The following is a 144,179-nucleotide window of genomic DNA, read 5'->3' as shown; positions in this document are numbered from 1 at the left end:
ATATATTACTACTATAATATATTACTACTATAATATATTACTACTATAATATATTACTACTATAACATATTACTATTATAACATATTACTACTATAATATGTTACTACTATAATATATTACTACTATAATATATTACTACTATAATAAATTACTATTATAACATATTACTACTATAATATATTACTACTATAATATATTACTACTATAATATGTTACTGCTGACAAACCAGTAAAACTACAAACTATCAGCTACCTAATAGCTGATAACAGACTACAGACAAACAGACTACAGACAAACTATAGACAACAAGAATTCGATATAGGGTATCGTGTATCTTTAATTGATAAGAATTTTGCAATTAATATTACTTGATGTATCTAATATGGATTCCTGCAGCAGGAGTCGCACTGGGATAAATGTAAAACTTAGTTAACGATTAACAACAATTTAAACTCAATATTTTGTCACGTGTGAGACATACAGTTGTTAGGAATAGTGCTTAGTTTAATGTAAGTTTAGAAAGTTACATTTCTCTCCTTACTTAATTAATGTACCAAGACAACATTAGTGGTAACCTGGTAAGTAACGTAACATGGTAAATAGGTTAACGTTACACGATTACTAGGTTAACGTTACACGGTTACTAGGGTAACGTTACACGGTTACTAGGGTAACGTTACACGGTTACTAGGGTAACGTTACACGGTTACTAGGTTAACGTTACACGGTTACTAGGTTAACGTTACACAGTTACTAGGTTAACGTTACACAGTTACTAGGGTAACGTAACATGGTAAATAGGTTAACATTACACGGTTACTAGGTTAACGTTACACGGTTACTAGGGTAACGTTACACGGTTACTAGGGTAACGTTACACGGTTACTAGGTTAACGTTACACGGTTACTAGGTTAATGTTACACGATTACTAGGTTAACGTTACACGGTTACTAGGGTAACGTAACATGGTAAATAGGTTAACGTTACACGATTACTAGGTTAACGTTACACAGTTACTAGGGTAACGTTACACGGTTACTAGGTTAACGTTACACGGTTACTAGGTTAACGTTACACGATTACTAGGTTAGCGTTACACTGTTATTAGGGTAACGTAACATGGTAAATAGGTTAACGTTACACGATTACTAGGTTAACGTTACACGATTTACGATTACTAGGTTAACGTTACACGATTACTAGGTTAACGTTACATGGTTACTAGGTTAACGTTACACGGTTACTAGGTTAACGTTACACGGTTACTAGGTTAACGTTACTAAGGTAACATACCATGGTTACCAGAGTAATGTACCATGGTTACCAGGGTAACGAACCATGATTACCAGGGTAACGAACCATGGTAACTAGGATAACGTATCATGGTAACTAGAATAACGTACCATGGTTACTAGGGTTACGTGCCATGGTAACTAGGGTAACGTGCCATGGTTACTAGGGTAACGTACCACAGTCACTATGTTAACGAACCATGGTTACCAGGGTTACTAGAGTTGAAAGAAGAACTAAATAAAAATGTGCATTAAATGCGAAGTAAAGGAGTTATGCGGGTAAAAGGTAAGATTAATAATGACAGGGAGAGTGTCACTAGTAACATGTTAACTAATATCACTATAAATATATAACCTCACACGGCGGGTTAAAAGAAAGACGAATATTGGATACTTATTTAACTATAGGATAACACATAAAGACATAAGAACACATAATATAACAACAAACAAACAGGAGAACACATATTATAGCAAACATACATAATCCCGATTGACGACTATCAAAGAGGAATGTTCTGACAGATCAGGGTTGAAATTTTCGAAACACTATGAGTGACATAAATACTGTGTCCTGATCCGTTAGTTTGTGTCACGTGACATAAATACTGTGTCCTGATCGGTTAGTTTGTGTCACGTGACATAAATACTGTGTCCTGATCGGTTAGTTTGTGTCACGTGATATGAATAATGTGCCCTGATTGGTTGGTTTGTGTCACGTGATATGAATAATGTGCCCTGGTTGGTTGGTTTGTGTCACGTGGTGTGAATACTGGGCTCTGATTGGTTGGTTTGTGTCACGTGATATGAATACAGTGCCCTGATTGGTTGGTTTGTGTCACGTGATATGAATAATGTGCCCTGATTGGTTGGTTTGTGTCACGTGATATGAATACTGTGCTCTGATTGGTTAGTTTGTGTCGCGTGATATGAATACTGTGCCCTGATTGGTTAGTTTGTGTCACGTGACATAAATACTGTGTCCTGATCGGTTAGTTTGTGTCACGTGATATGAATAATGTGTCCTGATTGTTTAGTCTGTGTCACGTGATATGAATAATGTGCCCTGATTGGTAGGAAACACTAAGCGTGGTAAATGTGGTCCGGACTGGATCAGCTTTTAAACAATGTCGCGTCTTTAGTACTGGCAGTGTTTATTGTCTGGGTGATCGGTATATAGAATACAATACCAAGACGTTACTATGGTAACAAGCTACCATGAAAATACAATCACTCTGGGATAGCTGTACTAAACAATAAGCAATAAGCAATTATCATTACACCTATATATAAACACCGCTATCGTAATGAAAATAAGATAAGAACCCTTGAGAAGGAGTGTAAACTGTAAAATATCAGAGGAGACTAATGCTGTGTTCTGATTGGTTAGTTTGTGTCACATGGTGTGAATACAGTGCTCTGATTGGTTAGTTTGTGTCACATGGTGTGATCACGGAAGACTAATGATTTGGAAGTTTAAAATACCCCACCCTCTGAGTTTTGAGAAGCAAATAATGAGCCTATTGAAGGAGGAATTACAAGTCATTAAAGTTAGTAGTGGTGATAATTAACGGATCAGACCACAGTGTCCACACCACGTGACACAAACCAACCAATGAGAGCTCAGTATTCACATCACGTGACGCAAACCAACCAATCAGAGCACAGTATCAGCGGTGCACCTTGGTGAGGCTCTGTACTAACGTTATATCAGATGAAGAGAAGCTGAGATGGGTATTTCCCTGACATCCTTACAATGGTACCAGTAACAGCCTCATCTCAAAACACGCGCCGTCTCGCTGTGCTAACCAAGCATAACTACGTGTGTGGATACTGGGCTCTCATTGGTTGGTTTGTGTCACGTGGTGTGGATACTGGGCTCTGATTGGTTGGTTTGTGTCACGTGGTGTGAGTACTGTGCTCTGATTGGTTAGTTTGTGTCACGTGGTGTGAGTACTGTGCTCTGATTGGTTACTTTGTGTCACGTGGTGTGAGTACTGTGCTCTGATTGGTTACTTTGTGTCACGTGGTGTGAGTACTGTGCTCTGATTGGTTGGTTTGTGTCACATGGTGTGGATACTGTGCTCTGATTGGTTGGTTTGTGTCACGTGGTGTGGATACTGGGCTCTGATTGGTTAGTTTGTGTCACGTGGTGTGGATACTGGGCTCTGATTGGTTGGTTTGTGTCACATGGTGTGGATACTGGACTGTGATTGGTTGGTTTGTGTCACGTGGTGTGAGTACTGTACTCTGATTGGTTAGTTTGTGTCACGTGGTGTGAGTACTGTGCTCTGATTGGTTAGTTTGTGTCACGTGGTGTGAGTACTGTGCTCTGATTGGTTACTTTGTGTCACGTGGTGTGAGTACTGTGCTCTGATTGGTTACTTTGTGTCACGTGGTGTGAGTACTGTGCTCTGATTGGTTACTTTGTGTCACGTGGTGTGAGTACGGTGCTCTGATTTGTTTGTTTGTTTGGGGACTGGTTTGTAAGCCAGCCAATGTTTACGAATATAATATTAATAACTTTATTACATAATCATAAATATATATCATAAATAGATCAAATCTGAAACACAAATTTGCACGCAGTTAATAAATTTAAAAAAAAAAAAAGAAAATGAAGAAAAAAAAAGGTTTATTAAAAACAAAATATGGAGCACTCTGTGCTTCCAACAGCCTTTCAGACTCGCGCTAAGTTTGTTAGGGACTGATTTAGGATATCGTAGATATTGCTATGCCATTAGTTTGGATATGTAGTGTTTGTGATTGTTGAAATCAATTAATTACGGTTTGTGCTGATAGGAAAATAGTGATAGTGGGGAATGTGGCAGTGTAAATATGGACCTGGAATTTAGGATGTGTGGCTTATCCATTAATATTAGTTGCCGCTAGTCTGTGATCAGTTTGTTCTGGTTTTTTTGTGTGCAAATATATATTCATAGTTTATTTTTGTAATATCATATAATATATAGTACTTAATAATAACCATATGACTAATAACTGATTAACTAATTAACTAATTAACTAATTCACTAAACTGATATAATGACCGTTGTGTCCAGTAACTTTCAGACACGTTGTGACCTTCTTAGACCTGGAATATTATGTAATAAGAAACTGGGCCACGTGTCATCGTCATTTTCACTCTGCAGGTTCAAGAGCATGCGTTTTGTAGCCGATTTAAAAAGGTTTATGGAAAAAAGTGTGGGTAGGGTGCTTACATTTGCATTTACAGCATAAATTGAGAGTAAAGGTCCTTTGAAGAACATCGAAGATCTGAAATGTGTGGTGTTGTACTCGGCTAACCAGGATGCTGCAGTCACGTGATCTGAGTTTGCAGTGGGTGCATTTTCTGGGATAGTCATACAGATTTGTTGAGGGACTGAGCTGCGGAAATGTTTGATTCGGTGCATGAGAATTAGTGTGTTTTTTACAATAACACTGTGCACCGTGAGTATACCATTGTTATTGAAAAATTGTTTTGTGTGTTCTGGCAGTCGACCGTCTTTGTAAAAGTAATTAATGTGACCTGGCATTACTGCCCTGATACCCTGTTTTTGTCGTGAGAAGAGTGATTCAATGTGATTTTTTGCTGCAAACCCCCATACAATTGAACAGAAGTTTAAATGCGATTGAACAAAACTTTGATATATCTGTAGCCTTATTTGAATCGATAGGTGACGTTTTATTTTATACATAATTCCTACATACCGCATCATTTTTGATCTAACAGCTGCTATATGCTTAGACCATGTTAGTTTATCATCCATTATAACGCCAAGGAACCGTGCTTCCCTTTTACGTTCTAATTGTGTGTCTGCAATATGAATATTTGGAGTATTATCAGTATTTCTAACACCGAAAAGCATATAGCAGGTCTTTTTTAGATTAAGTGCAAGTCCATTACAGTCAACCCAGCGTACAAACTCGTGGGAGAATTGGTTGAATTTTTGTATAACATCGTTTGCATTTTTGCCTTTTATAATGATGTTCGCATCATCAGCGTAGAGTATAAACTTTATCATACTGTTGATATTTGGCATATCATTGATGTAGATTAGGAATAACAAAGGTCCCATAATACTGCCCTGTGGAACTCCGTATGTAATAGGTTTAAGAGCTGATTTAATACCATTCAAACATACATATTGCTGACGTGTGCTCAGGTAGGATTTAAACCATTGCAAAGCTTGCCCACGGATTCCATAGTGCTGGAGTTTGTCAATCAATACATCATGAGACAAAACGTCAAAAGCTTTACTAAAGTCGACTAGGAGTAGTAGAGCAACTTCCTTTTTGGCAAGGGAATTCAGAATCGTGTGTTGAGCATCCAAAAGAGCATGCTCACATGATCGGCCTGGCCGGAAGCCATATTGCCCTTCAAAGAGCGAGCCTTTCTTGTCAAGGAAGTCCATTACTCTATTATGCATAAGTTTTTCATACAATTTGGAAAAGGTGCACAGCAAAGATATGGGTCGATAGTTAGTGGCGTCGGATTTGCTGCCTCCTTTGTGAATTGGTATAACTTTAGCTATTTTGAGAGATGATGGGAAGATACCTTGACTAAATGATGTGTTAATGATTATGGACAAGACTTTACAGAAGGAGGGGCAGTCTTTTACAATTTTTAGGGGTTCAATTTTAGTGTCTTGAGTGGATTTATTCTTAAGCTTGCTAATAATTTGTTCAACTTCACTTTCGGTAGTTGGTCTTACGAACATAGACTGCGAAGCTGGGCTGCTAAGGTAATGTTTAAAACCCCCTGGATCGAATACAGTACGCGCGCTGATCGCATCTTTGATTTTTGTGGCAATGTTGGAGAAGTAAGAGTTAAAGTGCTCAGCTACATCACGGTCACTATTTATGATATTTCCGTCGGCGTTTTGGAGTTTAATTTTGTTATGAGATTTAGATTTTCTGCCAAGTAGAGTGTTGATCAGCTGCCATTGTTTCTTTGAACAATCTTTATACTTATCAAATTGTGTTTTGTAGTATTTGTCTTTTGCCTTATTGACGTGCTTGTCGCAGAATGCCTTATGCTTTTTGTAAGCCTTGTAGTTTTCCTCCGTTGGGTCCACTATTTTGGCATGGAATAATTTGTTTTTACGAGCACATGCAATTTCAAGCCAGGGTAGCATAAAAGGTTTGGGGTCCTGTCTTTCAAATTTGCGGCGCACATGATTGGTTTTCACTGGGTATGCCTCATCATAATGCTGACCGTATATTTCAATAAATTTGTTATATTGTTCATCAGCACAATTTTCACGTGTGACTTCCTCCCACATTTCGGATCCAATTAATTCTATAAATTTAAGGTTGTTCGACTCGTTAAACATACGTTTTTCAATATTCATTCCATGGTCGACTCTGTGTCGTTTGTTTCTACTCCCTGCAATGTGGCTGGTTGTGATTGGTTAGTTTGTGTCACATGGTGTGAATACAGTGCTCTGATTGGTTAGTTTGTGTCACATGGTGTGATCACGGAAGACTAATGATTTGGAAGTTTAAAATACCCCACCCTCTGAGTTTTGAGAAGCAAATAATGAGCCTATTGAAGGAGGAATTACAAGTCATTAAAGTTAGTAGTGGTGATAATTAACGGATCAGACCACAGTGTCCACACCACGTGACACAAACCAACCAATGAGAGCTCAGTATTCACATCACGTGACGCAAACCAACCAATCAGAGCACAGTATCAGCGGTGCACCTTGGTGAGGCTCTGTACTAACGTTATATCAGATGAAGAGAAGCTGAGATGGGTATTTCCCTGACATCCTTACAATGGTACCAGTAACAGCCTCATCTCAAAACACGCGCCGTCTCGCTGTGCTAACCAAGCATAACTACGTGTGTGGATACTGGGCTCTCATTGGCTGGTTTGTGTCACGTGGTGTGAATACAGTGCTCTGATTGGTTGGTTTGTGTCACGTGGTGTGGATACTGGGCTCTCATTGGCTGGTTGTGTCACGTGGTGTGAATACAGTGCTCTGATTGGTTGGTTTGTGTCACGTGGTGTGGATACTGGGCTCTGATTGGTTGGTTTGTGTCACGTGGTGTGGATACTGGGCTCTGATTGGTTGGTTTGTGTCACGTGGTGTGGATACTGGGCTCTGATTGGTTGGTTTGTGTCACGTGGTGTGGATACTGGGTTCTGATTGGCTGGTTTGTGTCACGTGGTGTGGATACTGGGCTCTGATTGGTTGGTTTGTGTCACGTGGTGTGGATACTGGGCTCTCATTGGTTGGTTTGTGTCACGTGGTGTGGATACTGGGCTCTTATTGGTTAGTTTGTGTCACGTCGTGTGGATACTGTGTTCTGATTGGTTAGTTTGTGTCACGTGGTGTGGATACTGGGCTGTGATTGGTTGGTTTGTGTCACGTGGTGTGAATACTGGGCTGTGATTGGTTGGTTTGTGTCACGTGGTGTGGATACTGGGCTCTGATTGGTTGGTTTGTGTCACGTCGTGTGGATACTGGGCTCTGATTGGTTGGTTTGTGTCACGTGGTGTGGATACTGTGCTCTGATTGGTTAGTTTGTGTCACGTGGTGTGGATACTGGGCTCTGATTGGTTGGCGCCCAGGTGAAGCCTCTAGATCATTATCTACTAAGTTACAGTTTGTCATTAGTGTAATATGTTACAGGATAATTGAATGAAAGTTGAACTATTTGAATAATAAAAGGGGAGGAGGTAGCGTTACTGGTACCATTGTGGCGTCGCACAAAGCCAATAAAGCCCGTAATAAAGTTAACATACCATAATATGACATCTCCGCAAGCATTCCTATCTCAACACAGCCAGCTCTGAACATATCAGCTGTTTAGTTGGTTACAAGTCAGATAAAGCAGAGAATTAGTGCGTTTTATACCACGGAACTGAAGTCACGTGGTGTGACGTCATGTCACGTGGTGTGACGACATGTCACGTGGCGTGAGCGCACTGTCTTTGCTTGTGGTACTTTGCGGGGTCTGAGCATCAGGCTTATTGCGGGACACACAGACATTCTAGTGTACTAAATACTACTAAATCCACTGAGTTCAATCTACATAAATAAACTGTATAATCAACATTGTATAATTAACAGCTGTATGATTAGCATGATTAAACATTAAAACACAACAACATTGAAACATACGAAACCAGACTGTACATACAGTCTGGGTATGAAGTAGGGAACCAGGTAACCAGGTAACCAGGTAACCAGGTAACCAGGTAACCAGGTAACCAGGTAACCAGGTAACCAGGTAACCAGGTAACCAGGTAACCAGGTAACCAGGTAACCAGGAAACCAGACTGTACATACAGTCTGGGTATGAAGTAGGGACCCAGGTAACCAGGTAACCAGGTAACCAGGTAACCAGGTAACCAGGTAACCAGGTAACCAGGTAACCAGGTAACCAGGTAACCAGGTAACCAGGTAACCAGGTAACCAGGTAACCAGACTGTACATACAGTCTGGGTATGAAGTAGGGACTCAGAGTGTAGGGCGGAACACTAAACTACATGTATCTAGGAGGCTACACCCTTAACTAAACTATTGTTACTCTCTTCTTCTACCACATTCCTGATCCTCTCTCTAATTATTAGCATAATTATTAGCATAATTATTAGCATAATTATTAGCATACTTAACATATCACGACCCCTAACCTCTACTTTTAGTAAATGATAACGTAAGAAAAGAAGATGTACTTACTTACTTAGTAACTGATAACTAAACAGAAGGAAGAATACAGTTTGTACAGAAGGAGTAAAGGTAGTGTAACTAAACAGTAAACAGTAGTAGTAGTAGTACAGAAGAGGAGTAGAAGAGACGTGACAGGTGAAAGGTCGCTGAGAGTGTCGGTACAGTTCTAGTAGCAGTCATCAGTCACTGCTGTTAACAAGTTTATAGTATATAGGTTCACTTTTGGGATTTCACGTCAAACTATTCACGAACTAGTTTTTCACCGCTGTTTCACGTACTTGTGGTTACTATGTGCTGAACCTGACAGTGACTTCCTTGTGAACGATTGGGGGGGGGGGGGGGGGGGGGGGGGGGGGGGGGGCAACCATATTAAAGTACATGTATATTACAATTCATTTGTGAGCGATTTAAAGTAAAGATATAAGTGACGGAATAATATAGATACTGGCAATTAAACATTACAAATAACACCAGTGTGACAGTAGCTTGTCCGCACCAGTGACAGGCTGTACCTTGTTTCCATAGCAACCTTGTTTCCATAGCAACACCTTGCTAGTTGCTTTACTCGTTCCGTTTTTACTGTAGTTGTCTAAAGTGATTCACTTTAGACAGGATGGCTGGGTGTCAGTGAAGCTATTTACCAGACGCGGACTGTATTGCAGTATAGTATATACTGAATACTGATATATATAGTATATAATACTGTATATATTACTGAGGCTCTCCCAATACCAGTGCATTATAGTACTACTCACAGGAATTACACGAAACTACCAGTGCTGTTAGCTACTCACAGGAATTACACGAAACTACCAGTGCTGTTAACTACTCACAGGAATTACACGAAACTACCAGTGCTGTTAGCTACTCACAGGAATTACACGAAACTACCAGTGCTGTTAACTACTCACAGGAATTACACGAAACTACCAGTGCTGTTAACTACTCACAGGAATTACACGAAACTACCAGTGCTGTTAGCTACTCACAGGAATTACACGAAACTACCAGTGCTGTTAGCTACTCACAGGAATTACACGAAACTACCAGTGCTGTTAACTACTCACAGGAATTACACGAAACCGATTTAAATTAAATTCCATTATTTCGGTACATACATTGAAAGGTTACATTTTAATAAATAAATAAATGGCGAATTGTGGAGGAAATAAAAATAATGTATTTAACTATAATAAAGCCATTGTTTTTTAATGTACGAATACATTGCTAAAGGTTACCCCAAATGTATATGTCAAATCAACTTAATAAAACAACGTAATAAAATCTATGTACTCACAATTTAACAGGAGGACACATTGCTACGGAAGAGAGGGGTTAGTATTTAGTAACCATAGTAATACTGTGTATATAGGGGTTAGTATTTAGTTAAATATTAATGAAACAAGAATAATTAGTTTTACAATTCTCTGACTTCATAGCTAACTTTGAAACAAGAATAATTAGTTTTACAAAACAAAAATAGCAAAGCTACCATAAGCGATATAGAAGTTATTACATCGGAATAAAATGGCGAATATTCGGATTCGACACTTGATTACATATAATTGGGCACTTTATACAATGTAACAGCCTTGTTACCATAGAAACACTAAAGAGGACAGCCTTGTTACCATAGCAACACTAAAGAGGACAGCCTTGTTACTATAGAAACACTAAAGAGGATAGCCTTGTTACCATAGCAACACTAAAGAGGACAGCCTTGTTACCATAGTAACACTGAAGAGGACAGCCTTGTTACCATAGCAACACTGAAAAGGACCGAACATTCAATTGAATGCCAAAAACTAAAAACACGATATCCATGCATTGTTACACACGTTACCATAGCGACACACGTCCGATTCGAAATTCAATAATTTAGCAAGGAAAGAGTCGAGAATAGACTACCTGTAGAGTCAGTACTACCTGTAGTCAGTATCAGTGTTTGTATTGTGAGCTCGTATCTAACAACAGTACATTGTACATTAAATCTGCATTGTACTAGTGGGTACTGCTTCTACAGTGTTACCATAGCAACTACTTCTACAGGCAATTAGCTCACACTTGTGAGGGTTCAACAAAACTTAAACACTGCAACAATAGCAGGACAGCCTTGTTTCCATAGCAACACTAAAGAGGACAGCCTTGTTACCATAGCAACACTGTAGAGGACAGCCTTGTTTCCATAGAAAAACTAAAGAGGACAGCCTTGTTTCCATAGCAACACTAAAGAGGACAGCCTTGTTACCATAGCAACACTAAAGATGACAGCCTTGTTACCATAGTAACACTAAAGAGGACAGCCTTGTTTCCATAGCAACACTAAAGAGGACAGCCTTTTTACCATAGCAACACTAAAGAGGACAGCATTGTTACCATAGCAACACTAAAGAGGACAGCCTTGTTACCATAGCAACACTAAAGAGGACATCCTTATTACCATAGCAACACTAAAGAGGGCAGCCTTATTACCATAGAAACACTAAAGAGGACAGCCTTGTTACCATAGAAACACTAAAGAGGACAGCCTTGTTACCATAGCAACACTAAAGAGGACAGCCTTGTTACCATAGCAACACTAAAGAGGACAGCCTTGTTACCATGGCACCACTAAAGAGGACAGCCTTGTTAACATAGCAACACTAAAGAGGGCATCCTTGTTACCATAGCAACACTAAAGAGGACAGCCTTATTACCATAGAAACACTAAAGAGGACAGCCTTGTTACCATAGAAACACTAAAGAGGACAGGACTTTCTTCATATCTTTACAACTTACACAGAGACATCAAAACAATTCAAAACTAACGTAAATTAAAATTATTACGAATTTTGAAACCATGAGGCGTGGAAATTAATAGAAAGTATGATTGATGCAGATTGCAGGCCTGTAATTTAAGCAGCATATGAAATAGCTTGCGGCGGTTATTATAGGTGATGCCTTACCGCCTAGTTATTAAATACACTGCTAACGCAATTACCGCTAATTTGAAATACAGGCACAAATCTAAGGCGTTGCTATGGTAACTGGCTGCTAGGGTGACGACGTATTAATTGTAACCGGATAACTGTTGGTTTCAACACTGTTAGTTGCTATGGTAACTAATAGTAGTAGTAACACTGTTATCACACAACCAATGTTAATTGGGCGGTCAATTATTAAATCTCATTACAAATTATCCTAATTATGTTTGAAGCCTCAGAAGTGTAGATTAAAATAAAACGAGAAGTGTAGATTATAATAAAAGGAGAAGTGTAGATTAAAATAAAACGAGAAGTGTAGATTAAAATAAAACGAGAAGTGTAGATTAATATGTGTAGACGATGGAACGTAAGCTAACAAACCGCTCGACCAATTCAAAAGTAAAAACACATTTTCACTGGAAGTGCAGGGCTGAAAATATTGACACAGAGTTTCGTGCAGTAAATAGAACGCTAGTAGTGCCGCGTAGTGCCGCGTAGTGCCACTACTTGGACCACTGCTCTGACCGAACAAGGGTTTTACGAAGTTATGTTGACAACTTCTTGTAATCAACTGGTGTAGGAGTAATATCACGTGTCACGTGTTACCATAGCAACGTGTAGGAGTAATATCACGTATCACGTGTTACCATAGCAACGTGTAGGAGTAATATCACGTGTTACTATAGCAACGTGTAGGAGTAATATCACGTATCACGTGTGCTGTTCCCAAAATTGAATCAACTACGTAAATGCAAACGAGGAATCAACTTGGAAAAATTGGGATATTTTGTTAATAATTAGACAAAACCTAACAAAGTTTGCACAGTAATTGTAGATTTTAGGGCGCAGTTCACTGAATCAATAATGTAGTTAATAAATAATAGTGTAGTTAAGTGATCATAGATTCAGTAAAATGCTACAATTCACCTGAAAAGGGTATTTCACGTACACATCACAGCACGCTATTGATCGTTAAACACAGTTTGTGTAACTAGCTGTGAGCAAACTAAGTGGGTAGACACACTAGAGCTGGCCACTGTCACCACCAATAAAACTTATTGTTCCAATTAGGTACAAATACGGAGTAGAGATGGGGTAAATGGTTACTATGCACGTGCATATACTGTTGCGAGTTTATTGCACGTGCATATACTGTTGCAAGTTTATTGCACGTGCATATACTGTTGCGAGTTTATTGCACGTGCATAATATACTGTTGTGAGTTTATTGCACGTGCATATACTGTTGCGAGTTTATTGCACGTGCATATACTGTTGCGAGTTTATTGCACTTGCATAATATACTGTTGCGAGTTTATTGCACGTGCATATTGATATACTGTTGCGAGTTTATTGCACGTGCATACACTGCTGCGAGTTTATTGCACGTGCATATACTGTTGCGAGTTTATTGCACGTGCATATACTGTTGCGAGTTTATTGCACGTGCACATACTGTTGCGAGTTTATTGCACGTGCATAATATACTGTTGCGAGTTTATTGCACGTTCATATATGGACACGTTCATTTGAGTTTGAGGATATTGGTAAACAAAAATAATAGCGTTTTTGACGATAGTGGCTTAATTTTGACATCTATTAACCTAGCACGTTCAGAAGTTCTGAACATTAGCCACGTAACCCATACTCCCATATGCACCGCTCAGAAAGAAAATCTATTGTTGTTAGGCACTATAATGTTTCAAATGTCACATTTTGTGTGACTTAGTTAACTGCATTTGTCTAATTATCATTCCTTGGTCTGAAATATAGTAAATTAGGTCAATCTAACAATTATGATACAACATTGGTTAATGGGCACGGATCGAACGGTTACAAGGCAATATTTAGGTAACTTTGTCACACTCATGATACCATACCTCTATTCTACTGTGAGGTGTCCTCAAAACCCTTTTATTTTTTAACTCATTATTTGATGGTTGATGTACCAATCATAGCCCTAAAATATGTTGTTTTGAATAGTTAGCTAATACAGGCACTTGGTTATTGGGAATTGAGGTTAATTCTGTCACAATATATTAAATTTAAAATTTTGGGCGAATTATTTATATCTGATTTTGGTTTGAAAGGCGGGAAAATTTTATATGATGACAATGTAGTTGATGCAAGTTAAGATCAGTTGATGTTTACATTGTCACAAAAAATTATACGAAATCGTAAATAGATTAAAAACAATGATTATAGAATGAAATAGTCTCTAATAATAACTCTTATAATAACTGATGTGACAAAGTAAACATGTCTTGCCCCTATTTTGAAGATCTATATTCTATACCTCTATTAGAATATTGTCCAGAACATCAGAGCTTAAGTTTAACAATTTTAGGTTAAATTTGTCAAAGTCACTAAAAATGTGACAAAATTAACTTTTCATGCCCCAAAAATTTCAAGATAGTGTTTAAAAATTAGCATAGGCTGCTTTATTACCTATATAAATCAATCCAAACTACAAAAAAATATATGTTAATGTGATGGAGATTACCTAACTCTTATAATAACTGATGTGACAAATTGAACATGTCTTGCCCCTATTTTGAAGATCTATAACTCTATTAGAATTCAATATTCTTTCAGAAACGATTGGAAGAATATTGTCCAGAACATAAGAGCTCAATTTAAAAAATTTAGATTAATTTGTCAAAGACATTGAAAATGTGACAAAATTAACTTTTTCTGCCCCAACAGTATCAAGATAGTGTGTTAAAATTGGCATAGGATTTATTACAGGTATATTAAAGTATTAATCGATCCAAACTACGAAAAATATCTTTTAATCTGATGACGATTACCTAACTCTTATAATAACTGATGTGACAAAGTAAACATGTCTTGCCCCTATTTTGAAGAACTATACCTCTATTAGAATACTATGTAACCTTATCATCAAAAAAATTTCGATAAACTAGTTATTTTGCCAGCAAGGAGCTAACAGAGTTATAATAATTTTTTGTGACGAAATTACCCTATTTTTGACCATGTAGCGGTAGTTTAATTGTGACACTGTTAACATATTACCACCTGATAATGATTTATGTGACTGGTGCATGGTACTAGCAGTGTTGTTTGATCCATAGTACGTATAATATAAGGGGTTTAAGCTGGTATATCATTATTTGTTCAATTTCACACATGTTCAGATATCATCAAGATTATGTGACAAAATAAGCTTGGTTGTGCCTTCTGTGTTTTAATTCCTTACGACTATATGATATAATAACAATTCCCAGCACTTCCAGGCCATCAAATAAACTTACACTACTCAGCATTGCTTATCAGGGTGCCCTAAACATTCATCACATATTTTCTTTAATGTGTGACAGAGTAAACCTGAATGCACCATATAACGAAAAAAGTCGTCAAATATGTAGGTAATGGTCATATGTACCCATCCAATCAACTGGACACTCAAAAATTTGGTCAAAAACGGCAGCAAGGGGTCCATATTTACTCCGTCACATGTTTATAGTGTGACAATGTAACCATTTCTGTGCCGGCCGTATTTAAGCGATATCTTATCACCTGATTAAGATATCGTTATGTGACAAAGTTAGCCTAGAGGATGAGACGATTATCCTAACCATCAAGGGTTTAAGTAATTCAATAGTGTGACAAAGTCAACTACACTGTGCCTTTTAATAGGGTCACTTATATTTACCAATATCCTCAAACTCAAATGAACGTGTCCATATAACTGTTGCGAGTTTATTGCACGTGCATATTGATATACTGTTGCGAGTTTATTGCACGTGCATACACTGCTGCGAGTTTATTGCACGTGTATATACTGCTGCAAGTTTATTGCACGTGCATATACTGCTGCAAGTTTATTGCACGTGCATAATATACTGTTGCGAGTTTATTGCACGTTCATATACTGTTGCGTGTTTACTGCATGTTCACAATGTTCACAAACCGCGCAAAGTGCAAACAGCTAAAAAAAAAGCTTAAAGCTCAAAAATGATAGCCGAAACATGATCTATATTTAGTTTCATGAAAACATTAACGTAACTACATAGTAAACTTCGATACACTGTCTTCAAGAGCTATAACAAATGTTTAATTATCGTACCATTATTATAGATACGATAATTTCAATAATAGCTACTATACTGTATGATATGCTATTATCTGTTGAAATGCTACTGTTGCGATGTGATGTAGCATGTGTTATTATAAAACACCATTCCGTAGAATGAATTAACCAGTTGATGGTGAAATTTGTCATATGAATGTATACGAATAGGATTAGGGATGAATTATAAAGGTTATAGTAATGTGTGCGTGTAAAGGCAGGGAGATCCATCCCTCGTAAAATGTTTGTCAGAATGTTACAAGAAATATAAAAATTAATCCTAATTGAAATTATTCCAAAACACTGGGAAAAAGATCGAACATATTCGCAAAGATCTACAGGATATACATTATACATATTCGCATAACTTGACAATCTTAAGTATTAAGCCATTAAATTTAGTTGGAAATTAGCCATGAAAGCCAGCAGGATTTGCCAGGTGACTTATAACCTACCCCTGCCTGCCTGTCAACTGGATAATCATTGGCTAAAATATCTAACTACACTACACTACACTAAAATATCTAACCAGATAACTTCTGTAACTATTCAACATTTCAAGAAACAAGAAATTAAACCGATACGAAATAAATGTAACTGTAGTATATTTGATAGCGGTATAAACAAAGTGAAGCAGAAGAGGACAACTGTTGTCTGTTCCAGTACACTAGAATTAATTGTAATTAAGATGTGTGCGTTGCCCCTAACAACAGCCACAGAGAAGAACCAATGCGCGCCGCACTTATGTCACGTGGTACTCAGAGCTACAGATACATTATATCGGGGAGTGCATTAGTGCAATGGAATGCACGTGCAATTAGCGTATTGTAATGGCAGAGTTAATGGTGCTGCTCTACGGGACAATTACCAGCGCTCAACCTCTTACATTATCAACTCAGGGAAGTAAGCGTGTTCCCAAATAATTCTAATAATAGTAATAGTAATAATAGTAATAGTAATAGTAATAATAGTAATAATAGTAACACCTCTTACTCCAGTAGCGTAGTCTACCTCTGGATCTGATTTCCCCGTTATTGTTTACACTTCCCCCTAGTTACCCCCTAGTTACCATAGTTACACTTCCCCCTCGTCAAGATATGAAGTAGCCGGCATACTGTTCCGGTGGTAATAATTCGCGCACTGAATAGCCATTTGTTCTCTCGGATGTGGTTAAAGGGACACAAACATCTCTTTTATTAATACAGTCTCAGTGGGTGCCATGCTATTAAAAAAACTTAATTATTATGAAAACTTAAAACTAGAGGTCACTTATACGAGTCACTAAAAGTCACTACTTGCTCCTTCATAAATACTACTGTTCTATATTAACAGTACTAGTGGTTAGTAGTGGTCACTTATACTACTGTTATATATTAGCTGTAGACTGTGTTCATGAAATGGTAGAAGTTAAATAAAGAAATAAATGAAGATAGACAAAACACACACACACAGTGACACCGTGTCCACAAAACACACAAACATAGCAGAATAGTAAAACTGTATTTAGTGAAAACCTGTCTAATTAAGTTATAAGAGAGTATTAGTTTTAACTAGTTTTAGGTAGACACGTTAAATGGTGAGACGAATGACACTACACTACACTACACTACACTACACTACACTACACTACACTACACTACACTACACTACACTACACTACACTACACTACACTACAGTCTACACTACACTACACTACACTACACTACACTACACTACACTACACTACACTACACTACACTACACTACACTACACTACACTACACTACACTACACTACACTACACTACACTACAAATAATAACTCGGTAATTCAGGAAATAAGTCATCTCTCCGCTGGTATAACCTCTTTAACCCAATCATCTCCTTTGCGAAGATGAGATTAAGTCGGATAAACTACACACTCTACTAAAAGTATGAGTTCAAAAAGTTGTGCGGGTTTAGTTTAAACTAGAATCCTTGTAAATACAGAACACAGCGACACAACAGTAGTATTTATGAAGGAGCAATTGACACTGCCTACAGAGACCAACAGGGATCAAACCAATTTACCAGCTTTCAAATAAAGTAGCAATAAAAGAGCAGTGTAGCAGTGTAGTAACTAGACAGTATTTACTAGTAGTTTATAACTGAGACTAGAAGTAACGAGAAACTAGCCGGGTATCCACCGTAACCCAGGTAACGAGCTAACTCTTATAGAGAAACAAGTAAAATAGCTCATTATCGGACAAATCAACAGCGTAAATAGGGAAGCAGTAGTCAGGTTGACTGTTATAAACAGAGCACATCTTCAGAGTGACTGTTATAAACAGAGCACATCTTCAGGGTGACTGTTATAAACAGAGCGCATCTTCAGGGTGACTGTTATAAACAGAGCGCATCTTCAGGGTGACTGTTATAAACAGAGCACATCTTCAGGGTGACTGTTATAAACAGAGCACATCTTCAGGGTGACTGTTATAAACAGAGCACATCTTCAGATCAGGGTGACTGTTATAAACAGAGCACATCTTCAGGGGACTGTTATAAACAGAGCACATCTTCAGGGTGACTGTTATAAACAGTGTGCATCTTCAAGGTGACTGTTATAAACAGAGCACATCTTCAGGGTGACTGTTATAAACAGAGCACATCTTCAGGGTGACTGTTATAAACAGAGCGCATCTTCAGGGTGACTGTTATAAACAGAGCACATCTTCAGGGTGACTGTTATAAACAGAGCACATCTTCAGGGTGACTGTTATAAACAGAGCACATCTTCAGGGTGACTGTTATAAACAGAGCGCATCTTCAGGGTGACTGTTATAAACAGAGCACATCTTCAGAATGACTGTTATAAACATAGCACATCTTCAGGGTGACTGTTATAAACAGAGCACATCTTCAGGGTGACTGTTATAAACAGAGCACATCTTCAGGGTGACTGTTATAAACAGAGCACATCTTCAGGGTGACTGTTATAAACAGAGCACATCTTCAGGGTGACTGTTATAAACAGAGCACATCTTCAGGGTGACTGTTATAAACAGAGCACATCTTCAGGGTGACTGTTATAAACAGAGCACATCTTCAGGGTGACTGTTATAAACAGAGCACATCTTCAGGGTGACTGTTATAAACAGAGCACATCTTCAGGGTGACTGTTATAAACAGAGCGCATCTTCAGGGTGACTGTTATAAACAGAGCGCATCTTCAGGGTGACTGTTATAAACAGAGCACATCTTCATCTTGACTGTTATAAACAGAGCACATCTTCAGGGTGACTGTTATAAACAGAGCACATCTTCAGGGTGACTGTTATAAACAGAGCGCATCTTCAGGGTGACTGTTATAAACAGAGAACATCTTCATTCTTCAGGGTGACTGTTATAAACAGAGCACATCTTCAGGGTGACTGTTATAAACAGAGCGCATCTTCAGGGTGACTGTTATAAACAGAGCACATCTTCAGGGTGACTGTTATAAACAGAGCACATCTTCAGATCAGGGTGACTGTTATAAACAGAGCACATCTTCAGGGTGACTGTTATAAACAGAGCACATCTTCAGGGTGACTGTTATAAACAGAGTACATCTTCAGGGTGACTGTTATAAACAGAGCACATCTTCAGGGTGACTGTTATAAACAGAGCGCATCTTCAGGGTGACTGTTATAAACAGAGCACATCTTCAGGGTGACTGTTATAAACAGAGCGCATCTTCAGGGTGACTGTTATAAACAGAGCACATCTTCAGGGTGACTGTTATAAACAGAGCACATCTTCAGGGTGACTGTTATAAACAGAGCGCATCTTCAGGATGACTGTTATAAACAGAGCACATCTTCAGGGTGACTGCTATAAACAGAGCACATCTTCAGGGTGACTGTTATAAACAGAGCACATCTTCAGGGTGACTGTTATAAACAGAGCACATCTTCAGGGTGACTGCTATAAACAGAGCACATCTTCAGGGTGACTGTTATAAACAGAGCACATCTTCAGGATGACTGTTATAAACAGAGCGCATCTTCAGGATGACTGTTATAAACAGAGCACATCTTCAGGGTGACTGCTATAAACAGAGCACATCTTCAGGGTGACTGTTATAAACAGAGCACATCTTCAGGGTGACTGCTATAAACAGAGCACATCTTCAGGGTGACTGTTATAAACAGAGCACATCTTCAGGGTGACTGTTATAAACAGAGCACATCTCCAGGGTGACTGTTATAAACAGAGCACATCTTCAGGGTGACTGTTATAAACAGAGCACATCTTTAGGGTGACTGTTATAAACAGAGCACATCTTCAGGGTGACTGTTATAAACAGAGCACATCTTCAGGGTGACTGTTATAAACAGAGCACATCTTCAGGGTGACTATTATAAACAGAGCGCATCTTCAGGGTGACTGTTATAAACAGAGCACATCTTCAGGGTGACTGTTATAAACAGAGCACATCTTCATCTTGACTGTTATAAACAGAGCACATCTTCAGGGTGACTGTTATAAACAGAGCACATCTTCAGGGTGACTGTTATAAACAGAGCACATCTTCAGGGTGACTGTTATAAACAGAGAACATCTTCATTCTTCAGGGTGACTGTTATAAACAGAGCACATCTTCAGGGTGACTGTTATAAACAGAGCGCATCTTCAGGGTGACTGTTATAAACAGAGCACAGCTTCAGGATGACTGTTATAAACAGAGCACATCTTCAGGGTGACTGTTATAAACAGAGCACATCTTCAGGGTGACTATTATAAACTGAGCACAGCTTCAGGGTGACTGTTATAAACAGTAGTCTGTAGTATCGCTTGATAGATAACAGAAGCACAAAAGCCTCCACAGAACACACACCGTGACAGAAAGGGCGTGGTTAACCGTAAAACATGTTACAAAAACGCTTCTGGAAAATTCGAAAAACAAACTGAGGCGGATATTATCGAATTAGCAGCTCTAATAGTTCTATAAGCACAAAGATACGATCTACAGGTGACCAAATGAACTAATGTAAGCAAATAAAGCAATATCGGTCTGTAAGAAAAGCAATTAGGTCCGATTAGAAGGAAACAGTAGTCTCTAACGTAGTACTGCGATCTCTGAAGCACAGAGCATCCTGTAATGCGCCGTATCCACAATTACCACTACCTATTACCAAGCCGGGGTCACGTGGTAGAACGCACTGCTCTGATTGGTTGGCTCCAGGAATGCTGGCTGCTGATTGGCTGGAGGTGGCGGAAATACGGAGAAAAGAAGCTGCAGGATATAACGAGATACGAGAAACAGCAATTGGTAAAGTTGGAACAAAACACGTGTTTATTAGTAAAAAACACGTGTTTATAAGTAAAAAACACGTGTTTATAAGTAAAAAACACGTGTTTATAAGTACCAGGCTGAGGATCAGCCAATTAGAAAAACCAGTCCTCGTTATTAGCCGCCTTCATCGACCTGGGTCGACCACACCACACCACACCACACCACACCACACCACACCACACCACACCACACCACACCACACCACACCACACCACACCACACCACACCACACCACACCACACCACACCACACCACACCACACCACACCACACCACACCACACCACACCACACCACACCACACCACACCTCTCGTAACTTACTCGGAAACGAGTTTGATACGTACAATTCTATAAAACGTTTACATCAAACAACTGAGCACTGTTAATATCATTAGGCGGTTTTTAACACATCTTTTGGTCCGCCCAATTTGTCTATAATAGAGATCAGTACAGTTAGTAAGCTGGAAACTAGTAACTATGGTAACTACTGGTAACTAGTAACTAAGTAAGGGAGTTTGTAAGCAGCTCTTAATTAATAACTTATGATTAACGACGAGTCGACGTTAGCTGGTAACTAGTAACTACCTAATATTCTGTAACGTCAGCTTGTCACTAGTGACTAGTAACTACCTAATATTCTGTATTTTTTCCTAGTCAGTGCAACTTTGTTTTTACTCATGACAGCTGTAAGCTGATAGGTTAACAGCAGAGCTGAGAGCCCGCTTAATTTGACAATACTGAAGTTGCTATGGCAACTAGTTGTGCAACTATGGTAACTACTACCGAAATTGCTAGTGATAAGTTGAACTCATTGTTCTTAATTTCCACTGCGAGGCATACGTCACAATTAAGCTTACTCACGGTATTTAAATCAGGAGGATCCGAATCAGGAGGATCTGAATCAGGAGGATCTGAATCAGGAGGATCTGAATCAGGAGGATCTGAATCAGGAGGATCTGAATCAGGAGGATCTGAATCAGGAGGATCTGAATCAGGAGGATCTGAATCAGGGGGATCTGAATCAGGAGGATCTGAATCAGGAGGATCTGAATCAGGAGGATCTGAATCAGGAGGATCTGAATCAGGAGGATCTGAATCAGGAGGATCTGAATCAGGAGGATCTGAATCAGTAGGATCTGAATCAGGAGGATCTGAATCAGGAGGATCTGAATCAGGAGGATCTGAATCAGGAGGATCTGAATCAGGAGGATCTGAATCAGGAGGATCTGAACCAGGAGGATCTGAACCAGGAGGATCTGAATCGGGAGGATCTGAATCGGGAGGATCTGAATCAGGAGGATCTGAATCAGGAGGATCTGAATCAGGAGGATCTGAATCAGGAGGATCTGAATCAGGAGGATCTGAATCAGGAGGATCTGAATCAGGAGGATCTGAATCAGGAGGATCTGAATCAGGAGGATCTGAATCAGGAGGATCTGAATCAGGAGGATCTGAATCAGGAGGATCTGAATCAGGAGGATCTGAATCAGGAGGATCTGAATCAGGAGGATCTGAATCAGGAGGATCTGAATCAGGAGGATCTGAATCAGGAGGATCTGAATCAGGAGGATCTGAATCAGGAGGATCTGAATCAGGAGGATCTGAATCAGGGGGACCTGAATCAGGAGGATCTGAATCAGGAGGATCTGAATCAGGAGGATCTGAATCAGGAGGATCTGAATCAGGAGGATCTGAATCAGGAGGATCTGAATCAGGAGGATCTGAATCAGGAGGATCTGAATCAGGAGGATCTGAATCAGGAGGATCTGAATCAGGAGGATCTGAATCGGGAGGATCTGAATCGGGAGGATCTGAATCAGGAGGATCTGAATCAGGAGGATCTGAATCAGGAGGATCTGAATCAGGAGGATCTGAATCAGGAGGATCTGAATCAGGAGGATCTGAATCAGGAGGATCTGAATCAGGAGGATCTGAATTCTGAATCAGGAGGATCTGAATCAGGAGGATCTGAATCAGGAGGATCTGAATCAGGAGGATCTGAATCAGGAGGATCCGAATCAGGAGGATCCGAATCAGGAGGATCTGAATCAGGAGGATCTGAATCAGGAGGATCTGAATCAGGAGGATCTGAATCAGGAGGATCTGAATCAGGAGGATCTGAATCAGGAGGATCTGAATCGGGAGGATCTGAATCAGGAGGATCTGAATCAGGAGGATCTGAATTCTGAATCAGGAGGATCTGAATCAGGAGGATCTGAATCAGGAGGATCTGAATCAGGAGGATCTGAATCAGGAGGATCTGAATCAGGAGGATCTGAAACAGGAGGATCTGAATCAGGAGGATCTGAATCAGGAGGATCTGAATCGGGAGGATCTGAATCAGGAGGATCTGAATCAGGAGGATCTGAATCAGGAGGATCCGAATCAGGAGGATCTGAATCAGGAGGATCTGAATCAGAGCAAAAGGTGATACACATTCGAATTTTGAACCGCAACCTTGTTAGAAATGGAGTAATAGCTCGTGCAATATTGATCAATATCATGGCCACCGAAGACCAATATGGGGAAGACCAAAATGGCTTGGTCTAATAACAAATCAAAAACCATTCGGTCGAAAATTTAGTAAATTCCGCTCGCTGTCAAAATTTTCAAGTAAGTTGATCATCTGATACATCTCTCCGAGAAGTTTGAATGTGACACAGTGTTTCATATACAGTGCCGGCTCTCTTGAAACATTATTATAGATCACTCTACGGGCCCCAATTCTTAGGAATGCTGTGTTTTCTCGGGCGCTCCGTGAGCGATTTTCGTAAATCTCAACACCACCGAGAACGAAAAAGATACTCCAACGTTAGTCGTAATTATATTTGGTTTTCCTAGCCTTGCGCTCTGGAAACCCAAGAAGACCAGATCTAATCAAGCAATGGGAAAGGGGAACTATAATGTGCGGACTGTGGATCACAGTACATGACAAAGTTCCAAGTTGCGGTGTTTATTTAGTTGATTTCAATGTTCACCGTTTATTTTGGCCCGATGTCGTTACATATTGTACAGTTAAAAACGTCTTGTATTGGGGTGGGTGACAATTGACCCCCCGACATTCGACAATTGACCCCCCCCCCCCACATTAACCCTGACCCTGACCCTGACCCTGACCCTGACCCTGACCCTGACCCTGACCCTGACCCTGACCCTGACCCTGACCCTGACCCTGACCCTGACCCTGACCCTGACCCTGACCCTGACCCTGACCCTGACCCTGACCCTGACCCTGACCCTGACCCTGACCCTGACCCTGACCCTGACCCTGACCCGATCAATTGACCCCAGTTTAATTACATGGGGGCAATTGTCGGGGGTCAATTGTCGTACTAAGCCCTAGATTTCGCGACAATTGACCCCAGTGTAATTACATAGGGGGTCAATTGTCGGGGGTCAATTGTCGCGGTACCATTGAGTTATGTGATTGGTGTTAAAACACTATGTTTACATCATTACACACAATTAGGTGATTCCAGGAAAAAAATGCCAGGAGAACCAAATGCTCAAGCGGGGAAGATATTGATACGGGAACTGCAATAATATTCAACAATACATGTCTTTTAGATCAATTAAAAAGTAATAAAGAGTTAATATTGTTCTTTGTGATTTGAAACATCGACAAACTAGAACACACGAGAAACCAATGAAAATGGAGGGAGTGCAATTTGAAACTGTGTAATAGCAATCTCAACAATACATACGTCCCAGTTCAATTAAAAGTCTTGAAGAGTTAATATCATTCTTTGTGAATTGAAACGCTGACAAATGAGAAGACAAGAGAAAGCAGGAAAAAGGGAAGGGAGTGAGATAGAGAAGTCACCATGGTAACCACTAGTAACCAATAGTAAACACATGATAGAGAGGTTGGTGAGGGAGGGAGGGAGGGAGGGAGGGAGGGAGGGAGTGAGGGAGGGAGGGAGGGAGGGAGGGAGGGAGGGAGGGAGGGAGGGATAGAGGGAGGGAGGGAGGAAGGGAGGGAGGGAGGGAGGGAGGGAGGGAGGGAGGGATAGAGGGAGGGAGGGAGAGAGGGAGGGATGGAGGGTAGTTTGATTATGCAATAGGGAACGAACAGGAAAAATGAGCTAAATGCAAGTGCTGACACGACACAGGAATTTCTAATATAATTTACGGAACGTTAACACACCAGTCTGAGCACATATTTCAGGGAACTAGTAGTTTTGGAGTAAGTACTAGAGCAGCAGGACCGGTGTAGAGCGCGTGTAAAACTGTAACATGTGTGTAAACACAGTGTAAAGGTGTAAATGCTAGGCGAGGAGTGAGGAATGTGCGAGATCGGAGGAGCGCGGCACTCGTAACCATGGTAGCACTCCCTCGTAACCATGGTAGCACTCCCTAGTACCGTGTAATGAGTGGGCTGGTCTCGTACGTGTACTCCTGTTGACAGACCACAGCTTTGTAGACCTCACATTATTATATACACCTGCTAATCCCCTGACGGCCAATATATTGTTAACTTGATGTGTTCGACTGCTCGTTTCGTCGCACAATTGAAACGGTACCAAAGTAAGCATCAGAAATACAAATAGTGCACTGCTGCGACCCATTCCTTAATCAATGATGCGTAGGTGGACAGGCTAATTATAATGTCCAGGATAGTCCGCCGCGTACAGAACGCACCGTACTGGACACTACTACTGGACACTACCACTGGGCACTGTCAAAAACAAGTGCTCAGTGCTCGTATTATCACGCAATTTAGCTGGACAATAAATCAATTATCAAATCCTGCGTGGAAGTCTAAAAATCGGTCCGTAAAATCATAGCTGAGCTGACATTAGTATTACTACTAACCCAGTGCATTAGTATTATGTACCACACAGCAGATCCAGTTCACACAAATTACAGATACAAAACAACAAAGAGTGCTGTATATCTCAGTCAGATATAATCTGTGTTCCTACTATGAACACAGATTTATGTAGCATAGCTCTGAAACAACGTTTATACTTTATACACTAATGATTGAAATATCATAGAACAATCTCTGACTTCATGATTTCTGCCGCCTTTTCAAGCGCAAATATTCTACAAACAAGAAATGACTTATTAAATATTATACAGTAAAACCCCGATTTACCGCAAACTTTGGGAAAAAGAAGTTCCCCAAAGAAACGTCTGAGTTTAAAAAAGGGTGGACTTAGCAAGAACAACTTACACCACTTACTTAGTACTATTAGTAGTTAGTACCCACTACTGCAGTATTAACACTTAACAATATCTTTTATGTAAACTTTTTCATACGCGCGCGCCTATAGAACACGACGTGTCCACCCCCCCCCCCCCCCCCCCCCCCCCCCGGCCCCACCCCCATGTGTCCCCCCCCCCACGTGTCTATTGAGTGGTAATCATGTGTAATCATGTGTACCCCTACTGGGAGCCAAACAGTTACAAACGGAGATTTAATTGACAATCATTCAGCAATCACTACTGCAGATAAGATAACCACTAATAGTGGTAACCATGGTAACAGAGAAGGTGTTAACTGTAAGTTAGAAACCGGTATTGCAAGTTATGTGGTGTATGGCGAGAAAAATCTGACAAGCTGTAACCATGGCAACGCAGTATCCGGGTACACTGCTAACTCTTTAATTGATGGTCAATTAAACAGAATTAGCGTAACCATGGTAACCAGGTCCTGATCCCAAGCGCAATTATAATTGCACCCTGTTATAGTTGATTTAAATTCAGGACAAGTTTTCAAGGTAGAAATGATGTCAGGTAACCATGGTTACCAGGCACCTAACAAATAGAAACTACAATTCAATAGACTATTTAAAGAGCTTTACTTATAAGGACATGCCTATTTGAAGTTGAGGATATTCTCAATAAGGTACACTGAGGAGGTACTCAGGCACGTAGCCATGGTAACCAGGTACGTAGCCTGGGGGGGGGGGGGGGTGGCTCACTAAAAATAGCGTTCTTGACATTAGTCATCTATTAGTTATCGAAAAGGTTCGCAAGTTCTGAAAATTAATTCTGTCACATTTTTTGAAATTTTTAGTGAATCGCTGAAATCATTTGTATCCGATTTTGGTTCGAAAGGCTAAAAACTCTATATAAGGACGATATAGTTGATCCAAGTTAAGGGCGATTGAAGTTAACATCGTCATAAAAATGATAAGAAATCGTACATAGGTCAAATTTTAAAAACAGCGATAAAAGAATGAAATAGTCGTTGATTAACATATTATTATTACGTGCATAACATCAATATCAACTTATGTGTAAAAATACGCATATACTACTACATTCCGTGTGTTAATCAACTGTTATAAAACAAAAGGAACTGTTGTGATGTGACATTGGCTGATGTGACGAAATTAACATTTTCTACCTCTGCTTTGAAGAAGCATACCTCGATTTTAATATAATGTTACTTTATCTAATACGTATGTACAGGGTGGCCCAAAAGTGACTACCCACACGCAACCTCTTAATAACTCACGTAATTCGTCTCCAAATTGCACCAAAATTTTAGAGATTATAGTTATGGGTCAAACTTAGATTTCCTGAAAGTTTCGTAAGCCACGCCCAATTACAGTGGGCGTGGCGTGACACTCCCTCTTTTTCACTATTGTCTTCATAAAATGAGAACGCTTTAAGCTAAGAACTCCAAATTTTTTTGCACACATTTGGCTTGATAATTTAAAACCTTTCCTGTTTCCCGAAGTTTCAAGTTCATTTTTAAAAATTTGGCTGAGTTATGACCATTTCAAAATTCATCGGATACGTGATCCGAGCACTCAGTCAGTGATCTCTGCACTTGGTTAATGGCCTGTTTGGCTCACATGCACCGCTTGATTGGTTGCAGGGCTTGTTAGCCCTGCTAGTCACAGGTTCGTTCCTTACAATCGATAAAAAGGAATGAACTATCCATTGAATTATCGAAAATGGTTCACTATCCTCCCTATACTGCGGAACAACGATTGTTTGTCTACCTCAACCTGAACAAAGAGAATGGGGAGTTCTTCCCTCAGCTTAAACGACAATTTCAAATGAAATTCAACCGACCATCCCCTTGCCGGAAAAGCTGCTTTGATATGCATCACAAGATCAAGTTCACTTTTTCTGCATACGATCGGCGAAGAGTCGGCAGAAGACGAACTGCGAGGACCGAAGAAAACATCACCATGGTTGTTGGTGACGTGATGGACACACCTAAAATTGGCACCCGAAAACGAGCTCCTGCCTTAGACCTCAGCAGAACATCCCTTCAACGAATCCTAAAGCGAGATCTTTCTAACCGGGCCTATCGGATCACAAAGAAACACCAACTTTTAGACCGTGATTTCCAATCGAGGATAGATTTTGCCAACAAAAGGTGAAAAGGTCACGATCTGGTGCGCCATCAGTTCTCGTGGAATCCTAGGACCTTACTTTTACGAAGAATTTGGTGTTTTCCTGTCTAGCAAAGTCATTATCGGTATCCAATCAATCATGATCAGGTCGTCATCTCCTCAGTATGTTTGGTAAAGCCTAATGAACCTCATCAATACACGCTAACGCCTTACTCTTGATCAGATTGGGTGACGAGATCACTGATTGAGTGCAGAGATCACTGACTGAGTGCTCGGATCACGTATCCGATGAATTTTGAAATGGTCATAACTCAGCCAAATTTTGAAAAATGAACTTGAAACTTCGGGAACGGTTTTAAATTATCAAGCCAAATGTGTGCAAAAAAATTTGGAGTTCTTAGCTTAAAGCGTTCTCATTTTATGAAGACAATAGTGAAAAATAGGGGGTGTCACGCCACGCCCACTGTAATTGGGCGTGGCTTACGAAACTTTTAGGAAATCTAAGTTTGACCCATATCTATAATCTCTGAAATTTTGGTGCAATTTGGAGACGAATTACGTGAGTTATTAAGAAGTTGCGTGTGGGTAGTCACTTTTGGGCCACCCTGTACTATGTAGGTTACTTTATCATCGTACCTACGTCTATGTAGGTTACTTTATCATCGTACCTATGTCGATAAATTTGTTATTCTGCCAACAAGGAGCAAATACAGTTATAATTTGTTTTGTGACGAATTTAATCTTTTCTTACCCTGTTGTGATGTTTTAATTGTGCCAATGTTAACACATTACTGCCACACACTAATTTATGTAACCAGTACGTGGTTGCAGTAGTGTTGATTGATCCATACTCCATAGTACGTGTTTACTCCATCATACCACTTGCATATATAATAATATATATATATTATATACAATCGGTTACAAAAGCACTAACAATAGAAATATAACCGATGAAAACTTACATAGCACGTAATATAGCAAGAGCACTAAAAGCAAAAAGACACTGGACTGATCAGTGGATATACCCTGCTGTAACCGTGGTAACAAAGAATGCGAATTAAAGCAACAATGGAAAATAATGACTGATGAAAAAATGAGATATCTTACAAAAGAAAACCCAAAACATCATCCAAAAGAATAAAATGTCTTTACCGACGGACCAAAGATGAATAAAATAATTCCATCCTATAAAAAGAGTAGTGAAAATCGAAACAAGTGACAGATAACTAGCAGTAACCATGGTAACAAACGCTGTAACCATGGTAACAAACACTGTAACCATGGTAGCAAACACTGTAACCATGGTAACTAGTAGTAATTAAGGGTACTAGCGGAGTAAAGCAGTAACTAGTGGTAAAGGTACAACAGCAGAGTAAAGCAGTAACTAGTGGTAAAGGTACACCAGCAGAGTAAAGCAGTAACTAGTAGTAATTAAGGGAACACTAGCGGAGTAAAGCAGTAACTAGTGGTAAAGGTACAACAGCAGAGTAAAGCAGTAACTAGTGGTAAAGGTACACCAGCAGAGTAAAGCAGTAACTAATGGTTACCACTAGTTACACACTGTAACCATGGTAATTATGTGTCACTAATTAAAGCTGCTTGCAAAAAGCTACACTAATCTTGTACATTAACTTACAAAAGTGAAATACACTAATAATAGTATATATTATACATTATATAGGTATATCAAAGGGGGGGGGGGGGGGGGGGGGGCTGAATTAAGGGGGGGTGACATAAGTGGTTTTCATCCCTTAATCAAAGCTACAAGTAACATTGTAGCGTTATGTGGCCGGGTGTAGCATTATGTAGCAATGGTGTAGCATTATGTATCAATGGTGTAGCATTATGTAGCAGTGGTGTAGCATTATGTAGCAATGGTGTAGCATTATGTAGCAGCGGTGTAGCATTATTTAGCAATGGTGTAGCATTATGTAGCCGGGTGTAGCATTATGTAGCAATGGTGTAGCATTATGTAGCAATGGTGTAGCATTATGTAGCAGTGGTGTAACATTATGTAGCAATGGTGTAGCATTATGTAGCAATGGTGTTGCATTATGTAGCAATGGTGTAGCATTAATATGTAGCAGTGGTGTTGCATTATGTAGCAATGGTGTTGCATTATGTAGCATTATGTAGCCGGGTGTAGCATTATGTAGCAATGGTGTAGCATTATGTAGCAATGGTGTAGCATTATGTAGCAGTGGTGTAGCATTATGTAGCAATGGTGTTGCATTATGTAGCAATGGTGTAGCATTAATATGTAGCAGTGGTGTTGCATTATGTAGCAATGGTGTTGCATTATGTAGCATTATGTAGCATTATGTAGCAGCGGTGTAGCATTATTTAGCCGGTTGTAGCATTATTTAGCAATGGTGTTGCATTAATATGTAGCAGTGGTGTAGCATTATGTAGCAATGGTGTAGCATTAATATGTAGCAGTGGTGTAGCATTATGTAGCAATGGTGTAGCATTATGTAGCAGTGGTGTAGCATTATGTAGCAATGGTGTAGCATTATGTAGCAGCGGTGTAGCATTATGTATCAATGGTGTAGCATTATGTAGCAGTGGTGTAGCATTATGTAGCAATGGTGTAGCATTATGTAGCAGCGGTGTAGCATTATTTAGCAATGGTGTAGCATTATGTAGCAATGGTGTAGCAATGGTGTTGCATTATGTAGCAATGGTGTAGCATTAATATGTAGCAGTGGTGTTGCATTATGTAGCAATGGTGTTGCATTATGTAGCATTATGTAGCATTATGTAGCAATGGTGTAGCATTAATATGTAGCAGTGGTGTAGCATTATGTAGCCGGGTGTAGCATTATGTAGCCGGGTGTAGCATTATGTAGCCGGGTGTAGCATTATGTAGTCGGGTGTAGCATTATGTAGCAATGGTGTAGTGGTAACACGAGCAGTACACATAGCACCCGCAAAACCTGCTACTGACAAGGACAATTGTTTATGAAGGAGCAGTTGAGGGGCACTTATTGTTTGAAGTAGGGCACATGTTGTCAAGCATGCTCCGCAAGCAACCCTAACAGAGCAAGTATTTACACTGAACAGTAAATAGTTAGTAGCTAAAGCTAACTAACACTACCAGGAACTCATCTGGCAGATTCTGAAAACTAAAATGTTTTGCCCTTTTGAAGAAGTGTGAGCTTTGTGAAATATTCAACATTCTGACAGGATAAAAACCCGAAAAATTCAAGCTGAATGCCAAAAACGATATCTAGGCTAATATATCGAGAAATACCATGGTTACAGTGTGTAACTAGTGGTAACGATATCTAGGCTAATATATGGAGAAATGTTTGACACTTTTCTTGTCAAGGATGTCGAAATGTACGGGAAATGACGCGAATGCTTGCGGAGTGATGACGCGAATGCGGGGTGCCCAGTAAAGAAATTCTTCCCAAAACAGGATTAGCAGTAGTTACTGGAACATAGGGCGTAACCATGGTAACATAGGGCGAATATTGCATCATCACGCTTTTAGCACAGTTAAAGATCACAATTTAAACTAAACAATTTAAACTAATTTCAAATATTTTAAAATTTCAGAGATACCCACCTTACTACCTGAATAATATGAGCATTAATATTATATAATAATATATTATATTATGTGCATTAACGCAAGCAAATTGTCACAAGGAAATTTACCAGTTAATTAGTTCTAGTTTTAACTAACTCACATTCTTAAGATGTTTTACGATCTTACGTCGTATTTCTGTTGTAATAGCAATAGTTTACGTGGAATAATAAGCAGAATTAAGTAACTATGGGAACTGAGTAATTATAGTAACTATGGAAACCAAGTAGCCATAGTAACTTCGTAACTATAGTAACTATAGTTACTAAGGATTTGTGACTGTTACTATGTTACTCTGGGTTTGTGACTGTTACTATGGTTACTCAGGGTTTGTGGGTATAATAATTACCCACCCATACAAAATTTCTTCATAGGAGAAACGAAGAAGATAAGAAAAAGAAGTATCTGTAAAGGTCGATAAACACTGAACTAAGTAACTTGGTCGCTAAGTAACTAAGTTACCATAGTTACCATAGTTACTGAGATAAAACACTGAAAAAGCAAGAAGCACCCATATATCAGCCCCTGAAATAGCGTAACATTCATCTTGTGCTCTAAATAGCCCTACTACTACTGAAATAGTGTGCTCTAGAGGAATTTGTTTCCCTTTGAATCAATCAAACTAGATGAATTGTTGTAAATACTGAGATCAAACTATCAATCTACAGGCTATCGTCAAACATGTTGCAAGGCGTTATCTTCAGTGACATAAGCCCTAGAAATTGTAAAAAATTAGTAAAACCCAAAATTCCTTTAAAAATCTGAACACTCTTAAAACGGTTATAAAGTTAAAATTAAGATGTTAGGAGTAATGGAAGGCCAAAAGGATTTATAGTGTTAATTCCCAAAGGTTTTAAAGTCTTGAGTAGTTGAATATATTTATGTTCACGGACATCCAAAGTTTTAGGACTAGAATTATCAATAATTGACACATTAAAAATTTTGTTAAAATCTTCCCTTTGTCTAAAACCATGATCCAACAAATGTAAACCCAAACTATATTCATCACTTGTTTCATCTACCTTATCACCATTTAAAAGTTTATAATATTTGACCCTATGTTCTCCAGTCCTAACCCGTGCTCTAAATAGCCCTACTACTACTGCTACTGAAATAGTTTTCACAAAGGATTAAGTTTCACCTGATTGTTTGCAAACTTCTCATTAAATAGACTGATTACATAGACTGATGAGTAATTAAAGTTACCATAGTTACCATTAGACTAATGACTCGTGTTTTTCTATCAAAATAATTGCTTTTTGGTTAATTTTCAGGCTTATACAGTACATATTTGAGTAATCATAGTTACTAAGTTACCATAGTTACTACGTTACTAAGTTACCCTAGTTACCATAGTTACCATAGTTACCACAGTTACCACAGTTACCACAGTTAACATGTTAACTTAGTTAAAATAGTTACTTACTACTTAGTTAAAATAGTTACTTACTACTTAGTTAAAATAGTTACTTAGTAACCATAGTTATCTAATTGCTACAGTTATCATAGTGACCATAGATACTAAGTAACCAAGTTATTCAGTTACCATAGTTACCATAGTTACTTAGTTAACCTAGTAACCAACCGTAGTATATTAGTTACCATAGTTACCAAATTACCATTGTAGTTAGTAGTTACTGAAGAGTGTTTCATTAACTGCTTCTTTTAGTTCCAGCCACACACAGTGAATAAAGCAACATAAAACCAATATTATACATACTACACACATACTACTGATACAGAATCACTGATACTGATACTGAACAAAACATTGATTCTCTAATGTGATGAGGGCTGGGTACTTTAGAGCTAATAGCTATGCTAGGTAACCTACTTACGTAATGCCTACCGTAAAGCCCCGTATAATATTCATTGGGTAAGTTACACTAACTAACTAATTACTTAATTACACACACCAGATTAATAAGTTGTTACACTAACTGCTACAAACTACACAGAGCTAGCGAGATGAGAGATACACACACCTACAAACCCGTTACAACTATAACACAATGAAAACAGGGATGAGATTAAGGAATGAAAAATTCAAAATATGTTTGAAATTTGAATTATAAGAGTGAACAGTCCCTGAGAAGAAGAATGCAGAAACCATGGAAACTACGTTACTATAGTAACTATAGTAATTATTTTAGAAGAATGCAGGAGATCGAGGAATTGTTGAATAGAAATTAAACATAAATCATACACCCTGGGAGAATTACAACTAATCACTTCTTACCAATAACATTTTATAAGTCATCTTACTGTTTTAAAACATTACACACAAACATTACACACAAACATTACACACAAACATTACACACGAACATTACACACAAACATTACACACAAACATTACACACAAACATTACACACAAACATTACACACGAACATTACACACAAACATTACACACAAACATTACACACAAACATTACACACAAACATTACACACAAACATTACACACAAACATTACACACAAACATTACACACGAACATTACACACAAACATTACACACTAACATTAGACACTAACATTACACACAAACATTACACACAAACATTACACACAAACATTACACACAAACATTACACACAAACATTACACACGAACATTACACACAAACATTACACACAAACATTACACACAAACATTACACACGAATATTACACAAAAACATTACACACAAACATTACACACAAACAAAACACACAAACATTACACACAAACATTACACACAGACATTACACACAAACATTACACACAAACATTACAACAAACATTACACACAAACATTACACACAAACATTACACACGAACATTATACGTAACACTGTGCCGGGGGGGGGGGGGGGGGGTTCGAGTACTTAGTTCTGTACGTGACGTCGACTAAGTGTAATTTTGGAATTTTACAAAAGACCCACCCACTGTACTAACTGTTTTTTCGGATAATAATTAAGACACCCAACCTTTCAAAAGGTCATTATATTGGTGGTGATGTACTGAAACATGACACATTATCCAAGAACCAGTACTAGTTACCATGGTTACACTACCAGTACTAACTACTAGTAGCTGCACGGCTGCACCTTCTCAAGTGGAAAAGTCAACGAAGGCCACTTTTTAAGATTATACAAAAGATCAATCACATTCTGTTTAATGATTAATAACATCTTAATTTACTAACTGTTTTTGGGCAAATTAGACCTAAAACCCACTATTTAGTACCATTTACTAACTGTTTTTGGGAAATGGGCAAATTATACCCACTATAGCACTATTTAGTAGGGGTTCTGTTTTCAATGTAGTCGAATTAGATAAAAAGTTACAAAAATATTTTAAAGAACCAAAAAAAAACTAAAAAACCCTCAAAACCCAAAATACCCATTCCCAAAATTGAAATTTGGGGTAAAATGGATTTTTTGGGGTTGGACACCCCCTTGGTACCATGTACTAACTGTTTTTTCTGGGAAATGAGCTCATAGACCCACCATTTACATTTGTTTAGTACGAAATTACTAACTGTGTTTTGGAACACAGTTAGTACCCCCCCCCCCCCCCCCCCCCCCCGACTGTGCCCAAAGTTACACGCAGGTATCACGTGACAATGTTGCCAGGGTAACGCAGGTATCACGTGACACTGTTGACAGGGTAACGCAGGTATCGCGTGACACTGTTGCCAGGGTAACGCATGTATAACGTGACACTGTTACCAGGGTAACGCATGTATAACGTGACACTGTTGCCAGGGTAACACAGGTATCACGTGACACTGTTGACAGGGTAACGCAGGTATCGCGTGACACTGTTGCCAGGGTAACGCATGTATAACGTGACACTGTTACCAGGGTAACGCATGTATAACGTGACACTGTTGCCAGGGTAACACAGGTATCACGTAACACTGTTGCCAGGGTAACGCGGGTATCACGTGACACTGTTGCCAGGGTAACGCTATGTAATTAATATTGTTACCTTTGTTGTATAAGCTTGAACGCTAATGAGAAACCTGCAGGGATGTAATGACGACAATATCTAATTAAGCAGTCTAAATAGGACTGTAACAAGTAACAGTAAGTATAAGTATATATTATAAAGGAGTAATACAATAACAGTCTAAATGGAGACAGACTGGTGAGCTATGATAGCAATACACCCACCTAATAGAATACAAGGGGACATGCTGCTAGGATAGCAATACACCCCCCTAATAGAATACAAGGGGACATGCTGCTAGGATAGGGGGCATGTCTATTTATACTTAATAAGAGTGGAAACTATGACAATAATAGCATTATCTATCAATACAAGTACAAGAAGAAATAACAGCGCTAACTGAAGACTACACTATAAACTTATAAAGCAGCAATATAATTGGTTTAATTAGTTGATGAGTTGCGGATAAGTAGAATGAGGAGAATAAGAGTATTGCAGACATGTAACCATAGCAACAGTAACCATAGCAACATCCTGACCAGCAAATGAGAGTGAGAGGAGTTGACGTCTTATAATTGAGCTGTAACTGAAGCGAATACCAAGTAGTAGTAACTAGTAGTGTAACTGAAGGTAAGACAAGTAGTAGTAGTAGTGTAACTGAAGGTAAGACAAGTAGTAGTGTAACTGAAGCTGGAGAAGGAATATGAAAATATGCAGTCTCATCATTAACTATGGATAAGAAGACTGAAATAGCGAAAATACTAGTGATAACCAATACACGTGACACTGTTACAATACACGTGACACTGTTACAATACATCAGGCAAGTAACCATAGCAACATCAGGCAGGAACAATGACACTTTGCTATTCTGATAAACAGATCTCACAATAGCAGGGAACTGTTAGGAAATTAAAAGAAACACTCCCAGTAGCAGGGTGTACTCCCAGTCAAAAACATGCTCTCTGGGGAAACACTCCCAGTCAAAAACATGCTCTCTGGGGAAATAAATAAAAATAGAGCTAAGGACAAGTGGTTTTTCTAGTAATACACGTATAGCCAGATGAAGTAACCTGAAGGTAAATTATATGTATACTGGGGAATAAGCCTGTACAACGCAAAAAAGGTCAGTGTCCAGTGACAATAGAAAAACATGTGTTGTCATGGTGACAGGGGATAAATTAGATTACCGAGAATGTGGAACATTGTGAAATAGCAGTGGAAACAGTTACCATGGCTACAGTTACCGTGGTTACACTACCAGTACTAGTTATAGTGAAGTAAGAATTAGAGATGTTGGCTAATTGTAGAAGATAACAACATCACTAAATATCAAGCTGTTTAGTAAAAGCGGCAATAGAGAGAGAAGATTACAATTAACAAGCTAATAATGGTACAACCACCAAACCAGTTAACAGGCTACAACAAAGGAAATGGGCAAACAAAGCAGATAATCTAGCTCTAAGAAATGACAAGGTCGACACGCGCGCGCAGGCACGTGCACACTCACGCGCGCGCTGGTGCAGCCAATCAGGGCTCAGGAAACTGATCACGTGTAATGCGTTTGCAGCGTGTGTAACTGTAGAAGGTGCAGATTGTCACGATACGGAATAGAACCCCTGTCAGTGTAGTATTCAAGTTGAACACTGCGCAAACTATTTTTAACCTTATACACTCGCTCGTTGAGGACCCTATTTGAGCGGCAATAATTGATAATTATTAATTGTGAGCGCAAGAGATCTCTGAACGTACATGATACTAAGTAATCTAATAGTGTAGTGTAGTTGTATTGAGTGTTGTATTGAGTGTGTACGGGTCGTTTGTTATGTCAAAATTATCTAGGTACCCAATTGCTCAATCTGTGTCGCTAGTCCTAAATCTTACGGGGCAAAATATTAAAATACCCCTAATATAATATGATATAAGTTGCAAATTTGGGATTTTTGTATTAATTGGGCTTTTAAGATATTGAAGAACAGCTGTTTTTTGGCTTATCTCAAAAGTGGAATGTCGTAGAGTTACTGTTACCTAGCAACTAGGTAGCTGGTAGATACTATAGTAACTAGTAGTAGTGTTACTATAGTAACAACTTTCCTAATGTTCGCAAAGACACATATTATATGTGTCTTTGCGAACATTAGGAAAGTTATATATATAATATATATGAATATTATACAACTTATGAATCATAATACGCCCTCAAATGCTTGTTTCTAGAGATGTTGGCTAAATTAGTTATTTTGCTTACAACATACACGCAATACAAATTTAGAAATTTGTTTGGTCTTTTTGTTGTAAATTTTCACGCTAAAATATTCAAAATGCGGTTGTATTTGTCATGTGTGTGGCCGAAATATTTGAATTCTTGGATACTATAGGCTCAGGAGACTTGACTCAGCCGAATTATAGGAAACTTGATGGAGGGTTAATTGAGGAGGGGTATTATAGGGGTGTAATAAGGGGTACCTGTTATAACTGTTATAAGTTCAAGTAACTTCCTAGGATACCCCTTCTTGGTAGTATTACTCGTTCACAAAAAATACGAGAAGTTAAGACAAAGTTAAAATAAATTACCAGGTATAAGACGAGAAGTTAACACAAAGTTAAAACAAATTACAAGGTATAAGACGAGAAGTTAACACAAAGTTAAAACAAATTACAAGGTATAAGACGAGAAGTTAACACAAAGTTAAAACAAATTACAAGGTATAAGACGAGAAGTTAACACAAAGTTAAAACAAATTACAAGGTATAAGACGAGAAGTTAACACAAAGTTAAAACAAATTACACGGTATAAGACGAGAAGTTAACACAAAGTTAAAACAAATTACACGGTATAAGACGAGAAGTTAACACAAAGTTAAAACAAATTACAAGGTATAAGACGAGAAGTTAACACAAAGTTAAAACAAATTACAAGGTATAAGACGAGAAGTTAACACAAAGTTAAAACAAATTACAAGGTATAAGACGAGAAGTTTTAACACAAAGTTAAAACAAATTACAAGGTATAAGACGAGAAGTTAACACAAAGTTAAAACAAATTACACGGTATAAGACGAGAAGTTAACACAAAGTTAAAACAAATTACAAGGTATAAGGGGACTACAGCGACTACTGTAGCATAAGGGGAGAAGAAATAATTAGAAAAAGGGAATCTAATATAATTACACTCGCAGTATACGTGTGGGAGAATCAATCAGCTTCCTAGTAGTGTTACTATAGTAACTACATTCCTAGTAGTGTTACTATGGTAACTACATTCTTAGTAGTGTTACTATGGTAACTACATTCCTAGTAGTGTTACTATGGTAACTACATTCCTAGTAGTGTTACTATGGTAACTACATTCCTAGTAGTGTTACTATGGTAACTACATTCCTAGTAGTGTTACTATGGTAACTACATTCCTAGTAGTGTTACTATAGTAACTACATTCCTAGTAGTGTTACTATGGTAACTACATTCCTAGTAGTGTTACTATGGTAACTACATTCCTAGTATTGTTACTATGGTAACTACATTCCTAGTAGTGTTACTATGGTAACTACATTCCTAGTAGTGTTACTATGGTAACTACATTCCTAGTAGTGTTACTATAGAGTATAGTAACTACATTCCTAGTAGTGTTACTATAAGGTAACATTACTTAGGAATCTGTTTATTATTACTATTAGTACTAATAGTGAAAGAGAATGTTTATAAGGGTGAAACAGACGAGCCGCGACGACTCATACGAGTCTTTCTAGTAGTGTTACTATAGTAACTACTAGTATAGTACTGCCGTTTTCTGACAAAAGTGCTTAAGTAACACAAGGTTCATTTTGTGCAAATTGACTTTAAAGATTTCAATTCTGTAATTGCTCTGGGCTAGCTACTGTCCAATTTAAACTGCACCCACTATGTTTCTAAGGTACTTTGTCGACTTTTGAGACTTATGACAAGGTTTCATCATCCTAACTTCTCGGAAAGTGCCTCAAAATCACAAATTACAGTTTCAATTTCTTAGAAAAGTGCTTAAGTACAGTCACATCGGCAAATACTACATGTTCTGATGAAAATGACCCGTTCAAACCATTGGTCATCGAAAGTAAAACAAAAATTAGCCTTAAACTGTTGTGATGAAACATTGGTTGTAAATAGGTGACACGCTGAAATAGAAAATTTGAAATTTCGTTTTCTGACAAAAGTGCTTAAGTACAGCCGCATCGGCAAAAGCTCCATGTTCCGATGAAAATGACCCGTTCAAACCATTGGTCATCGAAAGTAAAACGAAAAATTAGCCTTAAACAGTTGTGATGAAACATTGGTTATAAAAAGGGGACACGCTGAAATAGAAAATTTGAAAATTTCGTTTTCTGAGAAAAGTGCTTAAGTACAGCCACATTAGTGGAAACTTTATCTGCGATCATTCTGACCTAAAATTTTACGACAAATTGATTGGTGGTGGTTTAGGAACACGAAAACACTCCCTTCTCCCAGCGGATTAAAAAATAGTCGGAATTCTACCAGCATTTCAACGAAGAGTTGATTGGTGAAAGTACGGGATAATAATAAATAATTTTCTTTCTTTAGAAATTAAATTAAGAACTCAGATGAGGCTTTCTTCATAAAGACCAATGATTTGCGAATTATTGATATCGTAACGCGAGGCAAAGAAAAACAAGGGTATAAAAATGTAACATAATTGTAAGTAACACTGTACATAAATAAATGGTAAATGAAAATACACATTAATATTTAATAAATATTAATCAAATACTCTATTGAGATCTGCTGCATGGTCAGAGCTGTGAAGATCAACCCAAAATACTCTACTGCGGGGGCTCATAAGTTTACAAAGTTTTTGAACTATGTCTTTCTTTTTAGCACTTGCTATACCCCGCGGTTGATCTTGTGGGAAAGCTATAATATTACCTAAACCGCTCTTCTTTCTGCCGCAGAAATGGAGCAGAACGGAAAGAAACCTCGTTATGCTCCGATTTCCACTCCATTTCCACCGAGCCACGCTGAAACCTAACGACCTTCACCATCTCGAGCAGTGGTCGTTCAGTTTTGCAGCGGTTGCTCGTCCCATATGACCTAGGCCACGAATGGAAGTCAGAACAGGCCATAGACACAGCAGTACCGACCTTTGCTACTGCATCAACAAAGTCCTCATAGTTATGAAGCTGTCCACACTGTTTGATGGACAGTTCCACTTTGTGGTGAAATGAGTCAGCGCTCATGAATGTATGGCCTGGCTCCAGATATTTTACAGTTATTTTATCAAGCTCGAGGTCAGGGCTGTTTATGAGTGAACATAATGCGGTGTAAAGTGTCCAGCATTTGTTCTGCGCGGAACAATTATCTGCCCACAGAATGATTTCCCGGCTTTCACCAATCCTCCCTTCAGCAAAATGCCTTATAGCTTTCACCCAGGTTGAAGAAACGTTCTCATCTTTTCTCCCAGCAATAGCTTCGTGCCATATTATCGCTAATGGGGCGCTATCAGACCCCAGTCTAGCAAATGTTTCATTAAATGTCACCAGCCTCCGAGTGAATATAGCCTCTTTATACTGTGGCATGTGAGGTAGTAGCAAGACTTTCTCCATGTCCACTGAGAATGAACATTGAGGATTCTCCCCCCGGTCCTTTTCATAATGCTGTCGTGCTTCTCTGTACTCCCGCTTGTGGACTGCATAGTTCAAGCACGTTCGGCAGTCAACAATACCTGCAGTGAAAAGTATGGTACTATTTTTACTTAATAAGATACAGAGAGCTGTGTTTTACAAATACTATTTCAAACCGAATGTTGTTCAATAAATCAATAACTAATCACTAATAAGAAATTGTTTACCTCCACAGACTTCATCAGCTTTGTGCTGGTGGTACCCATCGCACGTACTGCACTGCTCATTGCCGAGCTTGGTGAAACTTATTCCTAGATCCTTCACCAATCGCCAATAAGTGCTGTATGACACACTGTTTGCTGGGTTCTCTTCCACGTATCTCTTGTGCATCTCCTTTACTGTCAGCTCACATGGAAGGTAGAGCCTAAAAATGTTATCATTTACTTGGTAGGTCAAAAGACAAATATTGATAGGAATAAATATAAGAAATTTAAATAAGAACTAAAATCAAGAACGGAAATCCAAGTATTTAAGTTATTTAAGTCATTTTTACCTATTGGGGGCATGTTCACGCCTGTAATGGCTGATTGATGGCTGGTAAGAGTAAACATGTTTGACGATAAGCTTTTTCGTCTCCTTTGGAACAGCCCAGATAACTGTTCTCTTGCTCTTGCTCATCGCTCTCTTTGTCTCGATAGCCGTTTTGATTGGTCTTCAGGTCTTTGTGAACGTAGACTAAAAACCTGACATGTGAACTATTTATGACAAGTTGGAATGTTAGAAAAATTGTATACAAAAAGTTTTGCTATTTGCCACGAAAGTCGTCATTGCATAAAATAAATATAATTTACTGAAGTACCTGCATAAAAAATGACTGGCACACAGCAACACTATCACCACCCTCGGTAGTGATATTGTACTCGATGGTAACCGTTCGTGTCTTACTGTGACTCTGATTTTTTCTACGCCGAGAGACGGGCTTAGAAATCAGCAAGTTCGACATCCAAGCAGCAGCCTGTTAATTTATTTTATAGCACTAGCAGTCACGTACAATCATATAGGATAATATGTTCAAATAAGCAAGTTTATTTACTTGGAATGTTAAGGATTGACAAACACCTAAAATAAGTTACTTATGAATTTACCTTTCTTCTAGAGAGACTCCAGTATAAGGTGTGGAGTTCTTCAATTCTGTCTTTCGATAATACCTCAAAACAGTTGCTTGAACAGCATTTTGTAACTGTCCTCATCGGGTGCTTTTCCTTCTGCTTACTGCGGGCAGCTCCAGCAGTTTCTCTGGTGGGATTCCTGCAATCCCGTCTTTTTTTTCTGTTGCTTTTCTGTTTCTTCCTCCGATTGAGAGTGATAAGGTCCTAGATAAATCATTAGGTTAACATACAGTGACCGAGTATAAGCAAGATAGCCAGTAAATAGTTTTTGACAAGGACTACAAACTCAATTTTGTAAAGGTTAAATTTAGAAAAGATAATAAAGTGAAAATGCGGTCTTACGGGAGACAAAGACGAGGATGACGAGATTGTTATCAACCGAGCAGGAAGGGCTGGAATAACACGGTAGGGTTGATCGTCATCCGGATGACAGTTCTGTGACTGTGAACGGCAATGTCATTAAATTTGCAGAAAATGAAAAGCAACCCTTACATCTTTCAATGGTGCGACAACTTTAACTGTTCACGTTAATCATTAGGAATTGCAATGGTTATATCAAATAAAGGTACAGAGTAATATTTAAATCTTAATCTTATCATTAACACATTAATTTGGTAACTTACTGACAAGTGGTCACTGGGGGAAGATTCCGAGTACTCGACTAACTGTGACATATTGTTTTAGCTAGAGAATGTTATGTTATGCTGGATCAGAATCGCCTCAAATTGTGCACATCATGCACGGTAGTGATACACTGTACAACAAATGAAGCCATGCAGGTATAAATTTCCTAGCAAAAAAAAAACGTTCAATATGACGATACCAAATGATAATCGGAAAATCTATCGAAAAATGAAATAAGACAGTTTTACACAAATTAAAAAACCAATTAATGTTAATATTAATAAGTAAATAGTTATATTTCACTCATTCAGTATTTTCTTCTTCATCGATGTTTTGAATTGAACCTTCGGAAATCAGGACTGCAAGGTCTGGTGCAAGGGGGCAGCCAACCCTCTCCTCTCTATCAACTTCAAATCTGGCCTGCCACCAATTTAGGTGCCTTAATGAAAACTGTTCAGAATCCCAATCGGGCTCCGAGTCCGTAGTAGCACCCGTATCTTCGTCGGTTGTTATTTTATCCACCTCTTCTTCTGGTTCTCCTTCTTCTTGTCCTGGTCCCTCTGCATTATCTTCAGAAACCTTAGAGCAGCTGGAACAGAGGGTCTTTTCCATACCAGGAAAGTCTACGTCAAGTTGTAAGATATTACAATAATATGAGAATATTAGCACTCAAGAATCTGAATGTAGACAGACAGATGGACAGACAGACAGACAGACAGACAGACAGACAGACAGACAGACAGACAGACAGACAGACATACAGACAGACAGACAGACAGACAGACAGACAGACAGACAGACAGACAGACAGACAGACAGACAGACAGACAGACAGACAGACAGACAGACAGACAGACAGACAGACAGACAGACAGACAGACAGACAGACAGACAGACAGACAGACAGACAGACAGACAGACAGACAGACAGACAGACAGACAGACAGACAGACAGACAGACAGACAGACAGACAGACAGACAGACAGACAGACAGACAGACAGACAGACAGACAGACAGACAGACAGACAGACAGACAGACAGACAGACAGAGCTATACTTTTGAATAATATTTTATATGTATTTTTTATTCTATAGCCGGTTTTAGCTAATTTTCACTACTGTCACTACTTGAATTTAATATTTGGGCATAGCTCCCGCAGGGGGACCGTACCCCCTACTTTATATCTCGGGTCCCCAGCCCGGTTTAAGGGTCATCCTTTTGGCAGCCTGGACGTGCAGAAAACATTACGTCTGAGTTGAGGCCAGGATGGAAAATGAAAATAAGTGTTAGTATACCTTTAAGTGCACTTTTACTGACCCCGGAAGTCGGTTGTTTACTTTGCGATGAAACTATTGTATGCCGTGATTATTTGATCTAGATTATTTGATAGATTTTAGATAGTATTGTGTAATAAGGCAGTATTGTGTAATAAGGCAGTATTGTGTAATAAGGCAGTGGAAGTGGAACATCCAGTTCTGGTCTGTGGTTAGGGAAAGTTAGAGAAAGAGAATACAATGGAGATTGTGGGTTGGACCTCACCTGGACGGACGAGAAATATGTCACTCTGGAGGAGAGACAATGGTTCTAGGAGAACTCAGACGTAAACCCTTTGTGTAGATAGAGAGTCAAAGATAGATGTGAGCTCTAACAAACTATGGATTCAGAGGTCATCAGACAGGAAGCTTTGGTAAAAAGATGAATAGTCGTAACACCTGGACTCGGGACAATGAAGCTTTAGTGGGAGATAAGACCAGCTGCCAAAGGTGTGAGTAAGGGCACGTGAGTCTGGTTAGAGAGGTCGGGTGAAAAACCACGGACAGGACATTATATAAGGTCCGGTGGAAAGGTCAGAAGAGGAGATTGAGTTTGCCCGAATCGAGGGCCATTGATGTAGGACACTTTGGAGTTTGGAGCCAGGACCTGTTACGTTAGGATCCTGGAGAGAGCATTATCGTGGACTGTAGTTAGTGGAACTGTGCGGAGGAAATGAGCATAGGGAGAGTCGTAGGGAGAGTCAACATTGGGAGAGTCAACATTGGTTAACTCAGGAGAGCAGGAATAGGCTGTGTTGTAGCCAGGGTTAACACGGGTTAATCCAACACGAGTGGGTTCGTGTCAACAACAATCGGGCTCAGGTAGAGCGAGAATGAACTATAGTGGATTTGGGCCTGATATAAGGACGGTCAGCGAGGGCTAAAAGTGCAGTGTTATGTAAGTGTAGTTTAAGGGTAAGACTCCGTTAGAGACGGTTAACGAGGGTGATAAGTAAGGGTAGAGTAAGGACGTGTGTTTTACAGTAGATGTAGGGCGTTATAAGTCAGAGTAATTAGGAAGTGTATTTTGTGGTAATTGGATTGTTAATCATTTTGTTTCTTACCCTTTTTTACCATAATTATTACTTTCGTTTTTGTTGTTCGTAACCTAAATTACTACAAATAATCTACGAATCTGAAGCAAGTGATGACTGCTTACAAATGGCGCGAACGGTAGGATCCTATTTTATTATAGGATAGATTGTTTGTAGTTTAATTAAGGTAGGGAGGAGATTACTTATTATTCAAGAGTGAATTGACAGGTGAGGAGTATAGTTACGTTACGTTGTAACAGTGTTGCCAGGTACCGTTGTCAGATTAGTGCAGCGCAAGAGCAGTAAATGAAGGCACGGTTAAGTGTGAAGTTTAAATGATATTTTTGGGTTTCTTTCATCATGGAGGGGAAGGGAGGTTAGATACCGGAGGGGCACTGGTTAGGAGGGGCTGAGGAGATATTTCGAGGAATAAATGTCAGTCCGTTGAGAGATTTTATCGAGAGAGTGTTATGATTATTATCGAGGGTGGTACGTGAGGAGTTCATGGTTTACTGTTTCTTATTTTAAGTTTTAAGACGGCAGACTTGACATACGTTCAGCCACCAGAGCCTCAGTGGGAGTGGCTGCCTGCTGAATCGTTCTGTTGTGTGTCAGACTTGTTTTCTTTTTGTAGCGCTACGATTGTTTATATTATGGAAGATAGCGAGAGGGGGAGTTTGGAGAGGAGGAGTTTGGAGTGGGCGAGAGAGGTATGGGGAGAGAGTCGACAGATGAAATTTATATAAATGAGACCCGGGTGAGGCTAGCATTGGATAGGGAGAGGGAGAGGGAGGTTATTCGGAGAGATGTGACGTCACTAGTGAATTTAAGCAGTGTATTGGTTTGAAAACGTGGTTTGTTTTGAGTGCGTTTTATGTTTTGGGGGGTGCCAGGGTATGGTATTTTCTATGATGAAAGAAACTAGTTATAGTTATAGTACTGCTTTTTATGTGAAGAATGTGATGAATTAGCAGGTCGAATACTCGAATATGATGATACGAAAGCAGTTTTGTAATTAAAGTCAAGGAGTGACTGTGTGAGACACTGGTTTAATAATGATAGTGAAAGTCGAGAAATACAGGGCTGAGAAATGTAACGGACAGGTGAGTATTGTATTGAGTGAGTGAAGTGCAAGATAGAAAGTTATGGTTGTACTTGTATTGGTGTGCACTTGAAACATTTATATAAGGTTGAAGAATAATATCGTTTTACGTCTGAGCTGGGTGTTTAATATAATAAGAGCACCTGGGGCTGAGCCATGATCTAAGATATAGAGTGGCTGTCGTTAAATGTTTAGTTATAGTTTGCGAGTTTTTAAAAGTATTCAGTTTCCTCTATTAAACAAGATAGCGGTTGTTTGCTCAGTTGCTTGTTTTGCGAATAGTTCCAATTTGATACTAGTGGTGACTAGTGTAATTACTATTGGAGGTGATGGTACTAGTGGTGACTAGTGGAATTAGTATTGGAGGTGGTGGTACTAGTGGTGACTAGTGGAATTACTATTGGAGGTGGTGGTACTAGTGGTGACTAGTGGAATTACTATTGGAGGTGGTGGTACTAATGGTGACTAGTGGAATTACTATTGGAGGTGGTGGTACTAATGGTGACTAGTGGAATTACTATTGGAGGTGGTGGTACTAATTGTGACTAGTGGAATTACTATTGGAGGTGATGGTACTAGTGGTGACTAGTGGAATTACTATTGGAGGTGGTGGTACTAGTGGTGACTAGTGGAATTACTATTGGAGGTGGTGGTACTAGTGGTGACTAGTAGAATTACTATTGGAGGTGGTGGTACTAGTGGTGACTAGTGGAATTACTATTGAAGGTGGTGGTACTAGTGGTGACTAGTGGAATTACTATTGGAGGTGGTGGTACTAGTGGTGACTAGTGGAATTACTATTGGAGGTGATGGTACTAGTGGTGACTAGTGGAATTAGTATTGGAGGTGGTGGTACTAGTGGTGACTAGTGGAATTACTATTGGAGGTGGTGGTACTAGTGGTGACTAGTGGAATTACTATTGGAGGTGGTGGTACTAATGGTGACTAGTGGAATTACTATTGGAGGTGGTGGTACTAATGGTGACTAGTGGAATTACTATTGGAACACAGGATGTGATAAATAGTGGAATTACTATTGGAACATGGTAAGAGGTGATAAATAGTGGGAATACTATTGAAGCATGGTGATTGGTGACGTGTGAGAGGTTGTATTAGAAATAGACACGTCGAGGCACTAGGAGATATTACGCTGGCGATACTAGTGGTAATTATAAAGGTGCTGTTGGACCGTGGTGAGTACTGATATTGGAGGGAGACACGTAAATCCATTTGGAGATATTGGCATTGCAGTGGCAATACTAGTGGCAAATAGTGGAAATACTATAGGAGCATGGCGAGTGGTGACAAAGCATTAACCATTATTCCAGGGTAAATCTAGAAGGAGAAACATTTGAAGGAGACACAAGGAGACATTGGATCGGAGGCATTGGATCGGAGACAGATTGGATGACAGATAGACTGGAGGTCACATAGAAAAATGGATCGGACACAGATTGGAGGACACATGGATTGGAGGTCACATAGAAGCATGGATCGGAGACAGATTGGAGGACACATGGATTGTAGGTCACATAGAAACATGGATCGGAGACTGATTGGATGACAGATGAATTGGAGGTCACGAAGAAGACACATGGAGACCTGTGAAAGAGACACGTAAGCACATTGGAAGAAGACACATGGAGACCTGTGAAAGAGACACGTGCGCACATTGGAAGAAGACACGTGAAGACATTGGAAGAAGACACATGGCATTGGGAAGACACATATGAAAACATTGGGAGGAGACACGTGGAGACCTGTGAAGGAGACACGTGAACATGTTGGAAGAAGACACATGAAGACATTGGAAAAAGACACATGCGGACATTGGAAGGAGACACGTGAACACATTGGAAGAAGACACATGGAGAAATTGGAAGAAGACACATGGCATTGGAAAGAGACATATGAAAACATTGGGAGGAAACACGTGGAGACTTGTGAAGGAGACATGTGAATTGTGAACACATTGGAAGAAGACACATGTAGACATTGGATGTAGACACATGGAGACATTGGGAAGAGACACGTGAAACATTAGAAGGAGACACGTGAAACATTAGAAGAAGACACAGATATGGAAAGCTGGAGGGAAGAACAGTACGATAATACAGGGGACTGTCCAAAATGTTGGAAAACGAGTGGAAGACGGAGACATGGTGTGAGAAGAAGAGAGAGACGCAAAGAGGTTGATAATTAAGAGGAACACCAGTGGAACAAGAGAGATACACAGTAAAAGAAACAATGGAAAGATGTTGGGAGGAGACTCGGAGACTTGGAGACTTACCAGGTTGTAAATACATTCTAGTAGGAGCAGTTGATTCCAAAAAGTTTTACGCTATTCTTCCAACCTAAAAACGAAAAGATTTGATAGATGTGGAAGAGTAATGAATTTATAAAGTAAACTTAGACTGGATTGAATAACTATGGGGGATTATCATCCCCCAGGGGCGGTGGAGAAAAGCTGATCAATACATACCTGGAAATGAAGATAGGGAGCGAATCTAATCATCCGGAGAGGAGCTTCTCGCCATATCATTTTGGATAGGAAGACTTGGAGTCGGAGGCAACAAGTGGAGTGGGGAGAAGTACCCGACGCAAAGTACTACTCAAAAGTGACACGAGGAGGAGGAGCAGAGGGATCGTCAGAAGAACTGATTTCGTCATGATGTATAGAGTCAGACATAATTAAGACGGATTGAAGTAAGTCAAGCATTATCTATAGACATGAGGGAACATAATAGGAAGATGAACCACAATAGGGTTCGAAAAAAGGAACAATTTTATTTGGTTCTGGGACAGAGTAATGAGTTTGGTAGAGTAAGAATTTTGAAAAGTGAGTTAAAGATAGTCTTGGAACGATAGTCTGTAGTACGAGATTTTCTATAAAGTTATTATATGCACTATCATAGTAAAGTTCTAAAAAAGCTCAGATTTTGTAAAGTTGTGTAAGCCGTGAATATTGAGTGATTAGGAGCAGGCATGGAATATAGTCTGTAGTACGAGATGTTCTATTAAATTATTATACTACATATTATAGTAAAGTTCTAAAAAAGATCATATTTTGTAAAGTTGTGTATGCCGTGATTATTTGATCTAGATTATTTGATAGATTTTAGATAGTATTGTGTAATAAGGCAGTATTGTGTAATAAGGCAGTATTGTGTAATAAGGCAGTGGAAGTGGAACATCCAGTTCTGGTCTGTGGTTAGGGAAAGTTAGAGAAAGAGAATACAATGGAGATTGTGGGTTGGACCTCACCTGGACGGACGAGAAATATGTCACTCTGGAGGAGAGACAATGGTTCTAGGAGAACTCAGACGTAAACCCTTTGTGTAGATAGAGAGTCAAAGATAGATGTGAGCTCTAACAAACTATGGATTCAGAGGTCATCAGACAGGAAGCTTTGGTAAAAAGATGAATAGTCGTAACACCTGGACTCGGGACAATGAAGCTTTAGTGGGAGATAAGACCAGCTGCCAAAGGTGTGAGTAAGGGCACGTGAGTCTGGTTAGAGAGGTCGGGTGAAAAACCACGGACAGGACATTATATAAGGTCCGGTGGAAAGGTCAGAAGAGGAGATTGAGTTTGCCCGAATCGAGGGCCATTGATGTAGGACACTTTGGAGTTTGGAGCCAGGACCTGTTACGTTAGGATCCTGGAGAGAGCATTATCGTGGACTGTAGTTAGTGGAACTGTGCGGAGGAAATGAGCATAGGGAGAGTCGTAGGGAGAGTCAACATTGGGAGAGTCAACATTGGTTAACTCAGGAGAGCAGGAATAGGCTGTGTTGTAGCCAGGGTTAACACGGGTTAATCCAACACGAGTGGGTTCGTGTCAACAACAATCGGGCTCAGGTAGAGCGAGAATGAACTATAGTGGATTTGGGCCTGATATAAGGACGGTCAGCGAGGGCTAAAAGTGCAGTGTTATGTAAGTGTAGTTTAAGGGTAAGACTCCGTTAGAGACGGTTAACGAGGGTGATAAGTAAGGGTAGAGTAAGGACGTGTGTTTTACAGTAGATGTAGGGCGTTATAAGTCAGAGTAATTAGGAAGTGTATTTTGTGGTAATTGGATTGTTAATCATTTTGTTTCTTACCCTTTTTTACCATAATTATTACTTTCGTTTTTGTTGTTCGTAACCTAAATTACTACAAATAATCTACGAATCTGAAGCAAGTGATGACTGCTTACACTATGTTTAATTCCTTTTACACCATACTGGTTATGATTGAAAGTAAATTATCTCCCATATATGGAATAATGTGTTGGAAATCTGGATATGCAATAATACCATAATAACTGAAAGTCAAGGAATAGCGGACAATTCGCTAACAATATGATACACAACAAACATTGGTTTTTATTACGGATTTTATTATTTTCTGAATCGGAGACAAAAACCAATCAAAAATTTACTTCAATTTAGGTCAGGCAAGTTAAAATTATGCAGTCTCAACTTATAAGAGAATAAAAAATTTAAAGCAAATTATGACGTATATTTTGAAATTTTCTGCATTGACAAATCGGCAATTTTGACGGCGAAGCTAGCGTTTCTGAAGTGTATGACCATCACCAATCGATCCGCCGTGAAAATTTAGATTTGTTAGTACCGATTATATAGTTTCAGTTGGCAGTATCAACATTTAATTAAACGTATAATGGCACTTATGCACTTTTGTGAGAAAACGGGCCCGTTTTCACAAAAGTGCTTAAGTGACATAAATTGTTTTCTCCCAGGCCAAAAGACCCACGATCACCAAATTACCGTCACTAGGCCAGTTTTGTACTACGTGACTCGAGTAGTGGGAGTTATCACCCCTATAAACTGACATTCTTGGTTAAAAAGATAAGCGCAATCTCACATCATTTAAACGAAGGGAGACGCCGTGTAACATATTTACATCCTCCGTTATCTGTATATCACCATCTCCTACAACATTATCTGTATATCAAGAGATAAGAGCACCCCTCAGGGCACGGCTTGTACCAATGAGGGACTGCTGTGTGTGTCACGTGGGCGCTGTGTGTGTCACGTGGGCGCTGTGTGTGTAGTAACTACACTCTGCTACTATAGAGTAATTAGGCTCTTAAGATTTCATCTATCTAATCTCCGGTAAGGATAGGCTCACAAATAAGTTGTCACGGCTTCCGACCCTGACACGTGCTGATAAAGTATAATTTGCATTATTAGAACAGGTGATTTTTACCATAGATAATAGAAGAACAGGTTTTGCACTATTTGCACTACTAAATAACAAAAGGACGGGTTCTGCACTGTTCAACAAGAAATGCTTTTCTTTTGTGGATGGCCGCTCAATTTCCCGATCCGTGATACATGATGGCGTATTTTATCTTACGGAAACGAAAGTGATAGGTGAGCAGTAGTCGCACTACTCGCACTAGAAACGGTAGTGCTAGGTGAGCAGTAGTCGCACTACTCGCACTAGAAACGGTAGTGCTAGGTGAGCAGTAGTCGCACTACTCGCACTAGAAACGGTAGTGCTAGGTGAGCAGTAGTCGCACTACTCGCACTAGTAACGGTAGTTCTAGGTGAGCAGTAGTCGCATTACTCACACTAGAAACGGTAGTGCTAGGTGATCAGTAGTCGCACTACTCGCACTAGAAACGGTAGTGCTAGGTGAGCAGTAGTCGCACTACTCGCACTAGAAACGGTAGTGCTAGGTGAGCAGTAGTCGCACTACTCGCACTAGAAACGGTAGTGCTAGGTGAGCAGTAGTCGCACTACTCGCACTAGAAACGGTAGTGCTAGGTGAGCAGTAGTCGCACTACTCGCGCTAGAAACAGTAGTGCTATGTGAGCAGTAGTCGCACTACTCGCACAAGAAACGGTAGTGCTAGGTGAGCAGTAGTCGCACTACTCACACTAGTAACGGTAGTTCTAGGTGAGCAGTAGTCGCATTACTCACACTAGAAACGGTAGTGCTAGGTGAGCAGTAGTCGCACTACTCGCACTAGAAACGGTAGTGCCAGGTGAGCAGTTGTCGCACTACTCGCACTAGAAACGGTAGTGCTAGGTGAGCAGTAGTCGCACTACTCGCACTAGAAACGGTAGTGCTAGGTGAGCAGTAGTCGCACTACTCGCGCTAGAAACAGTAGTGCTATGTGAGCAGTAGTCGCACTAGAAACGGTAGTGCTAGGTGAGCAGTAGTCGCACTACTTGCACTAGTAACGGTAGTTCTAGGTGAGCAGTAGTCGCATTACTCACACTAGAAACAGTAGTGCTAGGTGAGCAGTAGTCGCACTACTCGCACTAGAAACAGTAGTGCTAGGTGAGCAGTAGTCGCTCTACTCGCACTAGAAACGGTAGTGCTAGGTGAGCAGTAGTCGCACTACTCGCACTAGAAACGGTAGTGCTAGGTGAGCAGTAGTCGCACTACTCGCACTAAAAACGGTAGTGCTAGGTGAGCAGTAGTCGCACTACTCGCACTAGAAACGGTAGTGCTAGGTGAGCAGTAGTCGCACTACTCGCACTAGAAACGGTAGTGCTAGGTGAGCAGTAGTTGCACTACTTGCACTAGTAACGGTAGTTCTAGGTGAGCAGTAGTCGCATTACTCACACTAGAAACGGTATTGCTAGGTGAGCAGTAGTCGCACTACTCGCACTAGAAACGGTAGTGCTAGGTGAGCAGTAGTCGCACTACTCGCACTAGAAACGGTAGTGCTAGGTGAGCAGTAGTCGCACTACTCGCACTAGAAACAGTAGTGCTAGGTGAGCAGTAGTCGCACTACTCGCACTAGAAACGGTAGTGCTAGGTGAGCAGTAGTCGCACTACTCGCACTAGAAACGGTAGTGCTAGGTGAGCAGTAGTCGCACTACTCGCACTAGAAACGGTAGTGCTAGGTGAGCAGTAGTCGCACTACTCGCACTAGAAACGGTAGTGCTAGGTGAGCAGTAGTCGCACTACTCGCACTAGAAACGGTAGTGCTAGGTGAGCAGTAGTTGCACTACTTGCACTAGTAACGGTAGTTCTAGGTGAGCAGTAGTCGCATTACTCACACTAGAAACGGTATTGCTAGGTGAGCAGTAGTCGCACTACTCGCACTAGAAACGGTAGTGCTAGGTGAGCAGTAGTCGCACTACTCGCACTAGAAACGGTAGTGCTAGGTGAGCAGTAGTCGCACTACTCGCACTAGAAACAGTAGTGCTAGGTGAGCAGTAGTCGCACTACTCGCACTAGAAACGGTAGTGCTAGGTGAGCAGTAGTCGCACTACTCACACTAGAAACAGTAGTGCTAGGTGAGCAGTAGTCGCACTACTCGCACTAGAAACGGTAGTGCTAGGTGAGCAGTAGTCGCACTAGACACGGTAGTGCTAGGTGAGCAGTAGTCGCACTAGAAACGGTAGTGCTAGGTGAGCAGTAGTCGCACTACTCGCACTAGAAACGGTAGTGCTAGGTGAGCAGTAGTCGCACTACTCGCACTAGAAACGGTAGTGCTAGGTGAGCAGTAGTCGCACTACTCGCACTAGAAACGGTAGTGCTAGGTGAGCAGTAGTCGCACTAGACACGGTAGTGCTAGGTGAGCAGTAGTCGCACTAGAAACGGTAGTGCTAGGTGAGCAGTAGTCGCACTACTCGCACTAGAAACGGTAGTGCTAGGTGAGCAGTAGTCGCACTACTTGCACTAGAAACGGTAGTGCTAGGTGAGCAGTAGTCGCACTAGACACGGTAGTGCTAGGTGAGCAGTAGTCGCACTAGAAACAGTAGTGCTAGGCTAGGTGAGCAGTAGTCGCACTACTCGCACTAGAAACGGTAGTGCTAGGTGAGCAGTAGTCGCACTACTCGCATTAGAAACGGTAGTGCTAGGTGAGCAGTAGTCGCACTACTCGCACTAGAAACGGTAGTGCTAGGTGAGCACTAGAAACGGTAGTGCTAGGTGAGCAGTAGTCGCACTACTCGCACTAGAAACGGTAGTGCTAGGTGAGCAGTAGTAGCACTACTCGCACTAGAAACAGTAGTGCTAGTTGAGCACTAGAAACGGTAGTGCTAGGTGAGCAGTAGTCGCACTACTCGCACTAGAAACGGTAGTGCTAGGTGAGCAGTAGTCGCACTACTCGCACTAGAAACGGTAGTGCTAGGTGAGCAGTAGTCGCACTACTCGCACTAGAAACGGTAGTGCTAGGTGAGCAGTAGTCGCACTAGACACGGTAGTGCTAGGTGAGCAGTAGTCGCACTAGAAACGGTAGTGCTAGGTGAGCAGTAGTCGCACTACTCGCACTAGAAACGGTAGTGCTAGGTGAGCAGTAGTCGCACTACTTGCACTAGAAACGGTAGTGCTAGGTGAGCAGTAGTCGCACTACTCGCACTAGAAACGGTAGTGCTAGGTGAGCAGTAGTCGCACTAGACACGGTAGTGCTAGGTGAGCAGTAGTCGCACTAGAAACGGTAGTGCTAGGTGAGCAGTAGTCGCACTACTCACACTAGAAACGGTAGTGCTAGGTGAGCAGTAGTCGCACTACTTGCACTAGAAACGGTAGTGCTAGGTGAGCAGTAGTCGCACTAGACACGGTAGTGCTAGGTGAGCAGTAGTCGCACTAGAAACAGTAGTGCTAGGCTAGGTGAGCAGTAGTCGCACTACTCGCACTAGAAACGGTAGTGCTAGGTGAGCAGTAGTTGCACTACTCGCACTAGAAACGGTAGTGCTAGGTGAGCAGTAGTCGCACTACTTGCACTAGAAACGGTAGTGCTAGGTGAGCAGTAGTCGCACTACTTGCACTAGAAACGGTAGTGCTAGGTGAGCAGTAGTCGCACTAGACACGGTAGTGCTAGGTGAGCAGTAGTCGCACTAGAAACAGTAGTGCTAGGCTAGGTGAGCAGTAGTCGCACTACTCGCACTAGAAACGGTAGTGCTAGGTGAGCAGTAGTCGCACTACTCGCACTAGAAACGGTAGTGCTAGGTGAGCAGTAGTTGCACTACTCGCACTAGAAACGGTAGTGCTAGGTGAGCAGCAGATAAATACGAGCTACTAAGAGAGCGAATAACGTGTGATGAGCCAGTTACTATTAGCATTACCGGACTTCAAACCCCAGATCACATTATGTAGCCCCGCGATGCTCCGCGCCACCTCCCCTACTCACCCACCAATCACACGTAACTTTCCCGCTCGACAGCCAATCAGAGGCCAGGACTCCTGTCACGTGACTCTGGCTCTCGGCCAATCAGAGCAGGGCTAGCCGTCACGTGACTGCAGCTGTTTTTCTAAAAACAGGGAGTTCTGGGCATGTCGGAGTACAATACCTGCACGAGTTGTAACTGGGGCAGCTGGGGACGCTTAACTTAAGTCGGGACTAAGTTCAATATCAAAACTTAAAAACTGAAAAGTAGTTCCACTTAATATTATAGTACGATGACATTTTCAATAACTACTGCACAGGGTTATTGTAATGGAAATGAAATGATGGCGTCTGGACTTGATACCAGCTTGCAGTACATTACATTAATAGTAATTCTCTCTGATTACCATCAGGCTAGCTAAATAAATGAATATGTTAGGTAAAACGAGAAATAAATTTAAATAAATTATAAATCTATGTAATCTATCGTACTCTGCTAGATAAATGTTGCACACGTTCCGAATACGGGCTCGTAGTACTACAGTATTACAGTAGTACTACAGTATTACAGTAGTAGTACAGTATTACAGTAGTAGTACAGTATTACAGTAGTAGTACAGTATTACAGTAGTACTACAGTATTACAGTAGTAGTACAGTATTACAGTAGTAGTACAGTATTACAGTAGTAGTACAGTATTACAGTAGTACTACAGTATTACAGTAGTACTACAGTATTACAGTAGTAGTACAGTATTACAGTAGTAGTACAGTATTACAGTAGTAGTACAGTATTACAGTAGTAGTACAGTATTACAGTAGTACTACAGTATTACAGTAGTACTACAGTATTACAGTAGTAGTACAGTATTACAGTAGTAGTACAGTATTACAGTAGTAGTACAGTATTACAGTAGTAGTACAGTATTACAGTAGTAGTACAGTATTACAGTAGTAGTACAGTATTACAGTAGTAGTACAGTATTACAGTAGTAGTACAGTATTACAGTAGTAGTACAGTATTACAGTAGTAGTACAGTATTACAGTAGTAGTACAGTATTACAGTAGTACTACAGTATTACAGTAGTACTACAGTATTACAGTAGTACTACAGTATTACAGTAGTACTACAGTATTACAGTAGTACTACAGTATTACAGTAGTACTACAGTATTACAGTAGTACTACAGTATTACAGTAGTAGTACAGTATTACACTAGCTCGTATTATTATACACGCCCCAAATCATCACCTGACTTATACGCTTTTGCGGCCGAACAAGACTTGCCGCATAAAACAACAAACCAGTGGCATAACGTTACGCCACTGGTTTGTTGTAGTGGCATAACGTTACGCCACTGGTTTGTTGCAGTGGCGTAACGTTATGCCACTGGTTTGTTGCAGTGGCGTAACATTACGCGACTGGTTTGTTGTAGTGGCGTAACATTACAACAAACATCACTTCAAAACGAGCAAACTGATCAGAACAGAACTCACGTTAACTATTGCTCTAGTGCAACTAGTTAACTATTGCTCTAGTGCTGAAATAAGATTACATATGTCGGCCATATATTTTGGAGCCGGCCTTTACTAGAGTCATCTAGAGCTCCTCCCCCTCATGTGGCAGCATACCATGTGCCACGTCATACCACGTGGTGTGCCGTCATACCACGTGGTGTGACGTCATTACACGTGGCGTCATACCATGCGATACAATGTTTTTCTCGGTTATAAAAACGAAATTAATTATTTGAGGCGTAATCGGTTCACCCCGAATCCTGATCCACCGAGAATAAGTTTCTACAATAGTAGTTAAAAATAAAAGAATATTTAAATCTCTTAAGGGGAGGGGGGCCGGGGATAGAATAAGTTTCTACTGTCTAGGTGCAACATTTTCTCATTATTTGATTACTTAATTACTTACCTATTACAATAATAATACTGCTATAAGACTGCTGCAATTACTATCATTAAATTTTAAAACTTTTCAATTCGGCTAATAATAAACATAGGGGTCAAGCAAACGTGGCGCTTAATATGCTCCTTTATATATTAATTGTACGTTCACTGCACTCAGACACTAAGCATTTGACTTCACACTCGACACGATAAAGCAAGGTAAAGCAAAGTAATTATAATCAGGGATTATTACCGCAATCAGCGTCACGTGACTGCAGCTGTTTTTCTCAATATCATACAACGGATGAGTGTTAAAGTTCCAAATCTTTATAATATTGGTAAAATAATTTCTTTCATCATCAGTACCTACTTAATAAAGATATGATTAGTACTCCAATAAATCAAACTGAATTAAGAACAATTTACATGATTTACGGATGACAAGCAAGATAATAATAACTCTGTGTCTATTTTTAGCACGAAGAAAGTTTTAATAAAGTGTTACATGACGAGTCTTATCATTATGCAGCAAGTATTCTGCTCACAACCAGGGGGGGGGGGGGCAAGTATTATGCTCACAACCAAGGGGGGGGGGGGGGGGGCAGTTTCCTGCTCACATCCAGGGGGGGGGGGGGGCAAGTATTATGCTCACAACCAGGGGGGGGGGGGCAAGTATTATGCTCACAACCAAGGGGGGGGGGGGGGGGCAGTTTCCTGCTCACATCCAGGGGGGGGGGGGGCAAGTATTCTGCTCACAACCAGGGGGGGGGGGGGGGCAAGTATTATGCTCACAACCAGGGGGGGGGGGGCAAGTTTCCTGCTCACAACCAGGGGGGGGGGAAGTTTCCTGCTCACAACCAGGGGGGGCAAGATTCCTGTTCAAATCCAGAGGGACAAGTTTCCTGCTCACAACCAGGGGGAGGGGCAGGTTTCCTGCTCACAACCAGGGGGGGGGGGGCAAGTTTCCTGCTCACAACCAGGGGGGGCAAGTTTCCTGCTCACAACCAGGGAGGGGGCAAGTTTCCTGCTCACGACCAGGGGGGGCAAGTTTCCTGCTCACAACCAGGGGGGGAGGGGCAGGTTTCCTGCTCACAACCAGGGGGGGGGGCAAGTTTCCTGCTCACAACCAGGGGGGGCAAGTTTCCTGCTCACAACCAGGGGGGGGGCAAGTTTCCTGCTCACGACCAGGGGGGACAAGTTTCCTGCTCACAACCAGGGGGAGGGGCAGGTTTCCTGCTCACAACCAGGGGGGGGGGCAAGTTTCCTGCTCACAACCAGGGGGGGCAAGTTTCCTGCTCACAACCAGGGGGGGGGGCAAGTTTCCTGCTCACGACCAGGGGGGACAAGTTTCCTGTGCAAATCCAGAGGGACAAGTTTCCTGTGCAAATCCAGGGGGGGCAGTTTCCTGCTCACATCCATGTCATAACCTTGTCATAACAATGTCATAACCATGTCATAACAATGTCATAACCAATAACCATGTCATAACCTTGTCATAACCATGTCATAACCATGTCATAACAATGTCATAACCAATAACCATGTCATAACCTTGTCATAACCATGTCATAACCATGTCATAACAATGTCATAACCAATAACCATGTCATAACAATGTCATAACCATGTCATAACCATGTCATAACAATGTCATAACCAATAACCATGTCATAACAATGTCATAACCAATAACCATGTCATAACCATGTCATAACCAATAACCATGTCATAACAATGTCATAACCAATAACCATGTCATAACCATGTCATAACCATGTCATAACCATGTCATAGCCATGTCATAACCATGTCATAACCATTCCATATTAACTGATATTCTGAATATACTACTTCTACATGGTTACTATGGTTATTATATGGTTACTGTGGTAACTATTCTGTGTTCCTGCTCACATCCAGTGGGGCAAGTTAGCTGCTCACGTCCAGGGGGGGGGGAGGGGGGCAAGTTTGACATGGTCATGTCATAGCCATGTCATAACCATGTCACAACCATGTCACAACCATGTCATAACCATGTCATAACGATGGCTAGTAGCAGCTATCTTTATGCCGTATGTTCAATAATAATCTCGTAATCTAAGGTTGTGATGGTTCCTATGATTCTGTGTCACCTGTTGCCCATATAAGGAGTTGTAATGGTTCCTATGATCCTGTGTCACCTGTTGCCCATATAAGGAATTGTAATGGTTCCTATGAGTCTGTGTCACCTGTTGCCCATATAAGGAGTTGTAATAGTTCCTATGATCCTGTGTCACCTGTTGCCCATATAAGGAGTTGTAATGGTTCCTATGATCCTGTGTCACCTGTTGCCCATATAAGGAGTTGTAATGGTTCCTATGATTCTGTGTCACCTGTTGCCCATATAAGGAGTTGTGATGGTTCCTATGATCCTGTGTCACCTGTTGCCCATATAAGGAGTTGTAATGGTTCCTATGATCCTGTGTCACCTGTTGCCCATATAAGGAGTTGTAATGGTTCCTATGATCCTGTGTTACCTGTTGCCCATATAAGGAGTTGTAATGGTTCCTATGATCCTGTGTCACCTGTTGCCCATTTAAGGAGTTGTAATGGTTCCTATGATCCTGTGTCACCTGTTGCCCATATAAGGAGTTGTAATGGTTCCTATGATTCTGTGTCACCTGTTGCCCATATAAGGAGTTGTAATGTTTTCTATGATCCTGTGTCACCTGTTGCCCATTTAAGGAGTTGTAATGTTTCCTATGATCCTGTGTCACTTGTTGCCCATATAAGGAGTTGTAATGTTTCCTATGATCCTGTGTCACCTGTTGCCCATATAAGGAGTTGTAATGGTTCCTATGATCCTGTGTCACCTGTTGCCCATATAAGGAGTTGTAATGGTTCCTATGATTCTGTGTCACCTGTTGCCCATATAAGGAGTTGTAATGGTTCCTATGATCCTGTGTCACCTGTTGCCCATATAAGGAGTTGTAATGGTTCCTATGATCCTGTGTCACCTGTTGCCCATATTAGGAGTTGTAATGGTTCCTATGATTCTGTGTCAATGTTGCCCATATAAGGAGTTGTAATGGTTCCTATGATTCTGTGTCAATGTTGCCCATATAAGGAGTTGTAATGGTTCCTATGATCCTGTGTCACCTGTTGTCCATATAAGGAGTTGTTATGGTTCCTATGATCCTGTGTCTACTGTTGCCCATATAAGGAGTTGTAATGGTTCCTATGATCCTGTGTCACCTGTTGCCCATATAAGGAGTTGTAATGGTTCCTATGATCCTGTGTCACCTGTTGCCCATATAAGGAGTTGTGATGGTTCCTATGATCCTGTGTCACCTGTTGCCCATATAAGGAGTTGTAATGGTTCCTATGATTCTGTGTCACATGTTGCCCATATAAGGAGTTGTAATATTTCCTATGATCCTGTGTCACCTGTTGCCCATATAAGGAGTTGTAATGGTTCCTATGATCCTGTGTCACCTGTTGCCCATATAAGGAGTTGTAATGTTTCCTATGATTCTGTGTCACCTGTTGAACATATAAGGAGTTGTAATGTTTCCTATGATCCTGTGTCACATGTTGCCCATATAAGGAGTGGTAATGGTTCCTATGATCCTGTGTCACCTGTTGCCCATATAAGGAGTTGTAATGGTTCCTATGATCCTGTGTCACCTGTTGCCCATATAAGGAGTTGTAATGGTTCCTATGATCCTGTGTCACCTGTTGCCCATATAAGGAGTTGTAATGGTTCCTATGATCCTGTGTCACCTGTTGCCCATATAAGGAGTTGTAATGGTTCCTATGATCCTGTGTCACCTGTTGCCCATATAAGGAGTTGTAATGGTTCCTATGATCCTGTGTCACCTGTTGCCCATATAAGGAGTTGTAATGGTTCCTTTGATTCTGTGTCACCTGTTGCCCATATAAGGAGTTGTAATGGTTCCTATGATCCTGTGTTACCTGTTGCCCATATAAGGAGTTGTAATGGTTCCTATGATCCTGTGTCACCTGTTGCCCATATAAGGAGTTGTAATGGTTCCTATGATCCTGTGTCACTTGTTGCCCATATAAGGAGTTGTAATGGTTCCTATGATCCTGTGTCACCTGTTGCCCATATAAGGAGTTGTAATGGTTCCTATGATCCTGTGTCACCTGTTGCCCATATAAGTAGTTGTAATGGTTCCTATGAGTCTGTGTCACCTGTTGCCCATATAAAGAGTTGTAATGGTTCGTATGAGTCTGTGTCACCTGTTGCCCATATAAAGAGTTGTAATGGTTCGTATGATTCTGTGTCACCACTCACCTGTTGCCCATATAAGGAGTTGTAATGGTTCCTTAGGCCAAATGTAGAGTTTACTTGTTTATCTTTAAAATAATAAGTAATATTCATTACCATTTTAAAAACTTGATTAACAAAATTAAAGTAAATTCTAAACTTATGTTGGGAACTATAGAACACAGAATAGTTACCACAGTAACCATATAATAACCATAGTAACCATTTAGAAGTAGTAGTAGTATATTCAGAATATCAGTTAAGAACAGTTTCTCTAACAGAAACAAACATACCTATCCTTTTGGTACTTTAATAATATGTAGTTACCATAGTAACCACAGTAACCATAGAAACATATTTATCTTCTTGGCACTAAACGGGCTGATAAAGTACGAAAAGGGCCTACAACAAAACTAGAAATCGAAATGCAAAGAAAATGTGTTATTAGTTATTACAGAAATGACTGTATGAAACCAGTGGTAACTATGGTTACTGACAGTGGTAACTATGGTTACTGAAAGTGATAACTAAGCGTACTGACGTCAAAAAGCAAATAAATCTCGTCAGCAGATAAACGTGCACCATTTCAAGGCCGGAGCGATAGTGTGCATAGTAACCATAGTAACCACTTGTAGCCACTAGTGTCAATACTATTTGCAAGACATTTTGTTGTAGTGTAATCTTCTCTGCCCACAAAGGTTACTATGGTTACAAAGGGTTGACGTGAGGATGATACGATAACTCACTATAATACAGTGCTGCTTTGTTAGAGCCAGCAAGGGCGCTATCAAAATAGCAGCTTTGTTCGCACTCTACAGCGGTAATCATAGTAACCATGCACACCTGCCCTCAAAACAGTTACTTTCAAAAGTAACCATAGTAACCAATCAACAAGTTAACCTAGATGTTACTCAACAAAACAACAGTTACGGTAAACCTTATTTTTGGGCACTATCCGTCGCGGAGTCGAGTCCGCGGCGGAGCCGCCGGACTCCGAGCGGACTCCGAGCGGACTCCGGCGGAGCCGCCGGACTCCGAGCGGACTCCGGCGGTGCTCCGCCAAAATGTATTTACAGTGGACTCGAGTACATTTTGGCGGACTCCGAGCGGAGCCGAGCGGACTCCGAGCGGACTTTAAAGTCCGCCGCGGACTCCGAGCGGCTCCGCGGCGGCTCGGCGGAGTGTCCGCCGCGGACTAAGCCACTAGGTGGACTCCGGTCCGCCGCGGACTCCGGCGGAGTGCTTGGCGGACTCCGCCGGACCTCTCCGCCAGACTTGAATCCGGCGGAGTCCGGCGGAGCTTGGCGGACTCCGCCAGCTCGGCGGACTCCGCTCGGAGTCCGCCGGACTCCAACAGAGTCCACTGACTTCCGACCTCCGTCTTCCGACCCTCGGCTAAATTTGTCACGTGACATACAACATAGCATTTTGCAATATTGTGGTCAGATGAAAAGGTCGCTAGTGACAAACTTTAACCATTACCCTCACAATGTCAATAGTGTACAACTCTAGTCCTAACTTTGACCCTATAATGTATAAACGTTGACCCTAACCCTCCACCAAACCGTCCGCAGCGAAATATCAATGTCATTGACTGGTCACGTGACCAAAACAATTTTTGTCATATTATCTCATATGGGGAAGCGTTTTTAGCAAGCAAAAATACGTCGACCATCACAGGACGACGCCAGCCAGCACTCTCTACGCTCTTCGAGCTCCGATCGTCCTGTGACGAAGTAAGGACGAAGCCTGAGGTCCTCAGGTAACATCGACCACCGATTGAAAATTCAAAGATTTTTTGACATAAAGGTCAAATGTAAAACTAAAATCTTGATGCTGATTGATTGACGACGTCAATTTTTGAGCACAGCGCGAGCGCATGCGGAAAAGGACCGCGTAGCTAGTCAAGATGTTGATAAATATTTGGCTTGTGGCGCGATGTGTTGCTCTAACTATAGCCCTCTCGCTTGCAGTAGCGCGCGACTGCCGGAGGCGGAAATGACCTGGTTAGCTAGGTAAACGCGATGTGCCTTGTAGGATGAAATCCTACTAGCTGACGCCATTCGCAGCTGTGCTGCTCGCTGTACGTCAGCGATCGAAATTTATACGCGTATCCCCCGTTAAGATGTGCCACTCGACGCGCCACACAATTTTTCTCGTTGCTCGTCGCACGTCGACGAACAACGAAGCTCGTTGCGACGCGCCGCGCAATGAGCTGCCAGGCTAGGACATCGTCCTGGTCCAACAAATTTTGCCAGAAGAAACCTAGCCAGAGTGGAAGTCGGCGCCCTCATTAAATTTTTGGACCAGGACGATGTCCTAGCCTGGCAGCTCATTGCGCGTCGCAACGAGCTTCGTTGTTCGTCGACGTGCGACGAGCAACGAGAAAAATTGCGTGGCGCGTCGGGTGGCACATCTTAACGGGTGATACGCGTATAAATTTCGATCGCTGACGTACAGCGAACATCACAGCTGCGAGTGGCGTCAGCTAGTAGGATTTCATCCTAGAATGCAAGGCACATCGCGTTCATTTAGCTAACCAGGTGCTTTCGCGCCGCTGCGGGCGCGCTTGTTCCACAAGTCATTTCCGGCGGTCGCGCCCTACTGCAAGCGAGAGGGCTATAGCCCAGCAAACCCTACCGGCCGGGCAATATCTCCAAAAGTAAAATAGATAGAACCTTCCGGTTTTCAACAAAATGTCCGTCTCGTAAATTTAAAGGAGGCTCCCCAGGAGCACAATTGGGGACAACTTAGATTCTGAATTAAACCGAAAAGTTTGATATTTGGCTAAATTGAAGATTGCAGCTTTTAAACTTTGCAAAGTCATGTCGTTGTCATGACTACTAAACTAAATGCAGCGTGTGAAAGGTAAACTCGATGTGACGCGCGACGCCAAACGTGCTGTTGAAAATCTATCACCTCTAGCAAGCCCAGCAGGCGGTAAGGTTTTCTGGGAGTTAGAGCAACACATCGCGCCACAAGCCAAATATTTATCAACATCTTGACTAGCTACGCGGTCCTTTTCCGCATGCGCTCGCGCTGTGCTCAAAAATTGACGTCGTCAATCAATCAGCATCAAGATTTTAGCTTTACATTTGACCTTTATGTCAAAAAATCTTTGAATTTTCAATCGGTGGTCGATGTTACCTGAGGACCTCAGGCTTCGTCCTTACTTCGTCACAGGACGATCGGAGCTCGAAGAGCGTAGAGAGTGCTGGCTGGCGTCGTCCTGTGATGGTCAACGTATTTTTGCTTGCTGGGATCCGGCCGAATGACGCCACATGCAACGTGTAGGGTAAAATGTAAAACTAAAAACGCTTCCCCATATGAGATAATATGACAAAAATTGTGTTGGTCACGTGACCAGTCAATGACATTGATATTTCGCTGCGGACGGTTTGGTGGAGGGTTAGGGTCAACGTTTATACAATATAGGGTCAAAGTTAGGACTAGAGTTGTACACTATTGACATTGTGAGGGTAATGGTTAAAGTTTATCACTAGCGACCTTTTCATCTGACCACAATATTGCAAAATGCTATGTTGTATGTCACGTGACAAATTTAGCCGAGGGTCGGAAGACGGAGGTCGGAAGTCAGTGGACTCTGTTGGAGTCCGGCGGACTCCGAGCGGAGTCCGCCGAGCTGGCGGAGTCCGCCAAGCTCCGCCGGACTCCGCCGGATTCAAGTCTGGCGGAGAGGTCCGGCGGAGTCCGCCAAGCACTCCGCCGGAGTCCGCGGCGGACCGGAGTCCGCCTAGTGGCTTAGTCCGCGGCGGACACTCCGCCGAGCCGCCGCGGAGCCGCTCGGATTCCGCGGCGGACTTTAAAGTCCGCTCGGAGTCCGCTCGGCTCCGCTCGGAGTCCGCCAAAATGTACTCGAGTCCACTGTAAATACATTTTGGCGGAGCACCGCCGGAGTCCGCTCGGAGTCCGGCGGCTCCGCCGGAGTCCGCTCGGAGTCCGCTCGGAGTCCGGCGGCTCCGCCGCGGACTCGACTCCGCGACGGATAGTGCCTATTTTTGTTATTTTCCTTTATTTTATTTATATTTTTACCCTCACCCCAATTTTACGAATAATCTGCATCTATAGTAGTATAGACATAGTGTACACTTACATACTTACTTCCACACTACCGCCCTACTGCACTCAGTCCTAGTTAGGTGACAGCACTACACTACATATACCGGCCCACCATCTCACATCCACACTACCATCCTACCTACAAATGCTCAAGAAAGATAGAGCACAACAAGGCCGCCCAAGACAAAGTAGTAGTAGGAGTATAGTGCAGTTACACTAAAAATGCGTACTAAACATGCGAGTATTGCAAATAAATAGTACTGTCAAGTGTCTTGCAAACCATATTTCACATTAAAAGAGTTGAAAGAATATTCAGCAAAATTATTTTACCCAGATTTATAAACGTTAGAAGTGATTAATTGCAAAGATGGGAGGAAAACGCGAAGATTCGAGTTGGATAGTTTCCATGGTAACCATGATAGACCATGATAGATATCTTGCAATAAATGAAAAGATACAATATTATGTAATATATTTGTCATTACTAGTAACACCTTTACTCTGTCAGTTCAGATCTGTAATCCAGGTATTTTCCTGTAGTAACCATAGTAACCATAGTAACCATAGTAACCATAGTAACCATAGTAACAAACTGGAACCTGCTTACTACGTGTAACACATAAAACACCACACAACACACACTCACAAAACTAGATATGTTGTAAAACACGTGTCATTCTAATCGCAAAACATTAAACACGTGGCCAGAGAGTCTTATCCGCTAGATTAATTAGCTTTCAGTAGCCGTCTTAGTGGGCTCGTGGCATGTAGAGCTTGCAGGGGATTAATTCTTATCATAGCACTTTGTCTTGCAGCACTGCCGACATTGTTCTCATATCAACATAGTAACCCTAGTAACATCAGTAGCCACAGTAACCACAGTAACTATAGTAACCATAGTAACCACAGTAACTATAGTAACTATAGTAACCATAGTAACTATAGTAACCATAGTAACTATAGTAACCATAGTAACTATAGTAACCATAGTAACTATAGTAACCATAGTAACTATAGTAACCATAGTAACTATAGTAACTATAGTAACCATAGTAACTATAGTAACCATAGTAACTATAGTAACCATAGTAACTATAGTAACCATAGTAACTATAGTAACCATAGTAACAACAGTAGCCATAGTAACCACAGTAACCACAGTAACTATAGTAACTATAGTAACTATAGTAACCACAGTAACCACAGTAACTATAGTAATTATAGTAACTATAGTAACCATAGTAACAACAGTAGCCACAGTAACCATAGTAACTATAGTAACTATAGTAACCATAGTAACTATAGTAACCATAGTAACTATAGTAACCATAGTAACTATAGTAACTATAGTAACCATAGTAACTATAGTAACCATAGTAACTATAGTAACCATAGTAACTATAGTAACCATAGTAACAACAGTAGCCACAGTAACCAAAGTAACTCTAGTAACTATAGTAACCATAGTAACTATAGTAACCATAGTAACCGCAGTAACCAGAGTAACCATAGTAACAACTTACAACAGTAGCCATAGTAACCACAGTAAACACAGTAACTATAGTAACTATAGTAACTATAGTAACCACAGTAACCACAGTAACTATAGTAACTATAGTAACCATAGTAACAACAGTAGCCACAGTAACCATAGTAACTATAGTAACTATAGTAACCATAGTAACTATAGTAACCATAGAAGCACTGACTAAGTAACCATGTCCATAGTAACGCTAACTAAGAAACTATAGTAGCACTGACTAAGTAACCATAGTAACACTGACTAAGTAACCAAATTAAGACTGACTAAGTAAAGTGGAAGTGAATTTCTTTGAACTGCTCCAAGAAATCAAAATTAAATGATGGTTCGCGCGCGGCTTTTCATTTTACATTTTACACGTGAACCTCACTTTATGCTTTGGCAAAGTTTTTGTTTTTAATTCTAAGTTAAGCTAATTTTCATCCCCCATTTTTACAACAAAATTAATTGAACAACTTTGAGTTTAATTAATTTTTGAATTTCACTATTTGAATGAGAATATGCATAAAAATAGCTACAAATTTTGTTATTAAATATGTTTCAACAACTCAATAGTCCTTCTACTTTCAGTACAAGAAGTGATTTTTGTGTATCAATTTATAATTACTTTATAAACCAATTGAAACACAGTCTGTTATATTTTACTCTATAGAACAAACAATACTTAAAATTAAAATCACGTTTATTGCAGGAATATCTTGATAGTTTCCATGGTAACCAAAGGATATCTTGATATTATTACTATTCTTTGTAGAATGGGAACTTGTCACGACCTGAAAAAACAACATAATATATAAGCACATATTATATAGTTACCATAGTAATGTATGCAGTCACCATAGTGATGTATAGTAACACTAATATAACCCAGTTTCTATAGTTTAATACCAGATAACGCTTTATAATGCACCCGTCAGTCTATTGCTACACAACCGCGGACTGCAGGCTGTTAGAGAGCTGTATGACGTTAAAATTAGATCGTGTTCTACAAAAGCTCAGTAACTGGAGATTGGGCCAAAAATATCCACCGTTAATTGCACCCCCCCCCCCCCACTCACCATTAACTCGCTATTAACCTCACATTATCTCAAATACAATAAATTGCTAGTTGCTACGAAGTAGTGGGAAGAACTTTATGAATGTTCTTAGTTCATTACCAATCTACACTAGCTTTAAAAGTAGCTCCCCCCCTCCGTGATGCCCATATAAGGAGATGAAGCTCTCCCCACGTGATGCCCATATAAGGAGATGAAGCTCTCCCTACGTGATGCCCATATAAGGAGATGGAGCACTAATAATGAAATTACTCACTGCATCGTCCAGGGTTAACGTAGTCCCATCTTTTGAAAAGGTTGGTTGTGAAGCACCACGGGGCTCGCTCGTTGTTACCCGGGTTTCTGCCGTAGTTATGGTCTCCTGCCCCGTTACCACGGTGATAACTCTGCAGATAAACATTTCGTTATTTTATGAAGGAGCCGCTTAGTCTCGTATTAAGTTCTCCTCCTAAATAAAGTTTAGCAAATAACAAATAAAGTATTAAACTAACATGAGGATGGGGCCAGTCGCTCTGCCAGTTCTGGCAAGTGTAGCCTTGTTCCGTGCGAGCTAGAGTACCCCTGTACTCAAACCCGGTACCAGTGTAGCACTCAAAGTCCCATACTGAGGGAGGATCAAGGTGGTTAATTGTCTGCAAACTACCATATAAGGTAATGTAACCATAGTAACACTATTATATAAAGTAAAACTGACCACACTTAGGAACAGAGCAGTATTAGATAATATTAGTGACTATATAAAGTAAAACTGACCACACTTAGGAACAGAGCAGTATTAGATAATAGTAACACTACTGACCACACTTAGGAACAGAGCAGTATTAGATAATATTAGTGACTATATAAAGTAAAACTGACCACACTTAGGAACAGAGCAGTATTAGATAATAGTAACACTACTGACCACACTTAGGAACTGAACAGTGTTAGATAATAGTAACACTACTGACCACACTTAGGAACAGAGCAGTATTAGATAATATTAGTGACTATATAAAGTAAAACTGACCACACTTAGGAACAGAGCAGTATTAGATAATAGTAACACTACTGACCACACTTAGGAACTGAACAGTATTAGATAATAGTAACACTACTGACCACACTTAGGAACAGAGCAGTATTCCCATTCCACGGCAGGGTCGTGGGTGTAGCACCACGGCTCGTTCTTCTGTTTAGGGTCAGGATTAGCGCAGTACGTGTTATCTCCCGCTTCCGGGTGCTGAGTGTCCATCCAGTTCTTACACCTGCAGTGGAAGTGAGATTACATTGGGTTATAGTTGCTATATCCAGTTCTTACACCTGCAGTGGAAGTGAGATTACATGGGTTATAGTTGCTATATCCAGTTCTTACACCTGCAGTGGAAGTGAGATTACATGGGGTTATAGTTGCTATATCCAGTTCTTACACCTGCAGTGGAAGTGAGATTACATGGGGTTATAGTTGCTATAGCAACTAGACCATAGAGTATGGGTTATAGTTGCTATAGCAACTAGAGCATAGAGTATGGGTTATAATTGCTATAGCAACTAAAGCATAGAGTATGGATTATAATTGCTATAGCAACAAGAGTATTATAGAGTATGGATTATAGTTGCTATAGCAACTAGAGCATAGAGTATGGATTATAGTTGCTATAGCAACTAGAGTATAGAGTATGGGTTATAGTTGCTATAGCAACTAGAGCATAGAGTATGGGTTATAGTTGCTATAGCAACTAGAGCATAGAGTATGGATTATAGTAGCTATAGCAACTAGAGCATAGAGTATGGATTATAATTGCTATAGCAACTAGAGCATAGAGTATGGATTATAGTAGCTATAGCAACTAGAGCATAGAGTATGGATTATAATTGCTATAGCAACAAGAGTATTATAGAGTATGGATTATAGTTGCTATAGCAACTAGAGCATAGAGTATGGATTATAATTGCTATAGCAACTAGAGCATAGAGTATGGATTATAGTTGCTATAGCAACAAGAGTATTATATAGTATGGATTATAGTTGCTATAGCAACTAGAGCATAGAGTATGGATTATAATTGCTATAGCAACTAAAGCATAGAGTATGGATTATAGTTGCTATAGCAACAAGAGTATTATATAGTATGGATTATAGTTGCTATAGCAACAAGAGTATTATAGAGCATGGATTATAATTGCTATAGCAACAAGAGTATTATAGAGTATGGATTATAGTTGCTATAGCAACTAGAGCATAGAGTATGGATTATAATTGCTATAGCAACAAGAGTATTATAGAGTATGGATTATAGTTGCTATAGCAACTAGAGCATAGAGTATGGATTATAATTGCTATAGCAACTAAAGCATAGAGTATGGATTATAGTTGCTATAGCAACAAGATTATTATATAGTATGGATTATAGTTGCTATAGCAACAAGAGTATTATAGAGCATATGGATTATAATTGCTATAGCAACAAGAGTATTATAGAGTATGGATTATAGTTGCTATAGCAACTAGAGCATAGAGTATGGATTATAGTTGCTATAGCAACAAGAGTATTATAGAGTATGGATTATAGTTGCTATAGCAACTAGAGCATAGAGTATGGATTATAATTACTATAGCAACAAGAGTATTATAGAGTATGGATTATAGTAGCTATAGCAACAAGAGCATAGAGTATGGATTATAGTAGCTATAGCAACAAGAGTATTATAGAGCATGGATTATAATTGCTATAGTAACTAAAGTATTAAGTGTCTGAGAGATCCCTCACAGCTTTGTAGCGCGATGCACTACTGGGTCGCGCGCGCGCATCCAATAATGCTTCTCGCAAGTCGCAACCTTCGGTAGATCGGCGAGATGCACCACTGTGCCTCACCGAGCTGCGAAGGATTGACATCGTGAATCAACTCACAGCTATAAAAAGCCACTTACCCGTGTCCGTTGACCGTGGCGTTGTAGAAACGTGTGGGAGCGAACTCTTCTCCTCTGTTTTCGTAGCAGAACGAGTCGTCAACTGAGAGGAGAAAGGGGGAGTGGTAAAGTTACCATAGTAACACTGTCTTTGTAACTATTATAGTTACACTGACTTTGTTACTGTTAAAGTAAAGGATTTTACATGTGATATCATCAAATCAAGGAGAAGATTCTCTCATACCAAATTATATTCTTATATCAATCAGACATAATATTTAACAATGTTTAATCAGACATAATATGTAACAATGTTTTTTGATAATTATAAGTTTAACAAGACACACTAAACACTGTTAACTCACTGTCAGACTCTAAACTGAGCGGACTGAAAGAGAGCTGTCTGGTGACGTCATCAGTGACGTCATCAGCCCTGAACGGGTAGGAGATCATCTCACATTTCAGGTACATTTTCTTGCCTGAACAGACCTTGAACTTGCCGGCCTTTACTTCAAGGGACTGAGCGGTGAAGGGTACTGATAGCTCTACATCGTAGTAAGTCGTACAGTTACCCGTCATATTAGTGCCATCACACATTGTCATTATAGGTCCTGATAGAGTTACAGTTACTAGCTGGTTACTAGGTTACTATCTGGTTACTAGGTTATTAGCTGGTTACTAGGTTACTATCTAGTAAGTATCTTCACCAGGGCCCAACGGAGTGCCATACATAGTTTACAAAAGGTGTGCCAGGCTGAGAGAACTATTGTATGCGTGTATTAGTAAACTCTGGTTATCAAACAGTGTCCCCTTGCAGTGGAGAATTGGAGAAAGCATCCTACTTCCCAAGACCACGGACCTTAGTGACCCTGGCAAGTTTAGGAACATCACTATGACTAACACCAGTGGGAAAGTGGCAATGGGTATGCTAGCTGATAAAATGCTCGACTACATGACCACCAATAAGTACATCGATACCTCTGTGCAAAAAGGCTTCCTGCGCAAGATGCCAGGATGCATAGAACACACACAAGCGCTCATGGAGGAACTGCGGGATGCAAAGAGTAAGAGAAGACAGGTGTATGCAGTATGGGTGGATCTTATGAATGCTTATGGGAGAGTACCCCATGAGCTGATAGTGTTTGCGCTTCGGCACTACAAGTTCCCAGAAGAAGTGGTCCAATATATTGTCAAGTACTACGACGAACTGGTAGTACGGGTGAAGACGAAGAAGTGGAAGAGTGAGTGGTTCTACTACCTAATTGGGTTGTTTCAAGGGGACCCGCTTTCTGTCGTGCTATTCTTAATAGCATTCAACCTACTCTTGGATTTACTTCAGGTCGACAGAACACTGGGATACAAGCCGTCGTTCAGCTCTGAGCCAACTACAAACAGAGCTTTTGCAGATGATCTCACCCTGCTGTCTGACAGACTCGACAAAATGAAGAGGCTGGTCGGGCAAATGGAGGAATTCTTAGCATGGACAAGGACGATGAGAGCTAAACCCAGCAAGTGTATTGCTCTCGGAATGAAGGTAGTGGACAATACCTACAGATCGTTTGACCCTGAGATCATCATTGCAAACGAGAAAGTAGCGTACCTTGGTGACACACCGATAAAGTTCCTTGGTCACTGGATTTACGTCAACCTGGGCCAAGATGAGACGAGAGAGCTAATCACCACTCAACTTTCAGGCCAGCTGGAAAAAGTAGACATGGCGGAGCTCTCTGGACCAAGCAAGTGCTGGATCTACAACCACATGCTAACTAGCAAAGTACAGTGGAATATTATGATATACAACCTCCCAGTATCATTCATCCAGACACTAGAGGCTCTTTGTACCAGATACTTGAAGAAATGGCTTGGAGTTACTACTTCCATATCGAATAGTGTGCTGTACAGATCAAAAGACCACTTTGGACTATCGTTAAAGCAGATCTCCAACCTGTACAAATGTCTACAGGTGTCCAAGGCCTATATGCTGAAGACATCGGTTGACCCCAAAGTGAGGGAGGTTTTCGAGTACAGAGAAAACACCAACAGAGACAAGAAGAGATGGGACTACACCAAGGAGCTGACTAATAGGGAGAGAGACCTCTACTTCAAAGAACTGATTGGCTACGTGCAGACCAGGGAAGGAGCCGGTATTGGATTCGGTGATCAGAGGAGGAAGAAGAACAAAAAGGAGCAACTGGTGGAGATAATTAAGTCTCTGAAAGAAGAGGAGCTCCTTCAAACTCTCTACGATAAGAGAGTCCAAGGAAAGTTTCTAACCTGGGAGAACACCATGCAGCTAGACACTGGCTGGCAAAGCCTGCTGTATACCTTGAGCCCCGAGCTGACAAAGTTCCACCTAAATGCCATCCACGACGTTGCAAGTACACCTAGCAACCTCCAGCTTTGGAACTACAGCTCCACGAACAACTGTCCCCTTTGTGGGCGTCAGCAGTGCAACCTAAAGCACATTCTAACGTGTTGCCCAGTGTCGCTTAAACAAGGAAGGTATAATTGGAGACATGATCAGGTGCTCAGGGTAATCGTGCAACCAATTGCAGAGAAGCTGAGGGAGATAAACAGTGCTACCCCAAAGACAGAAGTAAAGAGAGAGTGGAGGAAGTTCGTATCCGGAAAAGGAACCTACAGGAAACCCGAAGTACGGCTTACAGAAGAACCTCATCTTCTAGACGAAGGTAACGACTGGAAACTAGTGTTTGATGAGGACGAAAGGACAAGACAATTCCCCCAACATATTGTCAACACAGCTCTCAGACCTGATGTGGTAATATACTCTAACACACTCAGGAAAGTCATCCTGATAGAGCTGACCTGTGGAAACGAGGAGAACTTTGAGGACCAGAGATCCCGGAAAGAGAAGAGATACGAAGAGCTAATGGTGGAGATCGAGACCGCAGGCTGGGAAGGATATCTCTTTACAGTAGAAGTTGGATGTCGTGGATTCTACCACCACACATTACCCCGAATTTTCAACTTCCTTAACATCACCCGGGCAAAGAAGAAGAGGGCACTTAACACAACAGCGGTGGTGTCCCTGAAAGGTTCCTACACTATCTGGCTTAGTCGCTACAACAAGACCTGGAGTGACAACTGGCAGCTGGCTGAAAGACCCTGCCCAGTTTAACCCTGATGAACAGCTGAACGTTGGGCCCTTAAAACGTCGTTGAAAGCTACATCTGGGGTCGTAAGTCCCAGACATCAGAAGAAGTCAGAGAGTGTAGAAGATTCTGCGTCTGAAAAGACTAGAGAATTGAGGTAAATATAGTTGGTTTGGTCTTACTATCTAGTAACTAGGTTACTAGCTGGTTACTAGGTTACTATCTGGTTACTAGGTTACTATCTGGTTAATAGGTTACTATCTGGTTACTAGGTTACTATCTGGTAACTAGGTTCCTAGCTGGTTACTTGGTTCCTAGCTGGTTACTAGGTTACTATCTGGTTAATAGGTTACTATCTGGTTAATAGGTTACTATCTGATTACTAGGTTACTATCTGGTAACTAGGTTCCTAGCTGGTTAATAGGTTTCTATCTGGTTACTAGGTTACTATATGGTTACTAGGTTCCTAGCTGGTTACTAGTTTAATATCTCGTAACTAGGTTACTATCAAGTTACTAGGTTACTATATGGTAACTAGGTTACTATCTGGTTACCAGGTTATCATCAAGTTACTAGGTTACTATCTGGTTACTAGGTTACTATCTCGTAACTAGTTTACTATCTGGTTACTAGGTTACTATCTGGTAACTAGGTTACTATCTGGTTACTAGGTTACTATCTGGTTACTAGGTTACTATATGGTTACTAGGTTACTATCTGGTTACTAGGTTACTTACCGATACAGTCGGTGGGGTGAATGGAGCCAGTAGATCTGGTCCAGTGTTTTACAGGGCACTGAAGACACTTTCTTTGTCTTCTGATCGGGTTGAAGAAGCCCTGGAGACAATATTATTTAATCTGAAGATCTGAACAATACAAAATGTAGTTTAAAACTTTTTAAATCTGTGTTGAGTGTCTGTGAATCTGTGTTGAGTGTGTTACAGTGGTGTAACACTGGTGTGTTGTGTGTGTTACAGTGGCGTAAAACTGGTGTGTTGTGTGTGTTACAGTGGCGTAACACTGGTGTGTTGAGTGTGTTACAGTGGCGTAACACTGGTGTGTTGAGTGTGTTACAGTGGCGTAACACTGGTGTGTTGTGTGTGTTACAGTGGCGTAACACTGGTGTGTTGTGTGTGTTACAGTGGCGTAACACTGGTGTGTTGTGTGTGTTACAGTGGCGTAACACTGGTGTGTTGTGTGTTACAGTGGCGTAACACTGGTGTGTTGTGTGTGTTACAGTGGCGTAACACTGGTGTGTTGTGTGTGTTACAGTGGCGTAACACTGGTGTGTTACAGTGGCGTAACACGTTGTTGTTGTATTACCCACCATAGCACAGGGCGTACACTCAGGAGACTCTACAGTGTCTGTAAAGCTTCCCTGAGAACACTCGTCACAATCATTAGTATCCGAGTTTCTATGGTAACCGATGGGACACTGCTCCCCTGCAAAAGTGGGGTCACACTATTTTGTAAAAATGTATAAAAATTTAAAGTTAAGCTAAACTTTAACTAAGTTGAAAAACAAACAGTTCTCGCTGTGCAAAATTGGAGTCTAATAAAATCCCTCATAAAAGGAAGGGGGAGGGGGTGCTTCATTCAATACTAACAATAACACTGGGGGAGGGGGAGGGGGGGGGGGTTACATTCAATACTTACAATAACACTTTTCTATTCCGGTCGTTCCTTCAGCTGATGTAGTCTTCCCATCAGGACAAGGAGAGCAGGTGTTACCTCCTGATATAGTTACCATGGTTACCGCTGATATAAATCAGTGGTTATACAAGTTTATAAACTAACGTTTTATGGTTAAATCAGGTCTTCTTTTTACTTTTTCATAAACAAACCCTGCTTATTTTGGTACGTTCCACTCGGGCAGGACACACATTTACTAGCTGGTTACTAGCTGGTTACTAGCTGGTTACTAGCTGGTTACTTGCTGGTTACTAGGTAACTAGCTGGTTACTAGGTTACTAACCCTGCTTATTTTGGTACGTTCCTCTCGGACAGGACACACAGTTATCACTTCCTTCTGAGTCAGTGTAGGTTCCCTCTGGGCAAATCTTACACTGGGTCGCTCCTGCTTTAGGCTGAAATCATATTATATAGCTGGGATATAGCGATAGACCTCCTGTCTAACAAACACTGGTAGTTAGTACTAAGAATACGTGTTCGTATCCCTGAGTACAAGCATCACACCCCTTATAATACCTGTTCGTATCCCTGAGGACAAGCATTACACCAATTATAATACCTGTTCGTATCCCTGAGGACAAGCATTACACCCCTTATAATACGTGTTCGTACCCCTGAGTACAAGCATCACACCCCTTATAATACGTGTTCGTATCCCTGAGGACAAGCATCACACCCCTTATAATACCTGTTCGTATCCCTGAGGACAAGCATCACACCCCTTATAATACCTGTTCGTACCCCTGAGGACAAGCATCACACCCCTTATATTACCTGTTCGTACCCCTGAGGACAAGCATCACACCCCTTATAATACGTGTTCGTACCCCTGAGTACAAGCATCACACCCCTTATAATACGTGTTCGTATCCCTGAGGACAAGCACCACACCCCTTATAATACGTGTTCGTATCCCTGAGGACAAGCATCACACCCCTTATAATACCTGTTCGTATCCCTGAGGACAAGCATTACACCAATTATAATACCTGTTCGTATCCCTGAGGACAAGCATTACACCCCTTATAATACGTGTTCGTACCCCTGAGTACAAGCATCACACCCCTTATAATACGTGTTCGTATCCCTGAGGACAAGCATCACACCCCTTATAATACCTGTTCGTATCCCTGAGGACAAGCATCACACCCCTTATAATACCTGTTCGTACCCCTGAGGACAAGCACCACACCCCTTATAATACCTGTTCGTACCCCTGAGGACAAGCATCACACCCCTTATAATACGTGTTCGTACCCCTGAGTACAAGCATCACACCCCTTATAATACGTGTTCGTATCCCTGAGGACAAGCACCACACCCCTTATAATACGTGTTCGTATCCCTGAGGACAAGCATCACACCCCTTATAATACCTGTTCGTATCCCTGAGGACAAGCATCACACCCCTTATAATACCTGTTCGTACCCCTGAGGACAAGCATCACACCCCTTATAATACCTGTTCGTATCCCTGAGGACAAGTATCACACCCCTTATAATACCTGTTCGTACCCCTGAGGACAAGCATCACACCCCTTATATTACCTGTTCGTATCCCTGAGGACAAGCATCACACCCCTTATAATACCTGTTCGTATCCCTGAGGACAAGCACCACACCCCTTATAATACCTGTTCGTATCCCTGAGGACAAGCACCACACCCCTTATAATACCTGTTCGTATCCCTGAGGACAAGCATCACACCCCTTATAATACCTGTTCGTACCCCTGAGGACAAGCATCACACCCCTTATAATACCTGTTCGTATCCCTGAGGACAAGCATCACACCCCTTATATTACCTGTTCGTATCCCTGAGGACAAGCATCACACCCCTTATAATACCTGTTCGTATCCCTGAGTACAAGCATCACACCCCTTATATTACCTGTTCGTATCCCTGAGGACAAGCATCACACCCCTTATAATACCTGTTCGTATCCCTGAGGACAAGCATCACACCCCTTATAATACCTGTTCGTACCCCTGAGTACAAGCATCACACCCCTTATAATACCTGTTCGTATCCCTGAGGACAAGCATCACACCCCTTATAATACCTGTTCGTATCCCTGAGGACAAGCATCACACCCCTTATAATACCTGTTCGTATCCCTGAGGACAAGCACCACACCCCTTATAATACCTGTTCGTATCCCTGAGGACAAGCATCACACCCCTTATAATACCTGTTCGTATCCCTGAGAACAAGCACCACACCCCTTATAATACCTGTTCGTATCCCTGAGTACAAGCATCACACCCCTTATAATACCTGTTCGTATCCCTGAGGACAAGCATCACACCCCTTATAATACCTGTTCGTATCCCTGAGGACAAGCATCACACCCCTTATAATACCTGTTCATATCCCTGAGGACAAGCATCACACCCCTTATAATACCTGTTCGTATCCCTGAGGACAAGCATCACACCCCTTATAATACCTGTTCGTATCCCTGAGGACAAGCACCACACCCCTTATAATACCTGTTCGTATCCCTGAGGACAAGCATCACACCCCTTATAATACCTGTTCGTATCCCTGAGAACAAGCACCACACCCCTTATAATACCTGTTCGTATCCCTGAGTACAAGCATCACACCCCTTATAATACCTGTTCGTATCCCTGAGGACAAGCATCACACCCCTTATAATACCTGTTCGTATCCCTGAGGACAAGCATCACACCCCTTATAATACCTGTTCATATCCCTGAGGACAAGCATCACACCCCTTATAATACCTGTTCGTATCCCTGAGGACAAGCATCACACCCCTTATAATACCTGTTCGTATCCCTGAGGACAAGCTTCACACCCCTTATAATACCTGTTCGTATCCCTGAGGACAAGCATCACACCCCTTATAATACCTGTTCGTATCCCTGAGGACAAGCATCACACCCCTTATAATACCTGTTCGTATCCCTGAGTACAAGCATCACACCCCTTATAATACCTGTTCATATCCCTGAGGACAAGCATCACACCCCTTATAATACCTGTTCGTATCCCTGAGGACAAGCATCACACCCCTTATAATACCTGTTCGTATCCCTGAGGACAAGCTTCACACCCCTTATAATACCTGTTCGTATCCCTGAGGACAAGCACTACACCCCTTATAATACCTGTTCGTACCCCTGAGGACAAGCACCACACCCCTTATAATACCTGTTCGTACCCCTGAGGACAAGCATCACACCCCTTATAATACCTGTTCGTATCCCTGAGGACAAGCATCACACCCCTTATAATACCTGTTCGTATCCCTGAGTACAAGCATCACACTCCTTATAATACCTGTTCGTATCCCTGAGGACAAGCATCACACTCCTTATAATACCTGTTCGTATCGCTGAGGACAAGCATCACACCCCTTATAATACCTGTTTGTACCCCTGAGGACAAGCTTCACACCCCTTATAATACCTGTTCGTATCGCTGAGGACAAGCATCACACCCCTTATAATACCTGTTCGTATCCCTGAGGACAAGCATCACACCCCTTATAATACCTGTTCGTATCCCTGAGGACAAGCATCACACCCCTTATAATACCTGTTCGTATCCCTGAGGACAAGTACCACACCCCTTATAATACCTGTTCGTATCCCTGAGGACAAGCATCACACCCCTTATAATACCTGTTCGTATCCCTGAGGACAAGCATCACACCCCTTATAATACCTGTTCGTATCCCTGAGGACAAGCATCACACCCCTTATAATACCTGTTCGTATCCCTGAGGACAAGCACCACACCCCTTATAATACCTGTTCGTACCCCTGAGTACAAGCATCACACCCCTTATAATACCTGTTCGTATCCCTGAGGACAAGCATCACACCCCTTATAATACCTGTTCGTACCCCTGAGCACAAGCATCACACCCCTTATAATACCTGTTCGTATCCCTGAGGACAAGCATCACACCCCTTATATTACCTGTTCGTATCCCTGAGGACAAGCATCACACCCCTTATAATACCTGTTCGTATCCCTGAGTACAAGCATCACACCCCTTATAATACCTGTTCGTATCCCTGAGGACAAGCATCACACCCCTTATAATACCTGTTCGTACCCCTGAGGACAAGCATCACATCCCTCAGCTCCGGAGATATCCACAACATGACCCGGAGAACAGAGACTGCACTCAGGTGTGCCGGTGTTGTCGGAGAAGGCGCCTGGCTCACACATGTCACAAGCAAGACTCGCGTTCTGGGGGGCGTCGTACCTGGTGTTAAATTAAATGATTAAGTAACGTAAGCTACATAACACACACTACACACACATTAAGTGATGTTAACTAGTTGGATACCGGGATAAAGGAAGGGGTTTTACAATTTTACTAGCAGGAACCCTTTTCTAACCCTAAAGTGGTGTCATGACTCAAGAGAGTCAGAGACTAAAATAATTATTACCTTTTTAATTCGAGTTTTGATACCACTTGGGGGTCCACATTTTTGGCACTAAAATTCTTATTCCTTGGCCAATTTTTTATTATTTCGTACTGATTTGAAGGCCATCAAAGAATTTGAACCAGTCAAAAAATATACCCTCACTCACCCCACACCACACAGTTGACACTGGCTGGCCCCGGTAATATTGTTAAAGGAGCCAGGAGCACAAGGAGCACACAAAGTCCTCTCCACAGAGTAATAACCCGGAGTACACTGAGTGCACTGAGCGAGCCCATCCTCCCCAGCAACACTCCCCCCTCCACACTCTGAACACTCAGCAGCTCCACTCTCCGTTCACAGTTATTAGGTTAAGTTACACAGTTAACTAGGCGTATCTCGTAACATAGGTAAAATAGGTTAAACATTAACACGGTTACTAGGTTAACGTTTACACGGGGTACTAGAGTAAACGTTACACGGTTACTAGGGTTTCGTTACTCGGTTACTAAGTTAACGATTACACGGTTACTAGGTTAAACTTTTCACCGATTCTAGGTACGTTACACGGTTACTAGGGTAATGTACATGGTAAATAGGTTAACGTTACACGATACTAGGTTAAAGTTACACGGTTACTAGGTTAAACGTTACACGGTTACTAGGTGAACGTTGCACAGTTATTAGGTTAAGTTACACAGTTTATAGGGTAACGTAACATGGTAAATAGGTAAACATTACACGGGATACTAGGTTAACGTTACACGGTTACTAGAGTAACGTTTCTCGGTTACTGGGTAAAACGTTTACACGGTTACTAAGTTGTTAACGTTACACGGTACTAGGTTAACGTTACACGATTACTAGGGTTATCGTACACGTTTACTAGGGTAATATGTAACATGGGTAAATTGGTTAAGTTACAGCATTACTAGGGTTACCGTTTACACGGTTACTAGGTTAACGTTACACGGTTACTAGGGTTAACGTTACACAGTTTTAGGTTAACGTTACACAGTTACTAGGGTAAAGTAATACATGGTAAATAGTGTTAACATACACGGTTACTAGTTAACGTTATCACGGTTACTAGAGTAACGTTACACGGTTACTTGCGGGTAACGTTACACGGTTACTATGTTTAACGTTAACGGTTACTAGGTTAATCGTTACACCGATTACTACGGTTAACGTTCACGGTTACTAGGGTAATGTAACATGGTAAAATGGTTAAACGTTTACACGATTACTAGGTTTAACGGTTACTCGGTTTCTAGGTTAACGTTAAACGAGTTACTAGGTTAAGTTACCACAGTTATTAGGTTTAACGTTACACCAGTTACTAGGGTAACGTAACATGGTAAATAGGTTACCATTACACGGTTTACTAGGGTTTAGACGTTACCGGTAACTAGAGTAACGTTACCCACGTGTTACTAGGGTAACGTTTACACGGTTACTAAGTTAAACGTTACACCTGGTTACTAGGTTAACGTTACACGATTACTAGGTTAACGTTTACACGGGTACTAGGGTAATGTATACATGGTAAATAGGTTAACGTTACACAGATTACTAGGTAACGTTACACGGTTACTAGGTTACGTTACACGGTTAATAGGTTTAAACGTTACACAGTTATGAGGTTAACGTTACACAGTTACTAGGGTAAGTAACATTGGTAAATAGGTTAAACATTACAACGGTTACTAGGTTACGTTCACTCGGTTACTAGAGTAACGTTTTACACGGTATTCTAAGGGTTAAACGTTACACCGGTTACTAAGTTAACGTTACCACGGTTACTAGGTTAAATCGTTTTACACGATTACTAGGTTTATCTTTACACGGTTACTAGGGTAATGTAACTTGGTAAATAGGTTAACGTTACTCGGATTACTAGGTTAACGTTACACGGTACTAGGTTAACGTTACAACGGTTCCTGGTTAACGTTACACAGTTATTAGGTAAACGTTACACAGTTACTAGGGTAACGTAACATGGTAAATAGGTTAACATTACTCGGTTACTGGTTAACGTTACACGGTTACTAGAGTAACGTTCACGGTTACTAGGGTAACGTTTACACGGTAATAAGTTAACGTTACACGGGTTACTAGGTTAACGTTTACACGATTACTAGGTTAACGTTTAACGGTTACTAGGGTAATGTAAATGGTAAATAGGTTAAACGTTTCTGAAATCTATGGTTAACGTTACACGGTTACTAGGTTAACGTACACGGTTACTAGGTTAACGTTACACAGTCTATAGGTTAACGTTACACAGTTACTAGGGGTAACGTAACATGGTAAATAGGTTAACAATTAACGGTTACTAGGTTAACGGTACACGGTTACTAGAGAGTAACGTTACACGGTTATAGGGTAACGTTACACGGTTGGTGTTGTTAGGGTTACTGGTATTTAAAACACGCAGATAAACCTCCGCTGTAATTTCTCTACTTGACAGAATAAGACAAAAGTTTATCAAAACATAAAGTAGAACACCTGCACAAAGCTGGTTGCTATGGTAACTGCACAATGCTTGTTACCATGGTAACTGCACAAAGCTTGTTGCTATGGTAACTGCACAATGCTTGTTGCTATGGTAAATGCACAATGCTAGTTGCTATGGTAACTGCACAAAGCTTGTTGCTATGGTAAATGCACAATGCTTGTTACCATGGTAACTGCACAATGCTTGTTGCCATGGTAAATGCACAATGCTTGTTACCATGGTAACTGCACAATGCTTGTTGCCATGGTAACTGCACAATGCTTGCTGCTATGGTAACTGCACAATGCTAGTTGCTATGGTTAATGCACAAAGCTTGTTGCTATGGGAACTGCACAATGCTTGTTGCTATGGTAAATGCACAATGCTAGTTGCTATGGTAACTGCACAAAGCTTGTTGCTATGGTAAATGCACAATGCTTGTTACCATGGTAACTGCACAATGCTTGTTGCCATGGTAAATGCACAATGCTTGTTACCATGGTAACTGCACAATGCTTGTTGCCATGGTAACTGCACAATGCTTGCTGCTATGGTAACTGCACAATGCTAGTTGCTATGGTTAATGCACAAAGCTTGTTGCTATGGGAACTGCACAATGCTTGTTGCTATGGTAACTGCACATTGCACAATGCTTGCTGCTATGGTAACTGCACAATGCTAGATGGTAACTGCACAATGCTTGTTGCTATGGTAACTGCACGATGCTTGTTGCTATGGTAACTGCACAATGCTTGTTGCTATGGTAACTGCACAATGCTTGTTGCTATGGTAACTGCACATTGCACAATGCTTGCTGCTATGGTAACTGCACAATGCTAGATGGTAACTGCACAATGCTTGTTGCTATGGTAACTGCACGATGCTTGTTGCTATGGTAACTGCACAATGCTTGTTGCTATGGTAACTGCACAATGCTTTCTGCTATGGTAACTGCACAATACTAGTTGCTATGGTAACTGCACAACACTAGTCACGGTGCTAACGATTGAACACTGACCTGCTAATTAAACAATTACCAGTGTATCAATTAACTGTAATTTACTTACAAGCAGAAACATATTACACTGTCCGTACGCAAATATAAGTCACATACCTGGCAATCTGGTCACATACCTGGCAACCTGGTCCCATACCTGGCAACCTGGTCACATACCTAGCAACATGGTCACAAACCTGGAAACCTGGTCACATACCTGGCAACCTGGTCCCATACCTTTTTTAACTTTTTAATACTTTCAACACTACTATATAACAAATAATTTGAGCTAGCAGAATGGTTTTCAGAGGGCATTAATGAAATGTACTTTGAGCTGGTCCCAAGTCCAGACGCCATTTTATTCTTTGTAATTTTCAATAACCCTGTCTAGTCATTGACTACTGATACCTGGCAACCTGGTCACATACCTGGCAACCTGGTCACATACCTGGCAACCTGGTCACATACATGGTAACCTGGTCACATACCTGGCAACCTGGTTACATACCTGGCAACCTGGTCACATGCCTGGCAACCTGGTCACATACATGGCAACCTGGTCACATACCTGGCAACCTGGTCACATACCTGGCAACCTGGTCACATACCTGGCAACCTGGTCACATACCTGACAACCTGGCCCCATACATGGTAACCTGGTAACAGAAGAATAATACACAATACAGCACGCTCTACAGTGATTAGGTGGACTAATGAAATACAAACAGTATTTCATTAGATATTGCTAATACAAACAGTGACCCCTAACTGAGATAAATATTAGTTATCAGACATATTAGCAACACGTTACCATAGCAACACGGATGTAGCAACAAGTTACTGTAGAAACACGTTACCATAGCAACACGTTACTGTAGGAATGGGGTCCGGACTCTATGGCGTAAGACTCTACGGCGGTGTCGTACAAACTGGGACTCTACGGCGTGGGGGTGTGAAAAAACAGGACTCTACGGTGGCAAATATTATTTTCGACCAAAATAGATCTAATTCCATATTAAATTAGAGAATTAGGATGCCCGTGGTCACAGACCGTCACAGGGAGTGCTCTTTGAAAGTCAGTTTTTATCACATAACAAAATATTTATCTTGACCTAAGATAAATCCAATGAAATGTAACACTGACTGAACACATAGCAGATTAAACTTATATCAAAACGATACTGTACTATAGATATAACCGGGTCATAAATATCATATAAACTTTCAAATGTAAACAATACTGATTGCGAGTGTCTAAGAGTTGGGACATCCTAATTAAAAATGAAATTAGATCTATTTTGATCGAAAATAGGAAAATAATATTTGCCGCCGTAGAGTCTCATGCCCTAGAATCCCGGTCCCTGTAGGAATATGTTACTGTAGCAACAAGTTACCGTAGCAACACTTTACCATGGCAACACGTTACTGTAGCAACACGTTACTGTAGGAACACGTTATTGAAGGAACACGTTACTGTAGGAATATGTTACTGTAGCAACACGTTACCATAGCAACACGTTACCATAGCAACACGTTACCATAGCAACACTTTACTGTAGGAACATGTTATTGAAGAAACAAGTTACTGTAGGAATATGTTACTGTAGCAACACGTTACTGTAGCAACACGTTACCATAGCAACATGTTAACATAGCAACACATTACCATAGCAACACGTTACTGTAGGAAAGTGTTCCAATAGCAACATTTTCCCATAGCAACAAGTTACTATAGCAATACATAAGTGTAGCAACGAGCTACTATAGCAATAAGTTACCGTAGCAGTACGTTACTGTAGCAACACATTATTATAGAATATAGAGCTATAGCATCATGTTACCATAGTAACACGTTTCCATAGAAATACGTAACTATGACGACGCGTTAAGGAGTGAAATATGAACCGTTTAAATAACACAAAATGTACCAAATAGTAACAAATTAAAGTTTTATAAGCAATGTAACAAAAGACGGAGTGTGTCTCTATTAACCTTACAGTAAGTTATTAAGATATCTATACAGTATTATAGGCTGTATGTTGTTACAAGGGAGCCAATCATTAGTCTTTACAAACGTGCGCCACAGGTTAGTGTTGCTATGGTAACAGAGGTTAGTGTTGCACGTCATAACCCACACATAACTGACATCACATACTGTTATAAGATTAGCACGCTGCGTGGTTAGCACGCTGCGAGGTTAGCACGCTGCGAGGTTAGCACGCTGCGAGGTTAGCACGCTGCGAGGTTAGCACGCTGCGAGGTTAGCACGCTGCGAGGTTAGCACGCTGCGAGGTTAGCACGCTGCCAGGTTAGATAATCTCTTATTGGTATTTCGCACTTGAATTCCTCTTGACGGTGCTATATGTATTACTAGCAACATAGTGCACATAGAGTTGGTACGTTGTCATGACAACGTTCACATAGTTACAGAGTAGTGGCCTCCTGGGCTTAGTGACACAATCCTCAAGCAGTTGTGTTACAAATCCAGATAACAAGCTACATAAAACAGAATATGCAGTACCCGACGTGTTGCTATGGTAACTAGAATACAGTGACAAACAGAATATGCAGTACCCAACATAACCCAGCAGTTATAAAGTTATAAAGTTATAAAGTTATAAAGTTATAAAGTTATAAAGTTATAAAGTTATAAAGTTATAAAGTTATAAAGTTATAAAGTTATAAAGTTATAAAGTTATAAAGTTATAAAGTTATAAAGTTATAAAGTTATAAAGTTATAAAGTTATAAAGTTATAAAGTTGTAAAGTTATAAAGTTATAAAGTTATAAAGTTATAAAGTTATAAAGTTGTAAAGTTATAAAGTTATAAAGTTATAAAGTTATAAAGTTATAAAGTTATAAAGTTATAAAGTTATAAAGTTATAAAGTTATAAAGTTATAAAGTTATAAAGTTATAAAGTTATAAAGTTATAAAGTTATAAAGTTATAAAGTTATAAAGTTATATATACATATTACATATTATATACTATACCAAGTAACTAAGTAACTGATGTTTGACACAGCGACAAAGTAACGACAGTGCGCATGAGTTGTTACTTATTAGAATCTTATGAGAAGTTGGGACCGTGAAACCATGACAACTGTGGTAACTATGGTAACCATGGTAATGCGCCGTATACGTTGATATAACAAGAATTGCGCCGGTTAGCGGACGCTAGATTTCCATCGACCGTAGGCATTACCTTTTGTCGATCGTTTGAATTTATGTTTGCAAAAATAATTAATAATGTTTCTTCATTCTACATTATTGGCCCCTACGAGGTAGGAAGTGGAAAGGTTGCCTTTATCATGTTTGCGTGTGAATATAAAAATAAAGCTTCTAATGTATGCCGTCAGTCGCGCAGAGAATATTTTAAACAGTGTTTGAAAAGCCGCGCGGCATGATGATGTCTGAATAAAATAGTCTGAGGCGCAGGAGTTGTTTCGCGTTGGATAAAAACTATTCACGTGTTTTGAGTTGGGGTGTGGGTGGCACAGGTGCTAGGGTCGCGTGATCGAACAATTATAGAAGGAAACGTTATATTGTCTCCCCTTCTTTTGCAACAGTCATGACGTAGCAGGCCATCTTTAAGTTAATAAACTGTACTAATACAAATGGTTTTATTTGGTAAGACTCAGTGGTATTGTAAAATTGACATACTTGTACGGGGCATGGTTTGTAAGATTATGTTATCATAAATATTTCATACATTCGCTGTAAACGTTCTTTAATGTTTAATTTGAGCAACAATGAAACAAATCGGTTGTTGCACCAATAACTCACAACATAACGTGAAATTAGTATGTTATACTTGTACGGGGTCCGGACTCTAGGGCGTAAGACTCTAGGGCGTAAGACTCTAGGGCGGCGCCCTACAAAACAGGACTCTACGGCGTGAAAATATCTAAAGCGTGAAAAAAACAGGACTCTAGGGCGTGAAATATAATTTTTATATTTTCGATCAAAATGAATCTAATTTCATTTTTAATAAGGATGTCCGTTGTCACAGGTTCACATGGAGTATTTATCTCGACCTAAGATACAGCCAATGAAATGTAACACTGACTGAGCATAACGAAAGCGGATTAAACTTATTTCAAAACAATACTGTACTATTATAGTATGCATATTTGATATTATATACATATATAATGTAGAGTCCCGGTCCCATACATAATGATAAACTTTAAATGTAAACAATACTGATAGCTAGTGTCTTAGAGGTGGGAAGCTGTCAGTCACCAACATTTTATTGTCAAATTATAAAAGCTCACCAACACACCCTGTACAGTAAAGAAAGATGTTTATAATCAAAACAATAACAATAAAAACATGATCTAGTGATCTATCCCATCATTAATTCATTATCATTCGTTTCCTACTACACTATGTCCGATCTTTCGTTTACTTTAATCAGAGGAAGAACGGCCAAGAGTAAGAACGCACTGCACCTAGGATTCCGGTACTCTCCAGATGGAAAATTAAGAAAAGATGGGTCACAGATTTGGAGATGTGTGAAGAAAACATGATCCTGTAAGGGGTGAATCTGGACCAAGGGTTTGAGCCTCACGGAGACACCTGCAATTCCAAACAACCACGAAGCTGACTTCATAGACGCAGAAAATTAGAAAAAACAATATTTCACGCCCTAGAGTCCTGTTTTTTTCACGCCCAAGATTTTTCACACCCTAGAGTCCTGTTTTGTAGGGCGCCGCCCTAGAGTCTTACGCCCTAGAGTCCCGGACCCTACTTGTACTTGTAGCGCATCAATGATCATCATTATTTATATTAAAATCCATTTAAAACAACAGAATAAATTATTGTAATTACATACGTACGCTGACCCATGACCGTAACTTGTAACTGTTATGAAAACTTCAGTCAGCTTGGCGCCGCGCATTTAAAAGTTTAATACAATCGTCGAATCGTGCAAACGTGTGCGGAGGGTAACCATGGAGATGACACCATTACTGCTCCGCGCGCAGAGAAGATGCATTTAAATGGTTATGCGGAGGGTAATGCATGTTTTCCTTTGTGACACAATTCATGACTCACGTGACACGAAAATCATACCTACCCACTATACCCGTCCTCAATTCCTACAACTTCTAACCATCTATTGCCTTTTTAAGGCGATGGAAAAAATAACACTAGATACACAATGTGTAGGGTATTTACAGTATAATGTATTAGATTCAGCTTTACATTTTATAAATACATTTTATGCACTATTCAATGCATGGACGTGTTCATTCGAAGTTTAAGGTATTGGTAAATATCAGTAACCCTATTAAAAGGCACGGTGTAGTTGACTTTGTCACACTATGAAATTGTATAAACCCTTGATGGTAGGATAATCGTTTCATCCTCTAGGCAAACTTTGTCACATAACGATATCTTAATCAGGTGATAATATATATTGTTATATATATATCGCCTGAATACGGCCGGCACGGAAATGTTTACATTGTCACACTAGAAACATGTGACGGAGTAAATATGGACCCCTTGCCGACGTGTTTGCAGTTGATAGGATGGGTACATATTAGAATGACAATAACCTACATATTCGACAAACTTGTTTGATAAATGGCGCCCCCAGGTTAATTCCGTCACACATTTAAGAAAATATAAAAGGAATGTTTAGGGCACCCTGACAAGGAATGTTTAGGGCACCCTGACAGGCACATAGTTACAGTACATTGTCATGACAACTGTTACAACCCCGATCCTAGTTAAGTGAAAAGGAAAAAACAAAACAACTAAACCAGAGTAGGTCCTATCAGAGCTGTTCTAATAATTACCCCCCCCCCCCCCCCCCCGTACTAATAATTACCCCCCACCTCCCCCCCCCCGTCCCCGTCCCCCCCCCCCCCCCGTACTAATAATTACCCCCCCCCCCCGTACTAATAATTAACCCCCTCCCCCCCCCCCCCCCCCGCACTAATAATTAACCCCCCCCCCCCCCCCCCCGTACTAATAATTACCCCCCACCTCCCCCCCCCCGTCCCCGTCCCCCCCCCCCCCCCCGTACTAATAATTACCCCCCCCCCCCGTACTAATAATTAACCCCCTCCCCCCCCCCCCCCCCCGCACTAATAATTAACCCCCCCCCCCCCCCCCCCCCGTACTAATAATTAGTTACTGTGGAGAGAAAACATAGGACGTAAAATTATACTTCAACACAGATGACATAGTTTACATTACCAGTAGTATTACACTAGATAAATGCGGTAGTAACTACTACATATTTTAACAGTGTAATAGATTTAAAACTTTTTAACAACCTTATTCCATTAAATTTGCAGAAGTCGTAGCAATACTAGTAGAGTAGTATACTAGTATATACTAGTATTAGTACCAATCTTAACGCTTCGTTGCGAGGCAGGGGTTTCGGCAATTTTACAAAAACTAACGTTTTACTATACACCAGTTACAACTTGGGTAACGTACCACAGTTACTATGGTCACGTACCATAGTTACTAGGGTAACTATGGTCACGTACCATAGTTACTGTAACTAGGGTTACTTACCATATTTACTAGGGTTACTATGGTTACGTAGCATAGTTACTAGAGTGACGCAGGGCTTTATATTGAGTACCACAAGTGTGGTCACAGACCTGACGACAGAAAAGTAATTAATGTGAATTATACTACTATTATATAAACTATAATATTACTTCTCCTCCCTGTTACCATGGTAACTACCATTAAAGAGACCCACCATTTATCTGCAGAACTGAATAAACCAAAAATATATTACGTTTATATAACATTGCCTACAAGCTAAAACAGTTCTAATTGGTGCCGAGTGTATCAGTTTTAATACTCACAAAGTTTGGTAATTGCAGGTGCTACTGTTATTTAGGCTGCACTGCAGTACTACTACCACTACTTTTATTAAAGCCACATAATATGCGACTACTAGTTATTCTTTACAAGCCAAAACAAACGTGCCCAAGGTGGCCCCTGCCTAGAATCTAGATCAATCCAAATGCAGTCGGCAACGTAGTAGTAACAACACCCTCCCATCCCTATAACCATAGTAACAACACGTGGAACTAAAATTTGAACACGAGCAAGGCATTGAGACTACAGCTCACATATCACATAGCACAACATGTGTAACCATAGTAACACTACCTTATATGGTAGTGTTACCACTATATCAACGCTAATTTGATAGTACGCTAAACGAAAAGTGTTCCATTGATCACGCACAAGTGTGTCGTAGTCACTGATCAGTAAAAATCCAACTGCAGTGAAGTTATATTTTAGATCTAAAATATTTCCTTGTGTTTGAACTTTGAAATAACGCGGAAAGAGCAGAAAAGTTGATGTGCCTGGGGATCAGATAGATTATCTAATATTCACTTATAACGCTACTAGTAATATTACTACTATAATATATTACTACTATAATATATTACTACTATAATATATTACTACTATAATATGTTACTACTATAATATATTACTACTATAACATATTACTATTATAACATATTACTACTATAACATATTACTACTATAATATATTACTACTATAACATGTTACTACTATAACATGTTACTACTATAACATATTACTACTATGATAATATGTTACTGCTGACAAACCAGTCAAACTACTACTACAAACTATCAGCTACCTAATAGACTACAGACAAACTATAGACAACAAGAATCCGATATAGGGTATCGTGTATCTTTAATTGTTAAGTATTTTGCAATTAATATTACTTGATGTATCTAATATGGATTCCTGCAGCAGGAGTCGCACTGGGATAAATGTAAAACTTAGTTAACGATTAACAACAATTTAAACTCAATATTTTGTCACGTGTGAGACATACAGTTGTTAGGAATAGTGCTTAGTTTAATGTAAGTTTAGAAAGTTACATTTCTCTCCTTACTTAATTAATGTACCAAGACAACATTAGTGGTTACCTGGTAAGTAACGTAACATGGTAAATAGGTTAACATTACACGGTTACTAGGTTAACGTTACACGGTTACTAGAGTAACGTTACACGGTTACTAGGGTAACGTTACACGGTTACTAAGTTAACGTTACACGGTTACTAGGTTAACGTTACACGATTACTAGGTTAACGTTACACGGTTACTAGGGTAATGTAACATGGTAACTAGGTTAACGTTACACGATTACTAGGTTAACGTTACACGGTTACTAGGTTAACGTTACACGGTTACTAGGTTAACGTTACACAGTTATTAGGTTAACGTTACACAGTTACTAGGGTAACGTAACATGGTAAATAGGTTAACATTACACGGTTACTAGGTTAACGTTACACGGTTACTAGAGTAACGTTACACGGTTACTAGGGTAACGTTACACGGTTACTAAGTTAACGTTACACGGTTACTAGGTTAACGTTACACGATTACTAGGTTAACGTTACACGGTTACTAGGGTAATGTAACATGGTAAATAGGTTAACGTTACACGATTACTAGGTTAACGTTACACGGTTACTAGGGTAACGTTACACGGTTACTAGGTTAACGTTACACGGTTACTAGGTTAACGTTACACGATTACTAGGTTAACGTTACACTGTTATTAGGGTAACGTAACATGGTAAATAGGTTAACGTTACACGATTACTAGGTTAACGTTACACGATTACTAGGTTAACGTTACATGGTTACTAGGTTAACGTTACACGGTTACTAGGTTAACGTTACACGGTTACTAGGTTAACGTTACACGGTTACTAGGTTAACGTTACACGGTTACTAGGGTAACGTTACACGGTTACTAGGTCAACGTTACACGGTTACTAGGGTGACATACCATGGTTACCAGGATAACGAACCATGGTTACCAGGGAACAAATCATGGTTACCAGGGTAACGAACCATGATTACCAGGGTAACGAACCATGGTAACTAGGATAACGTATCATGGTAACTAGAATAACGTACCATGGTTACTAGGGTTACGTGCCATGGTAACTAGGGTAACGTGCCATGGTTACTAGGGTAACGTACCACAGTCACTATGTTAACGAACCATGGTTACCAGGGTTACTAGAGTTGATAGAAGAACTAAATAAAAATGTGCATTAAATGCGAAGTAAAGGAGTTATGCGGGTAAAAGGTAAGATTAATAATGACAGGGAGAGTGTCACTAGTAACATGTTAACTAATATCACTATAAATATATAACCTCACACGGCGGGTTAAAAGAAAGACGAATATTGGATACTTATTTAACTATAGGATAACACATAAAGACATAAGAACACATAATATAGCAAACATACATAATCCCGATTGACGACTATCAAAGAGGAATGTTCTGACAGATCAGGGTTGAAATTTTCGAAACACTATGAGTGACATAAATACTGTGTCCTGATCGGTTAGTTTGTGTCACGTGACATAAATACTGTGTCCTGATCGGTTAGTTTGTGTCACGTGATATGAATAATGTGCCCTGATTGGTTGGTTTGTGTCACGTGGTGTGAATACTGGGCTCTGATTGGTTGGTTTGTGTCACGTGATATGAATACAGTGCCCTGATTTGTTGGTTTGTGTCACGTGATAGGAATACAAGGAATACAAGGAATACAAGGAATACAAATTTAAAATCTTTAGTTACAATAGTAACTGTTAAGATAATAACAATATCATATGATTTAAATTTATTATATTATATAATTTAAACCAAAGTGAAAAATAAAGATTTTGACAATAAATATTTTGTTTACAGTCGCCTTGGTAATGCTGTAATGCTTGAGCCAGGTCACTCTGCACTCATCATTGCGCGAAAAGAAACAGCGCTGGTACAGTGATGTTTAATATTCATGTACTGGCCAGAGAGTCGACGAATTTCTTGCGGTTGTTAAAACACGTAGTGGCAAATCTAGCAACGACTCTCGTGAGGTGGACTTGACTTTCGTTCGTGATTAATTCAATGATTTCACTGTTGTTGCTGATGAGTTTGAGAACGTTTGATCCAGGGATGACAGCGTGAACAGGATAAGATGTCGCAGATGGTTTGTTTGGATTTGATATGATTGACTGGATCTTGTCTAGGACTTTTCGCCTCGATGCGGCGTTAAGATCACAATGGTTAAGGAAGTGATCTTCACTCTCAATAATACCAGAACCTAAGACTATATTGCACCAAGAGCATATTCGCTCGTCGCGAGGAGTTTGATTATATCGGCCAAGTTCAATTTCGAGTCGATGTGCACTGATCCGTAGTCTTGTGATATTAGCACGGTCGGCATATTTAATGACACTGTCTAGGTAATATTCTTTGTTGAATTTGGATTTTAGGTCACGATAAAATTCTAATTTCCGAGAAGTGTTGATACAGGACCCCCAATATTCTCTAAAGCTACATTTCAAACTTTTAGTAATGACGTGGGGTGTGAATATTTTACTCCCGATGGGTTGTGTTGATTGCGGAGGAATTCGTTTCTTGAAACCGTTGTGAATAAGAAAGTCCTCTTTTGGTGGTTTTGCGATATTCGGGTTTCTTTCAGAAATTAACTTGGAGTGATTGTTTTTGAGTGTGCGGTAGGCTGTGACATGATCGGTAGAGAAACATGGGTCTAGCGCGAGGACAGGCTCCAGACCTCTGTACCAGTCCAATTTCATGTTCATCTGTTCCTTGAAGGCTAATGAGACAAGGGAGTTATCTTTGAGATTTTTCAAGCGTTGGCTATATTTGAGAGTAAGGTTAATGCATTCATAGATCAATGGGTAGCGGCCTGACTCACCCCAGACGCCTGCGTTGCTGGCTTTACGGTTTACACCCAGTGACCATTTAAGAAAGTGAAGGTGAACTTTTTCGCTGTTCAGAAGGCTAATTTTCTTGAGGATACTAGTGTGAAATTTTGTTTTTGTGTCGGGATCCATATTAAGATCGACTTGTTTTGAGATGTGTTTTATGATAGCCATATTAGGTGTGTAAATAGGCGCTCCGTAAAGAACGATAGGTTTAATAAGACCATCAAAGAGTGTTGTTAGAGAGCGGAATGATAATTTGGATTTGTTTACTGAGCTTTTCATGCCATAAAGTGCACGCATGGCTTTCTTTTTGAGCTCAGTTCGGGCATTTGTGAATGAGCCGGATTTGTGTATTTCGATTCCTAGATAACAGTATGATTCGACTTCTTCTAACAAGTGATTACCAATTTTGAGGGGAACCGGCTGATAATTGTCAAAACGGGCATTAAATTTCATGAGTTTAGTTTTATCTGCATTAATTTCGACGCCCCATTCCAAGCAGAAATTGTTCAAAGCATCGAGTTGCTTTTGGAGGGTTTTGGGGTCGAGTGCCAAGAGTATCAGATCATCTGCCCATAGTAAGTGACTGATAAGTTGGTTCATTAGTTTTGGACAGTTATCATATTCTAGTCGAGGGGAAAGATCTCTGATGTATATCTTAAAATAATGTGCCCTGATTGGTTGGTTTGTGTCACGTGATATGAATACTGTGCTCTGATTGGTTAGTTTGTGTCGCGTGATATGAATACTGTGCCCTGATTGGTTAGTTTGTGTCACGTGACATAAATACTGTGTCCTGATCGGTTAGTTTGTGTCACGTGATATGAATAATGTGTCCTGATTGGTTAGTCTGTGTCACGTGATATGAATAATGTGTCCTGATTGGTTAGTCTGTGTCACGTGATATGAATAATGTGCCCTGATTGGTAGGAAACACTAAGCGTGGTAAATGTGGTCCGGACTGGATCAGCTTTTAAACAATGTCGCGTCTTTAGTACTGGCAGTGTTTATTGTCTGGGTGATCGGTATATAGAATACAATACCAAGACGTTACTATGGTAACAAGCTACCATGAAAATACAATCACTCTGGGATAGCTGTACTAAACAATAAGCAATAAGCAATTATCATTACACCTATATATAAACACCGCTATCGTAATGAAAATAAGATAAGAACCCTTGAGAAAGAGTGTAAACTGTAAAATATCAGAGGAGACTAATGCTGTGTTCTGATTGGTTAGTTTGTGTCACATGGTGTGAATACAGTGCTCTGATTGGTTAGTTTGTGTCACGTGGTGTGAATACCGAGCTCTCATTGGTTAGTTTGTGTCACGTGGTGTGATCACGGAAGACTAATGATTTGGAAGTTTAAAATACCCCACCCTCTGAGTTTTGAGAAGCAAATAATGAGCCTATTGAAGGAGGAATTACAAGTCATTAAAGTTAGTAGTGGTGATAATTAACGGATCAGACCACAGTGTCCACACCACGTGACACAAACCAACCAATGAGAGCTCGGTATTCACACCACGTGACACAAACGAACCAATCAGAGCACAGTATCAGCGGTGCACCTTGGTGAGGCTCTGTACTAACGTTATATCAGATGAAGAGAAGCTGAGATGGGTATTTCCCTGACATCCTGACAATGGTACCAGTAACAGCCTCATCTCAAAACACGCGCCGTCTCGCTGTGCTAACCAAGCATAACTACGTGTGTGGATACTGGGCTCTCATTGGTTAGTTTGTGTCACGTGGTGTGGACACTGTGCTCTGATTGGTTAGTTTGTGTCACGTGGTGTGGATACTGGGTTCTGATTGGTTAGTTTGTGTCACGTGGTGTGGATACTGGGCTCTGATTGGTTGGTTTGTGTCACGTGATGTGGATACTGGGCTCTGATTGGTTGGTTTGTGTCACGTGGTGTGGATACTGGGCTCTGATTGGTTGGTTTGTGTCACGTGGTGTGGATACTGGGCTCTGATTGGTTGGTTTGTGTCACGTGGTGTGGATACTGAGCTGTGATTGGCTGGTTTGTGTCACGTGGTGTGGATACTGGGCTCTGATTGGTTGGTTTGTGTCACGTGATGTGGATACTGGGCTCTGATTGGTTGGTTTGTGTCACGTGGTGTGGATACTGGGCTCTGATTGGTTAGTTTGTGTCACGTGGTGTGGATACTGGGCTCTGATTGGTTGGTTTGTGTCACGTGGTGTGGATACTGGGCTCTGATTGGTTAGTTTGTGTCACGTGGTGTGGATACTGAGCTGTGATTGGTTGGTTTGTGTCACGTGGTGTGGATACTGGGCTCTGATTGGTTGGTTTGTGTCACGTGGTGTGGATACTGGGCTCTGATTGGTAAGTTTGTGTCACGTGGTGTGGATACTGGGTTCTGATTGGTTAGTTTGTGTCACGTGGTGTGGATACTGGGTTCTGATTGGTTAGTTTGTGTCACGTGGTGTGAGTACTGGGCTCTGATTGGTTAGTTTGTTTCACGTGGTGTGGATACTGGGCTCTGATTGGTTGGCGCCCAGGTGAAGCCTCTAGATCATTATCTACTAAGTTACAGTTTGTCATTAGTGTAATATGTTACAGGATAATTGAATGAAAGTTGAACTATTTGAATAATAAAAGGGGAGGAGGTAGCGTTACTGGTACCATTGTGGCGTCGCACAAAGCCAATAAAGCCCGTAATAAAGTTAACATACCATAATATGACATCTCCGCAAGCATTCCTATCTCAACACAGCCAGCTCTGAACATATCAGCTGTTTAGTTGGTTACAAGTCAGATAAAGCAGAGAATTAGTGCGTTTTATACCACGGAACTGAAGTCACGTGGTGTGACGTCATGTCACGTGGTGTGACGTCATGTCACGTGGCGTGAGCGCACTGTCTTTGCTTGTGGTACTTTGCGGGGTCTGAGCATCAGGCTTATTGCGGGACACACAGACATTCTAGTGTACTAAATACTACTAAATCCACTGAGTTCAATCTACATAAATAAACTGTATAATCAACATTGTATAATTAATAGCTGTATAATCAACATTGTATAATTAACAGCTGTATGATTAGCATGATTAAACATTAAAACACAACAACATTGAAACATGCGAAACCAGACTGTACATACAGTCTGGTTATGAAGTAGGGACCCAGGTAACCAGGTAACCAGGTAACCAGGAAACCAGGTAACCAGGTAACCAGGTAACCAGGAAACCAGGTAACCAGGAAACCAGGTAACCAGGTAACCAGGTAACCAGGTAACCAGGAAACCAGGTAACCAGGTAACCAGGTAACCAGGTAACCAGGTAACCAGGTAACCAGACTGTACATACAGTCTGGGTATGAAGTAGGGACTCAGAGTACTGCCGTTCCCTGAGAAAAGGCAGTAAGTCACATCTATGTCATTTTGAGAAAATGGGAGAAACGTGTTTGTCGTTTTTTAGGTAATTTTATTCGTATAAACGGGGTTAATTTTGACATCTATGTGTAAATAAATTATTGTCATATGTCGTAAACATGCTTAAAAGCATAAATTCACCAACACTGATCTATAAAAACCATTTTTCTTCAGAATAACTGAACTATTTTCCCATCCGCATTGGACTTACTGCCTTTTCTGAGGGAATTGCGGACTTACTGCCTTTTATCAGGATCGATTTCAACCGATTCCTCTCTAGAAAGGCAGTAAGTCCATTTTTCCTCAGATAAAGTCAACACAAAAAATACAACATTTTTATATTTTTGATCATATCCTTGCAATATAATTATGTGGGCCTCCTGTGCATTGCAAGTGTGTAATATTGACGAAAAATGGATAATTTCTCGCTCAAAATGCCTATAACTCCTTAAATATCGAATATTTTGGAATAATTTTTACAGCATCGTATTCAGCTTGGTCAGACGAATTAATTTGGAAAAAAAATATTTGAACATACAATATTTAAAGCACCAAATTTTTCAAAAAATGTTTCAATAATTCACACAAGGGGGGACCCTTGTGTTCAGGTTCAAAAATTTTGAAAATAATATTTTTTTAAATTTTGAATTATTAGTACCAAAATTTTTTGCTTGCTGAGCTGATTACGACCACATAAAAATTATTTCGATATAACTAAAACTGTGGGAGTTATAGGCCAAAAACTATAAAAACTGCAAATAAATCTGGACTTACTGCCTTTTCTCAGGGAAAAAGTTCCCTCATGGAAAAAGTTCCCTCAGAGAAGGCTGTACAAATGGACTTACTGCCTTTTCTCAGGGAAGGTTTTGGGATTACGTGCTAAATTGTCTAGTTTTGTGTGACTTACTGCCTTTCGTGACAGCTAAAACAGTATTTTTATAACGTGATTCATAGCTTAAGTTGTAGAGAATCTTTTCCTGAAAATTTTGGTACCAATATCTCAAAATTTCGAAAAATGGACTTACTGCCTTCTCTCAGGGAACGGCAGAGTAAAGGGCGGAACACTAAACTACAGGGGTGTATCTGCTAAATATCCCCTAACTAAACTATTGTTACTCTCTTCTTCTACCACATTCCTGATCCTCTCTCTAATTATTAGCATAATTATTAGCATAATTATTAGCATACTTAACATATCACGACCCCTAACCTCTACTTTTAGTAAATGATAACGTAAGAAAAGAAGTTGTACTTAGTAACTGATAACTGAACAGAAGGAAGAATACAGTTTGTACAGAAGGAGTAAAGGTAGTGTAACTAAACAGTAAACAGTAGTAGTAGTAATAGTACAGAAGAGGAGTAAAAGTAGTGTAACCGAACAGTTAACTAAACAGTAAACAGTAGTAGCAGTAGTAGTACAGAAGGGGAGTAAAGGTAGTGTAACCGAACAGTTAACTAAACAGTAAACAGTAAACAGTAGTAGTAGTAGTACAGAAGAGGAGTAAAGGTAGTGTAACCGAACAGTTAACTAAACAGTAAACAGTAGTAGTAGTAGTAGTACAGAAGGGGAGTAAAGGTAGTGTAACCGAACAATTAACTAAACAGTAAACAGTAGTAGTAGTAGTAGTAGTACAGAAGGGGAGTAAAGGTAGTGTAACCGAACAATTAACTAAACAGTAGTAGTAGTAGTAGTAGTAGTACAGAAGGGGAGTAAAGGTAGTGTAACCGAACAATTAACTAAACAGTAGTAGTAGTAGTAGTAGTAGTATAGAAGAGGAATAAAGGTAGTGTAACCGAACAGTTAACTAAACAGTAAACAGTAAACAGTAGTAGTAGTAGTACAGAAGAGGAGTAAAGGTAGTGTAACCGAACAGTTAACTAAACAGTAAGCAGTAAACAGTAGTAGTAGTAGTAGTACAGAAGGGGAGTAAAGGTAGTGTAACCGAACAATTAACTAAACAGTAAACAGTAGTAGTAGTAGTAGTACAGAAGGGGAGTAAAGGTAGTGTAACCGAACAATTAACTAAACAGTAGTAGTAGTAGTAGTAGTAGTACAGAAGGGGAGTAAAGGTAGTGTAACCGAACAATTAACTAAACAGTAGTAGTAGTAGTAGTAGTATAGAAGAGGAGTAAAGGTAGTGTAACCGAACAGTTAACTAAACAGTAAACAGTAAACAGTAGTAGTAGTAGTACAGAAGAGGAGTAAAGGTAGTGTAACCGAACAGTTAACTAAACAGTAAACAGTAAACAGTAGTAGTAGTAGTAGTACAGAAGGGGAGTAAAGGTAGTGTAACCGAACAATTAACTAAACAGTAAACAGTAGTAGTAGTAGTATAGAAGAGGAGTAAAGGTAGTGTAACCGAACAATTAACTAAACAGTAAACAGTAGTAGTAGTAGTACAGAAGGGGAGTAAAGGTAGTGTAACCGAACAATTAACTAAACAGTAAACAGTAGTAGTAGTAGTACAGAAGAGGCGTAAAGGTAGTGTAACCGAACAGTTAACTAAACAGTAAACAGTAGTAGCAGTAGTACAGAAGAGGACTAAAGGTAGTGTAACCAAACAATTAACTAAACAGTAAACAGTAGTAGCAGTAGTACAGAAGAGGAGTAAAGGTAGTGTAACCGAACAATTAACTAAACAGTAAACAGTAGTAGTAGTAGTAGTACAGAAGGGGAGTAAAGGTAGTGTAACCGAACAGTTAACTAAACAGTAAACAGTAGTAGTAGTAGTACAGAAGAGGAGTAAAGGTAGTGTAACCGAACAATTAACTAAACAGTAAACAGTAGTAGCAGTAGTACAGAAGAGGACTAAAGGTAGTGTAACCGAACAATTAACTAAACAGTAAACAGTAGTAGTAGTAGTATAGAAGAGGAGTAAAGGTAGTGTAACCGAACAATTAACTAAACAGTAAACAGTAGTAGTAGTAGTACAGAAGAGGAGTAAAGGTAGTGTAACCGAACAATTAACTAAACAGTAAACAGTAGTAGTAGTAGTATAGAAGAGGAGTAAAGGTAGTGTAACCGAACAATTAACTAAACAGTAAACAGTAGTAGTAGTAGTACAGATTACAGAAGAGGAGTAAAGGTAGTGTAACCGAACAATTAACTAAACAGTAAACAGTAGTAGTAGTAGTACAGAAGAGGAGTAAAGGTAGTGTAACCGAACAATTAACTAAACAGTAAACAGTAGTAGTAGTAGTACAGAAGAGGAGTAAAGGTAGTGTAACTAAACAGTAAACAGTAGTACTAGTTGTACAGAAGAGAAGTAGAAGAGACGTGACAGGTGAAAGGTCGCTGAGAGTGCCGGTACAGTTCTAGTCCATAGTAGCAGTCATCAGTCACTGCTGTTAACAAGTTTGAAGTATACTATTATAGTATATATTATAGTATATATTATAGTATACTATTATAGTATATATTAAAATATATATTATAGTACATTATTGTAGTATATTATTATAGTATATTATTATAGTATATTATTATAGTATATTATTATAGTATATATTATAGTATATTATTATAGTATACTATTATAGTATATATTATAGTATATATTATAGTATATATTATAGTATATATTATAGTATATTATAGTATATTATTATAGTATACTATATAGTGGTCCCAACAGTAAAACTATTGTTACCCAACCAAAGTGTGGATCCTTTCGATGTTTTCCAGTCAACAAGGTAGGCTGCCAGGGTAATGCACCATGATTGCCAGGGTAACGCACCATGATTGCCAGGGTAACGCACCATGGTTACCAGGGTAACGCACCAGGGTAAGCTGATTGGGTTTATAATAATTTCCCGAGCTACCCTATCTAAAAAAGTCCAAATTGGGTGAAGTTGTCCTGTAGCCAACAGTAAAAGTAGCCGGTTCAGTTGGTTTCTGCACAAAAAAGTGAAAACATAGGAATTTACGAGGTTCACTTTTGGGATTTCACGTCAAACTATTCACTAACTGGTTTTTCACCGCTGTTTCACGTACTAAATGTCTAAATGGTAAATTTTCGTCATTTCATTATTTTAGGTCGCAAAAGTTTCGAACATTGGCATGGCAAGTGGTTCCATTATTTAGACAGGATGGCTGGGTGTCAGTGAAGCTATTTACCAGACGCAGCCTGTATTGCAGTATAGTATATACTGAATACTGATATATAGTATATAATACTGTATATAGTACTGAGGCTCTCCCAATACCAGTGCTGTTAGCTACTCACAGGAATTACACGAAACCGATTTAAATTAAATTCCATTATTTGGGTGCTATACATTGAAAGGTTACATCTTAATAAATAAAAAAATGGCGAATTGTGGAGGAAATAAAAATAATGTATTGGCTGAGAGCATTTAACTATAACTAATAATAAAGCGATTGTTTTTTATTGTACGAATACATTGCTAAAGGTTACCCCAAATGTATATGTCAAATCAACTTAATAAAACAACGTAATAAAAGTACTCACAATTTAACAGGACGACACATTGCTACGGAAGAGAGGGGTTAGTAACCATAGTAACACTGTGTATATAGGGGTTAGTATTTAGTTAATTATTAATGAAACAAGAATAATTAGTTTTACAATTCTCTGACTTCATAGCTAACTTTGAAACAAGAATAATTAGTTTTACAAAACAAAAATAGCAAAGCTACCATAAGCGATATAGAAGTTATTACATCGGAATAAAATGGCGAATATTCGGATTCGACACTTGATTACATATAATTGGGCACTTTATACTATGTAACAGCCTTGTTACTATAGTAACACTGTAACAGCCTTGCTACCTTAGTAACACTGTAGAGGACAGCCTTGTTACTATAGTAACACTGTAGAGGACAGCCTTGTTACCATAGTAACACTGTAACAGCCTTGTTACTATAGTAACACTGTAGAGGACAGCCTTGTTACCATAGTAACACTGTAGAGGACAGCCTTGTTACCATAGTAACACTGTAACAGCCATGTTACTATAGTAACACTGTAGAGGAAAGCCTTGTTACCATAGTAACACTGTAGAGGACAGTCTTGTTACCATAGTAACACTGTAGAGGACAGCCTTGTTACCATAGCAACACTAAAGAGGACAGCCTTGTTACCATAGCAACACTAAAGAGGACAGCCTTGTTACCATAGCAACACTGAAAAGGACCGAACATTCAATTGAATGCCAAAAACTAAAAACACGATATCCACGCATTGTTACACACGTTACCATAGCGACACACGTCCGATTCAAACATCAATAATTTAGCAAGGAAAGAGTCGAGACTAGACTACCTGTAGTCAGTACTAGCTGTACCTGCAGTCAGTATCAGTGTTTGTATTGTGAGCTCGAATCTAACAACAGTACATTGTACATTAACTCTGCATTGTACTAGTGGGTACTGCTTCTACAGTGTTACCATAGCAACTACTTCTACAGGCAATTAGCTCACACTTGTGAGGGTTCAACAAAACTTAAACACTGCAACAATAGCAGGACAGCCTTGTTTCCATAGCAACACTAAAGAGGACAGCCTTGTTACCATAGCAACACTAAAGAGGACAGCCTTGTTTCCATAGCAACACTGTAGAGGACAGCCTTGTTACTATGGCACCACTGTAGAGGACAGCCTTGTTTCCATAGAAACACTAAAGAGGACAGCCTTGTTTCCATAGCAACACTGTAGAGGACAGCCTTGTTACCATAGCAACACTGTAGAGGACAGCCTTGTTTCCATAGCAACACTGTAGAGGACAGCCTTGTTTCCATAGCAACACTGTAGAGGACAGCCTTGTTACCATAGCAACACTGTAGAGGACAGCCTTGTTTCCATTGAAACACTAAAGAGGACAGCCTTGTTTCCATAGCAACACTAAAGAGGACAGCCTTGTTACCATAGCAACACTAAAGAGGACAGCCTTGTTACCATAGTAACACTAAAGAGGACAGCCTTGTTACCATAGCAACACTAAAGAGGACAGCCTTGTTACCATAGCAACACTAAAGAGGACATCCTTGTTACCATAGCAACACTAAAGAGGACAGCCTTGTTACCATAGCAACACTAAAGAGGACAGCCTTGTTACCATAGCAACACTAAAGAGGACAGCCTTGTTACCATAGCAACACTAAAGAGGACAGGACTTTCTTCATATCTTTACAACTTACACAGAGACACCAAAACAATTATTCAAAACTAACGTAAATTAAAATTATTGCGAATTTTGAAACCATGAGGCGTGGAAATTAATAGAAAGTATGATTGATGCAGATTGCAGGCCTGTAATTTAAGCAGCATATGAAATAGCTTGCGGCGGTTATTATAGGTGATGCCTTACCACCTAGTTATTAAATACACTGCTAACGCAATTACCGCTAATTTGAAATACAGGCACAAATCTAAGGCGTTGCTATGGTAACTGGCTGCTAGGGTGACGACGTATTAATTGTAACCGGATAACTGTTGGTTTCAACACTGTTAGTTGCTATGGTAACTAATAGTAGTAGTAACACTGTTATCGCACAACCAATTTTAATTGGGTGGTCAATTATTAAATCTCATTACAAATTATCCTAATTATGTTTGAAGCCTCAGAAGTGTAGATTAAAATAAAACGACTAGTGTAGATTAAAATAAAACGAGAAGTGTAGATTATAATAAAACGAGAAGTGTAGATTATAATAAAACGAGAAGTGTAGATTATAATAAAACGAGAAGTGTAGATTATAATAAAACGAGAAGTGTAGATTATAATAAAACGAGAAGTGTAGATTGCAATAAAACGACTAGTGTAGATTAAAATAAAACGAGAAGTGTAGATTAAAATAAAACGAGAAGTGTAGATTATAATAAAACGAGAAGTGTAGATTATAATAAAACGAGAAGTGTAGATTAAAATAAAACGACTAGTGTAGATTATAATAAAACGAGAAGTGTAGATTAAAATAAAACGAGAAGTGTAGATTAAAATAGAAGGAGAAGTGTAGATTATAATAAAACGAGAAGTGTAGATTATAATAAAACGAGAAGTGTAGATTAAAATAAAACGAGAAGTGTAGATTACAATAAAACGACTAGTGTAGATTATAATAAAACGAGAAGTGTAGATTATAATAAAACGAGAAGTGTAGATTAAAATAAAACGAGAAGTGTAGATTATAATAAAACGAGAAGTGTAGATTAAAATAAAACGACTAGTGTAGATTATAATAAAACGAGAAGTGTAGATTAAAATAAAACGAGAAGTGTAGATTAAAATAGAAGGAGAAGTGTAGATTATAATAAAACGAGAAGTGTAGATTATAATAAAACGAGAAGTGTAGATTAAAATAGAAGGAGAAGTGTAGATTATAATAAAACGAGAAGTGTAGATTATAATAAAACGAGAAGTGTAGATTATAATAAAACGAGAAGTGTAGATTACAATAAAACGACTAGTGTAGATTATAATAAAACGAGAAGTGTAGATTAAAATAAAACGAGAATTGTAGATTATAATAAAACGAGAAGTGTAGATTATAATAAAACGAGAAGTGTAGATTGCAATAAAACGACTAGTGTAGATTATAATAAAACGAGAAGTGTAGATTATAATAAAACGAGAAGTGTAGATTATAATAAAACGAGAAGTGTAGATTGCAATAAAACGACTAGTGTAGATTATAATAAAACGAGAAGTGTAGATTACAATAAAACGACTAGTGTAGATTAAAATAAAACGAGAAGTGCAGATTAAAATAAAACGAGAAGTGCAGATTAAAATAAAACGACAAGTGTAGATTATAATAAAACGAGAAGTGTAGATTAAAATAAAACGACTAGTGTAGATTAAAATAAAACGAGAAGTGTAGATTATAATAAAACGAGAAGTGCAGATTAAAATAAAACGACAAGTGTAGATTAATATGTGTAGACGATGGAACGTAAGCTAACAAACCGCTCAACCAATTCAAAAGTAAAAACACATTTTCACTGGAAATGCAGGGCTGAAAATATTGACACAGAGTTTCGTGCAGTAAATAGAACGCTAGTAGTGCCGCGTAGTGCCGCGTAGTGCCACTACTTGGACCACTGCTCTGAGACCGAACAAGGGTTTTACGAAGTTATGTTGACAACTTCTTGTAATCAACTGGTGTAGGAGTAATATCACGTGTCACGTGTTACCATAGCAACGTGTAGGAGTAATATCGGGTGCCACGTGTTACCATAGCAACGTGTAGGAGTAATATCACGTGTTACTATAGCAACGTGTAGGAGTAATATCACGTGTCACGTGTTACCATAGCAACGTGTAGGAGTAATATCACGTGTTACTATAGCAACGTGTAGGAGTAATATCACGTATCACGTGTGCTGTTCCCAAATTGAATCAACTACGTAAATGCAAACGAGGAATCAACTTGGAAAAATTGGGATATTTTGTTAATAATTAGACAAAACCTAACAAAGTTTGCACAGTAATTGTAGATTTTAGGGCGCAGTTCACTGAATCAATATTAATGTAGTTAATAAATAATAGTGTAGTTAAGTGATCATAGATTCAGTAAAATGCTACAATTCACCTGAAAAGGGTATTTCACGTACACATCACAGCACGCTATTGATCGTTAAACACAGTTTGTGTAACTAGCTGTGAGCAAACTAAGTGGGTAGACACACTAGAGCTGGCCACTGTCACCACCAATAAAACTTATTGTTCCAATTAGGTACAAATACGGAGTAGAGATGGGGTAAATGGTTACTATGCACGTGCATATACTGTTGCAAGTTTATTGCACGTGCATATACTGTTGCGAGTTTATTGCACGTGCATATACTGTTGTGAGTTTATTGCACGTGCATATACTGTTGCAAGTTTATTGCACGTGCATATACTGTTGCAAGTTTATTGCACGTTCATATACTGTTGCGAGTTTATTGCACGTGCATAATATACTGTTGTGAGTTTATTGCACGTGCATATACTGTTGCGAGTTTATTGCACGTGCATATACTGTTGCGAGTTTATTGCACTTGCATATTATACTGTTGCGAGTTTATTGCACGTGCATATTGATATACTGTTGCGAGTTTATTGCACGTGCATACACTGCTGCGAGTTTATTGCACGTGCATATACTGTTGCGAGTTTATTGCACGTGCATATACTGTTGCGAGTTTATTGCACGTGCATATACTGTTGCGAGTTTATTGCACGTGCATATACTGTTGCGAGTTTATTGCACGTGCATATACTGTTGCGAGTTTATTGCACGTGCATATACTGTTGCGAGTTTATTGCACGTTCATATACTGTTGCGAGTTAATTGCACGTGCATATTGATATACTGTTGTGAGTTTATTGCACGTGCATACACTGCTGCGAGTTTATTGCACGTGTATATACTGTTGCGAGTTTATTGCACGTGCATATACTGCTGCAAGTTTATTGCGCGTGCATATACTGTTGCGAGTTTATTGCACGTTCATATACTGTTGCGTGTTAACTGCATGTTCACAATGTTCACAAACCGCGCAAAGTGCAAACATCTAAAAAAAAGCTTAAAGCTCAAAAATGATAGCCGAAACATCTATATTTAGTTTCATGATAACATTAACGTAACTACATAGTAAACTACGATACACTGTCTTCAAGAGCTATAACAAATGTTTAATTATCGTACCATTATTATAGATACGATAATTTCAATAATAGCTACTATACTGTATGATATGCTATTATCTGTTGAAATGCTACTGTTGCGATGTGATGTAGCATGTGTTATTATAAAACACCATTCCGTAGAATGAATTAACCAGTTCATGGTGAAATTTGTCATATGAATGTATACGAATAGGATTAGGGATGAATTATAAAGGTTATAGTAATGTGTGCGTGTAAAGGCAGGGAGATCCATCCCTCGTAAAATGTTTGTCAGAATGTTACAAGAAATATAAAAATTAATCCTAATTGAAATTATTCCAAAACACTGGGAAAAAGATCGAACATATTCGCAAAGATCTACAGGATATACATTATACATATTCGCATAACTTGACAATCTTAAGTATTAAGCCATTAAATTTAGTTGGAAATTAGCCATGAAAGCCAGCAGGATTTGCCAGGTGACTTATAACCTACCCCTGCCTGCCTGTCAAATGGATAATCATTGGCTAAAATATCTACTATTCAACATTACACTACACTACACTACACTACACTACACTACACTACACTACACTACACTACACTACACTACACTACACTACACTACACTACACTACACTACACTACACTACACTACACTACACTACACTACACTACACTACACTACACTACACTACACTACACTACACTACACTACACTACACTAAAATATCTAACCAGATAACTTATGTAACTATTCAACATTTCAAATAACAAGAAATTAAACCGATACGAAATAAATGTAACTGTAGTATATTTGATAGCGGTATAAACAAAGTGAAGCAGAAGAGGACAACTGTTGTCTGTTCCAGTACACTAGAATTAATTGTAATTAAGATGTGTGCGTTGCCCCTAACAACAGGCAAAGAGAAGAACCAATGCGCGCCGCACTTATGTCACGTGGTACTCAGAGCTACAGATACATTATATCGGGGAGTGCATTAGTGCAATGGAATGCACGTGCAATTAGCGTATTGTAATGGCAGAGTTAATGGTGCTGCTCTACGGGACAATTACCAGCGCTCAACCTCTTACATTATCAACTCAGGGAAGTAAGCGTGTTCCCAAATAATTCTAATAATAGTAATAGTAATAATAGTAATAGTAGTAATAGTAATAGTAATAGTAATAGTAATAGTAATAGTAATAGTAATAGTAATAGTAATAGTAATAGTAATAGTAATAGTAATAGTAATAGTAATAGTAATAGTAATAGTAATAGTAATAATAGTAATAATAGTAATACCTCCTACTATACTCCAGTAGCGGTCAGCGGAGTCTACCTCTGGATCTGATTTCCCCGTTATTGTTTACACTTCCCCCTAGTTACCCCCTAGTTACCACTAGTTACCATAGTTACACTTCCCCCTCGTCAAGATATGAAGTAGCCGGCATACTGTTCCGGTGGTAATAATACGCGCACTGAATAGCCATTTGTTCTCTCGGATGTGGTTAAAGAGACGCAAACATCTCTTTTATTACCGTTAATACTGTCTCAGTGGGTGCCATGCTATTAAAAATACTTAATTTTTAGATGGACCGTATGGGTAACGCCAGCGGCGGAGAGACGACAACATCGCCCTCCGTAATGTTTACCTCAGCTACAGGACGATCCCTGTTTGCTACACTCCTCATCAGCTTCGCCACCTTTAACATACGTGGCCTCGGTTCTTGTGATGATCCAGACGACATCCACAGCAAACGGGAGCAACTGGGTACCGATTGTCTACGGTACGGCATAGATATCTGCGCTATTCAGGAGACTAAGGTTGTAAAACCGGATTCTTGCAGTCTTAGCAACGGATACAAACTCTTATTGTTTGAGCAGAAAAATGGCCGGCACTATGGACTCGGTTTTGTTATCAGTCCCCGATTTATTGACTATGTGGTATGCTGGAACAGTATCAGTGATCGAGTAAGCTTTTTGGACCTAGAACTCCCTACAAAATCAGGAAAATTTATCAAATGTAGGGTGGTCAATGTATATGGGCCACACAAGAAACTTGCAGAAAATGATCAACAACTGTTGATTAATTTCTACGGCCAAGTTAGGGACGCTCTAAATGTCCCTGCTAATGTTGAGATATTTGTTTTGGGGGATTTTAATTCAAAGTTGGGAAAAATGACTACTTCAGATAAGGACTTTGGTTTTGGTCGTTTCATGGGTAAACATGGTATGGGTTTGCGCAACGATATGGGGGAAAACTTGTTAGACTTGTTATCAGAATTTGACCTCTTTGCCTCCAACACTGGTTTTTATCATCCTGCTCGACATACGACCACCTACACTGGCTGGAGGAAGGACTGGAGTGCCGGGCGAAATAGTAAAAAGACGATCCCGGTCTATTCTCAGATCGATTTCATCCTGTGTCGGAGTAGGTCGAAGCCAATGCTACAAGATTCTAGATCTTATGCAGGCACTTTGACATACTCTGATCACAGATTTGTTGTCACTAGAGTAGACTTTAAGGACATCTGTCTTTGCTATAAACGCCACTCCAAGACATCCTTAAAGTTCAACACCTCTGAACTCACCTCGAACCCCACCATTCAGGTGAAATATCGTCAATCCTTAGATGATAACTTAAGTAACACTGTTTCTGCTCTGGATCCAAATTCAGACTTGAATGGCTTACTTGAGTCCATAAAGGATGCTGCAAGTAGGAGGTCCTACAAAAAGGTTCTAAAGGTGCTTCAATGGCAACCTTGAAGAGAATTGAGAATAAAGTCAATGCCTTCACTGGTCCATGGCAATGTGCTTACAAGCAGGGTAGATCATGTGCTGACATTGTATGGTGCCAGCGTGTGATGTTATCAGTTGTCCAGAGGAAGAGGTGGGAATACCATCGTATGGGGATCGATATGTCTAGTGCCTTTGACACTATACGACGATCTACCATCCTCGATCTTCTTGTTGAGTGTGGCTGTGATGATGACGAAGTCCGTTTGGTAAGACTTTTGCTTTCCAACACCAAGCTCAAAGTCAATATCAACGGTACACTGTCTGCTGAATTCCAGAGTTTTCTCGGTGCATTCCAAGGTGACTGTCTGTCTGGATGTTTGTTCACACTTGTCTTAGCGGGTGCCTTGCGTGACCTCCGTAACAGGCTTGAAACTGCAATGAATAGGCCTAACCCACCTATCACCGATATCGGTCTTCCACTTGACAGTGAGTATGCTGATGATATCGACTTCAATGATGAAGATGAGGACAATTTGAGGGAGCTGTTGCCTATTGCAACAGAAGTCCTTAAAGATTGGAATCTCTTCGTTAACGAAGACAAAACTGATTTCACTCATGTGTACTTAGCTGAAAAGGGAGCTAAAGACGATCAGGGTAAGCCAATTGCAGGGAACGAGCTCTGGAGAAAGAGTATCACGCTTGGCTCCATGCTTTGTAGTAAGGAGGACATCTCTAGAAGGATATGTCTGGGATATGCCGCGTTTAACAAATACAAGAAAGCTTGGAACCATAAGATCCCTCTGAGCAAGAGGCTTCTGTTGTATGAGGCTCTGGTAGTATCCGTTTTAATGTACAATTCATCTTGCTGGGCTGCCCCTAAATCAGTATTGGAAAAACTAGATATTGCTCACAGACGTCATCTGCGATCAATTTTGAATTACAAATACCCTCACATCATTTCCAACAAGAACTTGTATAAACGCTGCAATAGCGAACCATTGTCAGCTAAAGTGGCTCGTAGTCGGTGGAGGATGCTCGGACATGTACTGCGTGGGCCTACAGATGGTCCAGCCTATTCGTCGCTTGTTTTTGCTGTTAACACCTTACAGCTTCAAGGGCGGCGTGGAAGACCGCAGTCAAACCTTTTCTCACTGATCCTACACGACCTTAGTGTTCGAAAATTATCGTTAAATAATTTATGTGATTTAAACAATTTAACTTTAATCGCTCAGAATAGAGTTAAATGGAGAAGTATGCAAATTGCATGACTTTTGTTTGAGAAAGATTAGGGGACAGAAATGTTTACTTTGTTTACTATCTGTTTCTTAGAGCTTTTGTTTATATAATTATTATGAAAACTTAAAACTAGAGGTCACTTATACGAGTCACTAAAAGTCACTACTTGCTCCTTCATAAATACTACTGTTATATATTAACAGTACTAGTGGTTACTAGTGGTCACTTATACTACTGTTATATATTAGCTGTAGACTGTGTTCATGAAATGGTAGAAGTTAAATAAAGAAATAAATGAAGATAGACAAAACACACACACACACAGTGACACGCTGTCCACATAACACACAAACATTGCAGAATAGTAAAACTGTATTTAGTGAAAACCTGTCTAATTAAGTTATAAGAGAGTATTAGTTTTAACTAGTTTTAGGTAGACACGTTAAATGGTGAGACGAATGACACTACACTACACTACACTACACTACACTACACTACACTACACTACACTACACTACACTACACTACACTACACTACACTACACTACACTACACTACACTACACTACACTACACTACACTACACTACACTACACTACACTACACTACACTACACTACACTACACTACAAATAATAACTCGGTAATTCAGGAAATAAGTCATCTCTCCGCTGGTATAACCTCTTTAACAATCATCTCCTTTGCGAAGATGAGATTAAGTCGGATAAACTACACACTCTACTAAAAGTATGAGTTCAAAAAGTTGTGTGGGTTTAGTTGTTTAAACTAGAATCCTTGTAAATACAGAACACAGTGACACAACAGTAGTATTTATGAAGGAGCAATTGACACTGCTTACAGAGACCAACAGGGATCAAACCAATTTACCGGCTTTCAAATAAAGTAGCAATAAAAGAGCAGTGTAGCAGTGTAGTAACTAGACAGTATTTACTAGTAGTTTATAACTGAGACTAGAAGTAACGAGAAACTAGCCGGGTATCCACCGTAACCCAGGTAACGAGCTAACTCTTATAGAGAAACAAGTAAAATAGCTCATTATCGGACAAATCAACAGCGTAAATAGGGAAGCAGTAGTCAGGTTGACTGTTATAAACAGAGCGCATCTTCAGGGTGACTGTTATAAACAGAGCGCATCTTCAGGGTGACTGTTATAAACAGAGCACATCTTCAGGGTGACTGTTATAAACAGAGCGCATCTTCAGGGTGACTGTTATAAACAGAGCACATCTTCAGGATGACTGTTATAAACAGAGCGCATCTTCAGGGTGACTGTTATAAATAGAGCACATCTTCAGGGTGATTATTATAAACAGAGCACATCTTCAGGGTGACTGTTATAAACAGAGCGCATCTTCAGGGTGACTGTCATAAACAGAGCACATCTTCAGGGTGACTGTTATATTATAAACAGAGCGCATCTTCAGAGTGACTGTTATAAACAGAGCACATCTTCAGGGTGACTGTTATAAACAGAGCACATCTTCAGGGTGACTGTTATAAACAGAGCACATCTTCAGGGTGACTGTTATAAACAGAGCACATCTTCAGGGTGACTGTTATAAACAGAGCGCATCTTCAGGGTGACTGTTATAAACAGAGCACATCTTCAGGGTGACTGTTATAAACAGAGTACATCTTCAGAGCTTCAGGGTGACTGTTATAAACAGAGTACATCTTCAGGGTGATTGTTATAAACAGAGCACATCTTCAGGGTGACTGTTATAAACAGAGCGCATCTTCAGGGTGACTGTTATAAACAGAGCACATCTTCAGGGTGACTGTTATAAACAGAGCGCATCTTCAGGGTGACTGTTATAAACATAGCGCATCTTCAGGGTTACTGTTATAAACAGAGCGCATCTTCAGGGTTACTGTTATAAACAGAGCGCATCTTCAGGGGGACTGTTATAAACAGAGCACATCTTCAGGGTGACTGTTATAAACAGAGCGCATCTTCAGGGTGACTGTTATAAACAGAGCGCATCTTCAGGGTGACTGTTATATACAGAGCGCATCTTCAGGGTGACTGTTATAAACAGAGCGCATCTTCAGGGTGACTGTTATAAACAGAGCGCATCTTCAGGGTGACTGTTATAAACAGAGCGCATTTTCAGGGTGACTGTTATATACAGAGCGCATCTCCAGGGTGACTGTTATAAACAGAGCGCATCTTCATGATGACTGTTATAAACAAAGCACATCTTCAGGGTGACTGTTATAAACAGAGCACATCTTCAGGGTGACTGTTATTAACAGAGCGAATCTTCAGGGTGACTGTTATAAACAGAGCACATCTTCAAGGTGACTGTTATAAACAGAGCACATCTTCAGGGTGACTGTTATAAACAGAGCACATCTTCAGGGTGACTGTCATAAACAGAGCACATCTTCAGGGTGACTGTCATAAACAGAGCACATCTTCAGGGTAACTGTTATAAACAGAGCACATCTTCAGGTTGACTGTCATAAACAGAGCACATCTTCAGGTTGACTGTTATAAACAGAGCACATCTTCAGGTTGACTGTCATAAACAGAGCACATCTTCAGGTTGACTGTTATAAACAGAGCACATCTTCAGGGTGACTGTTATAAACAGAGCACATCTTCAGGGTGACTGTTATAAACAGAGCACATCTTCAGGGTGACTTTTATAAACAGAGCACATCTTCAGGGTGACTGTTATAAACAGAGCACAGCTTCAGGGTGACTGTTATAAACAGAGCGAATCTTCAGGGTGACTGGTATAAACAGAGCACATCTTCAGGGTGACTGTTATAAACAGAGCACATCTTCAGGGTGACTGTTATAAACAGAGCGCATCTCCAGGGTGACTGTTATAAACAGAGCGCATCTTCAGGGTGACTGTTATAAACAGAGCGCATCTTCATGATGACTGTTATAAACAAAGCACATCTTCAGGGTGACTGTTATAAACAGAGCACATCTTCAGGGTGACTGTTATTAACAGAGCGCATCTTCAGGGTGACTGTTATAAACAGAGCACATCTTCAAGGTGACTGTTATAAACAGAGCACATCTTCAGGGTGACTGTCATAAACAGAGCACATCTTCAGGGTGACTGTCATAAACAGAGCACATCTTCAGGGTAACTGTTATAAACAGAGCACATCTTCAGGTTGACTGTCATAAACAGAGCACATCTTCAGGTTGACTGTTATAAACAGAGCACATCTTCAGGGTTACTGTTATAAACAGAGCACATCTTCAGGGTGACTGTTATAAACAGAGCACATCTTCAGGGTGACTTTTATAAACAGAGCACATCTTCAGGGTGACTGTTATAAACAGAGCACAGCTTCAGGGTGACTGTTATAAACAGAGCGCATCTTCAGGGTGACTGTTATAAACAGAGCACATCTTCAGGTTGACTGTTATAAACAGAGCACATCTTCAGGGTGACTGTTATAAACAGAGTACATCTTCAGGGTGACTGTTATAAACAGAGCACATCTTTAGGGTGACTGTTATAAACAGAGCACATCTTTAGGGTGACTGTTATAAACAGAGCACATCTTCAGGGTGACTGTTATAAACAGAGTACATCTTCAGGGTGACTGTTATAAACAGAGCACATCTTTAGGGTGACTGTTATAAACAGAGCACATCTTTAGGGTGACTGTCATAAACAGAGCACATCTTCAGGGTAACTGTTATAAACAAAGCACATCTTCAGGTTGACTGTCATAAACAGAGCACATCTTCAGGGTGACTGTTATATTATAAACAGAGCGCATCTTCAGAGTGACTGTTATAAACAGAGCACATCTTCAGGGTGACTGTTATAAACAGAGCACATCTTCAGGGTGACTGTTATAAACAGAGCACATCTTCAGGGTGACTGTTATAAACAGAGCACATCTTCAGGGTGACTGTTATAAACAGAGCGCATCTTCAGGGTGACTGTTATAAACAGAGCACATCTTCAGGGTGACTGTTATAAACAGAGTACATCTTCAGAACTTCAGGGTGACTGTTATAAACAGAGCACAGCTTCAGGGTGACTGTTATAAACAGAGCGCATCTTCAGGGTGACTGTTATAAACAGAGCACATCTTCAGGTTGACTGTTATAAACAGAGCACATCTTCAGGGTGACTGTTATAAACAGAGTACATCTTCAGGGTGACTGTTATAAACAGAGCACATCTTTAGGGTGACTGTTATAAACAGAGCACATCTTTAGGGTGACTGTTATAAACAGAGCACATCTTCAGGGTGACTGTTATAAACAGAGTACATCTTCAGGGTGACTGTTATAAACAGAGCACATCTTTAGGGTGACTGTTATAAACAGAGCACATCTTTAGGGTGACTGTCATAAACAGAGCACATCTTCAGGGTAACTGTTATAAACAAAGCACATCTTCAGGTTGACTGTCATAAACAGAGCACATCTTCAGGGTGACTGTTATATTATAAACAGAGCGCATCTTCAGAGTGACTGTTATAAACAGAGCACATCTTCAGGGTGACTGTTATAAACAGAGCACATCTTCAGGGTGACTGTTATAAACAGAGCACATCTTCAGGGTGACTGTTATAAACAGAGCACATCTTCAGGGTGACTGTTATAAACAGAGCGCATCTTCAGGGTGACTGTTATAAACAGAGCACATCTTCAGGGTGACTGTTATAAACAGAGTACATCTTCAGAACTTCAGGGTGACTGTTATAAACAGAGTACATCTTCAGGGTGATTGTTATAAACAGAGCACATCTTCAGGGTGACTGTTATAAACAGAGCGCATCTTCAGGGTGACTGTTATAAACAGAGCACATCTTCAGGGTGACTGTTATAAACAGAGCGCATCTTCAGGGTGACTGTTATAAACATAGCGCATCTTCAGGGTTACTGTTATAAACAGAGCGCATCTTCAGGGTTACTGTTATAAACAGAGCGCATCTTCAGGGGGACTGTTATAAACAGAGCACATCTTCAGGGTGACTGTTATAAACAGAGCGCATCTTCAGGGTGACTGTTATAAACAGAGCGCATCTTCAGGGTGACTGTTATATACAGAGCGCATCTTCAGGGTGACTGTTATAAACAGAGCGCATCTTCAGGGTGACTGTTATAAACAGAGCGCATCTTCAGGGTGACTGTTATAAACAGAGCGCATTTTCAGGGTGACTGTTATATACAGAGCGCATCTCCAGGGTGACTGTTATAAACAGAGCGCATCTTCATGATGACTGTTATAAACAAAGCACATCTTCAGGGTGACTGTTATAAACAGAGCACATCTTCAGGGTGACTGTTATTAACAGAGCGCATCTTCAGGGTGACTGTTATAAACAGAGCACATCTTCAAGGTGACTGTTATAAACAGAGCACATCTTCAGGGTGACTGTTATAAACAGAGCACATCTTCAGGGTGACTGTCATAAACAGAGCACATCTTCAGGGTGACTGTCATAAACAGAGCACATCTTCAGGGTAACTGTTATAAACAGAGCACATCTTCAGGTTGACTGTCATAAACAGAGCACATCTTCAGGTTGACTGTTATAAACAGAGCACATCTTCAGGTTGACTGTCATAAACAGAGCACATCTTCAGGTTGACTGTTATAAACAGAGCACATCTTCAGGGTGACTGTTATAAACAGAGCACATCTTCAGGGTGACTGTTATAAACAGAGCACATCTTCAGGGTGACTTTTATAAACAGAGCACATCTTCAGGGTGACTGTTATAAACAGAGCACAGCTTCAGGGTGACTGTTATAAACAGAGCGAATCTTCAGGGTGACTGGTATAAACAGAGCACATCTTCAGGGTGACTGTTATAAACAGAGCACATCTTCAGGGTGACTGTTATAAACAGAGCGCATCTCCAGGGTGACTGTTATAAACAGAGCGCATCTTCAGGGTGACTGTTATAAACAGAGCGCATCTTCATGATGACTGTTATAAACAAAGCACATCTTCAGGGTGACTGTTATAAACAGAGCACATCTTCAGGGTGACTGTTATTAACAGAGCGCATCTTCAGGGTGACTGTTATAAACAGAGCACATCTTCAAGGTGACTGTTATAAACAGAGCACATCTTCAGGGTGACTGTCATAAACAGAGCACATCTTCAGGGTGACTGTCATAAACAGAGCACATCTTCAGGGTAACTGTTATAAACAGAGCACATCTTCAGGTTGACTGTCATAAACAGAGCACATCTTCAGGTTGACTGTTATAAACAGAGCACATCTTCAGGGTTACTGTTATAAACAGAGCACATCTTCAGGGTGACTGTTATAAACAGAGCACATCTTCAGGGTGACTTTTATAAACAGAGCACATCTTCAGGGTGACTGTTATAAACAGAGCACAGCTTCAGGGTGACTGTTATAAACAGAGCGCATCTTCAGGGTGACTGTTATAAACAGAGCACATCTTCAGGTTGACTGTTATAAACAGAGCACATCTTCAGGGTGACTGTTATAAACAGAGTACATCTTCAGGGTGACTGTTATAAACAGAGCACATCTTTAGGGTGACTGTTATAAACAGAGCACATCTTTAGGGTGACTGTTATAAACAGAGCACATCTTCAGGGTGACTGTTATAAACAGAGTACATCTTCAGGGTGACTGTTATAAACAGAGCACATCTTTAGGGTGACTGTTATAAACAGAGCACATCTTTAGGGTGACTGTCATAAACAGAGCACATCTTCAGGGTAACTGTTATAAACAAAGCACATCTTCAGGTTGACTGTCATAAACAGAGCACATCTTCAGGTTGACTGTTATAAACAGAGCACATCTTCAGGGTGACTGTTATAAACAGAGCACATTTTCAGGGTGACTGTTATAAACAGAGCACATCTTCAGGGTGACTGTTATAAACAGAGCACATCTTCAGGGTGACTGTTATAAACAGAGCGCATCTTCAGGGTGACTGTTATAAACAGAGCGCATCTTCAGGGTGACTGTTATAAACAGAGCACATCTTCAGGGTGACTGTTATAAACAGAGCGCATCTTCAGGGTGACTGTTATAAACAGAGCACATCTTCAGGATGACTGTTATAAACAGAGCACATCTTCAGGGTGACTGTTATAAACAGAGCACATCTTCAGGGTGATTATTATAAACAGAGCACATCTTCAGGGTGACTGTTATAAACAGAGCGCATCTTCAGGGTGACTGTCATAAACAGAGCACATCTTCAGGGTGACTGTTATATTATAAACAGAGCGCATCTTCAGAGTGACTGTTATAAACAGATCACATCTTCAGGGTGACTGTTATAAACAGAGCACATCTTCAGGGTGACTGTTATAAACAGAGCACATCTTCAGGGTGACTGTTATAAACAGAGCACATCTTCAGGGTGACTGTTATAAACAGAGCGCATCTTCAGGGTGACTGTTATAAACAGAACACATCTTCAGGGTGACTGTTATAAACAGAGTACATCTTCAGAGCTTCAGGGTGACTGTTATAAACAGAGTACATCTTCAGGGTGATTGTTATAAACAGAGCACATCTTCAGGGTGACTGTTATAAACAGAGCGCATCTTCAGGGTGACTGTTATAAACAGAGCACATCTTCAGGGTGACTGTTATAAACAGAGCGCATCTTCAGGGTGACTGTTATAAACATAGCGCATCTTCAGGGTTACTGTTATAAACAGAGCGCATCTTCAGGGTTACTGTTATAAACAGAGCGCATCTTCAGGGGGACTGTTATAAACAGAGCACATCTTCAGGGTGACTGTTATAAACAGAGCGCATCTTCAGGGTGACTGTTATAAACAGAGCGCATCTTCAGGGTGACTGTCATAAACAGAGCACATCTTCAGGGTGACTGTTATATTATAAACAGAGCGCATCTTCAGAGTGACTGTTATAAACAGAGCACATCTTCAGGGTGACTGTTATAAACAGAGCACATCTTCAGGGTGACTGTTATAAACAGAGCACATCTTCAGGGTGACTGTTATAAACAGAGCACATCTTCAGGGTGACTGTTATAAACAGAGCGCATCTTCAGGGTGACTGTTATAAACAGAACACATCTTCAGGGTGACTGTTATAAACAGAGTACATCTTCAGAGCTTCAGGGTGACTGTTATAAACAGAGTACATCTTCAGGGTGATTGTTATAAACAGAGCACATCTTCAAGGTGACTGTTATAAACAGAGCACATCTTCAGGGTGACTGTTATAAACAGAGCACATCTTCAGGGTGACTGTCATAAACAGAGCACATCTTCAGGGTGACTGTCATAAACAGAGCACATCTTCAGGGTAACTGTTATAAACAGAGCACATCTTCAGGTTGACTGTCATAAACAGAGCTCATCTTCAGGTTGACTGTTATAAACAGAGCACATCTTCAGGGTTACTGTTATAAACAGAGCACATCTTCAGGGTGACTGTTATAAACAGAGCACATCTTCAGGGTGACTTTTATAAACAGAGCACATCTTCAGGGTGACTGTTATAAACAGAGCACAGCTTCAGGGTGACTGTTATAAACAGAGCGCATCTTCAGGGTGACTGTTATAAACAGAGCACATCTTCAGGTTGACTGTTATAAACAGAGCACATCTTCAGGGTGACTGTTATAAACAGAGTACATCTTCAGGGTGACTGTTATAAACAGAGCACATCTTTAGGGTGACTGTTATAAACAGAGCACATCTTTAGGGTGACTGTCATAAACAGAGCACATCTTCAGGGTAACTGTTATAAACAAAGCACATCTTCAGGTTGACTGTCATAAACAGAGCACATCTTCAGGTTGACTGTTATAAACAGAGCACATCTTCAGGGTGACTGTTATAAACAGAGCACATTTTCAGGGTGACTGTTATAAACAGAGCACATCTTCAGGGTGACTGTTATAAACAGAGCACATCTTCAGGGTGACTGTTATATTATAAACAGAGCGCATCTTCAGAGTGACTGTTATAAACAGAGCACATCTTCAGGGTGACTGTTATAAACAGAGCACATCTTCAGGGTGACTGTTATAAACAGAGCACATCTTCAGGGTGACTGTTATAAACAGAGCACATCTTCAGGGTGACTGTTATAAACAGAGCGCATCTTCAGGGTGACTGTTATAAACAGAGCACATCTTCAGGGTGACTGTTATAAACAGAGTACATCTTCAGAACTTCAGGGTGACTGTTATAAACAGAGTACATCTTCAGGGTGATTGTTATAAACAGAGCACATCTTCAGGGTGACTGTTATAAACAGAGCGCATCTTCAGGGTGACTGTTATAAACAGAGCACATCTTCAGGGTGACTGTTATAAACAGAGCGCATCTTCAGGGTGACTGTTATAAACATAGCGCATCTTCAGGGTTACTGTTATAAACAGAGCGCATCTTCAGGGTTACTGTTATAAACAGAGCGCATCTTCAGGGGGACTGTTATAAACAGAGCACATCTTCAGGGTGACTGTTATAAACAGAGCGCATCTTCAGGGTGACTGTTATAAACAGAGCGCATCTTCAGGGTGACTGTTATATACAGAGCGCATCTTCAGGGTGACTGTTATAAACAGAGCGCATCTTCAGGGTGACTGTTATAAACAGAGCGCATCTTCAGGGTGACTGTTATAAACAGAGCGCATTTTCAGGGTGACTGTTATATACAGAGCGCATCTCCAGGGTGACTGTTATAAACAGAGCGCATCTTCATGATGACTGTTATAAACAAAGCACATCTTCAGGGTGACTGTTATAAACAGAGCACATCTTCAGGGTGACTGTTATTAACAGAGCGCATCTTCAGGGTGACTGTTATAAACAGAGCACATCTTCAAGGTGACTGTTATAAACAGAGCACATCTTCAGGGTGACTGTTATAAACAGAGCACATCTTCAGGGTGACTGTCATAAACAGAGCACATCTTCAGGGTGACTGTCATAAACAGAGCACATCTTCAGGGTAACTGTTATAAACAGAGCACATCTTCAGGTTGACTGTCATAAACAGAGCACATCTTCAGGTTGACTGTTATAAACAGAGCACATCTTCAGGTTGACTGTCATAAACAGAGCACATCTTCAGGTTGACTGTTATAAACAGAGCACATCTTCAGGGTGACTGTTATAAACAGAGCACATCTTCAGGGTGACTGTTATAAACAGAGCACATCTTCAGGGTGACTTTTATAAACAGAGCACATCTTCAGGGTGACTGTTATAAACAGAGCACAGCTTCAGGGTGACTGTTATAAACAGAGCGAATCTTCAGGGTGACTGGTATAAACAGAGCACATCTTCAGGGTGACTGTTATAAACAGAGCACATCTTCAGGGTGACTGTTATAAACAGAGCGCATCTCCAGGGTGACTGTTATAAACAGAGCGCATCTTCAGGGTGACTGTTATAAACAGAGCGCATCTTCATGATGACTGTTATAAACAAAGCACATCTTCAGGGTGACTGTTATAAACAGAGCACATCTTCAGGGTGACTGTTATTAACAGAGCGCATCTTCAGGGTGACTGTTATAAACAGAGCACATCTTCAAGGTGACTGTTATAAACAGAGCACATCTTCAGGGTGACTGTCATAAACAGAGCACATCTTCAGGGTGACTGTCATAAACAGAGCACATCTTCAGGGTAACTGTTATAAACAGAGCACATCTTCAGGTTGACTGTCATAAACAGAGCACATCTTCAGGTTGACTGTTATAAACAGAGCACATCTTCAGGGTTACTGTTATAAACAGAGCACATCTTCAGGGTGACTGTTATAAACAGAGCACATCTTCAGGGTGACTTTTATAAACAGAGCACATCTTCAGGGTGACTGTTATAAACAGAGCACAGCTTCAGGGTGACTGTTATAAACAGAGCGCATCTTCAGGGTGACTGTTATAAACAGAGCACATCTTCAGGTTGACTGTTATAAACAGAGCACATCTTCAGGGTGACTGTTATAAACAGAGTACATCTTCAGGGTGACTGTTATAAACAGAGCACATCTTTAGGGTGACTGTTATAAACAGAGCACATCTTTAGGGTGACTGTTATAAACAGAGCACATCTTCAGGGTGACTGTTATAAACAGAGTACATCTTCAGGGTGACTGTTATAAACAGAGCACATCTTTAGGGTGACTGTTATAAACAGAGCACATCTTTAGGGTGACTGTCATAAACAGAGCACATCTTCAGGGTAACTGTTATAAACAAAGCACATCTTCAGGTTGACTGTCATAAACAGAGCACATCTTCAGGTTGACTGTTATAAACAGAGCACATCTTCAGGGTGACTGTTATAAACAGAGCACATTTTCAGGGTGACTGTTATAAACAGAGCACATCTTCAGGGTGACTGTTATAAACAGAGCACATCTTCAGGGTGACTGTTATAAACAGAGCGCATCTTCAGGGTGACTGTTATAAACAGAGCGCATCTTCAGGGTGACTGTTATAAACAGAGCACATCTTCAGGGTGACTGTTATAAACAGAGCGCATCTTCAGGGTGACTGTTATAAACAGAGCACATCTTCAGGATGACTGTTATAAACAGAGCACATCTTCAGGGTGACTGTTATAAACAGAGCACATCTTCAGGGTGATTATTATAAACAGAGCACATCTTCAGGGTGACTGTTATAAACAGAGCGCATCTTCAGGGTGACTGTCATAAACAGAGCACATCTTCAGGGTGACTGTTATATTATAAACAGAGCGCATCTTCAGAGTGACTGTTATAAACAGATCACATCTTCAGGGTGACTGTTATAAACAGAGCACATCTTCAGGGTGACTGTTATAAACAGAGCACATCTTCAGGGTGACTGTTATAAACAGAGCACATCTTCAGGGTGACTGTTATAAACAGAGCGCATCTTCAGGGTGACTGTTATAAACAGAACACATCTTCAGGGTGACTGTTATAAACAGAGTACATCTTCAGAGCTTCAGGGTGACTGTTATAAACAGAGTACATCTTCAGGGTGATTGTTATAAACAGAGCACATCTTCAGGGTGACTGTTATAAACAGAGCGCATCTTCAGGGTGACTGTTATAAACAGAGCACATCTTCAGGGTGACTGTTATAAACAGAGCGCATCTTCAGGGTGACTGTTATAAACATAGCGCATCTTCAGGGTTACTGTTATAAACAGAGCGCATCTTCAGGGTTACTGTTATAAACAGAGCGCATCTTCAGGGGGACTGTTATAAACAGAGCACATCTTCAGGGTGACTGTTATAAACAGAGCGCATCTTCAGGGTGACTGTTATAAACAGAGCGCATCTTCAGGGTGACTGTCATAAACAGAGCACATCTTCAGGGTGACTGTTATATTATAAACAGAGCGCATCTTCAGAGTGACTGTTATAAACAGAGCACATCTTCAGGGTGACTGTTATAAACAGAGCACATCTTCAGGGTGACTGTTATAAACAGAGCACATCTTCAGGGTGACTGTTATAAACAGAGCACATCTTCAGGGTGACTGTTATAAACAGAGCGCATCTTCAGGGTGACTGTTATAAACAGAACACATCTTCAGGGTGACTGTTATAAACAGAGTACATCTTCAGAGCTTCAGGGTGACTGTTATAAACAGAGTACATCTTCAGGGTGATTGTTATAAACAGAGCACATCTTCAAGGTGACTGTTATAAACAGAGCACATCTTCAGGGTGACTGTTATAAACAGAGCACATCTTCAGGGTGACTGTCATAAACAGAGCACATCTTCAGGGTGACTGTCATAAACAGAGCACATCTTCAGGGTAACTGTTATAAACAGAGCACATCTTCAGGTTGACTGTCATAAACAGAGCTCATCTTCAGGTTGACTGTTATAAACAGAGCACATCTTCAGGGTTACTGTTATAAACAGAGCACATCTTCAGGGTGACTGTTATAAACAGAGCACATCTTCAGGGTGACTTTTATAAACAGAGCACATCTTCAGGGTGACTGTTATAAACAGAGCACAGCTTCAGGGTGACTGTTATAAACAGAGCGCATCTTCAGGGTGACTGTTATAAACAGAGCACATCTTCAGGTTGACTGTTATAAACAGAGCACATCTTCAGGGTGACTGTTATAAACAGAGTACATCTTCAGGGTGACTGTTATAAACAGAGCACATCTTTAGGGTGACTGTTATAAACAGAGCACATCTTTAGGGTGACTGTCATAAACAGAGCACATCTTCAGGGTAACTGTTATAAACAAAGCACATCTTCAGGTTGACTGTCATAAACAGAGCACATCTTCAGGTTGACTGTTATAAACAGAGCACATCTTCAGGGTGACTGTTATAAACAGAGCACATTTTCAGGGTGACTGTTATAAACAGAGCACATCTTCAGGGTGACTGTTATAAACAGAGCACATCTTCAGGGTGACTGGTATAAACAGAGCACATCTTCAGGGTGACTGTTATAAACAGAGCACATCTTCAGGGTGACTGTTATAAACAGAGCACATCTTCGGGGTGACTGGTATAAACAGAGCACATCTTTAGGGTGACTGTTATAAACAGAGCACATCTTCAGGGTGACTGTTATAAACAGAGCACATCTTCGGGGTGACTGTTATAAACAGAGCACATCTTCAGGGTGACTGTTATAAACAGAGCACATCTTCAGGGTGACTGGTATAAACAGAGCACATCTTCAGGGTGACTGTTATAAACAGAGCACATCTTCAGGGTGACTGTTATAAACAGAGCACATCTTCAGGGTGACTGTTATAAACAGAGCACATCTTCGGGGTGACTGGTATAAACAGAGCACATCTTCAGGGTGACTGTTATAAACAGAGCACATCTTCAGGGTGACTGTTATAAACAGAGCACATCGTCGGGGTGACTGTTATAAACAGAGCACATCTTCAGGGTGACTGTTATAAACAGAGCACATCTTCAGGTTGACTGTTATAAACAGAGAACATCTTCAGGGTGACTGTTATAAACAGAGCACATCTTCAGGTTGACTGTTATAAACAGAGAACAGCTTCAGGGTGACTGTTATAAACAGAGCACATCTTCAGGGTGACTGGTATAGAGAGCACATCTTCAGGGTGACTGTTATAAACAGAGCACATCTTCAGGGTGACTGTTATAAACAGAGCGCATCTTCAGGGTGACTGTTATAAACACAGCACATCTTCAGGGTGACTGTTATAAACAGAGCGCATCTTCAGGGTGACTGTTATAAACAGAGCGCATCTTCAGGGTGACTGTTATAAACAGTAGACTGTAGTATCGCTGGATTTAGATAGATAACAGAAGCACAAAAGCCTCCACAGAACACACATTGTGACAGAAAGGGCGTGGTTAACCGTAAAACATGTTACAAAAACGCTTCTGGAGAATTGGAAAAACAAACTGAGCCACTGCGGATATTATCGAATTAGCAGCTCTAACACAGTTCTATAAGCACAAAGATACGATCTACAGGTGACCAAATGAACTAATGTAAGCAAATAAAGCAATATCGGTCTGTAAGAAAAGCAATTAGGTCCGATTAGAAGGAAACAGTAGTCTCTAACGTAGTACTGCGATCTCTGAAGCACACAGCATCCTGTAATGCGCCGTATCCACAATTACCACTACCTATTACCAAGCCGGGGTCACGTGGTAGAACGCACTGCTCTGATTGGTTGGCTCCATGAATGCTGGCTACTGATTGGATGGAGGTGGCGGAAATACGGAGAAAAGAAGCTGCAGGATATAACGAGATACGAGAAACAGCAATTGGTAAAGTTGGAACAAAACACGTGTTTATTAGTAAAAACACGTGTCTATTAGTACCAGGCTGAGGATCAGCCAATTAGAAAAACCAGTCCACGTTATTAGCCGCCTTCATCGACCTGGGTCGACCACAGCTTATAGTTTATAATTTCAGCAGACAACTAGTAATTTTCAGCTACTTGGAGCTAAAACTACAGGTCTGTAACCACACCACACCACACCACACCACACCACACCACACCACACCACACCACACCACACCACACCACATCACACCACACCACACCACACCACACCACACCACACCACACCACACCACACCACACCACACCACACCACACCACACCACACCACACCACACCACACCACACCACACCACACCACACCACACCACACCACACCACACCACACCTCTCGTAACTTACTCGGAAGCGGGTTTGATACGTACAATTCTATAAAATTTTTACATCAAACAACTGAGCACTGTTAATATCATTAGGCGGTTTTTAACACATCTTTTGGCCCGCCCAATTTGTCTATAATAGAGATCAGTACAGCAGTAAGGGAGTTAGTAAGCTGGAAACTAGTAACTATGGTAACTACTGGTAACTAGTAACTAAGTAAGGGAGTTTGTAAGCAGCTCTTAATTAATAACTTATGATTAACGACGAGTCGACGTTAGCTGGTAACTAGTAACTACCTAATATTCTGAAACGTCAGCTTGTCACTCGTAACTAGTAACTACCTAATATTCTGTATTTTTTTCCTAGTCAGTGCAACTTTGTTTTTACTCATGACAGCTGTAAGCTGATAGGTTAACAGCAGAGCTGAGAGCCCGCTTTATTTGACAATACTGAAGTTGCTATGGCAACTAGTTGTGCAACTATGGTAACTACTACCGAAATTGCTAGTGATAAGTTGAACTCATTGTTCTTAATTTCCACTGCGAGGCATACGTCACAATTAAGCTTACTCACGGTATTTAAATCAGGAGGATCTGAATCAGGAGGATCTGAATCAGGAGGATCCGAATCAGGGGGATCCGAATCAGGAGGATCTGAATCAGGAGGATCTGAATAAGGAGGATCTGAATCAGGAGGATCTGAATCAGGAGGATCTGAATCAGGAGGATCTGAATCAGGAGGATCTGAATCAGGAGGATCTGAATCAGGAGGATCTGAATCAGGAGGATCTGAATCAGGAGGATCTGAATCAGGAGGATCTGAATCAGGAGGATCTGAATCAGGAGGATCTGAATCAGGAGGATCTGAATCAGGAGGATCTGAATCAGGAGGATCGGAATCAGGAGGATCCAAATCAGGAGGATCCGAATCAGGGGGATCCGAATCAGGAGGATCCGAATCAGGAGGATCCGAATCAGGAGGATCCGAATCAGGAGGATCCGAATCAGGAGGATCCGAATCAGGAGGATCTGAATCAGGAGGATCTGAATCAGGAGGATCTGAATCAGGAGGATCTGAATCAGGAGGATCTGAATCAGGAGGATCTGAATCAGGAGGATCTGAATCAGGAGGATCTGAATCAGGAGGATCTGAATCAGGAGGATCTGAATCAGGAGGATCTGAATCAGGAGGATCTGAATCAGGAGGATCTGAATCAGGAGGATCTGAATCAGGAGGATCTGAATCAGGAGGATCTGAATCAGGGGGATCTGAATCGGGAGGATCTGAATCAGGAGGATCTGAATCAGGAGGATCTGAATCGGGAGGATCTGAATCGGGAGGATCTGAATCGGGAGGATCTGAATCATGAGGATCTGAATCAGGAGGATCTGAATCAGGAGGGTCTGAATCAGGAGGATCTGAATCAGGAGGATCTGAATCAGGAGGATCTGAATCAGGAGGATCTGAATCAGGAGGATCTGAATCAGGAGGATCTGAATCAGGGGGATCTGAATCAGGAGGATCTGAATCAGGAGGATCTGAATCAGGAGGATCTGAATCGGGAGGATCTGAATCGGGAGGATCTGAATCGGGAGGATCTGAATCGGGAGGATCTGAATCGGGAGGATCTGAATCAGGAGGGTCTGAATCAGGAGGATCTGAATCAGGAGAATCTGAATCAGGAGGATCTGAATCAGGAGGATCTGAATCAGGAGGATCTGAATCAGGAGGATCTGAATCAGGAGGATCTGAATCAGGAGGATCTGAATCAGGAGGATCTGAATCAGGAGGATCTGAATCAGTAGGATCTGAATCAGGAGGATCTGAATCAGGAGGATCTGAATCAGGAGGATCTGAATCAGGAGGATCTGAATCAGGAGGATCTGAATCAGGAGGATCTGAATCAGGAGGATCTGAATCAGGAGGATCTGAATCAGGAGGATCTGAATCAGGAGGATCTGAATCAGGAGGATCTGAATCGGGAGGATCTGAATCGGGAGGATCTGAATCGGGAGGATCTGAATCAGGAGGATCTGAATCAGGAGGATCTGAATCAGGAGGATCTGAATCAGGAGGATCTGAATCAGGAGGATCTGAATCAGGAGGATCTGAATCAGGAGGATCTGAATCAGGAGGATCTGAATCAGGAGGATCTGAATCAGGAGGATCTGAATAAGGAGGATCTGAATCAGGAGGATCTGAATCAGGAGGATCTGAATCAGGAGGATCTGAATCAGGAGGATCTGAATCAGGAGGATCTGAATCAGGAGGATCTGAATCAGGAGGATCTGAATCGGGAGGAACTGAATCAGGAGGATCTGAATCAGGAGGATCTGAATCAGGAGGATCTGAATCATGAGGATCTGAATCAGGAGGATCTGAATCAGGAGGATCTGAATCAGGAGGATCTGAATCAGGAGGATCTGAATAAGGAGGATCTGAATAAGGAGGATCTGAATAAGGAGGATCTGAATCAGATCAGGAGGATCTGAATCAGGAGGATCTGAATCAGGAGGATCTGAATCAGGAGGATCTGAATCAGGAGGATCTGAATCAGGAGGATCTGAATCAGGAGGATCTGAATCAGGAGGATCTGAATCAGGAGGATCTGAATCAGGAGGATCTGAATCAGGAGGATCTGAATCAGGAGGATCTGAATCAGGAGGATCTGAATCAGGAGGATCTGAATCAGGAGGATCTGAATCAGGAGGATCTGAATCGGGAGGATCTGAATCGGGAGGATCTGAATTGGGAGGATCTGAATCGGGAGGATCTGAATCAGGAGGATCTGAATCAGGAGGATCTGAATCAGGAGGATCTGAATCAGGAGGATCTGAATCAGGAGGATCCGAATCAGGGGGATCTGAATAAGGAGGATCCGAATCAGGAGGATCTGAATCAGGAGGATCTGAATCAGGAGGATCTGAATCAGGAGGATCTGAATCAGGAGGATCTGAATCAGGAGGATCTGAATCAGGAGGATCTGAATCAGGAGGATCTGAATCGGGAGGATCTGAATCGGGAGGATCTGAATCGGGAGGATCTGAATCGGGAGGATCTGAATCGGGAGGATCTGAATCAGGAGGATCTGAATCAGGAGGATCTGAATCAGGGGGATCTGAATCAGGGGGATCTGAATCGGGAGGATCTGAATCAGGAGGATCTGAATCAGGAGGATCTGAATCAGGAGGATCTGAATCAGGGGGATCTGAATCAGGAGGATCTGAATCAGGAGGATCTGAATCAGGAGGATCTGAATCAGGAGGATCTGAATCAGGAGGATCTGAATCAGGAGGATCTGAATCAGGGGGATCTGAATCAGGGGGATCTGAATCGGGAGGATCTGAATCAGGAGGATCTGAATCAGGAGGATCTGAATCAGGAGGATCTGAATCAGGAGGATCTGAATCAGGAGGATCTGAATCAGGGGGATCTGAATCGGGGGGATCTGAATCGGGAGGATCTGAATCAGGAGGATCTGAATCAGGAGGATCTGAATCAGGAGGATCTGAATCAGGGGGATCTGAATCAGGAGGATCTGAATCAGGAGGATCTGAATCAGGAGGATCTGAATCAGGAGGATCTGAATCAGGAGGATCTGAATCAGGAGGATCTGAATCAGGGGGATCTGAATCAGGGGGATCTGAATCGGGAGGATCTGAATCAGGAGGATCTGAATCAGGAGGATCTGAATCAGGAGGATCTGAATCAGGAGGATCTGAATCAGGAGGATCTGAATCAGGAGGATCTGAATCAGGAGGATCTGAATCAGGAGGATCTGAATCAAGAGGATCTGTATCAGGAGGATCTGAATCAGGAGGATCTGAATCAGGAGGATCTGAATCAGGAGGATCTGAATCAGGAGGATCTGAATCAGGAGGATCTGAATCAGGAGGATCTGAATCAGGAGGATCTGAATCAGGAGGATCTGAATCAGGAGGATCTGAATCAGGAGGATCTGAATCAGGAGGATCTGAATCAGGAGGATCTGAATCAGGAGGATCTGAATCAGGAGGATCTGAATCAGGAGGATCTGAATCAGGAGGATCTGAATCAGGAGGATCTGAATCAGGAGGATCTGAATCAGGAGGATCTGAATAAGGAGGATCTGAATCAGGAGGATCTGAATCAGGGGGATCTGAATCAGGGGGATCTGAATCAGAGCAAAAGGTGATACACATTCGAATTTTGAACCGCAACCTTGTTAGAAATGGAGTAATAGCTCGTGCAATATTGATCAATATCATGGCCACCGAAGACCAATATGGGGAAGACCAAAATGGCTTGGTCTAATAACAAATCAAAAACCATTTGGTCGAAAATTTAGTAAATTCCGCTCGCTGTCAAAATTTTCAAGTAAGTTGATCATCTGATACATCTCTCCGAGAAGTTTGAATGTGACACAGTGTTTCATATACAGTGCCGGCTCTCTTAAAACATTATTATAGATCACTCTACGGGCCCCAATTCTTAGGAATGCTGTGTTTTCTCGGGCGCTCCGTGAGCGATTTTCGTAAATCTCAACACCACCGAGAACGAAAAAGATACAACGTTAGTCGTAATTATATTTGGTTTTCCTAGCCTTGCGCTCTGGAAAACCAAGAAGACCAGATCTAATCAAGCAATGGGAGAGGGGAACTATAATGTGCGGACTGTGGATCACAGTACATGACAAAGTTCCAAGTTGCGGTGTTTATTTAGTTGATTTCAATGTTCACCGTTTATTTTGGCCCGATGTCGTTACATATTGTACAGTTAAAAACGTCTTGTATTTGGGTGGGTGACAATTGACCCCCCGACATTCGACAATTGACCCCCCCCCCCCCCCCCACATTAACCCTGACCCTGACCCTGACCCTGACCCTGACCCTGACCCTGACCCTGACCCTGACCCTGACCCTGACCCTGACCCTGACCCTGACCCTGACCCTGACCCTGACCCTGACCCTGACCCTGACCCTGACCCTGACCCTGACCCTGACCCTGACCCTGACCCTGACCCTGACCCTGACCCTGACCCTGACCCGATCAATTGACCCCAGTTTAATTACATGGGGGCAATTGTCGGGGGTCAATTGTCGTACTAAGCCCTAGATTTCGCGACAATTGACCCCAGTGTAATTACATAGGGGGTCAATTGTCGGGGGGTCAATTGTCGGGGGTCAATTGTCGCGGTACCATTGAGTTATGTGATTGGTGTTAAAACACTATGTTTACATCATTACACACAATTAGGTGATTCCAGGAAAAAAATGCCAGGAGAACCAAATGCTCAAGCGGGGAAGATATTGATACGGGAACTGCAATAATATTCAACAATACATGTCTTTTAGATCAATTAAAAAGTAATAAAGAGTTAATATTGTTCTTTGTGATTTGAAATATCGACAAACTAGAACACACGAGAAACCAATGAAAATGGAGGGAGTGCAATTTGAAACTGTGTAATAGCAATCTCAACAATACATACGTCCCAGTTCAATTAAAAGTCTTGAAGAGTTAATATCATTCTTTGTGAATTGAAACGCTGACAAATGAGAAGACAAGAGAAAGCAGGAAAAAGGGAAGGGAGTGAGATAGAGAAGTCACCATGGTAACTACTAGTAACCAATAGTAAACACATGATAGAGAGGTTGGTGAGGGAGGGAGGGAGGGAGGGAGGGAGGGAGTGAGGGAGGGAGGGAGTGAGGGAGGGAGGGAGGGAGGGAGGGAGGGAGGGAGGGAGGGAGGGAGGGAGGGAGGGAGGGAGGGAGGGAGGGAGGGAGGGAGGGAGTGAGGGAGTGAGGGAGTGAGGGAGGAAGGGAGTGAGTGAGGGAGGGAGGGAGGGAGGGAGGGAGGGAGGGAGGGAGGGAGGGAGGGAGGGAGGGAGGGAGGGAGGGAGGGAGGGAGGGAGGGAGGGAGGGAGGGAGGGAGGGAGGGAGGGAGGGAGGGAGGGAGGGAGGGAAGGAGGGAGGGAGGGAAGGAGGGAAGGAGGGAAGGAGGGAGGAGGGAGGGAGGGAGGGAGGGAGGGAGGGAGGAGGGAGGGAGGGAGGGAGGGAGGGAGGGAGGGAGGGAGGGAGGGAGGGAGGGAGGGAGGGAGGGAGGGAGGGAGGGAGGGAGGGAGGGAGGGAGGGAGGGAGGGAGGGAGGGAGGGAGGGAGGGAGGGAGGGAGGGAGGGAGGGAGGGAGGGAGGGAGGGAGGGAGGGAGGGAGTTTGATTATGCAATAGGGAACGAACAGGAAAAATGAGCTAAATGCAAGTGCTGACACGACACAGGAATTTCTAATATAATTTACGGAACGTTAACACACCAGTCTGAGCACATATTTCAGGGAACTAGTAGTTTTGGAGTAAGTACTAGAGCGGCAGGACCGGTGTAGAGCTGTAACATGTGTGTAAACACAGTGTAAAGGTGTAAATGCTAGGCGAGGAGTGAGGAATGTGGAAGATCGGAGGAGCGCGGCACTCGTAACCATGGTAGCACTCCTCGTAACCATGGTAGCACTCCCTAGTACCGTGTAATGAGTGGGCTGGTCTCGTACGTGTACTCCTGTTGACAGACCACAGCTTTGTAGACCTCACATTATTATATACACCTGCTAATCCCCTGACGGCCAATATATTGTTAACTTGATGTGTTCGACTGTTCGTTTCGTCGCACAATTGAAACGGTACCAAAGTAAGCATCAGAAATACGAATAGTGCACTGCTGCGACCCCCTAATCAATGATGCGTGGTTGGACAGGCTAATTATAATGTCCGGGATAGTCCGCCGCGTACAGAACGCACCGCACTGGACACTACTACTGGACACTACCACTGGACACTACTACTAGCTTACTGGGCACTGTCAAAAACAAGTGCTCAGTGCTCGTATTATCACGCAATTTAGCTGGACAATAAATCAATTATCAAATCCTGCGTGGAAGTCTAAAAATCGGTCCGTAAAATCATACCGACATTAGTATTATGTACCACACAGCGGATCCAGTTCACACAAATTACAGATACAAAACAACAAAGAGTACTGTATATCTGACTGAGTCAGATATAATAGTGTGTGCCTACTATGCACCCAGAACTATGTAGCGTAGTAACCTAGCAACAGTAACCTAGCAACAGTAACCTAGCAACAGTAACCTAGCAACAGTAACCTAGCGACAGTAACCTAGCAACAGTAACCTAGCAACAGTAACCTAGCAACAGTAACCTATTATTAACCTAGCAACTGTAACCTAGCAACAGTAACCTAGCAACAGTAACCTAGCAACAGTAACCTAGCAACAGTAACCTAGCAACAGTAACCTAGCAACAGTAACCTAGCAACAGTAACCTAGCAACAGTAACCTAGCAACAGTAACCTAGCAACAGTAACCTAGCAACTGTAACCTAGCAACAGTAACCTAGCAACAGTAACCACTATAATAGTGTGTTCCTAATAAGCACGCAGAGTTATGTACCATAGCTCTGAAACAACTTTTATACACTAATGATTGAAATATCATAGAACAATCTCTGATTTCATGATTTCTGCCGCCTTTTCAAGCGCAAATATTCTACAAACAAGAAATTACTTATTAAATATTATACAGTAAAACCCCGATTTACCGCAAACTTTGGAAAAAAGAAGTTCCCCAAAGAAACGTCTGAGTTTAAAAAAGGGTTTAGCAAGAACAACTTACACCACTTACTTAGTACTATCGTCTGGTTACAAACGGAGATTTAATTGACAATCACTACGGCAGATAAGATAACCACTAGTAGTGGTAACCATGGTAACAGAGAAGGTGTTAACTGTAAGTTAGAAACCGGTATTGCAAGTTATGTGGTGTATGGTGAGAAAAATCTGACAAGCTGTAACCATGGCAACGCAGTATCCGGGTACACTGCTAACTCTTTAATTGATGGTCAATTAAAGAGAATTAGCGTAACCATGGTAACCAGGTCCTGATCCATTATAATTGCACCGTGTTATAGTTGATTTAAATTCAGGACAAGTTTTCAAGGTAGAAATGATGTCAGGTAACCAGTCAGCTAACAAATAGAAACTACAATTCAATAGACTATTTAAAGAGCTTTACTTATAAGGACATGCCTATTTGAAGTTGAGGATATTCTCAATAAGGTACACTGAGGAGGTACTCAGGCACGTCACCATGGTAACCAGGCACGTAGCCTGGAGGCACTCAGGCACGTAGCCATGGTAACCAGGCACGTAGCCTGGAGGCACTCAGGCACGTAGCCTGGAGGTACTCAGGCACGTAGCCATGGTAACCAGGCACGTAGCCTGGAGGCACTCAGGCACGTAGCCATGGTAACCAGGCACGTAGCCTGGAGGCACTCAGGCACGTAGCCATGGTAACCAGGCACGTAGCCTGGAGGTACTCAGGCACGTAGCCATGGTAATCAGGCACGTAGCCTGGAGGTACTCAGGCACGCAGCCAGGAGGTACTCAGGCACGTAGCCATGGTAACCAGGCACGTAGCCTGGAGGTACTCAGGCACGTAGCCTGGAGGTACTCAGGCACGTAGCCTGGAGGTACTCAGGCACGTAGCCTGGAGGTACTCAGGCACGTAGCCTGGAGGTACTCAGGCACGTAGCCATGGTAACCAGGCACGTAGCCTGGAGGCACTCAGGCACGTAGCCATGGTAACCAGGCACGTAGCCTGGAGGTACTCAGGCACGTAGCCATGGTAATCAGGCACGTAGCCTGGAGGTACTCAGGCACGCAGCCAGGAGGTACTCAGGCACGTAGCCTGGAGGTACTCAGGCACGTAGCCATGGTAACCAGGCACGTAGCCTGGAGGTACTCAGGCACGTAGCCTGGAGGCACTCAGGCACGTAGCCTGGAGGTACTCAGGCACGTAGCCTGGAGGCACTCAGGCACGTAGCCTGGAGGCACTCAGGCACGTAGCCTGGAGGTACTCAGGCACGTAGCCTGGAGGTACTCAGGCACGTAGCCTGGAGGTACTCAGGCACGTAGCCTGGAGGTACTCAGGCACGTAGCCTGGAGGTACTCAGGCACGTAGCCCGGGGGGGGGGGGGGGGGGGGGGGGGCTCACTAAAAATAGCGTTATTGACATTAGTGATCTATTAGTTATCGAGCATGTTCGCAAGTTCTGAAAATTAATTCTGTCACATTATTTGAAATTTTGGGTGAATCTCTGAAATCATTTGTATCCGATTTTGGTTCGAAAGGCTAAAAACTCTATATAAGGACGATATAGTTGATCCAAGTTAAGGGAAATTGAAGTTAACATCGTCACAAAAATGATACGAAATCGTACATAGGTCAAATTTAAAAAACAGCGATAAAAGAATGAAATAGTCTTTGATTAACATATTATTATTACGTGCATAACATCAATATCAACTTGTGTGTAAAAATACGCATATACTACTACATTCCGTGTATTAATCAACTGTTATAAAACAAAAGGAACTGTTGTGATGTGACATTGGCTGATGTGACGAAATTAACAATGTCTACCTCTGCTTTGAAGAAGCATACATACGATTTTAATATAATGTTATTTCATCTAACACGTATCTAGTTACGTACCTACGTTGATAAATTTGTTATTCTGCTAACAAGGAGAAAATACAGTTATAATTTGTTTTGTGACGAATTTAACCTTTTCTTACCCTGTTGTGATGTTATAATTGTGCCAATGTTAACACATTACTGCCACACACTAATTTATGTAACCGGTACGTGGTTGCAGTAGTGTTGATTGATCCATACTCGATAGTACGTGTTTACTCGGTCATACCACTTGCATATATAATAATATATATATATTAAATACAATCGGTTACAAAAGCACTAACAATAGAAAAATAACCGATGAAAACTTGCATAGCACGTAATATATATAGCAAGGGCACTAAAAGCAAAAAGACACTGGACTGAGCAGAGGATATACCCTGCTGTAACCGTGGTAACAAAGAATGCAAATTAAAGCAACAATGGAAAATAATGACTGATGAAAAAATGAGATATCTTACAAAAGAAAACCCAAATATCATCCAAAAGAATAAAATGTCTTCACCGACGGACCAAAGATGAATAAAATAATCCCATCCTATAAAAGAGTAGTGAAAACTGAAACAAGTGACAGATAACTAGCAGTAACCATGGTAACAAACGCTGTAACCATGGTATCAAACACTGTAACCATGGTATCAAACACTGTAACCATGGTATCAAACACTGTAACCATGGTATCAAACACTGTAACCATGGTAACAAACACTGTAATCATGGTAAAAAACACTGTAACCATGGTAACAAACGCTGTAACCATGGTAACTAGTGGTAAAGGTACACCAGCAGAGTAAAGCAGTGACTAGTGGTAAAGGTACACCAGCAGAGTAAAGCAGTGACTAGTGGTAAAGGTACACCAGCAGAGTAAAGCAGTAACTAGTGGTAAAGGTACACCAGCAGAGTAAAGCAGTAACTAGTGGTAAAGGTACACCAGCAGAGTAAAGCAGTAACTAGTGGTAAAGGTACACCAGCAGAGTAAAGCAGTAACTAGTGGTAAAGGTACACCAGCAGAGTAAAGCAGTAACTAGTGGTAAAGGTACACCAGCAGAGTAAAGCAGTAACTAGTGGTAAAGGTACACCAGCAGAGTAAAGCAGTAACTAGTGGTAAAGGTACACCAGCAGAGTAAAGCAGTAACTAGTGGTAAAGGTACACCAGCAGAGTAAAGCAGTAACTAGTGGTAAAGGTACACCAGCAGAGTAAAGCAGTAACTAGTGGTAAAGGTACACCAGCAGAGTAAAGCAGTAACTAGTGGTAAAGGTACACCAGCAGAGTAAAGCAGTAACTAGTGGTAAAGGTACACCAGCATAGTAAAGCAGTAACTAGTGGTAAAGGTACACCAGCAGAGTAAAGCAGTAACTAGTGGTAAAGGTACACCAGCAGAGTAAAGCAGTAACTAGTGGTAAAGGTACACCAGCAGAGTAAAGCAGTAACTAGTGGTAAAGGTACACCAGCAGAGTAAAGCAGTAACTAGTGGTAAAGGTACACCAGCAGAGTAAAGCAGTAACTAGTGGTAAAGGTACACCAGCAGAGTAAAGCAGTAACTAGTGGTAAAGGTACACCAGCAGAGTAAAGCAGTAACTAGTGGTAAAGGTACACCAGCAGAGTAAAGCAGTAACTAGTGGTAAAGGTACACCAGCAGAGTAAAGCAGTAACTAGTGGTTACCACTAGTTACACACTGTAACTATGGTAATTATGTGTCACTAATTAAAGCTGCTTGCAAAAAGCTACACTAATCTTGTACATTAACTTACAAAAGTGAAATACACTTATAATTTAGCAATATCATGTATATATTATATAGGTATATCAAAGGGGGGGGGGGGGGGGGGGGGGGGCTGAATCAGGGGGGCTGAAATAAGTGGTTTTATTAATCATAGCTACAAGTAACATTGTAGCATTAGTAGCCGGGTGTAGCATTATGTAGCCGGGTGTAGCATTATGTAGCAGGGGTGTAGCATTATGTAGCAATGGTGTAGCATTATGTAGCAATGGTGTAGCAATATGTAGCAGTGGTGTAGCAATATGTAGCAGTGGTGTAGTATTATGTAGCCGGGTGTAGCATTATGTAGCAGTGGTGTAGCATTATGTAGCCGGGTGTAGCAATATGTAGCAGTGGTGTAGCATTATGTAGCAATGGTGTAGTATTATGTAGCAGGGGTGTAGCATTAGTAGCCGGGTGTAGCATTAGTAGCCGGGTGTAGCATTATGTAGCAATGGTGTAGCATTATGTAGCAATGGTGTTGCATTATGTAACAATGGTGTTGCATTATGTAGCAGGGGTGTAGCATTAGTAGCGGGGTGTAGCATTAGTAGCCGGGTGTAGCCTTATGTAGCAATGGTGTAGCATTATGTAGCAATGGTGTTGCATTATGTAACAATGGTGTTGCATTATGTAACAATGGTGTAGTATTATGTAGCAGGGGTGTAGCATTAGTAGCCGGGTGTAGCATTAGTAGCCGGGTGTAGCATTATGTAGCAATGGTGTTGCATTATGTAACAATGGTGTTGCATTATGTAGCAGGGGTGTAGCATTAGTAGCGGGGTGTAGCATTAGTAGCCGGGTGTAGCCTTATGTAGCAATGGTGTAGCATTATGTAGCAATGGTGTAGCATTATGTAGCCGGGTGTAGCATTATGTAGCCGGGTGTAGCATTATGTAGCAATGGTGTAGCATTATGTAGCAATGGTGTAGCATTATGTAGCAATGATGTAGCATTATGTAGCAATGGTGTTGCCTTATGTAGCAGTGGTGTAGCATTATGTAACAATGGTGTAGTATTATGTAGCAGGGGTGTAGCATTAGTAGCGGGGTGTAGCATTAGTAGCCGGGTGTAGCATTATGTAGCAATGGTGTAGCATTATGTAGCAATGGTGTAGCATTATGTAGCCGGGTGTAGCATTATGTAGCCGGGTGTAGCATTATGTAGCAATGGTGTAGCATTATGTAGCAATGGTGTAGCATTATGTAGCAATGGTGTTGCCTTATGTAGCAGTGGTGTAGCATTATGTAGCCGGTTGTAGCATTATGTAGCCGGGTGTAGCATTATGTAGCCGGGTGTAGCATTATGTAGCAGTGGTGTAGCATTATGTAGCCGGGTGTAGCATTATGTAGCCGGGTGTAGCATTATGTAGCAGTGGTGTAGCATTATGTAGCCGGGTGTAGCCTTATGTAGCAATGGTGTAGCATTATGTAGCAATGGTGTAGCATTATGTAGCCGGGTGTAGCATTATGTAGCCGGGTGTAGCATTATGTAGCAATGGTGTAGCATTATGTAGCAATGGTGTAGCATTATGTAGCAATGGTGTTGCCTTATGTAGCAGTGGTGTAGCATTATGTAGCAGGTTGTAGCATTATGTAGCCGGGTGTAGCATTATGTAGCCGGGTGTAGCATTATGTAGCAGTGGTGTAGCATTATGTAGCCGGGTGTAGCATTATGTAGCCGGGTGTAGCATTATGTAGCAGTGGTGTAGCATTATGTAGCCGGGTGTAGCATTATGTAGTCGGGTGTAGCATTATGTAACAATGGTGTAGTGGTAACACGAGCAGTACACATAGCACCCGCAAAACCTGCTACTGACAAGGACAATTGTTTATGAAGGAGCAGTTGAGGGGCACTTATTGTTTGAAGTAGGGCACATGTTGTCAAGCATACTCCGCAAGCAACCCTAAGCAAGTATTTACACTGAACAGTAAATAGTTAGTAGCTAAAGCTAACTAACACTACCAGGAACTCATCTGGCAGATTCTGAAAACTAAAATGTTTTGCCCTTTTGAAGAAGTGTGAGCTTTGTGAAATATTCAACATTCTGACAGGATAAAAACCCGAAAAATTCAAGCTGAATGCCAAAAACGATATCTAGGCTAATATATCGATAAATGTTTGACACTTTTCTTGTCAAGGATGTCGAAATGTACGGGAAATGACGCGAATGCGGGGTGCCCAGTAAAGAAATTCTTCCCAAAGCAGGATTAGCAGTAGTTACTGGAACATAGGGCGTAACCATGGTAACATAGGGCGAATATTGCATCATCACGCTTTTAGCACAGTTAAAGATCACAATTGAAACTAAACAATTTAAAATATTTTAAAATTTCAGAGATACTCACTCACCTTACTACCAGAATAATATGAGCATTAACTGAATATTAATAATAATATATTATATTGTGTGCGTTAACGCAAGCAAATTGTCACAAGGAAATTTACCAGTAAATTAGTTCTAGTTTTAACTAACTCACATTCTTAAGATGTTTTACGATCTTACGTCGTATTTCTGTTGTAATAGCAATAGTTTACGTGGAATAATAAAAATTAGGTAACTATGGAAACTAAGTAATTATAGTAACTATGGAAACCAAGTTACCATAATAACTTGGTAACTATAGTAACTATAGTTATTAAGGATTTGTGACTGTTACTATGGTTATTCAGGGTTTGTGACTGTTACTATGGTTACTCAGGGTTTAATATAGTAATAGAACTATGTTTACAGTATGCACTGAATAGAAGGGGTATCTTAAGAAGTTTCTTGAACTTTTAACAGGTACTCCTCCTCATTTAACCCTCAATTAAGTTTCCTATCATTCGGCTGAGTCGACCGAGGAGATCGCATAGATCCAATGGATCCTTAGCTACTCCCTAGACTAGGTGACACTGGGTATAAGAATTACCCACCCATAAAAAAGTTCCTTCATAAGAGAAACGAAGAAGATAAGAAAAATAAGTATCTGTAAAGGTCGATAAACACTGAACTAAGTAACTTGGTCGACAAGTAACTAAGTTACCATAGTTACCATAGTTACCATAGTTACTGAGATAAAACACTGAAAAAGCAAGAAGCACCCATATATCAGACCCTGAAATAAATAGCCCTACTACTACTGCTACTGAAATAGTGTGCTCTAAATAGCCCTACTACTACTGCTACTGAAATAGTGTGCTCTAAATAGCCCTACTACTACTGCTACTGAAATAGTGTGCTCTAAATAGCCCTACTACTACTGCTACTGAAATGGTGTGCTCTAAATAGCCCTACTACTACTGCTACTGAAATGGTGTGCTCTAAATAGCCCTACTACTACTGCTACTGAAATAGTGTGCTCTAAATAGCCCTACTACTACTGCTACTGAAATAGTGTGCTCTAAATAGCCCTACTACTACTGCTACTGAAATAGTGTGCTCTAAATAGCCCTACTACTACTGCTACTGAAATAGTGTGCTCTAAATAGCCCTACTACTACTGCTACTGAAATAGTGTGCTCTAAATAGCCCTACTACTACTGCTACTGAAATAGTGTGCTCTAAATAGCCCTACTACTACTGCTACTGAAATAGTGTGCTCTAAATAGCCCTACTACTACTGCTACTGAAATAGTGGGCTCTAAATAGCCCTACTACTACTGCTACTGAAATAGTGTGCTCTAAATAGCCCTACTACTACTGCTACTGAAATAGTGTGCTCTAAATAGCCCTACTACTACTGCTACTGAAATAGTGTGCTCTAAATAGCCCTACTACTACTGCTACTGAAATAGTGTGCTCTAAATAGCCCTACTACTACTGCTACTGAAATAGTGTGCTCTAAATAGCCCTACTACTACTGCTACTGAAATAGTGTGCTCTAAATAGCCCTACTACTACTGCTACTGAAATAGTGTGCTCTAAATAGCCCTACTACTACTGCTACTGAAATAGTGTGCTCTAAATAGCCCTACTACTACTGCTACTGAAATAGTGTGCTCTAAATAGCCCTACTACTACTGCTACTGAAATAGTGTGCTCTAAATAGCCCTACTACTACTGCTACTGAAATAGTGTGCTCTAAATAGCCCTACTACTACTGCTACTGAAATAGTGTGCTCTAAATAGCCCTACTACTACTGCTACTGAAATAGTGTGCTCTAAATAGCCCTACTACTACTGCTACTGAAATAGTGTGCTCTAAATAGCCCTACTACTACTGCTACTGAAATAGTGTGCTCTAAATAGCCCTACTACTACTGCTACTGAAATAGTGTGCTCTAAATAGCCCTACTACTACTGCTACTGAAATAGTGTGCTCTAAATAGCCCTACTACTACTGCTACTGAAATAGTGTGCTCTAAATAGCCCTACTACTACTGCTACTGAAATAGTGTGCTCTAAATAGCCCTACTACTACTGCTACTGAAATAGTGTGCTCTAAATAGCCCTACTACTACTGCTACTGAAATAGTGTGCTCTAAATAGCCCTACTACTACTGCTACTGAAATAGTGTGCTCTAAATAGCCCTACTACTACTGCTACTGAAATAGTGTGCTCTAAATAGCCCTACTACTACTGCTACTGAAATAGTGTGCTCTAAATAGCCCTACTACTACTGCTACTGAAATAGTGTGCTCTAAATAGCCCTACTACTACTGCTACTGAAATAGTTCGCTCTAAATAGCCCTACTACTACTGCTACTGAAATAGTGTGCTCTAAATAGCCCTACTACTACTGCTACTGAAATAGTGTGCTCTAAATAGCCCTACTACTACTGCTACTGAAATAGTGTGCTCTAAATAGCCCTACTACTACTGCTACTGAAATAGTGTGCTCTAAATAGCCCTACTACTACTGCTACTGAAATAGTGTGCTCTAAATAGCCCTACTACTACTGCTACTGAAATAGTGTGCTCTAAATAGCCCTACTACTACTGCTAAATAGCCCTACTACTACTGCTACTGAAATATTGTGCTCTAAATAGCCCTACTACTACTGCTACTGAAATAGTTCGCTCTAAATAGCCCTACTACTACTGCTACTGAAATAGTGTGCTCTAAATAGCCCTACTACTACTGCTACTGAAATAGTGTGCTCTAAATAGCCCTACTACTACTGCTACTGAAATAGTGTGCTCTAAATAGCCCTACTACTACTGCTACTGAAATGGTGTGCTCTAAATAGCCCTACTACTACTGCTACTGAAATAGTGTGCTCTAAATAGCCCTACTACTACTGCTACTGAAATAGTGTGCTCTAAATAGCCCTACTACTACTGCTACTGAAATAGTGTATTCTAAATAGCCCTACTACTACTGCTACTGAAATAGTGTGCTCTAAATAGCCCTACTACTACTGCTACTGAAATAGTGTGCTCTAAATAGCCCTACTACTACTGCTACTGAAATA

The 144,179-nt window shown here is 40.7% G+C and overlaps 2 protein-coding genes across 2 annotated transcripts; one reads left to right on the top strand and one right to left on the bottom strand.

Moving 5' to 3' along the window:
• Positions 1-68,549: 68,549 nt before the first annotated feature.
• On the bottom strand, positions 68,550-110,089 carry LOC134821029 (proprotein convertase subtilisin/kexin type 5-like). The gene is made up of 13 exons (XM_063831695.1): positions 110,030-110,089; positions 81,246-81,427; positions 80,751-80,913; positions 76,949-77,060; positions 76,630-76,707; positions 76,301-76,416; positions 75,711-75,810; positions 72,226-72,471; positions 71,882-71,963; positions 70,072-70,217; positions 69,462-69,574; positions 69,227-69,356; positions 68,550-68,688 (listed from the first exon to the last, which is right to left on the bottom strand). Exons 1-13 carry the CDS (start codon positions 110,087-110,089, stop codon positions 68,657-68,659), a joined length of 1,560 nt encoding a protein of 519 aa, XP_063687765.1. The 3' UTR covers positions 68,550-68,656.
• A 1,152-nt stretch (positions 110,090-111,241) lies between these two features.
• LOC134821025 (uncharacterized) lies at positions 111,242-112,271 on the top strand. The gene is made up of 2 exons (XM_063831688.1): positions 111,242-111,949; positions 112,122-112,271. Exons 1-2 carry the CDS (start codon positions 111,242-111,244, stop codon positions 112,269-112,271), a joined length of 858 nt encoding a protein of 285 aa, XP_063687758.1.
• Positions 112,272-144,179: the final 31,908 nt, after the last annotated feature.

This window comes from Bolinopsis microptera, chromosome 9 (assembly GCF_026151205.1).
Source record: "Bolinopsis microptera isolate Bmic1 chromosome 9, MBARI_Bmic_1.0, whole genome shotgun sequence".
Lineage (NCBI taxonomy): Eukaryota > Metazoa > Ctenophora > Tentaculata > Lobata > Bolinopsidae > Bolinopsis > Bolinopsis microptera.
The sequence above is the reverse complement of the archived record's forward strand: the minus strand, read 5'-3'. Positions and strand labels throughout refer to the sequence as shown.

What these genes read in the sequence shown, in the direction of transcription:
- LOC134821025 (XM_063831688.1), top strand. Translation starts at nt 111,242, where the DNA reads ATGTTATCAGTTGTCCAGAGGAAGAGGTGGGAATACCATCGTATGGGG. An exon ending in TTCTGTTGTATGAGGCTCTG is followed by an intron (nt 111,950 to 112,121) that starts GTAGTATCCGTT and finishes AACCATTGTCAG; the next exon opens with CTAAAGTGGCTCGTAGTCGG.
- LOC134821029 (XM_063831695.1), bottom strand. Translation starts at nt 110,089, where the DNA reads ATGTTAAAGGTGGCGAAGCTGATGAGGAGTGTAGCAAACAGGGATCGT. An exon ending in GGGATCGTCCTGTAGCTGAG is followed by an intron (nt 81,428 to 110,029) that starts GTAAACATTACG and finishes CTGTGAACGGAG; the next exon opens with AGTGGAGCTGCTGAGTGTTC. An exon ending in CGGAATAGAAAAGTGTTATT is followed by an intron (nt 76,417 to 76,629) that starts GTAAGTATTGAA and finishes CCACTTTTGCAG; the next exon opens with GGGAGCAGTGTCCCATCGGT.